The sequence below is a fragment of the Eleutherodactylus coqui genome, chromosome 4, assembly GCF_035609145.1.
Source record: "Eleutherodactylus coqui strain aEleCoq1 chromosome 4, aEleCoq1.hap1, whole genome shotgun sequence".
Lineage (NCBI taxonomy): Eukaryota > Metazoa > Chordata > Amphibia > Anura > Eleutherodactylidae > Eleutherodactylus > Eleutherodactylus coqui.
Genome location: NC_089840.1, coordinates 177,542,638 through 177,686,816, shown reverse-complemented (window position 1 = coordinate 177,686,816; position 144,179 = coordinate 177,542,638).

Below are 144,179 nucleotides of genomic sequence, written 5' to 3'. Positions count from 1 at the left end.
GTTCTGCAGGTTCTGCAGTGGCCCCTGCACGTTGTGCTTCTAAGAAGTTTACTGCTGGCAATCTGCCAGCAGGGCCTCAGAGTCCTCTTCAGGCTTATGAGCCTGTCAGCAGTCCAAGGTTGGGAGTGTGGGGGGCTCTTTTAGATGGTGATAGCTAGGGGTGTCCTGAGCCTTGTCTGTTTTAGCCCCCCATTCAGTCCTGTTGCCTGAGGTAAGGCTAACAGTGGCGATTGTAGGTGGGGGGGGGGGGGTTGCAGTCCCCGCATTGTACTTTCCTGCTCCTCTAACCTCCGGCATCAGGGAGGGGGGAGGGGGTGGGCGACACTGGCGCTGAGCCTTCTTGTTTCCCGCTGGCGGGGCTGGATGCGTGCCTACCTCCAGCTGCTTGTTTGCAGTCTCTAGCATCAGCGCCGGCTGGCTGTGTCTGAAAATTGAGGCCGGGGATACAGCTGCCCGAGTAGGGCCTGCTCGCGGGATCCTCCAAAGCAGTCTGGAGCGGTGTCCCTCTGTTCCCCTTTTGGTGAGGGGTACTTTGGGAGGGTACTCCGGGCTCTCAGGGGCGCAGGGAAGGCACAAAATCTCGGTTTTTAACGCTTCTTTAGGGAGCTCGGCAGGCTGCGTCCTCCTTCCTGCTGGGCTAGCTCCGCCCAAGTTTGGAAGCTTTTTGAACTAGTGAATCAATATAGTATATTGTTCAAGCTATTAGTTATCGCAACTCCGTTCATTGTTACCAAGGCAATTGTGGTATATATTGTAACTTTAATTGCACTATCATACAACATATATCTAATATCAGTAAAGAGACCATATATATTTCAGCGGAGGCCATATATGTACACCATATTTCCTATATAGGAGGCAGCTATACTGTTAGGTTGTGCGTCTGGGACCTGTGGTTCTACAGGTTTTCCATGAGCACAGCTTCACAGGTGATGGTTAATTGAGCTGGCTGGGTGTGGCGTTTCTCCAGCCAATCACCTCTGGTCTGCTGCATACAAAAAACAGCATCTATTGGTAGTAGATGCTAGTCATTTTAGTGCTTTACTGTTGTACTCAGTTGTAAACCCACTCAGAGTTGGTGTTATGCATGCTTGTCTGAAGTGTCTCTCTCACCCTCTCTGAGGATGGTCTGGACACCTGCTGTCTCTCCCCTCCTTGCGTGCTGGGGTGCGTGCATTGAGTAGTGTGTGGTTTAATGACCGTGCAGGGGCATGCGCCCGAAGGTTTCTCCTTATCCCTTGGCAGGTGCGTCCTCCATATATCTGATGTCTTGTGTGTGCGTCTGATGGGTGATGCCTGTCACTGTTTCCTGTATCTCAGCACGGTGACTGATTCTCTTTCCCCTTGGAGTGAGGACACCTGGATTAGCTATGGTTTGCTATCTGGATGCATGTGAGTTCTGGGTGGGGTGTCTGTTCTATGTGGTATGCATAACCTTGTGTGTTTGTGTGAACAGTGATGTGTTCTGAATGTCTGTGCAGGTTGCCAGACTTGAGGTGGGAAGAGTCGCGTTCTGTGTTTGGTGTGGGTGTGTGAACAGTGTTGTGTCCTATGTTTGGTGCATTTCTCCAGGTTCCTAATCAGGGATAGCCAGGTCCCATATGAAAATACCAAATAGAAGACAATTTTTTCTTCATTCACAGTTTCCACTGACCAAACTTCTTTTAATTTTTGTTTTATTAACTATAGAAATACCTCTCAGTCACTGAGTAGAACTGCCCACTGGAGTCCTAAGCACAAAAGGACCAGGGATTTAGAATACTAAATTACAAGTTACATTTTTTTTTTTTTTTTTGCCATTAAACTCTGTATCAATCTACTCAGCAATTGTAGTTTTACCTACCGTATTTTTCGCCTTATAAGAAGCACCGGTCTATAAGACGCACCCCCGTTTTAGAACGGGAAAATAGGGGGTAATCCCCGCCTCCAGAAAGCTAATACTGTGATTGGCTGAAGGCGCACGTGTGTTAGCCAATCACAGCCATTCAATGATGTCATTGAATAGCTGTGATTGGCTGACGGCGTGTGTTAGTCAATCACAGTATTAGCTTTCTGGAGGAGGAGATTTTAAGCCCTGCGTCCAGAAAGCAATGCTCTGCCGGGGATCAGGAGGGAGCGACAGCCTGCAGCAGCGCCGCAGAACGCCGGGGGAGGTGAGTACTGATTTTTTTTTTGACAGGAGAGAAATCTTCTAACTGATCGCACATTTGTTCACGCAATCTTAACGCGCTAAATAAATTGCGCGTTAAATTTGTGATCGCGCTAAAAATGGCGATCGGAACGAATTTTCGCCACATTCGCTTTATAAGACGCAGGAACTCCCCCCCCCCCCCCCCCCCCCCGCTTTGGAGGCGGAAAAAGTGCGTCTTATAAAGCAAAAAATATAGTATATGTTTTTGGAGAATGTGTGCTAGAAAGCGAATGAAAAACTGAGAGATTATACACTTACTGTTTAGGGTTTAGTTGTATAATATTTACCACTGGAATAACTCCTTAAGTAGTAAACTAAGGTGTCAAAAAATAGTTTGCATCTGTATTTCACTAATAAATCCTGTAAAGCCACTGAGGTATAGATGATTTATTTCCATGCTGTCAAGCATTCACTTATTTAAGATAATATCTGCTGTGACATTCTCTAAATGAACTCCTTATCTAGACGCATTTCACAGAAATGAAAATAAAAAGACAGAACTATTCTATTTTCCTTATGAACTTAATACCCGCTACATATAGAACTGTTATGAGGGATGAAAATGCTGAAAGCGCTAGTAATGAACATGAATATTTAACTTGATTTATCATTAACCTTCAAAATTAGAAACATGTTTATTAAAGAAAAAGTCTGGTAAAAAATAAACTTTTTAGATAACCCCAATAAATATTTTTTAACTCAGTTAAAGGAGTTCTCTGGGACTTTTACTATTGATGAGCTATGCTTAAGATATGTCATTAGTAGTTGATTGGCAAGCGTTCATGTTTTGTACTACGTTGAATACCATGGGAGCATTACCTGTAGTACCAAATCAAGTTGCTGCAATATCGACAACACTCTTTGTGATAAGTGCTGTCTGCACTTACAGCGGGCCAGAGTCACAGCTCTTATAGTTCAAGCTGTCAGATAAAGGTAGGTGGGGCCTGTTCTACAATCTAAAGTGTGTCATTGATTTAATTTAGTTGTTTTGCAGTGGTCTCATAAGCATAGCTAGAGGGAGACATGGGTTGCAGTCACATAAGGGCATAAGAATGTAAAAATGCTGAAAATATCCATTTGCCTCAAATGAAGAGGCCAGTACTATAAATTGCATGGGGGTCTGTTACAGATTTGCATTGTGAATCCATGGGAGACTTTGTGAGGACCATGAAAATACTAAGCGCATAGTATCAAGCAGGAAATACTCTGAAGTCTCTGAAAATTCTGGGATAATTAACAGGCATTTTTTGGTGTTAACATGGACATTTTTTCCTATAAGGAGTGGTATAGGACAGCAGGGTCAGCATCAGAGTCGGAAAAAAGCTGGGAGTCATACAGTACATGATGGCAAGCAGAATCATACATCAGCACTAGTGTTACTTATCTTGATTGGCCACGGGATATAATCATCTCAATTTTCACAAATCAAATAGGCTTAGTCTAGACCCATTTTGGGTGAAAATCAGGGAAAAAATACATTTCCCATAATGCTTTCTGCAGGGCTCAGCGTGCAGCCAATCAGCAGCCAGGGCCCCTTGGTGATGTCACCAAATGTGTCCTCCATCTTGCATATGGGCAGAATATTCATTGTATACCTGCATCACATGACTAGCCATATTTAGCACAGGCATATTGTAATAAGTGGGCATTTAACAGTGGACCAAAGGACAGAGAAGCTGCATTATGTTTACATGTGATCTGTTGTTAAAGGGGTTGTCCCGCGGCAGCAAGTGGGTCTATACACTTCTGTATGGCCATATTAATGCACTTTGTAATGTACATTGTGCATTAATTATGAGCCATACAGAAGTTATAAAAAGTTTTTCACTTACCTGCTCCGTTGCTGGCGTCCTCGTCTCCATGGTTGCCGTCTAATTTTCGCCGTCTAATGGCCACATTAGCCGCGCTTGCGCAGTCCGGGTCTTCTTATCTTCTCAATGGGGCTCCGTGTAGCTCCGTGTAGCTCCGCCCCGTCACGTGCCGATTCCAGCCAATCAGGAGGCTGGAATCGGCAATGGACCGCACAGAAGCCCTGCGGTCCACGGAGGGAGAAGATGCCGGCGGCCATCTTCACCGGGTAAGTAAGAAGTCACCGGAGCGCGGGGATTCAGGTAAGCGCTGTCCGGTGATCTTTTTTAACCCCTGCATCGGGGTTGTCTCGCGCCGAACGGGGGGGGTTGAAAAAAAAACAACCCGTTTAGGCGCGGGACAACCCCTTTAAGGCCATAAATTCCATACAAGATATATTGCTGCTGGGTGTGAAAGAATGTATACCGTGTTTATATTACAGGGAATAGAGAAAGAAGATGCATTATGTTTATATGTCTCCATGAAACATGGTGTGCATATTGGGAAATGGTATATTTCTGCTGCTGTCAATGTATTTAGCAGCAAAAGTAGGCTGACAAAATACGCTTTGGCATGGGGAATATTGCAGTTCTCTGTTTGTGGTCTTAGACATAATTCAAAGTCGTGAGTCCAGCCATTACAAATTGTTTGCAGGCCTTACGCAACTAGCAGTGGGGTTTGGTGAACTCCATTATGCTGCGCCAAACAGAGACACCTCACAAAGATTCAAGCTACATTCTGTGACCTTCTGTTCTAGAAAATTGCAAAAGAAATTCCGGCTCACCAATTATCTTGGCATCAAAAGGACAGAGCACAGAAGTGTTGGACCAACTGCACATGGTTAAAAGTCACCAGTCCCACCACTACGAATTATTTGCAAGCCTTATGCAGCTAGCAATGGTTTTCTGCAAACTTCAAAATTAGCTGAACAGTTACATAAAACTACACTAAAAAGTAGCTGCCTCTTCCTTCATCTCCATCCCTGCTTTGCAGTAGCCTCTGAGCACAGAAAGGCAGTTTTGTGTAGGAACAATAGTATGCCTTCTTCAGGCTTCACCTTCACAATTGATGATTAGGCTATAGGTTTCAGAGTCAGGAGATGGGAAACTCTGGTTTCACTGACATCTACCTCATATTCCAGTGTGTTCCAGATCAGGAGCCAGCTAGGGAAAAGTAAAAAAAAATATTCTACCCTAACCATCCATGAGCACAGAGCGTGAATGCAAGCATTGCATATCTGCTTGCAATGGAAATGATGCCCTTCAGATTAGTGGACATAGAAGCATTCCATAATGTGATGCTCAGTGCTAACCCACAGTACCAGATGCCCAGATGCCATTTATTTACCCCACAACCGTGTTTGTCTGCCTGTTCCTAGCATTGCAAAACACTGTCAGTGGCAGAGTGCATCTGACGATGGACACGTGATCCAGCATACATGGCCAACAGCATTACATATTCTTAACAATATACTTGTCAATGTCCTGCAAGTGATGCATGAAGCCAAAAGTGTTGGTCCACATTTCATGGTACCCACGAGAGTTGTAGGACATTCATTCTTGTCCGTCCCATCCTCATCCCCTCTCCTCCTTCTCTTCCTTAACCTCTTTATACCACATTTCAACATCCTCAGACAGTTTGTGACATATGAGTGCTTTTATGCTTCAGTGTTTGCAGAAGGACCATTACATAGCATTTGCCTTTCAGCGCAGCGCTAAACGCTGTGCAATGCTCCCATTCATTTCAATGGGGCTGATAACACAAGCGTTTTTAGCCCTACATCGCCCATTGAAATGAATGGGCAGTGGTTTAAGCACTGCTGAAAACATGGCACAACTTGGTTACGTAGCCACACTACCTGAGAGAAAAAAAAATCAATACTCACCTTGCAGGTGCCGTTGGTGTCCCGGGAGCCACTCTCCAGACTTCTTTGGAGGCTGCTTGGATTGAAATCCCCCTCCTCCAGCAAGCGATTGCTCTGATTAGCTGAGTCTGCTGAGTGACAGCCCGCTCAGCAAATCATAGCCAGTGCTGGATGATCCAATCACAGCCATTCATCCTCACCGAAGGGACAAAAGGTTTCAATAATGACTTATGAAAAACCTTATGAACCCTCCATGTAGCTGACAAATCAAGTTCATAAGCAAGTGGATTTACTACACGCATGATGACAAAGGCACCCACGTAATGTGGTGCCAGTTTCAAAGACGGAACCTTCAATTTGAGATTTCTAGAAGACAAATATACCTTCTGTCCCATACTGTAAGGCTCAGATACTGACAGACTCCTCCCATTACGCAAATGCATATGAGCCACCATTGCTTCCAGGTTCTTCTATACTTCTTTCCATACCTCTTGTAGCCCCTCTGTGGCGACATCAGCTGCAGGACAGGCAGACAGAATAGAAATAGCTGTAAGGAAGCAAGGATGCTGACCATATACGCAAAGGAATGGAGATACCCAAGTGGAAAAACAAGTACGGTTGTTTAGTGCAAACAACCGTTAATATTGCACTAAATCCTGGTTCTTCCGCTCAGTCTGACCATTTGTTTAGTACCAAAAGTGCATTTCTCCAATTTGACAAAAAGTTGGTACTCACCCAAATGGGTCAGAACCAGCTTCAGGTGCCGCACATGTGAATCCCAGTCTGGGGAGTACACCAGAAGGCCATCAAGATATATGACCAAAAATACCCACAGGAAGTTGTGGAAGACCGCGTTCATAAATCCCTGGAACACAGCGGAGGCATTATAAAGTCTGAAGGGCATAACTAGGCATTCAAAATGTCCGAACGAGGTGTTGAACGCGGTCTTCCACTCATCTCCCTTTTGGATGCGAGTTAAATTGTAAGTCCCCCTTAAGTCCAATTTGGAAAACCAGTGGGCCCCTACCACCTGATTCAATAAATCAGGAATCAGGGGCAAGGAGCACTGGTTTTTCACTGTAATTTTATTCAAAGCCCGATAATCCACACAAGGCCTCAATGTCCTATCCTTCTTCTCTACAAAGTAGAGGCCTGCTCCAGCATGGGAACCTGGATGGCCTGATATGTCGTTTGGCCAGAGACTCAAAAAAATAGAACTTAAGGGCTTTGTGCTCACGCCCAGACAAATTGAAAATGGCTCCCTTAGGGATTGGACTGTCAGGGATCAAATCAATACCACAGTCCCACTCCCTATGGGGAGGCAAAGTCTCAGACAGTTTCTTGGAAAATACATCATGAAAATCAGACAAATACTCAGGAATAAGTATGATATCTGCCGAACACATGGATATAGCAGCTAAATGACTATGACAGGACAACCCTCAATGTGTCAATTCCTGAGTGGACCAATCAAATTGGGGATTATGCAGTGCCAACCAGGGCATACCAAGCACTACATCAACAGACATCCTTTCCATTACCAAGAACGACAGATTCTCAGAATAGAGAACACCCACAGTGAACTGTAAAATGGGAGTCCTTCATTGTACAACACCTGCAGACAGAGGGGTAGAATCAATACTAGTGAAGCGTTTGCGAATCTTTAACGCCGAGAATTCAGACAGTCATCAGAGGTCTGACAAAACTTAAACTCATCAAATTGGCGGCAGCACCCGAATCAATAAAAGCTTGACCGGACCAAGTGAAATTCCGGCACCAACAACTTAGGGAGTACCTGTGATCCTAGGCAATCCTCCCAAAGATCGCCTAGGATCTGAAGTTTTCAGACTGATGTTGTAGACGCTTCTGAGGACAGCTCGCTACACGATGTCCCGCTATCCCACAATAGAGGCAGAGGCGATGAGTCATCCGGAACCGTTGCTGTTCCTCAGGACCTAGTTGATCGACTTCCATAGGCCCGGCACCAGAAGTTGGCATGGGAGAAGTGGGAGCGGTTCTGCCGGATTCCCTAGCCTTACAGGCCTGATGTTCCTCTTTTCTAGATCTTAGCCTCCTGTCAGCTTTGACCGCCAATTCCATCGCAGCATTGAGTGTCACGGGAGCGGGATGAGAAATGAGTAGATCCTTGACAGCGTCAGAAAGACCCAACAAAAACACATCTTTAAGGGCGCTATCATTCCAAGAGGTGTCACCTGCATACAGTCTAAATTTAGAGCAATAGTCCTCTACTCACTGCTGCCCCTGACGTAGAGACGTAAGATGGGATACCACCCACCCTGCACGGTCCGGCTCATCAAAAATACATCCAAGTTCATGAAAAACAAATCAACTGACTCCAGGCAAGCCGAACTCTCAGGTAGGGAGTAGGCCCATGTCTGGGGGGGACCCCAAAGTAAGGATATAATCAAACCAACTTTCTGGGATTCTGAGCTAGAGGAGCGGGGCCGCATCTGAAAATACAATGTACATGCCTGCTGAAAAACAAAAAACTTGCTCCTCTCCCCAGAAAATTCCTCAGGAAGCAGACACTTGGGCTCAGGAATGGAAGGGAAAGTAGAAACATGTACTAAATCCTGCTGCTCCTGGGCCACCATACGACCGGACAGGTCTTGGATCATGACCACTAAATCCTGCAACTGACTTGCGAGGGTATTCATGGCCTCCATTGGAGAGCAATTTTAAGGGCCAGTTAATATGTTACGGTATACTACCCTTGCCAGCCCAGGTGCCCTAGATCTCACCCACAACCCCTGTCCCTGCCTACACTCCTGGCTAACCCCAGGCGGGCAACTGGGCAGCGGTCCCTACTCTCACTAGGGTCCAAAAAGGGATGTTGGCGTACCTGGATGGAAATGTAGAATACCGACAGAAAAGGCAGATGTAAATAACCAACACGAACAATACTAAGCAGAACTGGGGCAAATGGAAAAACCTGGTGGATAATAGCAGAGTATAGCAGACAAGATGACAGAAGCAGGAAACCAACAGAGGCAGACTAGCTAGCACACTGAGGGAAACCAATAATGGGCAGTGATTGCCAGTGTCTGCCTGACCTTTAAAAGAAAGCCTCTGCCCAGGGGCGGAGAAAGGGAGACAGCCAGCTCCCAACAGAACATAATAAAAGGGAGCTTGTGCACGGCAGCTGCACTCACAGGTGCGCGCGCCACCAGCACCACGCCGCCCACGCCAGCCAGGCACCCGCCCCCCGGCAGCCGGACCACAAGCCGGGGGGACACGCCTCGACCGCGGGACCCCGCACCCTGCCACCCCGGGAGGACCAGCAACTGGCGCATAGTAACAGTAGAGGTATGACTGTATATTAAAGACCACACTGTGCCCTTAAGGTGCTGTTGCTGGTTGTGGTGATGCTGCTCTCCTGCTACCGCCATGTTTCTTTCTTCTAATTCCCCCCAAAAGAAAAACCTGTCAACATGGAAATATGGAACTGCAACTCTTATCTTTCCACAAGTACATTCTACCGTCAAGTTGCTGTTGTTGCTGCTGGTTGTGGAACTGCTGCTGCTCTCCTCCTGTTTCCGCCATGTTTAATCTCAAAAACAAACATTTTCTAAAACAGAAGAAACAGCTCTGTGCTTGTCTGCTCTGTTCATTTTTTTAGAATTTGTCCTTTGCAAGCTTGCATAGCAAAATTTTAGTAGCTCTACAGTTGTTCCTTGGAGTAGGTGCATGCTTAATTGGTGTAAGATTACTGTTACTTGCCAGACTACACTTTGATTTACTACTTTACTACTTCAAACAATAGCAATTTTAGCTGTAATCCACATTATGTGCATGCATAAAAAAATGTCAGTTTGTAACTTGAGGCTCTTAGGTATAGAGGCAAAATCTGTATCAAGGGCACTCACATTTCATATATAGTACTTGTCTTCATATTGGACACAGGGACCTTTTAGGTTTTCTCAGGCTCTAAGGCCCAAGTGCAACCACAGCGTTGGAATCTCTTATTGCTATACCCCTGCTTTGCACTGCTTAGAACTAGAGATGAGAGAGCACGCTCAGTTAAGGCAGTTACTCGAGCGAGCATCGCTCTTTTCGAGTAACTGCTTACTGGTCCGAGCAGATTCGGGGGGGGGGGGGGGGGCGGGGAGCCGCAGGGAGAGACAGAGAGAGACCTCTCACTCTCTCTCCCGCTGCCCCCCGCTCCCTCCTGCTGCCCCTCCGAATCTGCTCGGACCAGTAAGTAGTTACTTGAGAAGAGCGATGCTCGCTCGAGTAACTGCCTTAACCAAGCGTGCTCGCTCATCTCTACTTAGGACATGTACTAATAGAAAAACTTGATAACGCCTTCCCTTTATTGCCGTTAACAGGCCAATTATACCAGTTACTAGGGAAGGCAAATTCATGTCTTTCATGAATTCCATGTCCCAAAAGGTGCATCAGTTATATCATTTATAGCATTCAATGAAATAGGAAATTTACAAATTAAACTTGGTAATTATTTTTACTGCGCATTGAACAAAAATATCTTTTTATATGTTTGGCCAATGAAGAAAGAAATTTCCTTTAAACAGCACTGCATTAGTTTACTTGGAAAAAAAAGTCATTTGGTTGTCTTCAAAGAGGCATTGTATGGGTTAAAGAAAAGCTCAAACATTAGCTGATCACTTCTATATCTCACTGTGAGGCATACAGTAATACTGCCATATACCCTATTGTATTTTCAGGCTCCTGCTAGTGACATACACTTTTGTGCTTATTTTAGAAAAAAAAAAGAAAAAAAATAAGCTGTAGGCTGTGTAGATGACATGTTGTGCCAAATATCCACAGCAAAGAATACATTTTGTTCCTATCAGAGAACATTGTTTTAACTCCTTCGAAAAATTCAGCTCTAGAAAGCTGTAATACATTGTGGAGACAGTGAATGTTGTTCTATATTTATATTCTTACAGTTTTGAAATTTTATATTAAAAGCATATGTTGATTTTCACTAACTACATACAGGAATCTTGTTTGTGGGCTGAACTAAACAAACATGTCAACCTGTTGAAATTTTATATTATCTTAACTATATATTTTTATGTTTTTTCCCTACCACGCAAGGCACACAAAGCTCCTGCATCCCTGTGTACTCATGCTGTCCTGAAGCTTTAGCAGTCTTGCTTCCCCCAACTATATAGATTGGGCTATATCTTTCAACAAGATCTACAGAGCTTAACCCTTTCCAATCCAATTTTGGAATCAGGGTTTTCTAAAAGGCTTTCTCTTTTTGCTGTTATACAATGGTGCCATCTGCTGGCTAAAGCCAGTGTGTGTGTGATAGAGAGGCTCCGACAGCAGAGTGGCTGGCAATAGACGGTAAGAATACCCTTATGGGACATCTTCCAACATTGGAGCTGTACAAGCTTCAATCAGAATGTAGGAAGACATCAGACAGTCGATTGGAAGGGGTTAAGGCCTAATGCCCATTGACGGATTATCGCTGTGGAATTCACAGCCAGACGCCCGCCATGAATTCCGCAGCAATGAACGTCCATAGACATGCTGTGTTAAAAGATTCTTCCCTGCCCACGAGCGGAAATCAACTGCGATTTTCCGCTCGCAGGGGAGAATCACAGCATGTTCTAATTTGTGTGGAAAATCGCATGGACGGCTTCCATTGCAGTCAATGGAAGCCATCTGTCCCGCGATATTCCACGCTGTGGGCACTGCGGAGTATTACAGGAACCCGCGTCACAGGCCAGTGCTGGCACGTCAAGCGTTGCACTGCGCAGGTGCGCCAGCTCGCCAGGCAAGACACTCGTGCCGAGTCTGATTCTGCTGCGACATTTTGCAGTCGGAATCCAACCCGGCCATGGGCATGAGGCCTTATCTATATTAGATGCCTGGATGCCTTACAGTAAAAACAGTGTTTAATCTAGCGAACCAAAAACTCTCATAATAAAAACTTTGTACTATTCACTTAGCAGCTGGAAGTCAGGGAGCCCATAAACTGTTCTCGAACAAATGCCCTTTGCTGTAATCATGCACACATGTATCATTATTTATCTAAGGCGGGACCTCTGGAATAAATAAAAGGTTTATGCAATATTTATTCTATTTGCTTTACACATTTGCTAATTTTAAGGGTTTTTTTGGGACATAGAAAAAAATTGTAAAGGGTTAAAATAAAGAGAAATGTAATACTCACAAATCCCCATCTAGCAACGCTGCCACAGTGCCTGCCACACAGAACCCGAAAGAATTAATGGGCGGTCATGTGCTATTCATTGTATATGTGACCACTCAGCCACTCACAGGATTCAGTGGGAATTTTTCTGTGGCCGCTAAAGTCTGTGAGTGGCTAAGCAGTCACGTGCAAAATAAACAGTGTGTGACTGTCTGCTGCTTCTCGCTGATTTGGTGTGACAAGCACCAGCGCTGCAATACTAGACAGGGAGCTGCCTGGATAGGTGAGTATTCAATTTCTCTTTATTTTAACCCTTTATAATTTTCTGTATGTTTGGAAAAACACTTTAAATAATTACTGCCTGATCCTATTACTATGTCTTTCAGAAAGTAGACAGAAAGTATCGAAATGTAGGGAAAATTTTGTAACCTTATAAGTTGTTTATAGATGTGAAAATTGTTCTTTCTTGAACTGAAGGCATCAGTGGCTGTAAGAGCTTCAGAGATTGCAAATGCATTGAACACCCAGGTGAAATTAGTGATGCAGCATGGCAACTGTTAGACAAGAAAAGGCTTTACTGGCGGCTAAACCAGTAATGCATGCACTAAAGGTACCTTTACATGAGACGACTATTGGCTGAATAATCACTCTAAAGAGCAACTTCAAACAATAGTTGTTCTGTGTAAACATGAAACAACAGGATGGCAAATGATAGGTTAGTAATTTTGTTTCAGCTTACCAAAAATAGTCACTGGTTGATCAAAAGTCATCTGGTGTAAAGTCAAAGTTGTTCGTATTTGAACGACTTGTGAGCAAACTTGCATGCAGATTCCCTCAATAATGATATCTTAGCAAACAACTAATGAATGATCATCACTCTGCGTAAAGACTAACAAACGACTGTAGTTCATATGCTGCAATGACTTTTTTGAATAACAATCTGAATGCTTCATGAAAAGGTACCTTTAATGTGAATCTGTGGTACATAAACTCAACACATAGTTTTAAAAAACTGCAACACAGATTGGAACCCTAAGGCCTCATGTCCACGGGGACAGAACCACAGCGAGTGTCCCGCACGTGTGATCCGCGCCCCATAGGGATGCATTGGACACCCGCAGGTAATTAAATACCTGCAGATGTCATTTTCCCTTGAGGCGCGGATTGCGGGAAAACACCCGCAGCATGCTTCATTTTAGTGCAAGTCTCCTGCGGGAACGTCTATTGAAGCCTATGGAAGCCGTCTGGATCCACAGCACACCCAAAGCTGGACTCTTGCTCTCTGGTGTGGGAGTGCGGAAGAGCAGGAGTTCAAAAAAAAAAAAAAAAGAGCGCACGGCACACTGCCGGCGTGCCGAGCACATCCGCCGGGCCGAAGAAAGGAGACAGAGGGAAGATCCGCAGCGTCCGGACAGGTAAGCAAATCTTCTTTTTAGGCCTTATGTTAGCGGGAAAGGAGGGACCAGCTGCGGGATTCTGCATGAAGAATCAGCGGCGGGCCTGATTTTCCCCGTGGACATGTGGTCTAACTTTGCTCTATGCCAACACTAGCTTAGTTCACACACTTTTTGCAAGAACAAATGTTAGGGCTCCTTCACATGTGTATATTTGCACGCATATTTGCACATGCAAAATTTGAGCACATGATACGCAGAGAATAGAACATAATTCTCTTGCACACCAAAAAATAGAAGGGTCCTGTAGAAGCCTATAAAGGGTGTGCAAATGCACACGCAAAATGCAAAGGGATGTGCGAAAAACCGCCAAAACCACAGGGAAAAGAACACATCTGGACCTCATTGGACTAAACAGCCTTTTAGTCAGGGGGGGGGGTGATGTGCTTGCATATGAACAGGCCCTGTGTGCATAAAAAAAGTACAGTACAATGCACTGATATGTGCGCAAATCAACCTTGGTCTTAATGCAAATAAGTTATACATGAAGGAGCCCTAAAACAGTTACAGGCCAATTAGAAGTTATCAATCTCTCGAATATGCACAGTCACTTAGTTACTTTGCATACAACTTTACACTTTAGTTACACACAGTTTCAACATTTAGCAGACCTCTTGTGGCCCCTTTGACACTCGACATGTTACACAGTGTCAGAGGGAACACAGTCAATTGTGAAGTGCTCTCTCGCTTTCAAAAACACAGCACTATATGACTGACGCTACCACAGTTTCAACAGTCTGACTATCCAGGCATTCTCTCTTCTGGACCGGAGGCTCCAGGGATTTGTCTCACAACTCAGATGACTTGGCTGTTTCTAACCTTTCACATAGTGTTCCATGGTTCTTGCAAGGTGCTAGTTTCCACCACTTTATCGCCTCCTGCTTACTTGTACTCCTCACCACCATCACTACACAACAACAACTTGCATGCCACAGCCCACCTTTTATGCCTCACTTTGCAATACCTGGCAGGGCACAATGTATTTTTTGGTCGTCCACTGATCCAAAAATTCCACCAAGCATGGTGACCTGGTGCTTTACACCATCCAAAGTTCACTGAGTCGAGGATTAAGACCATACACACATCTGCAAGAGGCAGCAAATGTTTTTACTAGTTGCGAGAATGATAGGGCAGGTCCTGTCTTCCTGCTTTTTTCTTCAAACTCGCGCACACTAGTGTGGAGTTTGAATAGTCCAAAAAAAGAGCACGCGCCAATGTGTTTAACCCTTTCCAGTCCAATGTCGGGCCTGCCCCGACATCATCATTTTCCTCCACAGCTCCGATGTCGGGGCAGGCCCGACACTGCAGTGCAGGAGTGGATCTTCACCCGATCGTCAGGCACATCGGGTGCAGATGCACTCCTTTACTGGTCGTCATCGAGGACCCCCGAGGAGAAGGCAGAAAGGGTTTTTAACCCTTTCTGCCCTACTTCTTTATACATTACATAGCGCTCAATTAGCGCTATGCAATGCATAGATTCCGGCCGGCGATCATGTGACCGCCGGTGTTACCTGACCCCCGGCGGTCACATGAACGCCGAGCCGGGAGCCTGCACTGTGCAAGGACCTGCTTACCTGACCAGCGTCTTGTGCATTCTCCTTCTGTCTCCCGACCCGGCGATCATGTGACCGCCAGGTGTCACCTGACCCCAGCGGTCACATGATCGCCGAGCCGGGAGGCAGAAGGAGAATGCGGAAGACGCCGGTCAGGTAAGCAGGTCCCTCCCTGCACCCTCCTGAACTCTGTCAGATCAGGAGGGTGCAGGGAAAATGTATTTTTTCTCACCCATTCTCCCAGCTCCAATTTATTTGGAGCTGCGGAGAATGGGTGAGAAAAAATAAATGGATTGGAAAGGGTTAAGCTCTAATGAGAATCTTTTTTTTTTTTTTTGCATTATGTGTATAAGGGCTTAAATAGATGGGCATGCTTTAGTCCTGTTATGAAAATACTACTGCATAACGGGACAAAACAAAACCATTGATTTCAAAGGTTTAATTTTCATTAGCGGGATACTTGGGTGATAATACTATGCCCAAGAAAAGATAGGATTTTCCCTATCTTTCCCACACGTAGTTAATACTATGTGCAAGAAAGATACAAAGGGACTTATGTTCCAATTTTTTTCTTCAAACTCGCGCACACTAATGTGGAGTTTAAGTAGTCCAAACCATAGTGGTGAGCGTATTACCGCATGCCCCATGGGTTTTTACCATAATATTATCACTCAAGCATTAGAAACATATTGTTTTTATGTTTATATATTTTAAACAGTTATTCTGCCATAGATTTACTAACAGATTGATTTGTTAAAAACAAGAATTGATTTTATTTCCTCACCAATCATTTCATGCATTTTTAAATATTAATATCCCCTTTAAGGATTGTGAGTAAAAGAGATGAAAAACAAGACCCAGTGAAAGAGGTGAAATAGTTCTGGAGTCCAAAGTGTTTCAAATTATGGAGGCGCTGCCAACCAGATTACATTCCACCAAGGTGGGCATGAGTATAGCGAAAAGAGTGTGGAAAAATACTGGTATGAAGGCGCAACACTCTAAGTTACTAGAAGATTAATGTCCAATATGTCATAGTGAAAGCCCTTCTTTTTTATTATTTCACAAAATAAAAACCAGCAATTGAAAACGCATTTTGGGGACGCACTCCTTCGTCAGTTCGGCTGAATTGAACACTGAGTGATATGTACAAATAAATAGTGTAGGAGTGATTAGCAAAGAAAGGGAAGGAAAAAAAAAATTTTTAAAAAGGGGAAGAGGGGAAGGGAAAAATAAACAAAATTCATATGCATAATGAAATCTTACAAATGTATCAATACATATGATAAATATATAATAAGAACATAGATCTGAATAATGATAAAATATATATGACAAAAAAACAATCTAAAAAAGAGAATGTATACATCTTGTACATGTAAAATAACAACATTTATACAAAGCAAATATCTGTTATAAAATAGGATGAAGACGAATCATAAGTTAAATAACAATCTTGAAAATGCCAATAGAAAAGCAGATGAACTGCAGATCGTGTGGTTGCTATCAGCTAACCAGAATGACTAAAGAATTAAAATGAATGTACAGCCTATTGGAAAATATAATATATAATTGCTCCACCCAAGAGGGTGCATATATAAGTGTGTAAATGCATACGCATGTGGAAATGAGAGAGAGAAAAAAAAGTCTATTGGAAAGTTACTTCAGAATTGTGTGCATTTACAGCATTGGGTTCATGGTGTGGAATAAAGTTTGAAAAAAAAGAGAGGGGAAAAAAACTCATTCTCATTTTTGTTGTTTGCAAAAAGTTTTTTTCTCTCTCTTTTTCTGATCAGACTCCCCCATTCAGCATTACCTCTTACCACTAGGGTCAGCTGCCAGCCAGACTAGGTCTGCTCTAATAGCCAGGCAGGTTGGTTAGTACAGAGAGTCCACACTCCCAGTCCATAACAGAGTACTTGTTCACAAGAGCTTACAGGCTGTGAGGACATAGGGGTGACACAAGAGGTGCAATGATCCAGCCATTTCATAAATAAATAGGGTACTATACATAAAGCTGTATGAGCTGATCACCAGCTGGTATCTGTATATAAAGATCTGAAGTGCCTTAGGGTATATGTTGTGTGGGGCATATAGTGGAATGAGGTGGGTAAGGTTTCCAAGGAAAATGTAAAAGTGGTGTAAATGGAGAAGTATTAAATTAGGGAATATGGTAGGCCTTCCTGAAAACATGTGTTTTTAGAACAGACTTAAAACAGTAGGCATTGGAAAATTAGCATGATTGTAAGGGGTAATCCATTCCTGAGAACTGATACAGTGCAAGAAAAATCTTGGATATCGGAGAGGGAGGTTCAGATTAAAGAAGAACTTAGTAAAAAGTCATTAGACGAGCATACAGCATGGGTAGGGTGGTACACAGAGATTAGGAAGGATATGTAGGGAAGTACAGCCACTTGAAGAGCTTTATGGATGAGAGTGTTGAGTTTAAATTGTATTTTATAGTGGATAGGCAACCAGTGCAGTGATTGGTACAAGGTAGCGGCATCCATGTAGAAATTGCACAAAAAGATATATTATAGGCCTTAAAAGAGAACAGCATACTCCAGCAACACATACTGTCCAACATTGTATTCCATTAAACTGTCAATAAAGAAACATATGTGTTCAGCATCATTTCATTCTAAGGCTCCTCTTGTATATCCACATTTTTTTCTTAATGTTTTTTTCTCAATATAAAGAAGGACAGCCATAGACAAATTAAATGTTAGCTGGTTAGCCCTGGAGCGTGTGAACAGGTTACATTATATGATGGTCTACAATTTTTTTGTTAGGTACACAATGGCAGCAGACTGACATAAAAGAGTGTGCAGCCCATTGACATACTGCAGGGAAGCCTCAAAGATTCTACATTTGAACTCTTCCTCCCCTAAGCTGGACATAAATGTTAGTATATTATGGAATTACACATTAGGCATAATCTTAATATACATGTAGAATTAACTCAGGTATCTCCATAGCCACAGTACATGTTGAATTTAGGCCACATTCACATCTGTGTCAGAGGATCCATTCAGAGCCTCTGGCACAGTTCAGGCATTAAATTTCAGCTGAAATAGCGCAGCAGAGTGCTCTATTTAGTGCAAAAAAAAACAAAATTAGCAGCTTATAGCGGAAGCCCAAATTACCTCATGATAGTCAATTTGAATCCATCATAGACAGATCAGAGCCCCAATGCATATTTGGATGTGGACTCTGCCTTTTGTTTGTTGCATTGAAATTACATAAATGTAGTGAATTTCTTCACTGTTACATATCCTAAAAGTATTTGGAAGATTTTTTTAAACATCATGGGCATTGAAACTCCATTTTCAATTCTAAACATGGAAAGAAATAGGAAATAAAGAAGAAAAAAATAGAAAACATTTCCCGTGCAAGAAATAGCAAAAATCCACACAAATGCTGCAACAATATCAACACTTATTACCATGATTCTAAACCTGATTAAAAACAAGTACGGATATGTCTGGTTTCATACTAGCTCTGTATTTTGTTATTAGACTCCCTACCATTCAGAGGAGATTGGGATGTCGGGTGACAAAATTTTAAAACAGGAAAGCACAGCATGAAGATGATAACCTTTGTTTAGTGCATGCAGAGGCTTGGTTTCCTAAAACGAGAAGCACACAGGAAATGCCATTCAAGATAAATGAAAGGAAAAAAAACACAAGATTAACTGTCTACAAGATATTTTATATATTTGAGCTATTCTGGGAAAGTGAAGTGTAATACCATAGTTAAGTTATAAACCTATGAATGGTGTTGAGCGTATTTAATTATCCATATCCCTTATATTGACTAAAGAATTATAGATATATCACAATATCAATGCTTGCATTCAGACTAGTTCTTAACTGTACTTGGGGGGGGGGGGGGGGGACACCTGGAAAATATTGGCCACAATATCATAAATTTCAACTTATCGTTCATGAGGGAGTTTTATAGGGTAGCTACTAAAATACTAAACTTTAAAAAAGCCAAGTTCGATCATCTTAGTGATGCCCTCAACCTTATTGACTGGGATAATGTCCTCAAAAATCAGAATACGAACAATAAATGGGAAAAGTTTAAAAACATCTTAAATAAACTGCAAAAATAAACTGTTTAAACCATAAAACAAGAAGGCAGTGAAGGAACAGTAAAGCCCTTGAAGCAAAAAAAATAAATTATGTAAAAATCATATAAAAACAGCAAAGGTGGAGACAGAGACTTTTTGGCAAAGACAGTAAAAGTAACCCTAAACTGTAATTGAACGATTTAAATAGTAAAAGGCCCTTCACAGAATAGACATATACCTAAAATTTATCCTTTATTAGTATATATTAAAACTTTATTTTAAATAGTAAAAAGATTAATATTAAAAGTGTTGGCCCTTTAATAAATGATAAAGGAGAAATTGTAAAGGTTGATGAGGAGAAAACAGATCTATTAAATAGTTTTTTCTCCAGTGTATTCACAGAGGAAAATGAAATGACAAATATGATACAGAATGATAATGTAAACTCTCCACTAAATGTTACAAGTGTAACCCAGAAAGAAGTGCAGAAGCATCTTAAAAAGAATAAAATAAATAAATCGCCAGGTCCTGATGGCATATACCCCCGGGCTTTAAGGGAATTAAGTAATGTGATACACAGACCCTTGTTTCTTATATTCAAAAAGGGATCAAAAAGTGAACCTGGAAATTACAGGCCGGTAAGTCTCGCTTCTATTATAGGTAAAATGTTTGCAGAGATGCTATCCTGGAGTACTTCAGGTAAAATAGTTGTATAACTCCATATCAACATAGGCTTGTGAGAGATCACTCCTGTCAAACCAACCTGATCAGTTTCTAAGAGGACAAAAATTCACTGGATCTTGTGTATCTGGACTTTTCCAAAGCGTTTGATGCTGTGCCACATAAAAGGTTGGTATATAAAATGAGAATGCTTGGTCTGGGCAAGAATGTGTGTGGATATTAATGGTACATACTCTGTTTGGGTCACTGTTACTAGTGGGGTACCACAGGGGCTAGTCTTGGGCCCTATTATTTTTTAAATATTTATTAATAACCTGGTAGAAAGATTGATACAAAACTATGTAAAGCAATTAACACAAAAAAGGACGCAAGACAGTTGCAAGAGGATATGGATAACTTGGGGGCTTGGGCAGAAAAGTGTCAAATGAGGTTTAACCCCTTGAGTGGCACGCCCGGAAATTTTCCTGGACGAGCTCCACTGCGCATAGCAACATAGCCCGGAAGATTTCCGGGCTATGTATCACAATGGGAGCTGCAGAGCACAATGCCACAAGCTGTGGCACTGTGCTCTGCCTGCACAGACCCACATAGAGCAGTGCAGGACTTTGAAAAACCAGCAGAAGATATTGCCGATGTGTCGGCAATCTCCTGCTTTGTTTACAGGTTGCCATAGAGACCATCGGCTTGTCAGAAGAAAGCCGATGGTCTCTGTGGCAGGGAGAGCTTGCTGCTTGGCTGTCAGAGGACAGCTAGGTACTAGCTCTTACAGCAGAGATCAGAGAAAACCTCCGATCTCTGCTGTGTTAACCCTTTACATGCTGCAGTCTATGTGACTGCAGCATGTAAAGGGCTGTCACTGCAGCATGTAAAGGGCTGTCACCATCGGACCCCTGGAATGTGATCAGGGGGTCCTGATGGGTCCCTGTGGAAGTCCCCTAAAGGGACAAAAAATTTAAATTAAAAAAAAAAATTATAAAAATAATAAAAACACTTGTCTCCCTTTACTTTGTAAAAAATCAAAAATCAAATCACACATGTGGTATCCATGCATCGTAATGACCCAGAGAAGGAAGTTAATAAATTTTTTAACCCCTTAATGACACGGTCCCTTTTTTTCTTTTTTCCCCATTTCTTTTTTTCCTCCCCCCTGTTTAAAAAATCACAACTTGTCCCGCAAAAAACAAGCCCTTATATGGCCATGTCAATGGAAAAATGAAAAAGTTATGGCTCTTGAGACGCAACTGCAAAATTAGTTGAAATTCAATGATTAGACCATTTTAAAAAACCTGCCCTGGTGGGCACGACAGGGTGGTAGGAAACCCGCCACTCAAGGGGTTAACTGATAATGTAAAGTTATGCACATGTGCAGTGAAAATACTACCTGGAAACACTGACATGGAAAAGGACTTGGGGATTTTAGTTAATTGCAAGCTTAACTAGAGAAACCAGTGTCAGGCAGCTGCTGCCAAGGCAAATAGGATCATGGGGTGCATCACAAGAGGGGGCACATGATGAGAACATTGTTCTTCCTGTTTACAAGTGACTGGTTAGACCATACATGGAATATTGTGTACAGTTTTGGGCACTGATGCTCAAGAAGGATATATCAGAGCTTAAGCGGATACAAAGGGGGGCAACTACAGTAATAAATGGAATGGATAGACTACAATATGCAGAGAGTTTATCAAAATTCAGATTATTCATTTTAGAAAAAATATGGCTGAGGTGTGACGTTATAACTATATATAAATATATCCGAAGACAATACAGAGATCTCTCTCATCATCTATTTGTACCCAGGACTGTGACTGTAACAAGGGGGCATCCTCTACGTCTAAAGAAAAAAAGAAGGTTTCTATACCAACATAAAAGGTGATTCTTTACTGTAAAAACAGTAAGACTATGGAACTCTCTGTCTGAGGAAGTGGTGATGGCGAATTCGATAAAAGAGTTCAAGAGGGGTCTGTATGTCTTTCTTGAGTGATAGAATACTATATGTTAATAACGTCTTAAGGGTTGTTGATCCAGGGACAATTCTGATAGCCAGATTTGAGTCAAGAAGGAATTTTTTTTCCCTTAAATTGGGAAAATTGGCTTCTATCTCATTGCTTGTTTGTTTTGTTTTTTGCTTTCTGGATCAATATTGGGGGGTAATAGGCTAAACCAGATGGACATTTGTCTTTTTTTGGCTTTTTATACTATGTTACTGTGTCACTTTGATCCCTTTAAAAGGCACTTTTGGATTAGGAATTTTTGGTAGAGTGGGGTCTTGACAATTGTAGCCACTTGAAGATGAGCATGTGAGTGTCTCATGGCAGCCAGGGTTTCCTTCACTAAAGTCAAAGATTCAGTCTGCTGCCCTGGTCCTATATTTATAGTACACTTCTGGCCAAGAAAAAGTGGCTTGCTGCACCCTCTCACAGTACATTGGGCATAAGCTTTTCTGTACCTTCATGACTAGATTGTGTCAGCATGAATATTACATGCTCTCCAAAGACAGAGAACTCTAATAGAGAAAGTATGAAGTGAAATGTCTGTTTCACAATCTGAGCCAGCAGAACAGAATGTGCTGGTCACATTCTGACTGCTGGCAGTTTATCAGAATATGCAGCTTGATAGAAATACACGGACAAAACCTCAGGGCACATTTTTTATCCTCACATAACCCTCAGGCATCATTTAACGACATGCTGCTCACCTGCCCCCTCCACCGAAGACCCAAGATGTCGCCGAATTCCATCTGAAACCACGTGATGTCGGACGTCCATGACAACAGACGCTCACGCAGAATAGGATGTAAGAAGACCTTAATTGGACCACCCAATCCCATGCTTTGATTATCAATCGCGTATTGCTTCTGGCATGCCCATAAAGGGCAGTTAACTCATAATGCTATAAAAGATGTTATACGCCTACTAATAAAGCAGAGTCCACGAAGACTTTCTACACTGACAGTCTGTCTCTGTGTGATTTTTTCCATTGTGCGTACAATCTCTGAACGTGAATCAGGAAGGCTGCAAACATTCCTATTGATTACGCCATGGATCCCAAATAAATCCACGACACTTTCATGACTAGATTGTGTCAGCATGAATATAACATGTTCTCCCAAGACGGATGCTAAAACAGACCACTGATCACTGGCTGTTTCTATACCACACAACTTAAACCTAGCTGTTATAGCTCTATTGTTAAAAAATATCCGAGTAAACCAACTTAGATTATTCTATATGAATAGTTTACCAAATTATTAAATCACTTGCAGCAAACCTCTTTTGAATAATAAATATAATTTTAGATTGGCTTTATTAAATTCAACTCCTGCAAACCTTTTGATGAGCAGAATAATGTCCAGAAACATTGATCTACATCTAAGCAATGGAAACAAAGCGAGAAGTGTATTTTAATTATAACACACAGAGAACCTATGCACACAAATTTCTCCTTTATAAATAAATACAATAACTAATATGTGCAGCATTGTAATAAATATGGGTTAGGTTGTTATGGATTACACAGCAATAATGGCAGACAGAAGCAACTTTGTGGCTTATTTAGCTGGCAGTGGTGTTTTGTATTAAATAGAACAAAAGAAAAACATACTGGAAAACAGCAAATACAGTTCTTTCAACGGCCATAGATGATGTTCAGTCATGAGTCTTTTTTTGCAACTTTGTAAATATTTGCAGACCTTAGACAGTTAGCAGTGGGGTTTGGGAATACCATTACGCTGCACCAAACTGGGACAATGCACAAATATACAATCTGTACTGTGTAGCCTTCTGTTTTTAAATATTGTGCTGCGCATGGATTGTGGCTTATTCATTTAGTGGTGGTTTTTAGTTAATATAAAAATAAGAAATAAAAAAAGGCAAACAGCAAATACAGTACATAGCAGCGGCCTCAGACATTGTTCAAAGTTGCCAGTCCAGATACTACATTTTATTTGCATGCCTTACGCAGCTAGTAATGACTTTCTGCAAACTACAAAGTTAGCTGAAAAGTTGCATAAAACTACTCTAAAAAGTAAACAAGAAAAGGAAAAAGTAGAAAAACCATAAAAAATAAAAAGGAAATATGAAGAAACGTGGGGCTGATAGAGCATAGCCCAAGTTGGCACTTCAAGCAGCTGCCACTGAAGCAACAGCTCCATGTTCTGCAGAGGAAGAGGCAAGCCGACTGTCATTCCTTAGATGTTTTTCTGCCCATGCTTTACTTTTGCAGCATAGAGTACAGGTTGTATAGTAAATGACACAGTATACCTCAAGTACTACTACCTCCTCTACATCCCAGTCGCAGGCACACAGCAGTCAGTCTGCAGCAGTTAGCAATGAGCATCCCCCTTCTACTTCAACTCATACCAAATTCCTCACATCCTCCGAAGCTGTCGATATGCCTCAGTCTGAGAAGCTGTTTGATCATTCAGTGTCATGGATGTCAACCGGGCAGTTCAATCTGAGAAGACCACAACATTTATGTAATGATGCCCACACCATTTTTTTTTTTTTTGGAGAGCAAGATGAGAGTGGGTCAGAGCACACAATCAGGTCAGCAGCCAACCCTCCATCCCCATCTATAGAAATTTAAAAAACATTATCCCCAGCATCCATGAGCACAGAGCCTGAACACATGCATTGCACAGCTGCTTGCAATGGGAATACTACCCCTTATGCTAGTAAACACAGTATCAGTTATCAGCCAGCATTTCTTTGCCATGTGAGTCATAATGTGTACCTAGTATTGTGGAACGCTGTCAGTGACAGAGTTCACCTGATCACGAACGTGCAGCTGAAAGCAGAAAATAATGGTCCACGTTTCACATGACCCCCCCAAGGCTTGCAGGACATTCATCCTTTGCTGTCCCTACTTACCTCTCGTCTTCTCTTCTTTCTCTACTTATATATCTTCATACCCCCTTTCAACACCCTCACATTAGCAAAAATATCTGTATTTGACAAAATACGGCCTCCATACAGTGCTGCACGTGGTAAATGCCAAATAAAAGATATGTCTGATAGGTTATCATGATTTTCCAGTCCTACAGACCACTAGCCATTCCTACTAAAACATGTAAGGACAAATGGCACTTCAAAAAAGGACCTTGAAACTATCTGCTGAGACTTTGAAAACCTAGTCAGGAAAGAGAAGGAACTAGGAGCACAGGTATTCTTCTCATCCATCCTCCCAGCGGATGGCCATGGAATAAGGTGATGGAATAGGATTCTAGAGGTAAATAACTGGCTACATTGATGATGCCATCAGCAAAGATTTAGATTTCTAGACCATGGAGTGAATTATCTATATAATGGACTCCTTGCTGATGGGTTGCACCTTAGAAAGACAGGTAAGCATATATTTTTTTATGCACCTTGCTGCATTTATCAGGGGAGCTTTACACTAGAACAATATAGGAAAGGAAAAGCCAAGCAAAATATACAGCTAATGAATACGACTGAGAACCTTGCAATTAGAAATGGAAAAAAAGAACAAAGACAAGCAATTCAGAAAGAAAGTAGAGGAGTAAAAAACACTAAAATGTTTCTACACAAATGAGCATGGGAAACAAACTAGTAGAATTAGAGCTCTTAAATTAGGCTTGGGCAACATAGAACTTGCTGGGATGGTGCTGAAGATTAGAATATAAGGCTTGAAGGATACAACTTGGTGGCTACCCACTTCTGTAGAAGCCTGACTTATTCCACTGAAGAAGAACCGATTAATGGGGAGGGTAGATACCAATTACTAAAAGTCTGCATCTATATTCAACACTATACCTTGCATAACATATACACCCCAAACCAATTAAATAAAGTTTTTTTTCCCCGCAAAGCTTGCCTCTTTGCTGCTCCAAAGACAGGACTTTAACACCACTACTCACCCAATCTTAGATAGATCCTAGATAGATCACAAAGTGATAAGCACACACATGTCTCTAGGGATCTCCTATATCTCATGGAAATAAAATTGCTTTGTGACCAATGGCGTACGGTCAACGCCACCTCAAGAGAATACACATTTCACTCTTTAGAGCATGATAGCTTATCCAAAATAGACTTTTTCTTCTACCATTCCCTCTTTTTGAAAAATTTTTGGATGCCTCTATATTCCCTATATTAATCTTGGACAATGCCCTGATTCTCTTATCCTTCTGTGGCAGGGTACCACAGACAAAAACAAAAACCTGGTCCTTCCCTTCATACTTACATAATTTTGAAGATTTCAGGAATTATCTAAAGACACACTGGGTTAATTAGCTTGACAACAATATAGACTGCATAGATGAAATCGCTTTGTTCTGGGCCACATCTAAATAAAAAATGTGGGTCATATAATAAGCTTCATTTCCTATACACTTAAACAAACCCGACTTCCATTCTATAAACTGCAATTCTCCCTACTATCTGCACAACTACAGTATGCTCATTCCTCCTCCCAACATAAAAAGACATCTTCCAACCAAAGAAAACAAATATTGGAATATCTTGTCCAAAGCTAAGCATTATGGCTCACAAAATCTGCCCTAAATTTATTTTATTGCCAAGCCAACAAATCACAACTCACACAACTAACTAGAAGGCAAAACATAAACAAATTCTATCTCTAACCAGCCCCGCAACAGGTGACAAACGCTTTCAGCAGGCGGAGATTATGCATACTTATTTTGAAGACATATATAGGGTGTTCCCCACTAACATAAATGACATTGAAATCTGGCAAGATACCCTTAAACTTCCCAACTCATGATGGAACAAACCGATCTCCTGGAGTCACCATTCTCCAAAGAGGAAGTAAAAGTAGTGGTGACAGCCTCGTCAAATAACAAAACCCCAGGTTCTGATGTCTATAGTAATGAATTTTACAAAATCCTACAAATAGAATTAATATCCACAATAACAAGACTGTATAATGACTTTACATAGCTTTCAATGTCCTATATAGGCAGATATCACCTGATTAAAATGGTGGAATTCCTTCATCTCCTGTACATACTCCATGCTCTTCCAATATACCTCACTCATAAGATGTAAAAAGAATAAATACTTTGATATGTGAATTTATTTGGAAGTAAGGTAGAAATTGGATACCCTTTAACATCTTAAGGTAAGCAAAATTTTAATGCTGGGATAAGCCTCCCCAATGTGCGGATATGCAATATAGCAGCATTAAAGGGGTTGTCTCACGAAAGCAAGTGGGGTTATACACTTCTGTATGGCCATATTAATGCACTTTGTAATATACATCGTGCATTAATTATGAGCCATACAGAAGTTATTCACTTACCTGCTCCGTTGCTGGCGTCCCCGTCGCCATGGATCCGTCTAATTCCGCTTTCTTCTGGCGTTTTTAGACGCGCTTGCGCTGTGCGGTCTTCTTCCTGGTGAATGGGGCCGCTCGTGCTGGAGAGCTGGTCATCGTAGCTCCGTCCCGTCACATGTGCCGATTCCAGCCAATCAGGAGGCTGGAATCAGCAATGGACCGCACAGAGCCCACAGTGCACCATGGGAAAGGACCCGCGGTGCATCGTGGGTGAAGATCCCGGCGGCCATCTTGGTGAAGGAAGAAGTAGGAAGAAGGAAGACGTCGCAGAGCGGGGATTCGGGTAAGTAATATGTTTGTTTTTTTTAACACATCCATTGGGGTTGTCCTGCGCCAAACGGGGGGCCTATGGGAAAAAAAAACCCTGTTTCGGCGCGAGACAACCCCTTTAACGGGAATAATAACTGATTAAACACAACAAATATCTGAATTGTAGAAACACGTATTGAACGAAAGCTCGTACCATGGATCACTCTCCCTAATTTCTTACATAACCCATACCCGATGATCCCGGAAGAATGCAGAGACAATTCCTTACTAACATTAACTTGGAAGGCATTGCAAAAATTGCAGAAATCAACCTCCTCACACCCCATTTTCTCAATATACTTAGCGTTGCTGAAAAACCTGAATTTCCAACACAACACATCCCACAGAGAATTCCATCAATGGCATAGGGGAGGAATAATTAATATTAAATGCTTATTGAATGAAAACACTCATGAGATGCTATCTCTTCCATATCTGCAAAACAAATACCCCCAAGCTCTTATAACTAATTTTCCTCATTTAAGGGAAAAATTTACTTCCTGACTCTAAATTGGCAACCAGAATAATCCCTGGATTAACAATTCTTGAAGTTATTAATGAATATAACATATGATATATGATATTGTATCACTTAAGAAAGACATCCAGACCCCTCTTGAACTCTTTTATCGAATTTGTCATCACTGCATGCTCAGGCAGAGAGTTCCATAGTCTCATTGCACTTACAGTAAAGAACCCCCTTCTATTTATAGGTAGAGGATGTCCCCTTGTTACTGTCACAATCCTTGGTATAAACAGATCATGGGAAAGATCTCTGTATTGTCCCCTAAACTATCTTTTTTCTAAAGAAAATAATCCCAAATTTGATAACCTCTCTGGGTATTGTAGTTCACCCATTAATTACTTTGGTTGCCCACCTTTGTACCCACTGAAGCTCTGATATGTCCTTCTTAACCCCTTAAGGGCATAGCACTGTAAATTAACGGTGATTGGTCCTGGGCTTTAATCACGACTGATAGCAAAATTCTGACATGGGATTAAAGCCTCTGCTCCTGCAATTAATCAGGAGAAGGTCAGGTTCTCAGTAGAGATGAGCGAACACCAAAATGTTCGGGTGTTCGTTATTCGTAACGAACTTCCCGTGATGCTCGAGGGTTCGTTTCGAACAACGAACCCCATTGAAGTCAATGGGCGACCGGAACATTTTTGTATTTCGCCGATGCTCGCTAAGGTTTTCATGTGTGAAAATCTGGGCAATTCAGGAAAGTGATGGGAATGACACAGTGACGGATAGGGCAGGCGAGGGGCTACATGGTGGGCTGCATCTCAAGTTCACAGGTCCCACTATTAAGCCACAATAGCGGCAAGAGTGCCCCCCCCCACTGTCAGCATAAAGATCGTCCTCCTCTGGCACAGCTGTAACAGCTGTAGCAGAGAAGAACGATGTTTGCCCATTGAATTCAATGGAGCGGCAATACAGCATGTTCCACTGAATGCAATGGGCTGCCGGCGATCGCAGGATGAATGGTCGGAAAGGGGTTAAATATATAACCCCTTTCCTGCAATTCATCCAGAAATGTGTTACACTAAAAATATATACCGGCGTATAAGGCGACCGGGCGTATAAGACGACCCCCCAACTGTCACCTTATACACCGGTAATACAGTGGAGCAAAGAATAAAAAGCATTACTTACGTTTTTAGATGATCTGCGGCGCTCCTGCAGGCTGTCACTCCCTCCTGGTCCACGGCAGACAAGCTTTTTTCCACGAAAGACTTTAAATCCCTGCCTCCAGAAGCACATGTGCCTTCAGCCAATCACAGCCAATGACAATGATGTCATTGAATGGCTGTGATTGGCTGTGTTTCTGGAGGCGGGGATTTCAAGCCTTGAAATCCCCGCCTCCAGAAACACAGCCAATCACAGCCATTCAATGACATCATTGTCATTGGCTGTGATTGGCTGAAGGCACATGTGCTTCTGGAGGCAGGGATTTAAAGTCTTTCGTGGAGAAAGCTTGTCTGCCGTGGACCAGGAGGGAGTGACAGCCTGCAGGAGCGCCGCAGATCATCTAAAAACGTAAGTAATGCTTTTTATTCTTTGCTCCACTGTATTACCGGCGTATAAGGTGACAGTTGGGGGGTCGTCTTATACGCCCGGTCGCCTTATACGCCGGTATATATTTTTAGTGTAACACATTTCTGGATGAATTGCAGGAAAGGGGTTATATATTTAACCCCTTTCCGACCATTCATCCTGCGATCGCCGGCAGCCCATTGCATTCAGTGGAGTCGGCTGTATTGCCGGTTCCATTGAATTCAATGGGCAAACATCGTTCTTCTCTGCTACAGCTGTTACAGCTGTGCCAGAGAAGAAGGATTTGTCTTCTATATGTTCTCAATGGGGTCAGCGCTGCTGCCGCTGGCCCCATTGAGCGCATATAGAATGCATCCATAGCGAGCAGCGGGAGGGGCAGATTTCAATACTCGGGTGACACCTTATCTCCCCAGCCACTCACAGCAGGGGGGTGGTATAGGGCTTAAACGTTGCAGGGGGAAGTTGTAATGCCTTCCCTGTCTTTATATTGGCAAAAAAAAAGCGCTAACGTCTCAGGGAAGAAAGTTTAATTTACCAGAACACCGCATGGTGTTCGTTACGAATAACGAACATCCCGAACACCCTAATATTCGCACGAATAGCAAGCTCGGACGAACGCGTTCGCTCATCTCTAGTTCTCAGCTATTAGTCACAGTTGAGAATCCGGAAAAGTAGGGAGAAGTGTTTTTAACCACATCTGCCTCCTCTTTTCTGGATGCATAGCGCTCAATGAGTGTTTTTTCCACTATGCGACCTGGCAATCCTGTGACTGCCAGAATATCCTGATCAGTTCTGCCAGTGACTATTGTCACTTACAGTAGGATACTTTCTCCTGCAACTGGGGCTTCAATGGATGCCCCAGTTGGAGTGGAAAAGTGTGTAATAAAGAAAATATGTATATATATAAATAACCCCCAGAGGTCTTATATGATGTCATGGGGGTCATAGATGTTAAAAAAAGTAGTTACATAAATAAGTTAAAAAAAATTGAGAATAATGTCAACATCTGATACTTGATGACTCTAAGCCACCCACAGTAAAACAGACCCAGGGAGCATGTTATCGCCAAGCTAATAAACCTAGCATATTGCTAGCTTGCATAGCAAGCTCACAATTAAAATGTAAACCAATCACATACATCACAGAGCCACACACAGAGGTTAAACACTTCCAACAAAAAGACATGGAAGGGGCTATATGTGACTACTTTAAAGACCTATATAGGGAGACCTCTACAGACATGGAGAATATAGACTCCTTCCAACAGTCTTCTACATTACCCAAACTCACACTAGACCAGGTAGCCTTCCTGTGATCCCCATTTTCAGAACAAGAAATACGGGGAGTGATCATGGCCGCACCAAATAACAAAACCCCATGCCTTGATAGTCTCAGTAATGAGTACTACAATATCTTACTAATAGAGATGATACCCACATTAACTATACTATTTAATGACATATACACTCAAAATACACAGGTTGACATGCTCCAAGACTCCAGGACCATCCTTATTCTCAAACCCAATAAAGATTCCACATTAATTCCATCCTATTGCCCAATTTCCCTACTAAATTACGATTATAAATTCCTAATAAAGGCACTGGTCAACTGCCTCTAAAACCTACTTTCCTCTCTTATACACCCCTCCCAATGAGGATTCACAACACACAGGCAATTCACCAAAAACATACTAACTGCCATTGCAGCTACGATTGACACAATTAAATGGTACTACTGACCCTAGATGCGGAAAAGGTGTTTGACAAAGTGTCTTGGCTTTTTCTAAACTCCACTCAACAGCATAAGAAATTTGGCCTAAACGTTTGCAATTTTATACAATATATCCAATCAGATGTAACCACCACCTTCATGGTAAATGGCCATATAACCCAAACTATATATATCTTTAGGGGAACTAGACAAGGCTTCCCCCCCTTTTCCCTTACTATTTAATTTCTCATTGGACCCCTTACTGTATTATTTTCAACCACTGCCCCCAATACAGACAACACAAGCGAGACACCCCGACGTTTTGGTGGCAGTGTTTGTGAACAACGTACTCCTAATTATTAGAGATGAGCGAGCACCAAAATGCTCGGGTGCTCGTTACTCGGGACGAACTTTTCGCGATGCTCGAGGGTTCGTTTCGAGTAACGAACCCCATTAAAGTCAATGGGCGACCCGAGCATTTTTGTATATCGCCGATGCTCGCTAAGGTTTTCATTTGTGAAAATCTGGGCAATTCAAGAAAGTGATGGGAACGACACAGAAACGGATAGGGCAGGTGAGGGGCTACATGTTGGGCTGCATCTCAAGTTCCCAGGTCCCACTGTTAAGCCACAATAGCGGCAAGAGTGCCCCCCCCCCCTCCCAACAACTTTTACTTCTGAAAAGCCCTCATTAGCAATGCATACCTTAGCTAAGCACCACACTACCTCCAACAAAGCACAATCACTGCCTGCATGACACTCCGCTGCCACTTCTCCTGGGTTACATGCTGCCCAACCCCCCCCCCACGACCCAGTGTCCACAGCGCACACCAAACTGTCCCTGCCCAGCCTTCAGCTGCCCTCATGCCACGCCACCCTCATGTCTATTTATAAGTGCATCTGCCATGAGGAGGAACCGCAGGCACACACTGCAGAGGGTTGGCACGGCTAGGCAGCGACCCTCTTTAAAAGGGGCGGGGCAATAGCCCACAATGCTGTACAGAAGCAATGAGAAATCCAATCCTGTGCCACCTCCATCAGGAGCTGCACACGTGGGCATAGCAATGGGGAACCTATGTGCCACACACTATTCATTCTGTCAAGGTGTCTGCATGCCCCAGTCAGACCGGGGTTTTTTATAAATAGACACAGGCAGGTACAACTCTGCAATGGGAATTCCGTGTGCACCCACAGCATGGGTGGCTCCCTGGAACCCACCGGCTGTACATTAATGTATCCCATTGCAGTGCCCATCACAGCTGAGGTAACGTCCGATTAAATGCAGGTGGGCTTCGGCCCACACTGCATGCCCCAGTCAGACTGGGGTTCTTTAGAAGTAGACACATGCAGTTACATCTCCCTGTGGACCAACAGCATGGGTGGGTGCCAGGAAGCCAGCGGCGGTACATAAATATATCCCATTGCAGTGCCCAACACAGCTGAGGTAATGTCGTGCTTAATGCAGGTGGTCTTCGGCCCACACTGCATGCCCCAGTCAGACTGGGGTTCTTTAGAAGTAGACACATGCAGTTCCAACTCCCTGTGGACCGACAGCATGGGTGGGTGCCAGGAAGCCAGCGGCGGTACATAAATATATCCCATTGCATTGCCCATCACAGCTGAGGTAATGTCGTGCTTAATGCAGGTGGGCTTCGGCCCACACTGCATGCCCCAGTCAGACTGGGGTTCTTTAGAAGTAGACACATGCAGTTACAACTCCCTGTGGACCGACAGCATGGGTGGGTGCCAGGAAGCCAGCAGCGGTACATAAATATATCCCATTGCAGTGCCCAACACAGCTGAGGTAATGTCGTGCTTAATGCAGGTGGGCTTCGGCCCACACTGCATGCCCCAGTCAGACTGGGGTTCTTTCGAAGTAGACACATGCAGTTACAACTCCCTGTGGACCGACAGCATGGGTGGGTGCCAGGAAGCCAGCGGCGGTACATAAATATATCCCATTGCATTGCCCATCACAGCTGAGGTAATGTCGTGCTTAATGCAGGTGGGCTTCGGCCCACACTGCATGCCCCAGTCAGACTGGGGTTCTTTAGAAGTAGACACATGCAGTTACAACTCCCTGTGGACCGACAGCATGGGTGGGTGCCAGGAAGCCAGCAGCGGTACATAAATATATCCCATTGCAGTGCCCAACACAGCTGAGGTAATGTCGTGCTTAATGCAGGTGGGCTTCGGCCCACACTGCATGCCCCAGTCAGACTGGGGTTCTTTAGAAGTAGACACATGCAGTTACAACTCCCTGTGGACCCACGGCATGGGTGGCTCCCTGGAACCCACCGGCGGTACATAAATATATCCCATTGCATTGCCCATCACAGCTGAGGTAATGTCGTGCTTAATGCAGGTGGGCTTTGGCCCACACTGCATGCCCCAGTCAGACTGGGGTTCTTTAGAAGTGGACACATGCAGTTACAACTCCCTGTGGACCCACAGCATGGGTGGGTGCCAGGAAGCCAGCGGCGGTACATAAATATATCCCATTGCATTGCCCATCACAGCTGAGGTAATGTTGTGCTTAATGCAGGTGGGCTTCGGCCCACACTGCATGCCCCAGTCAGACTGGGGTTCTTTCGAAGTGGACACATGCAGTTACAACTCCCTGTGGACCGACAGCATGGGTGGGTGCCAGGAAGCCACCGGCGGTACATAAATATATCCCATTGCAGTGCCCAACGCAGCTGATGTAACGTCAGCTGTAATGCAGGTGGGCTAAAAATTCATTTGATTACACTGTAGGCGAGGGCCCCCAAAAATTGGTGTACCAACAGTACTAATGTACCTGAGAAAAATTGCCCATGCCCAACCAAGAGGGCAGGTGAAATCCATTAATCGCTTTGGTTAATGTGGCTTAATTGGTAACTAGGCCTGGAGGCAGCCCAGTTAAAATAAAAATTGGTTGAGGTGAAAGTTTCAACGCATTAATGAGCATTGAAACGTATAAAAATTGTTTAGAAAAATTATATGACTGAGCCTTGTGGGCCTAAGAAAAATTGCCCGTTCGGTGTGATTATGTGAGGTTTCAGGAGGAGGAGCAGGAGGAGGAGGAGGAATATTATACACAGATTGATGAAGCAAAAAGGTCCCCGTTTTTGATGGGGATAGAGAACGATGCTTCCATCCGCGGGTGCAGCCTACGTATTGCTTAGGTATCGCTGCTGTCCGCTGGTGCAGAAGAGAAGTCTGGAGAAATCCAGGCTTTGTTCATCTTGATGAGTGTAAGCCTGTCGGCACTGTCGGTTGACAGGTGGGTACGCTTATCCGTGATGATTCCCCCAGCCACACTAAACACACTCTCTGACAAGACGCTAGCCGCAGGACAAGCAAGCACCTCCAGGGCATACAGCGCGAGTTCAGGCCACGTGTCCAGCTTCGACACCCAGTAGTTGTAGGGGGCAGAGGCGTCACCGAGGATGGTCGTGCGATCGGCTACGTACTCCCTCACCATCCTTTTACAGTGCTCCTGCCAACTCAGCCTCGACTGGGGACCAGTGACACAGTCTTACTGGGGAGCCAGAAAGCTGGCAAAGGCCTTGCAGAATGGTCCCCTGCCTACGCTATACATGCTGCCTGATCTCTGCGCCTCCCCTGCTACCTGGCCCGCGGAAATGCGCCTTCAGCCACTAGCGCTGTCGGATGGGAAGTTTACCATCAGTTTGTCCACCAGCGCCCTGTGGTATAGCATCATTCTTGAACCCCTTTCCTCTTCAGGAATGCGAGTGGAAAGGTTCTCCTTATACCGTGGGTCGAGCAGTGTGTACACCCAGTAATCCGTAGTGGCCAGAATGCGTGTAACGCGAGGGTCACGAGAAAGGCATCCTAACATGAAGTCAGCCATGTGTGCCAGGGTACCTGTACGCAACACATGGCTGTCCTCACTCGGAAGATCACTTTCAGGATCCTCCTCCTCCTCCTCCTCCTCCTCTGGCCATACACGCTGAAAGGATGACAGCCCAGCAGCATGTGTACCCTCAGCAGTGGGCCAAGCTGTCTCTTCCCCCTCCTCCTTATGCTCCTCCCCCTCCTCCTCCTCCTCCTCCTCTGGCCATACACGCTGAAAGGATGACAGGCAAGCAGCATCTGTCCCCTCAGCAGTGGGCCAAGCTATCTCTTCCCCCTCCTCCTCATCCCCCTCCTCCCCCTCCTCAACGCGCTGAGATATAGACATGAGGGTGCTCTGACTATCCAGCGACATACTGTCTTCCCCCGCCTCCGTTTCCGAGTGCAAAGCGTCTGCCTTTATGCTTTGCAGGGAACTTCTCAAGAGGCATAGCAGAGGAATGGTGACGCTAATGATTGCAGCATCCCCGCTCAGCATCTGGGTAGACTCCTCAAAGTTTCCAAGGACCTGGCAGATGGCTGCCAACCAGGCCCACTCTTCTGTAAATAATTGAGGAGGCTGACTCCCACTACGCCGCCCATGTTGGAGTTGGTATTCCGCAATAGCTCTACGCTGCTCATAGAGCCTGGCCAACATGTGGAGCATAGAGTTCCACTGTGTCGGCACGTCGCACAGCAATCGGTGCACTGGCAGATGAAACCGATGTTGCAGGGTCCGCAGGGTGGCAGCGTCTGTCTTGGAGTTGCGGAAATGTGCGCTGACCCGGCGCACCTTTCCGAGCAGGTATGACAAGTGTGGGTAGCTTTTCAGAAAGCGCTGAACCACCAAATTAAAGACATGGGCCAGACATGGCACGTGCGTGAGGCTGCCGAGCTGCAGAGCCGCCACCAGGTTAAAGCCGTTGTCACACACGACCATGCCTGGTTGGAGGCTCAGCGGCGCAAGCCAGCGGTCGGTTTGCTCTGTCAGACCCTGCAGCAGTTCGTGGGCCGTCTGACTCTTCTCTCCTAAGCTGAGTAGTTTCAGCACGGCCTGCTGACGCTTGCCCACCGCTGTGCTGCCATGCCGCGCGACACCGACTGCTGGCGACGTGCTGCTGCTGACACATCTTGATTGCGAGACAGAGGTTGCGTAGGAGGAGGAGGAGGGTGGTTTAGTGGAGGAAGCATACACCGCCGCAGATACCACCACCGAGCTGGGGCACGCAATTCGGGGGGTGGGTAGGACGTGAGCGGTCCCAGGCTCTGACTCTGTCCCAGCCTGCACTAAATTCACCCAATGTGCCGTTAGGGAGACATAGTGGCCCTGCCCGCCTGTGCTTGTCCACGTGTCTGTTGTTAAGTGGACCTTGGCAGTAACCGCGTTGGTGAGGGTGCGTACAATGTTGCGGGAGACGTGGTCGTGCAGGGCTGGGACGGCACACCGGGAAAAGTAGTGGCGACTGGGAACCGAGTAGCGCGGGGCCGCCGCCATGCTTTTGAAAGCCTCCTTTTCCACAAGCCTATACGGCAGCATCTCCAGGCTGATCAATTTGGCAATGTGCACGTTTAACACTTGAGCGTGCGGGTGCGTTGCGGCGTACTTGCGCTCGCGCTCAAACAGTGGCGCTAGCGACGTCTGGACGCTGCGCTGAGAGACATTGCTGGATGGGGCCGAGGACAGCGGAGGTGAGGGTGTGGGTGCAGGCCAGGAGACGGTAGTGCCTGTGTCCTCAGAGGGGGGTTGGATCTCAGTGGCAGGTTGGGGCACAGGGGGAGAGGCAGTGGTGCAAACCGGAGGCGGTGAACGGCCTTCGTCCCACCTTGTGGGGTGCTTGGCCATCATATGCCTGCGCATGCTGGTGGTGGTGCCTCCCCAGCTGATCTTGGCGCGACAAAGGTTGCACACCACTGTTCGTCGGTCGTCAGGCGTCTCTGTGAAAAACTGCCACACCGTAGAGCACCTTGACCTCTGCAGGGTGGCATGGCGCGAGGGGGCGCTTTGGGAAACAGTTGGTGGATTATTCGGTCTGGCCCTGCCACTACCCCTGGCCACCGCACTGGCTCGGCCTGTGCCCACACCCTGCCTTGGGCCTCCGCGTCCTCGTCCGCGTCCACGTCCTCTAGGCCTACCCCTACCCCTCAGCATGGTGTATTACCAGTAGTGCAGAAACAGAATGCTGTAATTAAATGTGCCGATTATTGGCCTGTGGTTGGAGGCTGACTTCGCTTACGGAACGCCAGGAAATAATTTTGCGCAAGCCTGCTGTAACACTTAGCTGGCTGCGTATGAATTAGGAGGACTACTACACCCAGCAGAGACCCAGAACACTGAGGACAGTCACAGGCAGCCCAAATAGATTTTTTCCCCAAATGTTTTTGCAAAGGCCCATTGCCTATATTCAATCAATATATCTCTTCTCTCTCTGCGCCACCACTTCTGTCCCTGGAGTATGTCAAAGAACTGCAGAGTGTTGCACTGTGGACTGCAATACAGCGGTGATTTCAGAGCCCAGACAGAGCCAGGAAATAATTTTGCGCAAGCCTGCTGTAACACTTAGCTGGCTGCGTATGAATTTGGAGAACTACTACACCCAGCACAGACCCAGAACACTGAGGACAGTCACAGGCAGCCCAAATAGATTTTTTTCCCCAAATGTTTTTGCAAAGGCCCACTGCCTATATTCAATCAATATGTCTTCTGTCCCTGCCTAAGCGCTTCTGGCCCTGGAGTATGTCAAAGAACTGCAGAGTGTTGCACTGTGGACTGCAATACAGCGGTGATTTAACAGCCCAGACAGAGCCAGGAAATAATTTTGCGCAAGCCTGCTGTAACACTTAGCTGGCTGCGTATGAATTTGGAGAACTACTACACCCAGCAGAGACCCAGAACACTGAGGACAGTCACAGGCAGCCCAAATAGATTTTTTTCCCCAAATGTTTTTGCAAAGGCCCACTGCCTATATTCAATCAATATGTCTTCTGTCCCTGCCTAAGTGCTTCTGGCCCTGGAGTATTACTGCAGGGCGCAATGCTCTGCACGGCCGATATACCAAAAAAAAAAAAAAAGTGCAACACTGCAAAAAGCAGCTTCCACAGTACTGCACACGGTTAGATGTGGCCCTAAGAAGGACCGTTGTGGTTCTTGAAGCCTAAAATACTCCTAACACTCTCCCTACAGCAGCTCCACCAAGATAGCACTTTCCCTAAAGTATGTTAGAACGCATCTGTGGCGAGCCGCGGGAGGGGCCGATTTTTATACTCGGGTGACACCTGATCTCGGCAGCCACTCACTGCAGGGGGGTGGTATAGGGCTTGAACGTCGCAGGGGGGAGTTGTAATGCCTTCTCTGTCTTTCTATTGGCCAGAAAAGCGCGCTAACGTCTCAGAGATGAAAGTGAAAGTAACCCGAACATCGCATGGTACTCGTCACGAGTAACGAGCATCTCGAACACGCTAATACTCGAACGAGTATCAAGCTCGGCCGAGTACGTTCGCTCATCTCTACTAATTATCAATAATCCATTTCAATCTCTCTCACCAATCCTTCAAGACGTTCAGGAACTAGGCTCACTCTTGGGATACTCCCTTACCCTAGAGAAAATGGAGGCTTTGTTGTTGGCCCATCACGACTGAGGTGGACTCACACTTACCCCTTTCAATGTGAGAGAGTTCCATCTCATACCTTGTTGACCATATACCCAAATCTTATCAAAAAATTAACGCACTTAGCATCAAACTATATATCATAGCCCTAGAACAGACTTTATTAAAATGGCGCAAGCTCTCACTATCATATATAGGTAGAGCTCACATAATAAAAATGGTGGAATTTCCCCACCTACTCTACCTACTCCATGCTCTCCCAATCTACCTCACCCTCAAGGATGAAAAAAAAAAACTATCCGATGCGCACATTCTTCTGGAAGGGGAGCAGAAATAGAATACTGCTTAACATCTTGAGACAGCCAAAACTTAAAGGCGGGCTTAACATTCCCAATATAATGTTATCTAACATAGCGACACTAACGTGCATAATTATTGATTGGGTACAATATACCTCTCTATTTGTGGACACAGAACAGTAATTCCTTCATGGGATTTTGCTCCCTAATTTTTTACACCACACATATCAGATACAATCCCAACAGACTGCAGAGATAACGCCTTATTGATATCAATATGGAAGGCATGGCAAAAACCTATGAAAACTGGCTTCTTCACACCCAAACAATTTTACCTACTTATCATTGTTAAATAACCCAAGTTTCCAAAGCAATGCATCTCAGGGAGAATTCCTGAGATGGAGGGATGGAGGAATACATAACATTGGCTGCTTACTACAAAGAAAAGCACAAAAAATGTTAACCCTTCGAGAACTACAAGATAAACATCCACAAATCCACATAACTTTCTTTCCATACTTACAAGCCAAAAGCTTTATAAACAGAGTGCTCGCTAACATTCGGCCATGAGAGGGATCACTGCCTGCTAACATCTACTTCACCCATTCCCCACACATGAGGAGACATACAACAAAAATATACAACCTCCTTCATACTCCCATAGACCACACTACTTCTCTAACAGCAATTAATAAATGAGCCAGAGATGTCCCAGATGTAACAATGCCACAGTTACTGAAGGGCTTGGAATATAGCTTGCATGTTCTCCCCTCAAGCCAACACATAGAGATGACTTTACAGATTTGCCACAGAGCATATATTACCCCCCCCCCTCAAGGGATTTAGGATTGAGTATTCACAACTGATAATTGCTTTCGCTGTTGGGAGGCAGGGTGGATCTCTCCCATTGTCTGTAGAATTGCCCAGTAGTTCAAGTCTTTTGGACCAGAGAGTATAGATTCACTAGCACGCATCTAACAGCGGCCTTTGCTTTTAACCCGATATGGGCAATTTTTGGACACATTAACCAAGATGAGACTAGATACACACCAGGTAGCCGAAAAGTATTACACATGGTGGCTATGGCCGGGGATAAAATGATCATGCAGACATGGGTTGACACATCCTCCATTCTCTTTCGGCTTTTCATGGAGAAAATGTCTTTTCTCATGCGAATGGACTGGGTAGAAGCAACCACAGCAAAATAATCACATGTTCAAAATTTCTTTGAAATATGGGAAAGCTTCATTGAGATATTGCCTCAATGGGTAAAATAAGCTATTAAGGAGTACTTTGAACTGACTTGCTGATACATGAAGAGAGTGATAGGAGGAGACCCGCCAATCACCACCACATAGGAGTGTTCTGGGAGGTGGGATGGGAGACCAATGCCTCACGGTGTAGATGCAGATTCTTGGACCTCCCTTACACCATAATGGGGATAATAGCAAAAAGAAAAAATTAAACTATACCTAAGGATCATTTGGCGTCAGAGGCCTAGTTAAAAGCTTTTGTTGTTAGCCCCTACCCATCCTTCCCTCAACAATCCTCCCTCCACCCCCCAACAGAGGAAGAAGTATCTCTTCCCCTTTTTTTTTCTCCCTGCATCCCTTCCCCTATACCTCTCGAATAAAGCTATGTGGGAAGATGTTTTGAAGGATTATCAAATTCAGATTAGATTATTTATACAGAACAATTTTCAAAAATATCTGATATAATCTTTTACTGATCTATCATATTCAAAATGTCTCTGTAAAACAAAAAACTATGTTACAAGTTTATCTTTGTTAAGTGGAAAAGAATTTAATAAAAACATTTAAATAAAAAATTACAGAATAAAATAAAAGATATATGTATAAAAAAGAAAATGACTCAAAGCCAACACCAACCAAAGCCGTTGCTGTATGCAAATCCAAAACCATATATATTATATTTCAAAAACATCTGAAACAAAATGAGGAACCCATTACCATACTTTATTGTAGTGTAAATTTACTATTTTAAAAAAAGAACTATAAATATTTAAAATATTAGCCTTTTACCCCCAATTAAACAAAAAAACTAAGTCAGTAAAAAGGTATTTAAAAAATAGTTTTATATGGCACAGCAAAAAAAATGCAGCAAAAATAATTTTGGTAGCTGAAGGAAGAAACATAGGGTAGTAAAAGCGCCACATGGGTAAAATCCCTAAAAAGTGTCTAGTCCTTGAGGGCTTAGTCACACGGGCGTTTTTTTGCCCGATTTGTAGATGCGCCTGCGATCCACATCTATATATACCCAATGCTTTGCAATGCAAAGTGGTCACATGTCCGTTTTTTATGCGGATGTGCCGAAAATGATATGACAAAACGATTCGCAGAACGCATGTAACTGCGTTCTGCGCAAATCGGTGCTCTTGTATGTGCAATCAATGAGCGCCGACCCCATTGAGAACATATACTAAAGCTGTGGCAGAGGAGAACGATGTTCATCCATTGAATTCAATGGAGCAAGCAATACAGCCGGCTCCATTCAAAGCAATGGGCTGCCGGCAAGCGCTATAGTAATTTTCAGGGAAGGGCTTCAAATATAAGCCCTTCCCTGAAAACCATCCAAAAAAGTGTAAAAAATAAAAAAATATATATACTCACCTTTTTGCAGCTGCCGGGGATCAGCCGCGTCCAGCCGTCTCTTCTCCTGAACTGCTTTCTGTCGTATTCAGCAGGCGGGGATTTAAAATCCCTGCCTGCTGAATGGGCTGCCTCTGATTGGTCCCAGCCCTCAGCCACCGATGCGCCCGTGTGACTGAGCCCTAAGGCCGAGTGATGATCTGAGAAGAAAAAGGGGGAAAAATACTGCCAAAACATAATTCAAACAATCCTATTTTCCTGCTGTCATGTACAGTAAATTGGAATCTGGACAAAAAGGAACCATCTGAGTGACACAACCATGGCCCCGCATTCATCCTGGATACTTTTTTGTAGTCTTCTCAACATTTGACCAGACACATCCATGCCCCCGGAACTTGACCAAAAAAAATTATTTTAGCTTTTCCCACCTGATCCGTCTTAGAATACCAAATGCGAATCTCCAATTGACACTCACTACAACTCACATCCTCCGTATATAAGCCGCTTGCTATCCTTTTGCAGGGAGAAAGTAACTCTCTCAACCATAGAGACCTGAAGAATGTCAGGGTAAAAGCAACTTTAAATAAAGACTTTGCAAAACTCCCCTCACAAATTACATAGTTACCACCCCCAATTATGCCAACAGTCTGTATTTCTCCGGTCTCCCCTTTTCCTTTCTGAAACTTTTCAGGTCCTGACCTACTAAAATCTGTTTTGTCACATCCTTTTCCCCCGTTTTTAAGGCCAAAAACCAAGACCGCCATAAAATGGTGAACCTTAGCAATAGACCAGCCCTCCCTAGAAACATTCCCTAACCAATACAATAAGGCTCGCACTCTATTGTCATCTGTCCGTATGTTAACCAATTCCAATAACCAATTCTCCCATTCCCGCCATGCTGCCTCATATGCTTATAATGTACCCGGGGCCAATGATGCACTAATCAGGAGATTCACTGCTCGCTGACCAATCTCCAAAGCCTTGGTGGGCATGTCCTCCCCTCCTCTTCTGCTCCCGGAGCTAACAAATAAAAACACTCCCACTGAAATTAGTTTTTTACACCTGGTAAATGAACCACCGCAACCCACATGTTTAGCAGCAAGTCTTGCAAAACCAGATAATGCAACAAACTCACAACTGGGGGAAAGGATGCTATTAAATTATTAATTGCTTGAACCACCCCCAAATTGTTGCAGCAAAGCCTGACCTTCTTGTTGCGAAAACACCCCCCCCCCATAACACCGCTGCAACATCAATTGGGAAAAGCTAAAGAACTACCAAATTCCTCACGAATCCTAACTCTACCTACTGCACTGCCCAATGCCCCACATACCAATGACTTTAAAAATAAGCCCTGAATCCCAAACTACCTGCCACGTCCGTAAACAACTCACAGTCAAAATTCTTCATTGCCTCAACAATCATCACCGACTTTCCATTATAAAGTTCCAAAAAGGACATCCACACCTCCAAATCTACTTTGTGATCTTTTCCCAAACGTATGAAATGATGGGCCATTTTCACTCCCAACGTGGTGGACGCTAACCGTCTACAAAGAACCCTTCCCATGGGCATTATTCGACACACAAAATTGAGCTTTGACAGTTGAGATTGCAGGACTTGCAGTATAATCTTGTTAGCTCACTGAGCCCTAGGTACATCCTGCTGCAAGGCCTGCAATTTATCCACTGGCAATTTGCATTCCATAGCCTCCGTGCGATGGTAATGACCAGAAAATTCAGACATGTTGAAGGGTTCTCCATCTTGTCAGGAGCCAACGGAACCCCAAAATGCTGTGCCACCCATTGAACTGTCGCCAGAAGTATTGAACAAATCAACAAAGTCGCCGGACTTAAAGGGGTTGTCCCGAGGCAGCAAGTGGGTCTATACACTTCTGTATGGCCATAATAATGCACTTTGTAATATACATTGTGCATTAATTATGAGCCATACAGAAGTTATAAAAAGTTTTTTACTTACCTGCTCCGTTGCTAGCGTCCTCGTCTCCATGGTGCCGACTAATTTTTGGCCTCCGATGGCCAAATTAGCCGCGCTTGCGCAGTCCGGGTCTTCAGCAGTCTTCTATGGAGCCGCTCGTGCCAGAGAGCGGCTCCGTGTAGCTCCGCCCCGTCACGTGCCGATTCCAGCCAATCAGGAGGCTGGAATCGGCAGTGGACCGCACAGAAGAGCTGCGGTCCACGAAGACAGAGGATCCCGGCGGCCATCTTCAGCGGTAAGTATTGAAGTCACCGGAGCGCGGGGATTAAGGTAAGCGCTCCGGTAAACTTTCTTTACTTCCCTGCATCGGGGTTGTCTCGCGCCGAACGGGGGGGGGGTTGAAAAAAAAAAAAACCCGTTTCGGCGCGGGACAACCCCTTTAAGCATAAAAAATCATTCAGGTAATGGATCACCGAGCCAATACTCACTCCACAAAAGAACTAAACACTAAACTAAATATCTCCCTCCCCAATACCACCCCAGCAAATTAATACTATCAGGGTGCACTGGGAGAAGACGAAAAGCCAACTCAATATCCGTTTTTGCCAACAATACCTCCCTATCATATTTTCTCAACCAATCTACAGCCGCATCGAATGAAGTATAAACCAAAATTAGCTGGCCCTCTTTCCAGTGATGCTGCACTACACTGTGAGCAGACATGTTTAAATCTGCAATTCCCCCCAAATTTGAAATAGCCCTCATTAAATTGCCAACACACTCCCAGTTTGTGCCCTGCCGATTGCCCAGATTGGCCTGAAGCCTGTGAAGCACAGGCCGAGCCTCAAGGCCCAGCTCTCCCCTGAAAGGGCTGCCTGTACCACATTGGAACCATGACCCTTAGACAAAGGTTTATATTTTCCTGATCCCATTTGATGTCTAAATTAAATGGACAAGACATGGAATTGTACTGACCAGGCTGCGCAGGAACTGTGATCCCACCAGCTACCGTCCCTGCATCCCGATGGGCCATCTTTTCTTCACATCCCTGCCAGACCTCCACAACGGGGACCATCTGCAACAACTCTGCTGCTCCTGCAGCCAATTCAGACCTCCTTGAAGACAAATTCTTACCCCACTCTGCTGGACCGACCATTTACCATCCACTCTCACTGACCGTCTGACCTCCGGACTGACCAACATCTGGGCTGTTGGCAACCTCTTCTCCCCATGATCCTGGCCTGCAACAGGGATTCTCCCAACTGGTACATCCCCATGTAAGCTTCCCCTCACCCACCCCCTGCTCTCTGGTGTTAGCCGAGTCATAGGCTCCACACCTGTTTCGGAGCAAGCTCTAGTATTCAGCAGTGAGCCACACCGTCATATGGGATTCCTCCCAGGCCTGCTCTTCCTCCGGGCGAGTGGTGTGAGGGAGACCTAGTCTTGAGGGTCCTTGGAAGGGATCCCCAGATGGCTGCAAACTCTATGTGTGCTCTGGGCTTAGGCACACTGGAGCTCACACTCTCCGCAGTCTCCTCTCACGTATCCCCGCTGATCCGGTCGCATCTACATTCAACCCCAGGGCTTCCTCCATAGTCTATTGCAGCCATCCAATGCCTTGTTCATTCGCAGCAGCGCGGAACTGCTCAATCATGGCCTCCACATCCATTGCAAGCAGGAAAAACTTATTTTCTTCAGAGCTTCTGGCTTCCTTGTTCTTCTGTTTGTGTCCTCTCTCCTGTGATGTCTTCCAACGGTCTTTCCTTCATTTTTGTAACTCCACCTCAGTTTCTTCTGCACTATTGTAGCTCCACCTATCCCCCTGCTATCTCCCCTTCTCTTGTTTACCATTAACCCTTACCTTCCCGCTTCCCTGTTAACCCTGCCCTGAGGACCTCCACCCATGGCCCTGCAGGCCTATGCTATGGCTCTTATATGTCAGTGTTACTCAGTGATTTCCTATTTAGTGTGCAACTAGTAATTATTAGGAAACTATAGTACTAGTGTTTCTGGTGGCGCAATGCGCCACACAGCTGTGCTACATGGTACATGCATTATGATCCCCACATATCACATGCACAGCTCTACTACATCCATCCTGACCCCCACACATCACACAGCTCTACTGCATCCATCCTGACCCTACATATTACACACACAACACATTACACACACAGACTCCTGGATACAGTGATCAGCCCTGGTCATGTGATTCCTGACTCCACCCACAAGCGTAATCACATGATGGTGACATCATCACAGGTCCTGATAGTATCTGCTGTCGGTTTATCCAGTATACAGTACTTTTTACCAAACTGCACAATGGCTTCTCCCACAGTATTGATGTCACTACAGGTCCTTCAGCCCACCGGATCTCTTTTACCAAACTGCACAATGTCTCCTACCACAGCAGTGATGTCACCACAGGTCCATCAGGCCACCAGATTTCTGTGGTGGCAGTAGGTCAGTGTCTGTCAAGACCGCTGAGTTGCGTCTGAGATAATAATGGCTTAGTTGTATTCTCATTTTGTTATTTTTGTACTCCCCTTTTCAAAAGCCCTAACTGTGTTGTCCAGGACTTTTAATGATGTCATCAGAGGGTGAAGCGATGACATCACCAGGGGCAGAGCATGAGAAGAACTCACATACTAACTGACAAGTGCTCGTTAGTAGTTTGATTGTGACATGTATTCCCTCTGCCTATGTACATAACTTTATATTTAGCAGTGTTAAATTCCATTTGCCACTTTTCTGCCCAAGCACCCAACTTATCCAGATCCTTTTGTAACTGCCTTGTGTTCTCTCTAGTGTTAATTTTTTTTCATAGTTTTGTGTCATCTGCAAATATTGATATTTTACTGTACAGTCCTTCTTTTAGGTCATTAATCAAAGTACTAACGACCACTTGAACGTGAGTGAGTTATATGCTCTGCCCCTTATCACTTGATGGTGGCATCATCACAGGTCCTAAAGCATAAAATATGCAGAGCCTGACAGCAGCCATGTGCTCACAGGACCTATGATGATGTCCATGTTATGTGATCAGTCACCTGGGCTCTGAGCTCCGCCCCTGATCACATGATGGTGACATCATCACAGGGCCTTTACTTTATTAAAAACCTGCAGAGCCTTACAGCAGTGATGTGCTGACTGGACTTGTGATTATGTCATCATCATGTGATCAGTCACCAGCTTTTAGATCCACCCTCCGATCACATGATGGTGACATCATCACAGATCCTAAACTTGCAGAGGTCAGCAAACAATGTATGCAGCAGAGCCATGTGTGCTGTGTGTCATATGCATATGAGTTTTGCATGTCCTTAAATGACTTCAGTGCCCATAAATCTGTTAGTGAAATGGATATGACTCCATGTTCTATCTCATGCATAGCCATTTTCTTTTTCTAGCAATCTTGTAAGCTTCTTTTCATTATATTCATGTGTCCTCTTTCTGGACAACTTCTAGATATTAAATAGTTACTCAAAAAGCCTTGAGGAATTCCAGAGCTGTAGGAGATAGCTATGTAGCATTCAGACTGAACGGCAGGTCAAGCTGACATGTTTCTTAATGTCCACATATGTTACAAAATATTCTCTCTAAACAATTATTGTTTATTATTATTGTACTTTTGTATTCTGAGAAGTTAATCATTTGTGATTCTTCTGCGCTTGCATGGTTTTTGCCTTTAATTTTAGATTCTAAATTCCTTATCTTGCATATTCATATTTTTTAGTTATGTTTCTTTAGACCAATGATAATAAATTAATTATAATATTGTAATCAAAGCATGTGCCCCTATAAAAACTGTTGCCTGTCAATCAATAAATAGATAACTTTGATCAAGCTAAGTGTTGTTGTGGTGAGAGTTATTCTCCTGAGCTCAGCATATCAGCTAACTGAGAATCGAACCCCAAAAGCATATCATAGCAAATATTATTGTTTGTATTAATAATTCATACAAATGTTCCAAGCATGTCACCCCATGAGTTGACGAGAATTGAGAATCTTGTGAATTCAAAGGCTAGTGCACCAAGAGATTATTCCACAGTATATTTTCAGCTATTATAACTTTAAACTGTATCAGGGTTTTAGCCTCTTGCCAAACGTGTCTGGATAGCCTGTGTAATATCAGCATCAGGGACATTTGAGTTTTTTCTAACACTGACCAAGTTTAGAACATGCAATAGAAGTTGTTCAACATTAGAGAGATCATCATCCACTTTTGGGCACTGTAAGATAAACAGTTTAAGATTTGATGTACCTTTACCCCTAATAAATGCATGCATTTCTTAAGCAAGAATATTTAAAAAGTAGTGAGTAGAGTTGAGTGAACATACTCTGCTGTGCTTGATGCTCATTCGAGTATTAGCGTATTCAATGGTGCTCTATACTCGAATGAGCATCAAGTCGTGTTTGACCCCCGCCCCAGTTTTTAGCTCCTACCCCGCTGTGACGTGCCTCTTGTGGCCCCTCTCCGCCGCGACGCAGCACGCATCATTGGCAGGCAGGGGAGAGAGAGAGAGAGAAAGAGAGAGAGAAACGAACCTAGAAAAAAAAAAGGCTCGGCACTCGGCGTCCCACATACAAAAATGCTCGAGTCTCCCATTGTAGTCAATGGGGTTCGTTACTCGAGTAGAGCTCTCGAATTTTACGAAAAGCTTGACTCGAATAACGCAGACTCGAGCATTTGGGTGCTCGCTCACCTCTAGTAGTGAGGGATTGGTATATCTGCATGTTCCAAAACATGCAAACATTCAGGGAGAACTATCATTTTAATTTTATTAATTCTACCCGCTACAGAAAGTAGTAACAATTTCCAGCTAAAAAAATGATTTTTAATATATGAAAGGAGGGAATAAATGTTGAGATCATAGTTCATGGAAGCATCCCTTGGAATATATATTGCTTAAAGACTTAAAATAAGATACTATTTTAAGATTCAAGAAATAATCACCCACTATATTTCCTGTGGCAGATAAGGGCAGTAAGATTTTTGCCAGTTTACTTATAATGTCCCAGTAAGAGGGGTGAGGACAACATTCAATTACTCAGTACTCCTGCTGCAACCATCCCACATGAGTGATCACCTGCACCAGTTAGATGTTATCAGACATAGATTTTCTTTCCATAATCCTGTCTGTTAGGTATGTACAAGATTTAGAATTACCTTATCCAAACTGTTAAGTAAAATTTAGTCAATATTTTATAGTCTCTGTGCAATCTTCAGAAGATTTATCTGGCTTCAAAAGCATCACAGTAGTTGCCTCATTGAAGCTGCCTCATTGAATGAATAGGGGCCAAGTAGTGTTATTGCCTGCTATAATTTAAATACCTGTTGGGCTATAAGCTCACTATATGTCTGGTATGAGTTCAATGGTGAAGGAATTTGAGATTTCCCCTTTTTAATACCTGCTATAACAGACATAATCTTACCTATGGTGATTGGATCATTTAGATAAATAATTTGATCATCTTCCCTTACTACTACCTCACAGATAGACAACTGTGTCTCATCATCATCAACCTCCTCACCCATTGAAAGCTCTTGAGACAGTTGCCGGAAGTCCCCAGCCTCATCACCCGGACCCCGGGAACTTTCCTAAGGTTGGGCATCGGTCACGACAAACTCCTCAGGTGGGAGAGGAACCATTTTTTCCTAATCAAGGCAGGAGCCCGAGAACAGTTCCTGGGAGTCTGCCTGCTCATCAGAATGTGTCATTTTCATGAAGTGAGGAGGCTGGGAGGAAGGAGGAGCAGCAGCGAGAGTATTCAGAGTTGCAGGAGGTTTTTTTTCAGTTTTTTTTAAAAAACAGCAGCCTAGATAGCGTGTATATGTCTTTACCTCTATCAGGGGCTGTTGCCGCACACTGTGCGTGAAGTTGACGGGACGCACAGAGCGGTGTAAAAAATTAGGCAATTATTGGCCTGCACTTGGAGGGTCACAGCGGTTATGTAACGCTCACTGTAGGCCGAAAAATGTATACGCTGGGCTGCAGAAAGGCCTAGCTGGCTAATAGTGAGCCACTACAACAGTAATGCACACACTCGCAGGTAGCCCTAAGGAGGAGCTTTTTTGGGGTACTTGTTGACAGGATTCTACACTACCACTGTCCCTGCCTGACCAGTACTGCCCCTATACTCTGTATAATTGGCTGCAGACTGACAACGCAATAGTCTGCATAGCCGAAGATGAAAACAAAAAAATTGTGCATGGTCAGATGTGCCCCTAAGAAGGACCATTGGGCCACATCTCCCTGTAGCAGCAGCACTCTCCCTAATCTCTGCCAGCGTGTGTCTGAGGCGAACAGCGGGCGGGACTGCTTTATATACTCAGCGGTCACTTGATCTCGCCAGCCACTCACTGCAGGGGGGTGGGATAGGGCTGGAACGTCACAGGAGGAAGTTGTAATGCCTTCCCTGCATGTCTATTGCCATAAAATGGCACAAAATATGCAGGAAAGGAAATGGAATTGACTCGAGTACCGCGTGGTGCTCGTCTCGAGTAACGAGCATCTCGAGTACCCTAAGGGCGAGCACCCACTGGCGATTGCGTTTTCCGCGGGAAAAAAACGCAGCGTTTTCGCCGCGTTTCCCGCGATTTTTCCGCGCGTTTTTCGCGGCGTTTTCGCGGCTTTTCCGTTAATTTCCATTGACATTCATGGGTGCATTAGGAGAAAAATAAGGACACATATGCAACTGACAGTTCCTATGTTAAAAACGCAAACGCAACGCAAAAAAAACGCCAGTGGACAGGAACACATGTTATCTCTATGCCTGTGCAGGAAAAACGCAAAACGCAAAACGCAGGTAAAAAAACGCCAGTGGGTGCTCGCCCTAATACTGGAGCCAGCATCAAGCTCGGATGAGTACGTTCGCTCATCTCTAAATATGGATGATCATCCAATCCTGGTTACAGGCATCTTGATCCAAACTTTGAGCAACATAGGAATTTATGATACTTGGCGTTCAGGTCAGAATATCCTCAATAAAACTGAGAGATCTGCCCATATTACAGATGCACAAATGTGACCATGATACACTCATGTATTTTTGGCCATAGTGACAGCGTACCTCAGTTCTCAGACCCCAAGTCAGTATAATTAAAGTGAACCACAGCATGATTGTAATCTGTAACATGCTCAAAAAAACATAGACCGATGCATGCACAGTGCATTGATCTGCACATGCACTGCCAGCCCTTTCACTTCCTGAAGGGTAGGATTGTTTCATGATGTTGTGATACAGAGGCAAAAGAGCAGCATAGACATTCTGGACAACCCACCAGACCAGATGGCCATATTTGCATGCAGCATGGGAAATTTTAAGTAGTGATCTCTAAAGGCATGACGTTATTCAAAAATAGGTTTTGTTCACAGCTCTGCTGTTGTGCTTCATATTTGTAGGTGGTTTAACATGATTAGGAATGATGACAGGTTCCCTTTAAAAATAATTCTCAGATCCCAGACCAGCCTACTGCATTGGATGCTAGAATCTGTTACAGCACATAACTTCTGTGCTGAGGATGAAGTAAGTAACCTGGCTCATGCAGGTGGCAGACTATACACTACTGCACTTTGGAATCTCCTGGCAAGGTGGCCTGGCTGACACCGCTAGGCAGGACATCCTCCTCCTTGGGCTTCTTTTCTGAGGCTCTGATGTAACCCTTGCATCCCTTGTGTGTGCTGTTGGCATGCCACTGAACTCTGCATCTGATGCTGGTTAGGTGGGCCATGGGTTACAAATGTGGACATCCTGCAGCATTTCTGCCACTTGTTAAATTACCCTAAAGCCTCGGTCACATGGGCGGTTTTTCGCGTGATTTGCACAAGCGTATGTGAGCCGCGTATATATCAACCCAATGCTTCGCAATGGGAGCGGTCACATGTCCGTTTTTTATGCGGATGTGCAATAAATTATAGGACACAATGATTCGCAGAATGCGCCTATCTGCGCACAGCCACGGATAGAGGGAAAGACATATACACACTATCTAGACTGTTTGCTTTTTCAAAAAAATTTTTTTTAAAAAGCTCCTTCTTAGGGCTACCTGTGACCATGTGCATTTTATTGCGTGGCCGCTGGGAGTTGTAGTGGCTCACTATTACCCAGCTAGGCCTTTTTGCAGCCTAGTGTATAATTTTTTGTGGACTGCAGTGTGCGTAACATAACCGCTGTCAGCCTCCAACTGCGCGCCACTAATTGCATAATTATTCAGACCACTCTGTGTCTGCTCTATTCATAATACACCATGCTGAGGGGTAGGGTTAGACCTAGAGGACGTGGCCATGGACTCGGGCGAGGACGCGGAGGTACAAGTGAGGGTGTGGGCACAGGCCGAGTTCCTGGTCCAGAAGAAATGCAGCCGGCTGCTGCGGGATTAGGAGAGAGGCAAGTTTCTGGGGTCCCCAGCTTCATATCACAATTTATGGGTCCACGTGGTAGACCTTTATTACAAAATGAACAGTGTGAGCAGGTCCTGTTGTGGATAGAAGAAAATGCATCCAGCAATGTATCAACCACCCAGTCTTCTACGCCGTCCACTGCTGCAACTCTGAATACTCTCGCTGCTGCTCCTCCTTCCTCCCAGCCTCCTCACTCCATGAAAATGACACATTCTGATGAGCAGACAGACTCCCAGGAACTGTTCCGGGCCCCTGCCTTGATTGGGAAAAAATGGTTCCTCTCCCACCTGAGGAGTTTGTCGTGACCGATGCCCAACCTTAGGAAAGTTCTCGGGGTCCGGGTGATGAGGCTGGGGACTTCCGACAACTGTCTCAAGAGCTTTCAATGGGTGAGGAGGTCGATGATGATGAGACACAGTTGTCTATCTGTGAGGTGGTAGTAAGAGCAGTAAGTCCGAGGGAGGAGCGCACAAAGGATTCGGAGGAAGAGCCGCTGGACGATAAGGTGACTGACCCCACCTGGTTCGCTAAGCCAACTGAGGAGAGGTATTCAAAGGGGGAGGCAAGTGCAGCAGCAGGGCAGGTTGGAAGAGGCAGTGGGGTGGCCAGGGGTAGAGGCAGGGCCAGAGCGAATAATCCCCCAACTGTTTCCCAAAGCACCCCCTCGCGCCAAGCCACCCTGCAGAGGCCTAGGTCTTCAAAGATGTGGATGTTTTTCAGTGAGAGCGCGGACGACCGACGAACAGTTGTGTGCAACCTGTGTCGCGCCAAGATCAGCCGAGGAGCCACCAGTACCAGCCTCACTACCACCAGCATGCGCAGGCATATGATGGCCAAGCACCCCATGAGGTTGGACGAAGGCCGTTAACCGCCTCCGGGTCACACCACTGCCTCTCCCCTGGGCCCCACCTGCCACTCAGATCCAACCCCCCTCTCAGGACACAGGCACGAGCGCCTCCCAGCCTGCACCCACACCCTCACCTCCTCTGTCCTCGGCCCCATCCAGCAATGTCTCTCAGCACAGAGTCCAGCTGTAGCTAGCAAAAGCCTTGGAGCGCAAGAGTAAATACCCCGCCATGCACAAGCACGCTCAAGCTTTAAACATGCACATTGCGAAATTGATCAGCCTGGAGATGCTGCCATACAGGCTTGTGGAAACTATTTTTCCCAGTGTGCCGTCCCAGCCCTACACCAGCATCAATGCCGTCCCAGCCCTCACCAACGTGGTTACTGAGAAGGTCCACTTAACCACAGACACGTGGACAAGTACTGGCGGGCAGGGCCACTATATCTCCCTGACGGCACATTGGGTAAATTTGGTGGAGGCTGGGACCGAGTCAGAGCCTGTGACCGCACACGGTTCTGGTATCTGCGGTGGTCTATGCCACTTCCTCTAAACCCTCCCCCTCCTCCTCCTACGCAACCTCTACGTCTCAATTAAGAAATGTGAGCAGCACTTCGCCAGCAGTCGGTGTGGCACGGCGAGACAGCACAGCGGTGGGCAAGCATCAGCAGGCCGTGCTGAAACTTCTCAGCCTAGGTGACAAGAGGCACATGGCCCCCGAGCTGTTGCAGGGTCTGACTGAACAGACCAACATCTGGCTTTCACCGCTGAGCCTCCAACCGAGCATGGTTGTGTGTGACAATGGCCGTAACCTGGTGGCGGCTCTGCAGCTCGGCAGCCTCACACACGTGCCATGCCTGGCCCACATCTTCAATCTGGTGGTTCAGCGGTTTCTGAAAAACTACCCGCACTTGTCAGACCTGCTCGGCAAGGTGCGCCGCGTCTGCGCACATTTCCGCAAGTTCACCATGGACGCTGCCACCCTGTGGACCCTGCAACATCGGTTTAATCTGCCAGAGCACCGGCTGCTGTGCGACATGCCCACACGGTGAAATTCTATGCTCCACATGTTGGCCAGGATCTATGAGCAGCGTAGAGCAATAGTGGAATACCAACTCCGACATGGGCGGCGTAGTGGGAGTCAGCCTCCTCAATTCTTTACCAAGGAGTTGGCCTGGATGCCAGGTCCTCGGAAACTTTGAGGAGTCTACCCAGATGGTGAGCGGCGATGCTGCAATCATTAGCGTCACCATTCATCTGCTATGCCTGCTGAGAAGTTCGCTGCAAAGTATAAAGGCTGACTCTTTGCTATCGGAACAGGAGACAGGTGAAGAGAGTTTGTCGCTTGATAGTCAGAGCACCCTCATGTCTATATCTCAGCGAGTTCTGGAGGAGGAGGAGGGGGAGGAGCATGAGGAGGAGGGGGAAGAGACAGCTTGGCCCACTGCTGAGGGTACCCATGCTGCTTGCCTCCCTTCTGTTCAGCGTGTATGGACTGCGACACCACTCCCCAGTCAAGGAGTCGGAGGGAGCACTGTGAAAAGATGGTGAGGGAGTACGTAGCCGATCGTACCACCATCCTCCGTGATGCCTCAGCTCCATACAACTATTGGGTGTCAAAGCTGGACACGTGGCACGAACTTGCGCTGTATGCCCTGGAGGTGCTGGCTTGCCCTGCCGCCAGCGTCTTGTCAGAGAGGGTGTTTAGTGCAGCTGGGGGAATCATCACGGACAAGCGTACCCGCCTGTCATCTGCCAGTACCGACATGCTTACACTCATAAAGATGAACAAAGCCTGTATTTCCCCAGACTTCTCTTCACCACCGGCGGAGAGCAAAGATTCTTTTCGCTGCAACCGCAGATAAAAGCACTCTTCTCTGTCACTGGTAAAACGGGGCATTTAGCTTTGTCAATCTGTCTCTAACATTAGTCCTCCTCCTGCTACTCCTCCTCCAGTAACAACATGTCATCGCGCTGAACGGCCAATTTTTCTGCGGCCCAAAAGGCTCATCTACATCTACCAATTTTTTTAACAAAGTTTCAAAAGTATTGAGACTGTAACATGAACCAGTTTTTTCGACAGGACTGCCACCAGGCTCTGTTACAAATTAAGCAACAGTGAGCTGTATCTTAAAAAAAAAAATGTTTATGGGTTTCACCTGCCCTCTTGGTTGATAAATTTTGAAGAGGTACACTTGTACTCTTGGTACACTAATTTCTGGGGCCCACGCCTACATTCTTATCCAACTAATTTTTCCAGGCTTCGTGTACCCTCATGGTATCCCAATGCTTCAGAGGTTGGCCTATACTATTACTACAGAAATTTTACTGGGGTCTGCCTGCCTATAGATCTGCTACAAGAAAGTTACAGGGGTCTTCCTATACTGCTGCCACAAGGATGTTACTGGGGTCTGCCTATACTGCTGCCACATTAATTTTACAGGGGTTTGCCTATACTGCTGCCACAAGGATGTTAATGGGGTCTGCCAATACTGCTGCCACGGTAATGTTACAGGGGTCTGCCTATACTTCTGCTTCAGAAATGTTACTGGGATCTGCCTGTACTGTTACTACAGAAATGTTACTTGGCTCTGTCTATACCGTTACCACAGAAATGTTAGTGGGGTCTGTCTATACTTCCGCCACGTTAATGTTACTGGGGTCTGCGTATACTTCTGCTACAAAAATGGTACTGGGGTCTGCCTTTACTTCTACAGAAATGGTACTAGGGGGTCTGCCTATACTGCTGCTACAAAAATGTTACAGGGGTCTGCATATACTGCTGCTACACAAATGTTACAGGGGTCTGCCAATACTGCTGCTACATAAATGTTACAGGGGTCTGTCTATACTGTTACTATGGAAATGTTACTGGGGTCTCCCTAGACTTCTGCCACATAACTGTTACTGGGTTCAGCTTATACCTTTGCTACAGGAATATTACAGGGGTCTGTGTATACTATGGGTGCACTAAGTCTTACTATCGCGGTGTTCTACCTATCTGGCCCCCAAAAAAACCCCAACTGACTAGGGCATGGATTGTGGGCCGAGGCCAACATGTATTTCCTCTCACGTAACCTCAGCTATCCGGGGCACTGCAATGGGATTTCTTTATGTACCGTCTGTGCGTTCCTGCTAGCCACCCATGCTGTGGGTGCACACAGACTTGCCATAGGGGAGTTGTACCTGCCTGTCACTTAAAAAAAAAACACGAATGTCTAGAGCATGGCCTGTGGGCCACAGCCAACACGTATTTCCTCTCACGTAACCTCAGCTACGGAAATAGACATGAGGGTGGTGTGGCTTTGAGGCCAGCGTGTGGCATGAGGGCAGCTGAGGGCTACGCAGGGACACTTTTGTGTGCAATGCGGACGCAAGGTCGTGCGCGCGCGCGGGGGGGGGGGTTGTGCAGCATGTAACCCAGGAGAAGAGGCAGCGGTGTGTCCCGCAGGCAGTGATTGTGCTTGGTTGGAGGTAGTGTGGTGCTTAGATAAGGTGTGCCTTGCTAATGAGGGTTTGTCTGAAGTAAAAATTGCTGGGGGGGGGGGCACTCTTGCCGCTATTGTGACTTAATAGTGAGATCTGGGAACCTGAGATGCAGCCCTGCATGTTGCCCCTCGCCTGCCCTATCCATATCTGTGTCCTTTCCATCACTTTCGCAGGTTTTGCATATTTGCCCAAATGAAAACCTTAGCGAGCATCGGTAATATACAAAAATGCTAGAGTCGCCCATTGACTTCAATGGGGTTCGCTACTCAAAATGAACTCTCAAGCATCGCGGAAAGCTCGACTCGAGCAACGAGCACCCGAGCATTTTGGTGCTCGCTCTAGCTGTAACCAATCAGAGGCAGCCCATTCAGCAGGCGGGGATTTTAAATCCCCGCCTGCTGAATACTACAAAAAGCAGTTCAGGAGAACTGCCGGCTGGACGTGGCTGAACTCCGGCTGCAGCAAAAAGGTGAGTATAATTTTTTTTTTTTTTTTTACACATTTTCAGGATGCTTTTCAGGGAAGGGCTTATATTTTAAGCCCTTCCCCGAAAATTCATACAGCGCTTGCCGGCAGCCCATTGCTTTCAATGGAGCCGGCTGTATTGCCAGCTCCATTGAATTCAATGGGTGAACATCGTTTTCCTCTGCCACAGCTGTGCCACAGCTGTGGCAGAGGATAGCGGGCAGCGCTCATTTGATCGGGCCCTTTCGCTGAAAACGCTGCTAGGTGCAGATTTTTCAGCGAATCATTTGCCTCGGTCACACGATTTGCGGATGCGCATCCGTTATGCGATCCGCAAATCGCGCGAAAAAATGCCTGTGTGACCGAGGCCTCAGTTAGCTTGATGTATGCTGCCATGTGCACAGTGGTCTCTGTGGTAATAGTGCCGCCTATATCAGCCCCAGTAGTAATAGTGACCACCATTGATGCCTCAGTAGTAATAGTGCCCCCTATATTATCCCCAGTAGTAATAGTATCCCCCACAGTAGCCTCAGTAGTAATAGTGTCCCTTATATTAGCCCCAGTAGTAATAGTGACTCCCATAGTGGCCTCAGAAGTAATAGTGTCCCCTATATTAGCTTCAGTTGTAATAGTGACTCCTACAGTGCCGTCAGTAGTAATAGTGTCCCCTATATCAGCCTCTTTACTAAAAGTGACACCCACAGTGCCCGTAATAATAGTGTACCATATATCAGCTCCAGATAGTGCCATAGTAATAGTATCTCCTATATGAGCCCAGTAATAACAGTGACCCCCACAGTGGCCTCAGTAGTAATGTAGTAATTCAGTAGTAGCCCCCCTGAGACCAATATACTTACCTCCTCCTCGTCTTCAGAGTACCGCTGCTCCTTTGCTTGGCACTGCTGTGGGTGGAAGTGTGTGCCCCCAGGACATCTACTCCCTACTTCTCTCCTCCTGCGGAACCAAGCAGGAGAGGTCAGGCAAGGAGGATTCCAAATGACCCCATATGTTTCAAGATGGAGTCATTAGTGTGGGTTCTTTATCGTTTTGGCCGCTCAATGGCTCTACAAGTGGGCAATTTAAAAAAAAAACTAGACCTCTTAATGAATTTATTTAGGGGTCTACTGCATATTTTGACCCCACAGTTTTTGAATTAATCTAAGCAAAGCAAGAGGAAAAAAATTACGATTTTCATTTTTTTGGCAATTGAGTTATTTTAAAAACAGTTTTTTTTGCATAGCACACATATGAATGAAGATTTTCACCCTAAAATGGATACCACTTTTTGTCCCGTGTTTAGAAACATACCCATTGTGGCCCTAATCTACTTACAGTACATATGGCTAAGCCTACAATGGAGAGAACACCCATTGGATTTCAGGGCACAACTGAATAAATTCCAGGCCTCATTGCTCACTTGTGCAGAAAAAAAATTGACACCCTAAAAATAATCCCCCCTTCCGCACCTTTTTTGGCATTCCCCAAATCTTAGATAAAAGTAATGTAAACTATGTGGTATTTCTGAAGATAGGGGTAATTATGGTGGCTGGTTGTAATGCGCACGTGGGGTAATAAAACCAGGTATCACTCCTCCTCTCGTGCTTTTTGGGGTGGTATTTATTGACCTCAGCGGCAGGGATGGGGTGTAAAAAGTGGTGCTGTTTGAGACTTTGCAAGCTCGCTGAGGTGCAGCGATCTCACACAAAAGTCGTTCAACAAGCTGCAGGAAGGCGAGCGTTCCTGGGGACATCTTGTAAATTACAAACTACAGGTAGCGATCTGAATAATGCAGGGCTCACACGGTCGTATATGGAATCCGCTTGCTGCGGCCCATAGCGAATCCCAGCTGTGAGCCCGGCCATGGGCCTGCGTATGGCCGCGTAATGTACTGGGTATAAATGTGTACTCACACAGGCGATCATGCGCAGTACACCTTTTTTGTTTGTATTTCCCATGCTGTCGCTTAGCAATAACATGGGTACCCACAACCCATGCACAATGTAGTTGCGTATGTGCTGCAGGTATATCTACAGCCATAGAGCACAATAGGCTTTATGTTGCGGATATCCGCTGTAAAATAGAACATGCTGCGTTCTGTTTTGTGCGAGTAGATTATGTAATTCCGACCCGCTAATGGGAGCAGAGTTGTGTAAGCCAATGGATTTGATTGATCTGCATATTACCGTGGATAAAGCACACGCAGAAGCCACAATTTCTATCTGGTTGTGTGAAACCGGCCTAAGGTACATCACTGCCTTTTTATCACGTGACCAGGGAACGCTCATGGCGGCCCTTGGTCACTGCTCCAAGCTTTTGTCAACCTTTAGTAGCCAGGATCAAGGGGAATTTACATTTCCCGGGCCCTCCCCAACTTCTGCGCTTCCATCCACCATTTTGTCGACGAGTGCATGCAACAAAACTATGGAAAGGTCCGCGGATATAGTTCCAATCGGGGACAATTACCAGAGGCCTTAGGTAAGAAATTTCACCTCCCCTCACAGATCGGATCCGTGACAGGAGGTGGAACTTTAACTTTTACATGATCGCCATTATCTATTGGATAACGGCAATCACCTGACCAATCAAATTTATTTTAGCTTTGCTCAAGATGAAATCTACACCAACTTGCATGCCAGTAAAATTTACAGGCCATATTGTGACCACACAGTGTTAACACAACTTCATTGAGAAAGCCATAATGTGGCAACATTTTAGTCTTCGTAAAACAACCACAATTTTCAACCAGCAATAATGATTATTGTGACCTGAAATAACAGCATCATAGCCTATAGATTAATTGGGACAAACGTTGTAACCACAACAAAGATGCTAAAACGTAGCTGCATTATTACTCTATGAATAAAGCCTCAGAGCTATTAACTGTGATCAAAAAGTTCAAAAAATTTTATATTAGTCTGTCACTTGCTTTATTTCATTTACATTAGGTGATTTTAATGCATGAGCTGTTGGTTTCAAGTTCTTTCACTGAATCAATTTTTAACTTCATTTTACCTCTGATGAAGACCTGTTTGTGGATTTTTGTCCTGCTGCTTAAACCAATTAAGCCTGACCTTACGGGCTGCTGAACCTTCACCCTCTTGAAGACTTCATGCACAGTGCAGAATTCATTATTCCTTTAATAATAGTTTGTTTGTTTTTTATAGAAAACGCAAAGTACTGTATAAACAAAGAAAGAGAAGCATACATTTAACAGAACAATCATCTGTCCAGTTTTATCAAAATATATTGTACCATTAGTATCAGAAAAGGGAATGATGTGTTATTGCCTTGAAAAGCCCCAGTGAGTTATCAAATGTTTTTGAGAAAAAGGTAGGTATTTACAGATGTAGCATAGTTTAACTTGAAACTTAACGCATTAAGAAAAAGTTATGTACCATAGTTTATTTGCCCTTTCAATAACCTTGCAATGGATTTTGATGTTTAGGATAACTACGATTTTCCAATGGCTGAAGACTAGGGAAGATAACTTGGCTGAATAATATCAATAGAAAGCATATAGGACAACTTCAGTCAACTAAGGAGTTCTTCCCAGGGATATATTAGTAGAGCCCTCATCAATGCAAGTAGACCAGAGCACCTAGGCTGTTTTAAATTTATCATATGTATAAGTACAGATGACAAAGAGTTCCTTCATTTTATAGTTACATGAAAAACTCCTCAAAATCTGTCTCAAGAATGGGTGTAAAGGATGCTTTGCTGTGATAGAATTGGCTGCTAGTAAAATATGTCCTACAACAGTTATGGAATGTAGCAGCAGCTGATTTAGATGCATAAGGCACTTAACAAAACAGAAGATAGCAGACAAGATTTTTTTTCACTACTAGACACTTTTTCCAGGAACTACTAGAATGTGAATATGAATTTGAAAAGTATTTCCATAATGAGGTAATTTTTTTATGTAATGTTCAAAGTTTCCCACAGGGAAATGGTTTTAGAATTCTTTTAACCAACTTGGTAGCTAATCTTTACTCTGACAATGACAAAATAGATTGAAACTTTTGTTCCCACTTTTATTGTAACATTTATTGTAACTGTGACAGCTGTAGCAGGGGATTCTTTACTCCCCGTGGGGAGTCCCCTTGGCACTGATCACCGTGACAGTGCTGTCACAGTGTTCAGTGACAAGGGGACTCCTCATGGGGAATATTTACATGGCAGCAGCAGAGAGGTGAGTATATATATTTTTTTTACTTTATTTATTTTTTTTTTACACAAAGAGGGATGATTTTTAATGGAAGGGCTTATATTTAAAGCCCTTCCCTGAAAATCACTGCAGGGGTTGCAGGCAGCCCATTGAAAGCAATGGGCACGGACCTGCATTCACACATGTTTGTGCACGTATGTGGGTGCACATTTTTGTGTGTACCTATGTACAGCACACGCACACGCTCGTGTGAATGCACCCTAAAAGATATTTTATTTGATTTCTAATCTTTCTTAACTCAGGGGCCTGAGAAAGAGGTAATTGTTTTGTAAATATTTTCCAGGTGACTTATTTTGGTGAGCGGGGGTGTAAAATTAGGTTCCTTTTGGGTTTTTTTATAACTGGCCAAGGACTGAAGCAAAACTCTACTCATACTGTACAGGCCATATGAGCATGCAATAGTGAAAATAAATTTTCAAGATATGGAGTATTAACTTTAAAATACATTTCTAAATTATTGGTTATATGTTTGCCATAGTTTGGATGGTTATGAATGAATTCAAGAGTTGATCACGTACACAAAAGGAGTGATCATGTGATCACTTTGATCTTCAACTTCTCATTCCTTTGCATCATTTGCTTGCTAAGAAGAAACACATCCTTGAATAGGAGTTGTGATAAGGTAAGTAACAGGAATAATCAAAGCATGGATTTCCAATAATGGTGAATGATTTATGAGACCTAGCTGAGGTATCAAGACCAGAATCAATTATAATATTAAAATCCCTTCCAAATTCAGCAAAACTCTGTACTTTGTACCTTAAAAAGCAGCTTAGTACAATATCATTACCATTTTTGAAAGTTTCTTAAGTACTGATAGTATAACTACATAAAATAAGGATATTTTGTGACCTCCTGAATAATTAGCATCATCATAACTTAGTAATTGTAAGTTATTATTGCATTTGATCTATTTCTGCACCGATTTATTCAAGTCTTCTTTCTTTGATGATTATGGGTCATATATTGCAGAGTCAAAGGCCTAGTAACCCTTTGGTATCTTTTTCAGACTAATATATTTCAGCAAGATTTGTCTGATCCCTTCTGGGCCTGAAACAAACAATTCATACGTGAAATTGAAACACAGAACTGTTGGCGTCATTATCACAGTGTGAAAGCACAGACATCACAAACCATACCTGCATTATACCAGAGTGATATAGAACAGAAACTGAAGAATCCCAATTGACAGTGATCACAGATATTTGCCTGTATATCATGTGCCATTCTTCTTTATATAGATATAACTTTGATGTTTCTCAATCTTCTGCCATAGCAGCCAAAAGGAAGTAGAGTTGGGTGACACACCTGTTTCTCCAAAAAGCAGACAGATCTTCTCAGATCAGTCCAGTTTTGTTGTTCACGACATCACTACGAAACTGAGACTATGGTGGGTGGGTGTTAAAGGCAGTATATGTAATGGGTGCTGTAAGACCAAATATTCTTCAGCTGAGTACCTGCAAATGGCTCTGGTAGATACATGGATCTGTAATGATGGTGCCACCTGTCTCTGTATGGAGGATAACAAAACAGTTTTAGATCTTATGCTTGTTGGATGATTAGACGATCCTCTCTACTGGTGCTCTGTTGAAGGCATCCTGAGCCTGGTTGCCTTATATGCATGCCATTATACATCTAATGGTCCCAACAACTCTTAACAGTCTGGTCAGAACAGCCCAGGCAGTAGAGAATTCATCAATATGACAATCCAGGAACCTGCAATCGAATAATGTGTTCCCTCTCAAACTCTGTTACCTGGGAGAAATATCTTAAATTGCAACAAAAGGGCATGTCTAGTGGTAAACAAGCTCTACACAAGCAGAAAAAGACATCCACTACACATAAGTAACCATAAGTAATAGTAGCCTTTTTATAGGCCAAAGATGGAACCATTTTTAGGGCCTCAGTTGGCAAGACTGTTCATCTAATCACACCACAACGATAATCATTCCTGTATCTGGTTGAAATGTAACCACATGTCAAGTTTTGCATTAAAATGATAACTCCTATGTGATTTTGTCTTACCAAAAGAGTGTATATGTAGAATTAAATGATACATCCAACATAAACTTTTCTCTATAAATAGTCTTATTGGCATCCACATATAGGTGTATATTTTGATAATAAGTGGTATGACTTGAAGGTTTTTAGCTTCAATACAATCCTTAACAGAGCTTCTGGTTGCCATGTAGCATTATTCCCATAAGTGGCAAAGAGGCAGAGTCTGGGTTTAACTACTACCTTTGCATCCCTTAAAGTTATTTATATCCATTATGATTCTGTATTGGGTTATACTAAGTTGATAACATTTTGAATTGGTTCTAAAATGTTCAATAATGATACATGCACACACGTGGGCTGTTTTTCAGTCTGATTTTCAGACTGAAAAATTGGTCCAAAAATTGAATGGAAATAGAACCCGTTTATTTGAATCAGCATATGCACAAAGACTTTTTTTGATTTGGACTGATAGACCAAGCAAAAAAAAATTGCAGCATGTCTTATTCTTGATTGATTTTTAAATGAGAATATCTTAGGCCTTAGTCAGACGGGCGTTTTTAGCCACGATTTGCGCATGCGCATGCGTCCGGCGATTTTATAAAACCATTGCTTTGCAATGGTATCGGACACATGAGCGCTTTTTATGCGCTCGTCCGATAAATTATAGAACAAAAAATCGCAGATCGCACCTATCTGCGATCTGCGATTCCTGTTCTCTTCTGTATATGCGCTCAATGGGGCCGGCGGCAGCAGCGCCGACCCCATTGAGAACATATAGAAGACAAATCATTCTTCTCTGCCACAGCTGTAACAGCTGTGGCAGAGAAGAACGATGTTTGCCCATTGAATTCAATGGAGCGGCAATACAGCCGCTCCATTGAAAGCAATGGGCTGCCGGCGTGCTCGGGGTGAATTGTCGGGAAGGGGTTAAATATATAAGCCCTTCCCTGCAATTCATCCTAAAATGTGTTAAAATTAAAAAAAATTGTATACTCACCTTTCCGCTGCAGCCGGAGTCCAGCCGCGGCCGCTGTCAGTTCTCCTGAACTGCTTCTCGGCACTATTCAGCCGGCGGGGCTTTAAAATCCCCGCCTGCTGAATGATCTGCCTCTGATTGGTCACAGCCCTGACCAATCAGAGGCCGGTTTCACTCACACACCCATTCATGAATTCATGAATGGGTGAGTGACTGCTGCCTCTCAGCGCTGAGCCAATCAGGGGCAGGTCTGACTCACATCCATTCATGAATTCATGAATGAGTGTGAGTGAGGCATGCCTCTGATTGGCTCAGTGCTGAGCCAATCAGGGGGCAGGTCTGACTCACACCCCCTTCACACCCACTGCAGGACGGCCGCGCGGAGCTCCGGCTGCCGGGAGAAGGTGAGTATACAATTTTTTTTTATTTTAACACATTTTAGGATGAATTGCAGGGAAGGGCTTATATATTTAAGCCCTTACCGACAATTCATCCCGGGCTCGCCCGCAGCGCATTGCTTTAAATGGAGGCGGCTCTATTGCCGTCTCCATTGAATGCAATGCGCTGGACAGCTCCGGTCCGTTTCTAATGAAACGCGGCTAGGACCAGATTTTCGGGCGATTTGCGGGCGACTTGCGCGCAACGGTCACGCGATTTGCGGATGCGCATCCGTCATGCGATCCGCAAATCGCGCGAAAAAACGCCCGTCTGACTAAGGCCTTAATGTGCTCTTTTCAGCACATCGGACAGCACATGCATGGTATGTCCAAGTGCTATCCCATGTAAGTTCTGCGTGAGAATCTCAAACACAACTTTTAAAACATCTTTGCACCTCTACCCTTAGGAAAACAAAGTTATTAAAGTATGCCTCCTAAAAGTCAACAAATCAATTACCCACATCATGGCATATTTATTGTGATATAATATTTGCAGAATGGGTAATTGAAAAATGTGTGTGTGCTGTCAAAATAAACTCTTTTAAACAGAATAACAGACTAGACATCAAGTTTGTGCAAGAAACATGGTAGTCAAAGAGCTAATTAAAAATCCACTGCCTATAGCAAATCCATTTCCAGGTCTTGGAACACAATGACATGTGAAAAATAGAATGATTGGCCAAGGGGCAAAATGAGAAAAAAAGCAAAATAGCAATCCAAATACTTAATGTACTGAAAACAGTAATAATAATCTTTACTTTCTGGAAGAAGACAAATATATAGAAACTAAATATAGTACTGCATGTACTGGGATATTTTTTTTTCAACTTTGCCTATTGAAGAGCAGAATTAATCTTTTTGAAGGAATTAAGAATTACACTATTGCTCTGTGCACAACCCTCAAGCCATAAATTTAGGATATGCACCAGAAAAAGCTTCCACAATGTTTACCAGGCAGAAGCCAAAAGAGTCTTATTTTGGCCTCAAGTATATGTCAGTAAACTGTATTTTTTCAGCTGTGTAGCAAAATGCACCAGATTGCACTGTCCTATACAGTCATTCAGAGTAAAAAATGCATAACACAGTATACTTTTTTGTTACATTGTGGCCAATGTAAAATAAATGCATGGTATGGTATGTATGGAATATATCTTGAAATCTTCCTGCTGTATAATGCCAACCACTGGCGTAACTACAGGAGATTCAGGGAATGTAGTTGCACCCGGGCCCAGGAGCCTTAGGGGGCCCATAAGGCCTCTCTTCTCCATATAGGGAGCCCAGTACTATGAATAAAGCCCCTGTTACAGATTTTGCATTGGGGCCAAGGAGCTTCATGTTACAACTCTGTGTTAAGGTTTAAAGAGAAGTTGGGGGCCCCAAGAAAAGCTTTTGCACCCAGGCCCATGAGCCTTTAGCTATGCCCCTGATGCCAACCAAAGGCTCAGAGAGAGACATAGACAGATTTTCCTGCACCTGGGGCAAAGATTCAATTTTGCTCCCTCCTTCTCTACCACCACTGATCATAAGCCAAACTCCGTTGGCTGGACCCCTTGGCCACCACCAATTAATGTATTTTAAAAATCAAACATTGGGACCCCTATCGATCTGACATGTATCACCTTTCTTTTGCCACCACACTGTTACTAAATAAAGACCAGTACAAAGATCAATATTACTAATAAGACTATATATTGGCCAAACAATACCACCAGACTGTGACTACCTGATACCACCATATTGTGGCAGAAAAAAATAACATTATGCAAAGATCAATAGTACTCCCATGCAGTGACCAGCTTTACATAGGCACTCTGTAGATGGAATAAGTTATTACAGTGTTGTTTTATCAAATGATCACAGGTATCTTCTTCCCTGGAGTCATTCACTTTGTCTTCACTTCTCCATATGGCCACACAAAAACTGTTGGTCATAGTGACCCTCACTCAGTTACAGTGCCCCCACTTAGTAATAATACCCCCTTTTGTCCCCATTCACTAATAGCCTGCTTTGCTTCCAGCCAGGAATAAGGTCTGCAAAGCCTTACATTTTCTTTTTATTGCAAGGCACTGGACTGTGACTAAACCTGGTGCTAAATTTACCAGAAATATGAGAAAGTAGTGCTATAATATTGCTTAAAGTTTCTTTTTATTCTGATAAACTTTTACCTTTGAAACATTTAAAATATAATAAAATACCATGCATAGACTAGAGCAAAGATATCAAGCAAATGAAGGACAAAAAGAAAAAAAAAGATGCTATCATCTTGTGGTACACTATATTAGATTTGCATGTACGCACCAAAGCAGTACATTTTAGAAAAATAGTATTTTGGTCACCCTCTTCCTGCTAAAAACAAATTATTGTTGAGCACGAATTTGATTTCTGCCCTAGCCTGAGTGTGCTCTGTACACTCATATATTTCTTTTTTTATAATTTGATATTTTAGAGCCCCTTGGTACATTTTTGCAGAATAGAAGTTGCGTTTTTAACTGTACATTTTACATGCGTAAGTTGTTCGCAATTGCGCTCACAAAAATATGTGTACCAATGCCAAATTTTTTAATGAGTGACAGATATGTTCCTTTCTTTGTGCAAAGAAATAGTTTGCTGATTTTTTATTTTTTTTTGCATTATGCAATTGCACACACAAAATACTCACTTGTGAACAAACCCATTGAAATCAATGGGTTCTATTTTATGCGTATTGTGCAAGCAAAATTTGCATCTGCAAATACATCCATATGAAGGGTCCTTTAGAGTTCCTGGACCATGTGCTCAAGGTGACAATTTAAGTACATTATAATTTTTAATACCACAAGTGCATAATTGGGCCCAGTCCTAACTGGTTTCTCCAACAGGAAGGATACATACCATGTGTGGGTACCACAATTGGATGGACATCTAGACTCAGGCTAGATAAGTCCATGCTAATGCATGCTAGAGGTGGATTACCACAGTGGTGTAACTAACATTGACTGACCGCAGTAACCAAAGCTTAGATGGCATGTGACCGGCTGCTCGAAGGTGAACAGAGACCGGCGGAGTGCAGACAGATGGTGATCAGAACGACAGGAAGAGTAGAAAAGGTGGGTGCAGTCAGGGGCACTATTACTGAGTGGGAAATAAAAGTAGGAGTCAGCTGTGATCACTGGTTATAACCGAACAATAATCACTTATACAGTCTGCAGAGAGCCTGTGTAGACCTGGTAACTACCACTGCATGATCACTGTATGGGGATAATATAGTGGTTTCTTAGTAACAATATAGTGGTATTGTATGGTCAAAGTCTGGGAATCTATATATATAAAGACAAAAGCCCTCACTGACTCACTCACTGACTCACTCACTGACTCGCCACTAATTCTCCAACACCCCGATGTCGTAGAAACATGAAATTTGGCACAAGCATAGATTATGTCCAAAATAGGAAAAGTTAATGGGTCCCAACTCAATTATTCAATTCTAGCGCAAAAGAATTGGCATCCAAATTTTATGTACGGAATCAAATTCTCTCACTTCCCGAAGTCACAGAAACTTGAAATTTGGCATGAGCATTGATTATGTCATGAATAGGAAAAGCTAATGGGTCCCAACTCGATTATTTAATTCTAATCGCAAAAGAATTAGCGTCCAAATTTTACGTATGGAATCTAATTCTCTCACTTCCCGATGTCATAGAAACTTAATATTTGGCACGGGCATTGATTATGTCATAAAGAGGAAAAGTTAATGAGCCCCAACTTGATTATTCAATTCTAAGCACAAAAGAATTAGCTTTAAAATTTCACGTATGTAATCTAATTCTCTCACTTCCTGAGGTCATTTTATATAAAGGAAACATTGCATGGTTACCTCCACGTGGTGTTTCCTGAGTAACGCAAAGAACCATGCAAAATGGTGAACATATTTTTTTCCTCGGTATCTCTAAAGTAACCACAACTTCATAAGATTTTAAGTGTGGACACTAGATAAACACCAGTACCAAATTAACTTGGGCGAAGCTGTGTATATCAGCTAGTCTATATATATAAAGACGAAAGCCCTCACTGACTCACTGACTCACTGACTAACTGACTCACTGACTGACTCGCCACTAATTCTTCAACTTCCCGATGTCGTAGAAACATGAAATTTGGCACAAGCATAGATTATGTCCAAAATAAGAAAATTAAATGGGTCCCAACTAGAGATGAGCGAACGTACTCATAACGAGTACTTACGCACCCGAGTACCGCCATTTTCGAGTACTTCAGTACTCGGGCGTAAAGATTCGGGGGCCGCCGGGGGGCTGGGAGAGGCGCGGCGGTGCGGGGGGGGGAGCAGCAGGGAACAGGGGGGAGCCCTCTCCCTCTCCCCCCCACTCCCCACTGCTACCCCCCGTGCCGCCACGGCGCCCCCCGAATCTTTACGCGCGAGTACTGCTGTACTCGAAAATGGCGGTGCTCGGGTGCGTAAGTACTCGTAACGAGTACATTCGCTCATCTCTAGTCCCAACCCGATTATTCAATTCTAGTGCAAAAGAACTAGCGTCTAAATTTTACATACAGAATCAAATTCTCTCACTTCCCGTTGTCATAAAAACTTGAAATTTGGCACAAGCATTGATTATGTCTAGAGATGAGCGAACGTGTCCGTTACGGACACTTACGCACCCGGACACCGGCTTTCCCGAACACTTCAGTGTTCGGGCGTAAATGTTCGGGGGCCACCGGGGGGCGGGGGGCGCCGTGGCAGCGCGGGCGGCAGCAGCGGGGAACAGGGGGGAGCCCTCTCTCTCTCCCTCTCCCCCCCACTCCCCGCCGCACCCCCCCGCGCTGCCACGGCGACCGCCGAACATTTTTCGCCCGAACACGGAAGTTCGGTGTTCGGGCGAAAAGGGGCGGGGCCGAACATGTTCGATCATCTCTAATTATGTCATAAATAGGAAATGTTAATGGGTCCCAAATTGATTATTCAATTCTAAGCGCAAAATAATTAGCGTCCAAATTTTACGTACGCAATCTAATTCTCTCACTTCCGGATGTCATAGAAATATGAGTATATACTGACAGGAATAAAACTTACTGTCGTATGTATTGAAAGGCTGTAAAGTACAAAAGGAAGTGGACATGGAATGCTAGGATAGAGCGTGCATTTAAGTATAAAAGGGGCTGCAATGTTCAATCTGGGTAGGAAATTTGAATTAAAAAGACTGTTACCTTTCAGGGTAAAAATGAGGAGAGTGTGTGAGGTGGCACATTCTGAGGGGTGACATTTTCACATACAATCTGAGATAAATCTCTCTCCTATCTGCCTATACACTGAGAGGAATCTGTCTGATTTGTGTGTTATGAGCAGCGTGTGTGAGGTGCACATACTGTGGGGTGACATTTTCACATGCAATCTGAGATAAATCTCTGTCCTATCTGCCTATACACTGAGATAAATCTATCTGATCTGTGCGTTGTGAGGAGAGTGTGTGAGGTGGATATTCTGTGTAGTGCCATTTTCACATACAGTCTGAGGAAAATGTCTCTTTTTTCTGCCTATACACTGAGAAGAATCTGATCTGTGTGAAATGAACAGCGTGAGAGAGGTGGACATTTTGTGGAGGGAAATTTTCACATACAGTCTGAAGAAAATCTATCTTCTATCTGCCTATACACTGAGAAAAATCTAACTTACTTGTGTGTGTCATGGAATATAAAGTGTTAAGTTTCAGAATGCAATAAGTGTATGTTTCTTACCTCGTATTGGACTATTGACCCTTAAATAGAAGACTAAAACCTATGCTTTGTAGTGCCGGGAACTAGGTTTTTTAGATAAGAAGTCAACAGACAAATTAAATAAAACTAAGCTATGTTAACAGAGAAGATATGCAACTATTGCAGAACTATTGTCTAATGCAACAGTAATATCCTGACTTAGGTAATTTCTAGTTCTGAGAGCTTTGAGACTATTTGGTAGATGTCAATAAGTCTTGTGATCAATAAGTATTATCACCTTTGTAACAGTAAGCTATGTAACACTAATCTTTGTACCAAGCAACATTTGGATACGCCCTCGTCTTTCTGTATAAGAGTTGGCAATGTTGATAATAAAGTAGAATTTCTTCGAGATTCTCACCGGAGAAATGTCTTGACATAACATGGAGTGATTTCATGCTATTGATTGATAATTGCTAGCAAATCTCCTCATCACGGGCTTCCATATCTACCAATTTGGCACCTGGCAACGAGGTCATCAGATCGGTATCGGTACCGGTGTAATGAGCAGTGTGTGAAGGGTGGATATTTTGTGAAGGGAAATTTTTACATACAGTTTGAGAAAAATCTCTCTTCTATCTGCCTAAACACTGAAAGAATCTAACTGGCCTGTATGTAATGAAAAAGTATCTCTTCTATCTGCCTATGCACTGAAAATCAGCAAGAAATATGATTTATAACAGAGGTTTTTTTTTCAAAAATATATAAAGCCTAGAAAAGTTCTTTTTGGCACACACGCTACCTTTAGGCCTTTAACTTTAGGTAATAGACAGGCGTTTTTGAGAAATTCATTGTCCAACCGTGCTAATTAACAATAAAATTGTGAATCTTGAAAAAATGTTAATTTATTTCCCATTAAACTATTAAATCTATCTTATTTGAATTTATTTGTACTCTAAAGTAACCACAACCTCATAAGATTTTCCGTGTGAACACCAGATAAACACCAGTACCAAATTAACTCGAGCGAACCCGGGTTTATCAGCTAGTATTATTTATAAGTAAAACCAAATTTTCTCAAATTTGCCCATATTTAGGCAGTCATTAGTCTGTAGCAGTGACCTGCTTTAATATCCTACAGAGCTCTATAAAGCACAATATACAACATATAGACAGGTGGTTTTTTTATTTTTAATCCCTCGGGGGCCCAGGGGGTGGCGGCAGAGGGGAGTGGGGGGCAGGGGGGAGAGTGAGAGAAATCTATCTCTCTCTCACTCCCCCCTGCCGCGACCGAGCCTGCTCGGACTAGAATGCAGTTACTCGAGAAGAGCGATGTTCGCTTGAGTAACTGCCTTTTCCGAGTGTGTTCGCTCATCTCTATTCCCTGTGCCTCTTATTATTTTAATTTAGTTAAATAAAAGTTAGATTTTAATGAGGCTATTTGACTGGGTGTTTCTTGCCTTTTGCACAATTTTATTGCACTATGTTTATTATTGTTTATAAATCTGGTGTACAACCTGAGGTACTTTTTGTATACATTTTGGGAATATTATTTGGCCTTTATATAGTGTAACTAGTGCCACTGTTTCTGAGGGTGCAATGCACCACTTACTAATATAATATAGTAAAAGAGATTGGAGTTCTTCAAAATGTTTCTGTTAGCTGCACCTGATTTTCGAAATTCAGCAGCTCGCTGAATAGACAATGTCTCATTGCTTTTGCATATAAGCTGTATGTGATTTACAAATTTCAGCTGCTCACTTAGGTGAAATTGTGGCTTTTCGTTGTATCATGTAAGCTGCATTGGCTTCACAGCGTTGAACGCCCTGTGGTGCCATGTTTGCACGACAGCGATGGTTTGTTTTTAACACTGGACAACAGTGGATGATTAGATGAAGGCTGGACTTGAAATGACATGATGTCATGTTCAGGAGATGTGAAGATATTGGTGAAGGACTATGCTTCAATGTTGTTGGTCAATATGCACCACTAGCCTTGTATGTTTCAGTTTGTGAGGTGTCATTTATTGGAGTCTGCACACAGGTGTCCAGCTGTCACTGAACCAGCTACAACCAGCCAGACTAAGTACTGCTGTATGCAAAGCAACTCAGGCCACAGAGGTTTGTGGGGGATGTAGTCCGCCTATAATCCTTCGTTCAGTGCTCAGTGATGAAGAACCTGTGATGACATCTGAGTCATGTGATCAGTGGCAGACCTCAAAGCCCCGGTGACTAATCACATGGCGGTCACTCATCACTCACAGACAGGTGGTTGAAAGCATTTTGATTATTGTGGATCATTGTGTAGTAGTCTTTATTCAGTAAGCATATGGTGGTATTATGCCAGTGATGATAATATGTGCACATGGTGTAGCTGTATTATTTGGCCCTCATCTAATGCAATTATGGGTAATATTCATCTTTGTGTAATAGTCTTTATTTAGTAACAGTATGATGGTATTATTCTATCACTATGTGATGGTAATATGTGATCATGGTATTACGGTATTATTTGGCCTTTATATAGTTTCAAAAGTGGTGGTTGTGATCTTGTAAATCTGCTTGGCTAGGTTATTATTTAGAGCTTCACTTTGTATTTGGAGCATATATCTAATATAAAAAAGCCTAGAGGTCTCTCTCTGTTTGTCTGTCTTTCTTTCTCTCTGTCTGTTTCTCTTTGTCTTTCTATCTCTGTAGGTCTGTCTCTCTCTCTCTGTTTGTCTCTCTGTCTCTTTTGTTGTCTGTCTCTCTTTCTGCCCGTTTCTGTCTGTCTATGGCTGCCTGCAGACGGGCAGGTCGGATCCAGCGGCGAGGATTCTCGCGGCGGAACCCGACCGCGGAATTTCCGCTCGTGTGCAGGCGGCCTATCTCTCTCTATTTCTGTCTCGGTATCTCTGTCTCTTTTGTTCTCTTTCTGTCTCTCTCTGTCTGTCTGTCTCTTGCTCTCTTTCTATCACTCTCTCTTTCTGTCTTTATTGCTCTCTCTGTCTCCCTATCGCTCTCTTTATGTCTCTCTATTGCTTTTTCTGGGTCTCTCTAATGCTTTCTCTGTCTGTCTATCACTCTATCTGTCTCTCTATTGCTCTCTCTGTCTTTCTCACTATCTATCTCTCTTTCTGTCTATCATTCTCTATCTCTGTCTCTCTAACACTTTCTCTCTCTGTGTTTCTATCACACTTTCTCTCACCGTCTTTCTCTCTATCGCTCTCTCACTCTGTCTCTCTATTACTCTCTTTCTCTGTGTCTGTCTTTCTATCATTGTCTCTCTCTCTATCACTGTCTCTTCCTGACTCTTTCTCTCACTTTATCTCTCTATCACTCTCTCACTCTGTCTCTCTATTGCTCTCTCTCTGTCTCTCTATCATTGTCTTTCTCTCTCTATCTCTCTATTGCTCTTGGTTGGGCAATGTATGGTGCAGCTTAGCAGTGTATGCTACATTGCTTAGCCACGCTTCACTCATTCTAGTGCATGCCTAGAGCACAGCAGCACTGCTCATAGACTTAATATTATAACTTTCAACCCACCTGATAGGTCCTAGAATGTATTAAACTCAGGTTGGAGGTTTTTATGGCACCGGTGAACATATGTGTCATCTAATGACAGCAACGTCATACACCAAAGTTACAGCAAAGGGGTCAAAGTGTGGTGCAAGAAAAAGCATATAGGCTTATTTATATTAGATGTTGGTCTTGGTATAGTACACTTTGGTTGGTAACAGTATGGAGGTAATATGAATAGTGATAATATACCTTGTATATACAGTACTATGTGGTGTCCAGTGCTGGTTGAAAATCTAGGCTCGGACTAGAAAGTCCATGCTCGTTTAAGCTAGAGGTGGATTACTATGGGGGCGTAGCTACTATAGTAGTTCAGGTTCCTTGATACTGTGGTTATTAATATCAGGGAATGTTATAAAAATGAAAAAGTCTATAATCACCTTTTCCTCTCCCTCTGTTGCTCTGTTTTCTGTACCTCTGCACCCCAACATTCTCTGGCTTGCCTTCTCATAGCAGGTCATGTGCTGCCTACTGTGCCCAATTTTTAGCCTTATTGTACAGATGAGGCCAATGATTGGCTACTGCAGTCATGCTTTTAGAAGGCACATAATTGATTGCAAGGTGATGAACAAAACCCGCAGGATGCTGACAAAACACTCTGGTATCTTTGCAGGTTTCCTGTTTTTTTGGGACCTCTGCCATGTAGAGGCCCTCAAACCTATTAAATCATTACCCAGTTCTGAAAAAAAATTGCAAAACCATTATTTCTAATCTTATACAGCCAATTTAAAATGAAAGATGATTGCTTTTTCTGTATGCAGGTGATAAAGCTATCATATAATATAATGCGGTGGTATACAATTAGTAGCATACAATTACTATTTACGTAGTAGAGCTGGTTTGAAGTGAGTTTTTTCATATCTATCCAATATTTGAACATATTATTAAGTAAGCAAAATTAGGGAAGTTAAGGGGAGACAATATTCAATTCCTGTAATTATAAATTGTTAGAAATGCAATTGTTTCATAATAGAGTTTACATACTTTTAACAACCAGACTTACTTAACTATGAGGCTAATTACCCAGCTGTCAAGGATATTGTATGTTGAAGTCACAGAAAAAGGCCACACAAACTAATATAAGGGCAAATGCTAACACTTATTCCTAGCAATATGAGTTGCCAGTGCTTTGTGAGGTACACTTAAAATGTGTAGGACAGCCTTCCTGATCTAATAGGATGTGCATAACTAATAACCATGTCACTGGTCCTCTAGAGAAGGATTTAATTGTATGTGCACTACACTTAACCATGTGACTGGTCCTCTAGAGAAGCCTTATCTATGTATAATTATAAGGCTAGGTCTACACACCAACTTTGACAATAACGCTATTTGCGCAATAAAACATCACTCTGTAGCCCTGCAACTATAAGAGGGGTAGTGGATAAAAAACAAACAGAAAAAATAGAATACCCCTGCTTCCTTCCTTTGTCTTTGAATGTTTATTGGAGGAGCCTGCCATATAGAGGCAAGTATTTGTAATTTCAGCTGTACTATTGTGCATAACATATGATTAGATTCATCTGAGAGGTTACATGGTATGATGACTAAGGGCCTAAAAGATCATTAGGGCCAAACAAGATCAAAGACAGTGATTGTAACTGTTAATAGTTTACCTCATAACCTGTCCCTGTGGACTCCGTTATGTAGGTGAGACTATTAGGGTGGACACCCATTTGCTATTGGATAGCTTTGCGATGTGAGAGTGAGTGAAAATGCTTGATAATGAAACCAATGATTTCAATGTTTTCATTCTCATTTGCGATGTTTTCACTGTGATCTCGCATTGCAAAAGAGAATTGGCGATATCGCTCATTGTTTTCAATGAGAAGGGGCGATATCGCCCATTGTTTTCAATGGGCCCAGCGGCAGCAGCCCTAATCCCATTGAAAACAATAGGGAGAGCATTGTGCTCCCGTGACACAGTTGTGGCGAAGGCTCTGTTGTGACGAAGGCTCTGTGCAGCTGATACGCGTCTGGTTAGAGATATGTATACCTGGCAATTTTAATATGACTAAATAAAGTAAGAATTTAAATTTTACTCTTCAAGCAAGCGTGGATTGCACTCTTTCCTTGCATGGATTTTCTTATATTTAAAGCTCTTTCCTAAAAACAATTAAGGGGTGCTGGCAGACCATTGCCTTCAATTGAGCCGACGGCAACAGCCGCGGCTCCCTTGAAAGCAATGCGCGCACCTGCATTACTCAATCTAGGAAATTTATCTGTTAAGTACTTAAATGCCTATCCTTCCTGGTTCATACCCTTGACAAAAAGGTTTCATTAAACCCAGCTTTACATGAAGGGGTGGAAGAACATCTTTTGGGTCCATGTGAGGCCCGGTAACAATATTTTTCTCGGTAGAGTCAAGATTACTTGCAGGCCAGTTTGCTTGAATGTAATGTGATTTCCTATCCCTACTGTCCCACATACATAAAAAGCAACATTATCTAGTGTACCCCAGTTGCATTCCTAAAAATGCAGTGATGACTTTTAGATCACCACAGATTTTCCACTTGTGTTCAGCATATTTGATTGAGTGGAGCAGGGCTGTCATGTTTGCATAAGTCTCCTTCATGTGAAATGCATGACCAATAGAAATAGAAGGAAGACGGTTGCCATTCTTCATTGACCATGCTGCCTTTATAGGTGGAGTCAAGCAGAAATAGAAGTTATCTGTATGGTTTGCAGGCCCCCGCCAAACCATAGGCACAGCAAAAGCCATAGATCATTTTTTATGTTTCAGCCATTCTTGTAGTTTAACTGAACCAGAGTTGCAACATATCTGTGGAGCCCATGATTTATTCTAGTCCCCTACCTTCATACCAAAATAATGATGATAGAGAATCTTTACAAGAGGCGTCAGATTGCGTTTCTGTGATGAAAATGTTATTTCACCACAAACATAACAACAATTATTCACAAAATTTACACTTCAAAGCACTCCAAAACCAAAAATTCTGAAAAAAAGAAAACCAGAAACAATATGAAACTCAATCATAGCAAGATTTATTATGTTTACAACCTACAAACATATAGAGAACGTTGTGTTATGTCAGTTGAGAGGTGTGACAACTCTTCCCCCCAAAAAATTCTCTCAATATAAAAACGCTAATTGGTCATTTTTATGATAATTTTTGAATTAAGCAGATGGAAATACATAAGAATACGCTAATTTTGAGCCTGGAAAAAAAATCATCTTTGGGCAGTATATCCATCCTTGTATTTAGTATGTTATTTGTCGTATTTTTTTCTGGCTTTAACTGTTTTTCTATGTGCTCTTTTAAGTGATTATTTTCCCCATCCTCAGGATTTGCCCTCCATGTTCGTTTTTTCTTCTGTTGTTTTTCATCAGTTGAATAAAAAATTATTTTTCCTTCGTGCAATTTTTTCCGACACTTATGTTGGTGATTATATATTAATAAAGTTTATTAATTCATTCATAGATCTTGTTCTATATTTGTTGATATTAATTATATATTTCTGGGTGACTACCTGGTTATGTGGATATTCCTGTGATGTTTCTGCATCTCGTACATGCCTGTTACAGTATTACATGCATCACATGGCATTTCCTCTCGCGATGTACTTGACACAGTAGTGGATACCTCTGGACACTGGGGCCTCATGGAGACATGGAGATGGCTACTGGGGCTATGGATCTGCACTATGGAGTTGATGTAAGTGCAGTTGTGTGTCATGTTGTGTTAATTGTGGGGGTTGGGTGTCTGTTCATGCCTCTGATTGGGGCATTCTCTGTTGTAATATGGTATATAATGCCACTGCAATGATAGCACTTCATTCTTGAGAAAGACCTGCAGGTCAAAATGTTGCCTATCACATTTGCTGTAACTTGGAGCAAAAAAGAAATCCTTTATCTTCTGATGCTGCCGTTTCCTTATTTCTATTGGACTTGATTTGGAACTGAGGACTCAAGGTTCTTCCTTAATGGCTTTGCATTTGATCACCTCATCCAGTCATTGTTGTGTGCTGTGGTGTGCTGCTGGGCAAGATATTTCCTACACAGAAGTGATGGTAACTATGTCACAGTTTGAGGGCAGTGCGAGAAGTGTTGCTACATAGGAGAAGTGGTGCTGACTAGATATCGTGAGAGATGCCTAGGACTGCAAAGCAGAGCATGCTACCAGAGAATCAGTGTAGTAGGACACAGCTCTAGGACTTTTTTAGGCCCCCTACACACTCGCGTTTTTTTAACGCTGCGTTATCGCTGGTTTTTTTTCACGCAACTGTCAATGGGATTTTCTAATGTTGAAAACGCATCACACAAAAATTGCAAAGCAGAAACCTACGATGTGATTTTAACATTAGAAAGTCCCATTGACAATTGCGTTAAAAAAAATGCAGTGATATCGCAGCGTTAAAAGAACACAAGTGTGCGTGGGCCATTAGACTGAAAAGGAGAGGCATCAGAGAACTACAGAGAGCTTGCTTGGAGCAGTGACCCGATACAGGAGGACCGACTGCTGCACATATTGTATGACAGAGCGGTACAAATGAAGACTTTTTATTAGAGATGAGCGAGCACCAAAATGCTCGGGTGCTCGTTACTCGAGTTGAACTTCCCGCGATGCTCGAGGGTTCGTTTCGAGTAACAAACTCCATTGAAGTCAATGGGCGACCCGAGCATTTTTGTATGGGACCTATGCTCTGCTAAGGTTTTCATTTGTGAAAATCTGGGAAATTCAAGAAAGTGATGGGAACGACACAGAAATGGATAGGGCAGGCGAGGGGCTACATGTTGGGCTGCATCTCAAGTTTCCAGGTCCCACTATTAAGCCACAATAGCGGCAAGAGTGGGCCCCCCCCCCCCAACAATTTTAACTTCTGAAAAACCCTTATTAGCAAGGCCTACCTTAGCTAAGCACCACACTACCTCCAACAAAGCACAATCACTGCCTGCATGACACTCCGCTGCCACTTCTCCTGGGTAACATGCTGCCCAACCGCCCATTTCAGTAATAGTAGCAGTCAAGACAGGCCCCAGTAACAATTCCGAAGCAGCAGTATAGGGGGAGCACAGTATTAGTTCCATTTCAGTAGTAGTAGCAGTCTAGACAGGCCCCAGTAACATATCACTAGCAGTAGTATAGGGGGAGCACGGTATTAGTTCCATTTCAGTAGTAGTAGCAGTCTAGACAGGCCCCAGTAAAATATCACTAGCAGCAGTATAGGGGGAGCACAGTCTTAGTTCCATTTCAGTAATAGTAGCAGTCAAGACAGGCCCCAGTAACAATTCCGAAGCAGCAGTATAGGGGGAGCACAGTATTAGTTCCATTTCAGTAGTAGTAGCAATCAAGAAAGGCCACAGTAACAATCCCGCTGCAGCAGTTTAGGGAGATAACAGTCTCTTTCACATTTCAGTAGTTGCAGTATAGACAAGGCCCCAGTAACATTTATGTAGCAAAAGTGTAGGCCAACCCCACACACCTTGGTGTGCCATGAGTGCAGGCGAAGCCCATAAAAATTACTAGGATTACACTGTAGGCGAGGGCCCAAAAAAATTGGTGTACCAACAGTACTAATGTACCTCAGAAAAATTGCCCATGCCCAACCAAGAGGGCAGGTGAAACCCATTAATCGCTTTGGTTACTGTGGCTTAATTTGTAACTAGGCCTAGAGGCAGCCCAGTTAAAATAAAAATTGGTTCAGGTGCAAGCTTCAACGCTTTAATGAGAATTGAAACGTATAAACATTGTTTACAAAAGTAATATGACTGAGCCTTGTGGGCTGCGATACACCTGGACCAGGAGCTCGGCCTGTGCCCACACCCTGACTTGGGCCTCCGCGTCCTCGCCCGAGTCCACGTCCACGTCCTCTAGGCCTACCCCTACCCCTCAGCATGGTGTATTACGAGTAGAGCAGAAACAGAACGCTGTAATTAAATGTGCCGCTTATTGGCTTGTGGTTGCAGGCTGCCTTCGCTTACGGAACGCACAGCAGAGCCAGGAAACAATAATGCGCAAGCCTGTAGTCAGACCTTGGTGTGTATGACTGAGCTACTGGAATTCACAGGGCAGAACCAGTCAAGTGGCCAAAGGCCTGTGGTAGGCCTTAAGTATTTTGCTTCAATTTTTTAAAATGGTGAGGTGAAAAACCAGACAGACACCGTATGCAGCGTATATATTGTATACGCTTTCCCACTGGCGGGATGACGGCGATCATGTAACGGACACAGCAGAGCCAGGAAACAATTATGCGCAAGCCTGTAGTGAGACCTAGGTGCGTATGACTGAGCTACTGGAATTCACAGCGAAGAACCAGTCAAGTGGCCAAAGGCCAGTGGTAGGCCTTAAGTATTTTGCTTCAATTTTTTAAAATGGTGAGGTGAAAAACCAGACAGACACCGTATGCAGCGTATATATGTATACTCTTTCCCTCTGGTGGGATGACGGCGATCATGTAACGGACACAGCAGAGCCAGGAAACAATTATGCGCAAGCCTGCTGTAACGCTTAGCTGGGTATTAATGAGCGACTACTACCCCCAGCAGACACGCAATAAACTGAAGATGGTCACAGGCAGCCCAAATATAGTATTTTTTTTCCCAATTTTTGGGAAAAAGCCCACTGCCTATATAGCCTGTATATGGATTTCCCTGTTGGAGGATGACTGTGGTTATTGAAAGCACAGTGCAGCCAGAAAAAATTATGAGCAAGGCTGCAGTAACACCTAGCTGGGTAATAGTGAGTGACTACTACCGCTAGCAGACACGCAGTAAACTGAACACGGTCACAGGCAGCCCAAAGATTTTTTTTTCCAATTTTTTTGAAAAAGACCACTGCCCTAAGAAGGACCATTGGGATTCTTGAAGACGAAGATAACAGCCTAACACTCTCTCCCTATAGCAGCTACAGCAGGACGGTACTTTCCCTAATGTCTCTCAGCGTGCATCTGTGGTGAGCCGTGGCTGGCCCCAGATTATATACTCGGGTGTCACCTGATCTCCCCAGCCACTCACTGCAGGGGGGTCGGATAGGGCTGGAACTTCACAGGAGGAAGTTGTAATGCCTTCCCTGTGTTTCTATTGGCCAGAAAATGGCGCAAACTTTTCTGGGAAGATAATGGAAGTGACTCGAACACCGCGTGGTGCTCGTCTCGAGTAATGAGCATCTCGAGTACCCTAATACTCGAACGAGCATCAAGCTCGGATGAGTACGCTCGCTCATCTCTACTTTTTATAGAGAACAGCTGAGCAATGATGGTATCCTTTCCAGTTGCCTCCACGAACAGCAGTAAGTGTGCACAATGTAGCAAATAACAGGCCTGCTATTGTTAATAGAATGGTGCAGCAGTTATTAAAGGGGTTGTCCCGCGAAAGCAAGTGGGGTTATACACTTCTGTATGGCCTTATTAATGCACTTTGTAATGTACATCGTGCATTAATTATGAGCCATACAGAAGTTATTCACTTACCTGTTCCGTTGCTAGCGTCCTCGTCTCCATGGTGCCGTCTAATTTCAGCGTCTAATCGCCCGATTAGACGCTCTTGCGCAGTCCGGTCTTCTCCCTGGTGAATGGGGCCACTCGTGCCGGAGAGCTGGTCCTCGTAGCTCCGCCCCGTCACGTATGCCAATTCCAGCCAATCAGGAGGCTGGAATCGGCAATGGACCGCACAGAGCCCACGGTGCACCATGGGAGAAGACCCGCGGTGCATCGTGGGTGAAGATCCCGGCGGCCATCTTGCTAAGGTAAGAAAGAAGTCGCCGCAGCGTGGGGATTCGGGTAAGTACTAAACGTTTGTTTTTTTTAACACATGCATTGGGTTTGTCTCGCGCCGAACGGGGGGCCTATTGAAAAAAAAAAAAAAAACGTTTCGGCGCGGGACAACCCCTTTAAGTACAGAAAGAACATTGCTGGCTGGTAAAGGACAAAGAGAAACATACCACTGTGATGCAAGCCCATATTTTAAAGATGCTTCATTCTGACCTAAAGTTTGCCTTCAGCTAAACACTATGCTTATCTATATATGAACTTTATCCAAGTGTGACATAGTTATTATCACAGAATTCCTCTTATAGTGGCTGTTAAGTAATACCGGTAATTTATCTGTCTGCAATAGGTATTGCCATCAGGCTATAGCTAGCTTAGGAAGTATTGAATAATGGTACAGTATAATTGGATTTGTTTTCTTATACTGAAACAGTTGTTTACCTATAACCTTGTGCTCGTAAAAATTGTTTATTTTTTGTTGTCTGCATCATATTCCTTTAACCTGTGGCTCATCCCCCACCTGCAACATTTTCTGGTGTCATGAGGAGGATACGATGTCAGACACGGATGAACATAGTGCAGTATACGACAGTTGGTAGCAGCAAGCCTCTCAGTTAGTTGCGGAATCCCTGCAACCTCACCAAATATGACAGGCACATAATAATGCTTACAGATTGGAAAGTCTGACTACGCAGTGTCATCCACCTATAAAATATGATTACCGAATTGCAGACAGAACTCGCTCTGAACAAACTAGAAGACAAACTAAAAGCACTTTGTTCCTTCATCCTGAAGTCAAGTGACAAACCATTAATGGCATTATTAAATTGCTTGAGGATATATATGGAGAGATTGCTGGCACCAGAAGCCTTGAGACACTATTCTTCATGTGAGTCCAAAGGGAGGAGGATGGTATCCCTCAGTATGCTAATGCCCTCCAAGAAAAGTTGGCCCGCAATCAAAAAAGAGACCTCTCTGGGCTAAGCACTGTGATATCAGTGGATCAGATCCTTAGAGACAGATTAATCATCATCTTACACAGCTCCACTTATGTCAAATGTCAAGTACCACATGAACAAGTTCTTGTTGATGCATAGCTGACGTTCCACCATTTACTAATGGAACCTGTCATTCAAAAACAGAACGTGAGCTATGGCCCATACGCTATATGATTTCATACTGTTAAATACTGAAGTGCTAATGGAAAATAAATTGGGATAAGATGGCATGAAACTTGCAGAGTGCAATGAGCATTGTCAAAAAGGAGTTAACTGACGTGTAGGCTCAAATATGGCAAAGTTCATCTTATTATGAAGCACCCCAATATCTATCTAGACCATTACCTACTGTAAGGAGCCAAAGCACTCCCTGCCTGGGTGGGGTGGGCTGGCGAGACAAGAGGAATCCAGTGCTGGCATTGTGGGGAAAGGGAACTTTTTACATGTGAATGCCAAAGTGGAGTGGTATGTTGCCCTGAGGATCTATTAAGCTAAAGACCCCTGCAGTAGTGGGGCATACTGTGGTGAAGGTGTGTGGAGAGCCCACAAACCAATTCTCCGAATATCTCATTAATAGACATACAATCATTTGGGCTAAATTTGAAAGAAATGGTGTTGACTGCCTAGTGGCCACATGGTCACAAGTAATGATGATGCCAGAAGCCTTCTTTAAGCAATACTTTCAGGCTTTGGTAAAATCAGAAAAAGAGACTGTAATCAAGTTGACTGTGGCTAATCATCTGCCAGTTCCTGTTTTGAGAGTTGCCTGAATGAAAGTGCAAGTTTGTGGCCAAGATATCAGCAATAAAGGCATTTTTTTCATTACAAACCCTCCAGAGAAGACATTCCTGTGATTCTGTGAATGAATGTATTGCGAGCACTATACCAGATTATATTTTCTAAACTAGGGCCTGGATACTGTAAACAAGCAACAACCCATCGGCCGATGCAGAGTCTTCCAGCAATTGACATGAGCATGTGGATTGCAAAAGAACAAATGCGTACACTGGGCAGTGGGGATAATTAAGGCCCCTGGAAAGGCTGTTCTCATCCTAGCTCTCCAACATGAAATTGTTCTGACCCTGCTAGTTGGGACAAACTGACAATTGGAAAGGAATTTGAAGTTATAGTGGAACAGTGGGACTTGGAGAGTTGGGCCAGAATGCCCTGGTGGCCTGAACATTGGCTCTAGTTCAGGATGGACAAGTTATTATATGATGTGTCAATTTAGGGTCTGAAGATGTTGACTTAGAACATGGGATAGAAATTACACAAGTCTACGTAATCTAGGATGAAGTGATACAAATAGTGTCCTTATCCTCAGTGAAGAGTAAAGCGTGGACATAGCTGTGTCCACGGAGAGAAAGAGAGTCTATAATCCCAGTGGAATGGGTGAGTCATCCTACAGCAAGTGGAGCTGATTTTACTTCATTCAGTGCTGAACAGATTAATGTAATTAAAGACTTACTGTGGCAGTATCAGACAGTGTTTGCCTGACATGCTGAGGATTTTGGGTGTGCCGATGCTATTCTGCGCAAAATACCAAGTGGAGATACATTGCCCATACAAGAAAAGTATTGTCAGATCCCACCAAAGTAGTATCAAGAAGTGAAGAACATGCTAACTCTAATTCTGAATTTCCGTGGGCTGCCATGGTAGTGCCTGTAAAAAAAAAAGGACGGAAGCATTTGGTTCTATGTAGATTACTGTAAACTCAATTTCTACCTACTGCCATGGATTGAAGAGTTCCTCTCTACCCTGGGGAAAGCTAAGTACTTCTTGACCCTTGACCTAGCCAGTGGATATTAGGAAATGCCCGTTGCAGAGAAAGAAAAGCAAAGTGTTTATTCTACCAATGGGACTGCACGAGTTCAACTGTATGCCATCTGGCCTGGCAATGGTCCTGGCACCTTTCAGCTGCTCATGTAAAAGTATCTTGGAGATCTTAACTTTAAAGCCAACCTTATCTACCTGGATGACATAATTGTGTACTTTCGCACAAACAAAAAAAGGAAAAAGTCAGCACTTCCCAAATATACTACGGGTGCACATTAAACAATGGCTGTGACTAAATAGTACAAGCAGAAACACATGGACACAGCACTCTAATATATTTATTATTAGAAAAATACATAACTGTTTCTATTAATAATTGTGCACTCTGTCACTTTCAAAGAATATTTGAAGTGATTAGGGCAAGTACTAGACAGATTGCAAGTCTATGGTCAAAAGATTAAGCCAAAGAAGTGACACTTATTTAAGCAGGAAACTGAATGCTTGGGCTACCAGTATCCAAAGATGGGGTCCTGCCCTCTAAAGTAGTGGATCTGATACAATGGCCAATGTCAAAGACTCTGCAAGAGTTAAGAGCCTTCCTCAGTCTAGTTGGTTACTACAGGTGCTTCATCGAGGACTTTGCTCCCCTAAAAATGAGCTATCAAGAGGAACAGCTAGAGACCAGAAGAACAGATCCATCTTATGGGGTCAAGCTCAAGCTCAAGAGGAGGCATTTCAGACCTTAAAAGAAGCCCTGACCACAGCTATCATCCTAGCGTATGCAGATTTCGACCAACCCTTTCTGGTTTATATGGATGGCAGTCTCTACAGACTAGGAACTGTGCAGGTGCAATTCCAAGATGTAATAGCATACACCAGTCAATCACTAAGATAATCTGGGATGTGGAAGAAATATACATGTAAAATGCTCCTGCAATCAAGGAGTCCGTTTGTGCATAATAGATAACATTTTTCCTTGGGAATATCATAAAAATGGTCCTATTTCACCTCATATACCCAATCATCCTCCCAGGTATCCTTCCATGTGGTCTGGTCAAACTAAAGTTTACACTAATAGTCCAATCCATAAACCTTCTACTAATGATCTTCAGATCATTCCTCTTTTTCAACATCATTCACCACACATCGTCCATCATACACTGCCTGCCCATCCTCCATTCCTCCAGTCTCCCAGTTAACTGCCCTTCCTTTGAACCCAACCCTGCCATTATACCCAACAGTATCACCCGACTGCAGTTTCCATTTGTTCTCCTCCACCCTCTCCTCTTCCCATCCCCCCTACCCCTGCACCTACATCTCCTGGTACTTTTTCCACCCCTTCAGCTCCATCCCCCCACTTCCAATCCTACTATTGAGTGACAAGTAATCTTCCATCCAGGCCTATGACATTTCTTCTCCCCATTTTTTAGACCAAAGAAACACCCTTGCCTGGTTTCTTCAATATGCAATTCCAAAGCCTATCCTGTCATGTCATGGGCCATCCCTATGCTTCCAAATCCCACCCCCAAATCAACAAATAGTCTAGGTCTAAGATCACCCAATTTTATCATCCCATTCTCTCAATGCAAGACATTAGAAAAATACTAAACAGAGACAAAGAGGTAAAAGAGCTGGGAAGTGCCTCAACAAAAAAAGATAAAACCTCAGCCCCTCAGGCAAATGACTAAAGATGAAGCCTGCAAATTTGGGTTTTTAATATATCATAGTGCATTTTAAAGAGAAAGGACATAGAAGTCCTCAGTGAACGTCTTATTTTAGTCGCTCCAGCCCTTCAGATTTATTTGAATTATTTTTGGATCCTAATCAATTTATCAAAAAACTTACCATCAGCCATCATTTTGTTATAAAAAGAACTGAAGGTACCCTGATACCCCATCCCACTTTTTTTTGACAATTTCACATTTTGTTCCACAATTTTAGATATAGCCTCTGATAGGTTCATTATTTATTTTCTACAGGAGACCATCACCACACAGTAAATCTTATCTAATAGAAAATAAAGGTCATTTTATTGAGACCTCCCATTGAGACAAAAACAAATGTTCCATCAAAACCTTAGTAAGGCCGAATTGGTTACTACTAGACAGCTATCCACAAAGCAGGATATAGTCATTAAAAATACAGAATCGGGGCCATTGTTATTATGGATAAAGAATATTATGAATCTGAAGCTCTGAGAATTTTTGGTGATACACAAAATTATGGAAAACTTGAAAATAACCCTACAAGTGATATTACCACTTCCCTCCCCCTTACCTTTGTAGAATATGCTATTTCCCACAATTATCTATCTAAAAATAAATGAATTTAATTTGTATATCGAATCTGGAAACACCTTACTTTTATTTTCTTCCAAAATTACATAAAACACACATATTACATATATCATCCCCTCCAGATTGACTAATCATTTCTGGTGTTGGATCCATCACCTATAGGTTGTCTGAATAAGTTGATAAACACCTCCAAAGGTATGTTTTGCATTTACCTGCATACCTCCAAGATATGGGTCATTTGCTCACCTTAAGGCCTCATCCAGATGAGCGTGCTAAAACGAGCATGAATGCAGGTCCATGCCCATTGATGTCAATGGGGCTGCTGCTGCAGGCGGCCCCATTGAAAGCAATGGGCTGCCAGCAACCCCTGCAGTGATTTTCGAGGAACGGCTTTAGATATATGCACCTCCCTGAAAATAATCCCTGGCTTCTGTAAAAAATAAAATACACAAATACTCATCTCTCTGACACTGTCGGGGCTCAGGCGCGTCTAGCTGATTAATTTCCTGGCAGGGTAGTGAAGTTCTTTCAGCAGGCAGGGATTTGAAATCCCCACCTGCTGAAAGGGCTGTGTCTGATTGGCTGACACAGGCAGCGCTCAGCCATTCATTGAGTGACAGCTGAACACTGCCTGTGATTGGTCACAGCGCTCAGCCAATCACAGGCAGCACTCGGACATTCATTGAATTTAATTGATTGGTCACAGTGCTCAGCTGTCGTTCAATGAATGGCTGAGTGCTGTCTATGATTGGTTGAGGGCTCAGCCAATCAGATACAGCCCTTTCAGCAGGCGGGATTTAAAATCCCCCCCCCCCTCTGAAAGAACTGTACTAGACTGTTGGGGACCAAGCAAAGAAGACGTACCTGAACCCCAACAGCGGCAGAGAGGTAAGTATATATATATTTTATTTTTTTTACACGAGCCAAGGATCATTTTCAGGGAAGGGCTTATATTTAAAGCCCTTTCCTGAAAATCACTGCAGTGGTTGCCTGCATTGCATTGCTTTCAACGGGGCCACCATTGAGAGCAATGGGGGAACATTGCGACCCTCTGCCACAGCTGTCACAGCTGTCACAGATGTGGCAGGGGATTCTTTACTCCCCGTGGGGAGTCCCCTTGTCACTGAACACTGTGACAGTGTTGTCACAGTGTGCAGTGACAAGGGGACTACCCGCGGGGGATATTAATGCACAGGACGGACATATGCGTGCATGCATGTCCTATGTTTTGCAGGTATGCGCGTTTGCATGCCTGTAAAACATGGACATGTGAACACAGCAAAGGGAACCAATGTTTCTAATAGATGCGTCGTTATGTTTGCACGATTGTACGCACATGAATACGCTCATCTGAATGAACCCTAATAGAGCACATCATGTGGAAGGAGTCTTATGTGGGTCTTCTTTGGATGCGAAAGTTCTCTATTAAACCATCCCTCAGTCTATGGGTCTAAGAGCAGTAAGACATTTTTTAGATGCAGATCCTCTTATGCGTTATCAGCAGAAACTGTTTATTTTAGACTCTATTGATTTCATTCAGCACAATAATTTTTTTATTTTTAATAACCAATTTTATTTGCAAACTAAGGCAAACGCAATGGGGACCGAGTTTGCTCTGATCTATTCAAACCTTTGTGTGAGGGCCTTTGAAGAGATCATTAGAGAACTTTGTGTAATATTTTATAATAGATTCATTGACAACATTTGAATTATCTGGGATGGCAGCATGGTGGATTTGAGGAATTTTATTTCAGGTTTGAATGACAACATATGGAGACTGGATTCTCTGGCACATGCAATCCAGCCTTTTTAGATTTGGAAACCTACATTTTGGATGATTCCATTCATACAAGGACACATTTCAAACCTGTAGACCTGAATACCTACATTTACCAGCTGCCACGCTACGCATTAGAAAACATTCCTTTGGGGAATACAGACAAATGCATAGGAATTGTACCTCTGTTGAGCTATTTAGCGAACAATCAAATATTTTAAAAACATGTTTTAAAGAGAAAGATTATCTCTCTGGGTTCCACAAAAGGGCTCTTAATAAGAACTCTATAGTGCCTATGTGAGTACAAATTAAACCAAAGATGAACTCATCTCTAAAACCTTTTTTATCACTCATTTTAACTCTCAACACTAATAATTGAGGACAATTTTATCTAGACGTTGGGGTATTTTACCAGGAGATCCCTTTTCATCTAATTAGCTCCCTAAAAGACCAATGGTAATTCTTTTGTAAAAACAGAAGTTTAAAAACATTTTAGCCCCCTCATGTCCACACACTGATAGATCCTCTATTTCTCTTAATAGAAGTTTGTCATTATAGATCCTTAGGGGCTACTTTAAATGTGGGCTCAAAAATTGTAAATCTTGCTACAATATTTATCATGGGAGTAAAAACAGTATCTCATTGGATACTGAAATCATCCTGTTGTATTAAAACACTTTTAAAATTGTGGCTTAACCTACATTGTTTACTTAATAGAATGCCCTTGTGGCCTCAGATATATAGATAGAACCATATATTTTTTATGGACCACAGTGAACAAACGCCATTCAAATACACTCCATGGTTACCTAAAACATAGTGTGGCGAACACTTTTTGAAATTCCAGATGGTACCCTTCTCAGATGAAAATTACCCTTTTGGAAAATTTTGCACAAATGTTATATTCCTGTTTAAAGGCTAAAGAGATTTACTGGATTTTTCGCCCTAACATGCTTGCACCCAATTGCCGCAATGAAAATTTGGAAAAATATGAATTTATAGAATCATAGAATAGTAGAGTTAGAAGGGACATCCAGGGTCATTCAGTTCAACACCCTGTTCAATGCAAGATTCACTAAATCATCCCAGACAGATATTTGTCCAGCCTCTGTTTGAAGACTTTCATTGAAGCAGAACTTACCACTTCCAATGGCAACTTGTTCAAGTCATTTATCACCCTCACTGTTGAGAAGTTTTTTCTAATATCTAATCTGTGTCTACTCCCTTTTAAGTTTCATTCCATTGCTTTTAGTCTTTCCTTGTGCAAATTAGAATAGGGCTGATACCTCTGCACTGTGACAGCCCTTCAGATATTTGTAGACAGCTACTAAGTCCCTCCAGCCTTCTTTTTTGCAAGCTAAACATTATCAGATCCTTTAACTGTTCCTCATAGAACATGATTTGCAGACCACTCATCATACTGGTAGCCTTTCTCTGAAATTGCTGCAATTTGTCTATGTCTCTTTTAAATTGGGGTTTCCTGAACTGGACACAGTATTCTAGATGACGTCTGACAAAGGAAGAGAGTAAAGGGGAATAAATACCTCAAGTGACCTAGACTATATGCTTCTCTTCTCCTAATACATCCCAGAATTGTGTTTGCCTTTTTTGGTGCTGCATCACACTATTGACTCATGTTCAGTCTGTGATCTGCTAGTATACCCAAATCTTTTTCACATATGCTGCTTAGCTCAATTCCTCCCATTCTTTATGGGTTTTTTTTTTTCATTTTTCTTGCCAGGACGTAGGACCTTGCATTTCTCTATGTTAAATAAGATTGTGTTAGTCACCGCACACTGTTCAAGATTGACAAGATCTTTTTGAATAGTCTCTCTCTTCTCTAGTGTTAGCTATCCCTTCTAGCTTTGTGTCGTGGACAAATTTGTTCAGTTTACCCTCATTTCACTCCTTCAGATCATTTATAAAAATCTTGAACAACACTGGGCCTAGGACAGAGCCTTGTGGTACCCCACTTGCCAAATTATTCTAATTAGATGTGCAGCAATTTATGACCACTCTTTGAATACGATCACTCAGCCAGTTGCAAATTCAACCAATTAATTGCTTTGTAAATCCTATATTTGCTCATTTTTTAAAATAAAGATGGTATGAGATTCTTTGTCAAATGCTTTACTAAAGTCAAAATATACTATATCTACTGCATTTCGCTGATCAACCCAGTCAATGATTTTGTCATAGAAGGAAATTAGATTAATCTAGCGTGACTTGTTTGTTACAAATCCGTGCTAGCTCTGGTTAATTACTCCATTCTCATCTAAGTACATGCTGATTAATAATTTGTTCAAAGATCTTTCCCAGTATATGAGCCAGACTCACAGGCTTGTAGTTCACTTGGTCCACCTTCTTCTATTTTTTGAAGATAGGGACAGCATTTGCCCCTTTCCAATCTTTTAGGACTTCTCCTGTTCTGCAGGAATTTTCAAAGATTACGATGAGTGGCTCAGCAATTACCTCCGCTGCTTCCTCTTTAGTATATTGGGATCTAATTGATCTGAACCCAGAGACTACTCTGTGAAGGGTTCTAAATTATAGTAGATTGGTCTGGCGCTGTGAAATGAACTCAGAGACTTGAATTCATTTAAATTAGCTAAGTGTTCCTTCACCATATCTCTGCTTGTAGATGGCCTGCATTCTTTTATTCCTTCAATAGGACAGGGAAGATTAGTTGATGTTACATCTACTCTCTGAGAGAAAACAGATACAAAATAGGTCCTGTAAGCATCCTATATAGAGATGAGCGAGCATACTCGTCCGAGCTTGATGCTCGTTCAAGTATTAGGGTGCTAGAGATGCTCGTTACTCGAGACGAGCACCACGTGGTGCTCGTCTCGATTAAACGAGTGCTGACCATTGAATTCAATGGAGCTGGCAATACATCCGGCTCCATTGAAAGCAATGGGCTGCCGGCGATCTCAGGATGAATTTTTGGGAAGGGCTTAAAAATATAAGCCCTTACCTGAAAATCATCCTAAAATGTGTAAAAATAAAAAAATAAAAATATGTCAGCATAAAGATTGTTCTCCTCCGCCATAACTGTGACAGCTGTGGCAGAGAAGAACGATGTTAGCCCATTGAATTCAATGGAGCCGGCCATACAGCCGGCTCCATTGAAAGCAATGCGCTGCGGGCGATCGCGGGATGAATTGTCGGGAAGGGCTTAAATATATAAGCCCTTCCCTGCAATTCATCCTGAAATGCGTAAAAATAAAAAAAAATATATATACTCACCTTTCCGCTGCAGCCAGAGTTCAGCTGCGGCCGCCGGCAGTTCTCCTGAACTGCTTCTCAATACTATTCAGCAGCCGGGGCTTTAAAATCCCCACCTGCTGAATGAGCTGCCTCTAATTGGTCACATCCTGATTGGTCCCAATCACAATCTGATTGGTCCTGCTGAGCCAATGAGAGGCAGCAGTCACTCACCCATTCATGAATTCATGAATGGGTGTGTGAGTGAGACCTGCCTCTGATTGGTCAGGATATATTTAAGCCCTTCCCGACAATTCATCCCGCGATCGCCCGCAGCGCATTGCTTTGAATGGAGCCGGCTGTATTGCCGGCTCCATTGAATTCAATGGGCTAACATCGTTCTTCTCTGTCACAGCTGTTACAGCTGTGGCAGAGGAGAACGATCTTTATGCTGACAGTGCCGGGGGGGGGGGGGGGGGTGCTCTTGCCGCTATTGTGGCTTAATAGTGGGACCTGGGAACTTGAGATGCAGCCCAACATGTAGCCCCTCGCCTGCCCTATCCGTTTCTGTGTCGTTCCCATCACTTTTGGGAATTTCCCAGATTTTCACAAATGAAAACCTTAGCGAGCATCGGCGATATTCAAAAATGCTTGAGTCGCCCATTGACTTTAATGGGGTTCGTTACTCGAAACGAACCCTTGAGAATCGCGGGAAGTTCGACTCGAGTAACGAGCACTCGAGCATTTTGGTGCTCGCTCATCTCTAATCCTATAGCATCTTTGACTTTTCTTTTGCTTTTGACATACAACCAAATCATTTTTTATTACTTTTGGCCTCTGTTGCAAGCTTCAATTTATTTTTAGCTTTAGCTTTTCTGTCACTTGCCCTACAGTTTCTGAAGACTGCATTATATTCTTCTTTAGATATGAACCCCTCTTTCCATTCGATAAACATATGTTTCTTCCATTTGATATACATATTTTTCTTCCTTTTAAATCTTGGTATTTGTATAGCGCCAACTTATTCCACAGCGCTTTCAGGTAATAATTACCTTTTCAACATGTGTGTAAGTTCTGTGCTCAAACAGCGGGAAGATAGGTCCTCTCATGTATTGCTTTTTTTTTACTGTTCAATAATTTTTATTGTAAAATGTTGAGAGTTAACATAACATAGGCATGTAAACAAGCTGTTCATCAACATTGCATTTAAAGGTAAACTGTTGATAACAAAATGCACTTGAATACAAAGCGTATTAACTGAATAACATTTCAAGATGTCTTAATTGTGGAGGGTAGGAGGAGGGGGGGGGAGGGGAGGATTGATTGGGAAGGTGGGAGAGGGAGGAGGAGGGAGAGGGATCTGTTCGCATAATACATTAATTGGATCCAACTTAGTACTACAGTGACTATTTTTCACTTTAATTTTAGAACAGATTGAGTTGTCAAGAACTTCTTCTTCTAGGGGTCTAGTCTAATGTTGGCCTGGTCTAATTGGAAGTGCTTTATCCATGGGGTCCATTCTTCTTTAAATCTGGTGACTCTATCTTGTCTGAATGCAAAGATTTTTTCCATTGCTATATGTTCGGAAATTTGATGAGTTATGTCTGATAAAGAAAGGGAGTTTGAAGACTTCCAGTTTCTAGTTATCAGTAATTTTATGGTTAGTAGACCGTGAGCTACCATCTTTCTAAATTTTTGAGGAATGTTCTCTATGCCCAATAGCAATATTGCTAACTCCGGAGACGGGGGAACCTGCTCTCCAGTTATATTTTTTATAAGGATGAAAAATTCAAGCCACACAGAGTTGATGATAGGGCAACCCCAGAATATGTGGAGAAGGGAACCTCTTTTCCCACAACCCCGCCAACATCTATCCGAAGTTCCCGGGAAGAAGTCTGCTAGTCTCACTGGGGATCTATACCAGCGGGTTAATGTCTTGTAATGGACCTCTACCAGGGAGGCGCAGGCCGATGCTTGGTTTGCCCATTTATATGCTGTAATCCATTTAGTAGTTGAGTGGGGTTCTCCCAGTTCTTTTTCCCAGTTGAGAATATGTGCCTTTTTCTGAGAGTTTTGTATGGGTTTGCCTTCGTTACATATAAGTTCGTAAATGTCCTTCAGAGGGAGTCTGCAGGGTGAGGGATAGAAAAGATGTTTAGCTAGTGGGGAGGGCAAGGAGGTTTTCCTTGTTGTAGTTTGCCATTTACTTTTAATTTGGGAATATATAAGGAAATCACCACTTGAGAGATCATATTCCTCTTGAAGAGTGTTGAAAGGTTTTATTTTGCTTCCTAGCGCCAGGTCGGAGATCAGCTTAATTCCTTTGTTTCTCCAATTTTTTGTGTTAAGATTTTTTATTTGGAACTCAAACGTCTCTATTGGGAGGGGGATCTCCGTTCTAGGAGAGAAGTTTTTCGTGATACGAAGGATGTGTTTCCATGTGTGAATAGCGTTTTGGACTATTGGATTTTTTGCAGGGTCAGAATCTGCATTAATGCTTGAGGCTAGTAGGAGGTTCCCAAGGGATTTATTGCCCAGAGAGCTTTGCTCAATTGTGGGCCAGCTTACTTCTTTGGAGGGGACCCCCCAAGGTCTTAGTTGGGCTATAATGTTAGCTTCATAATAGGCAGTTAGGTTGGGCACCCCTAGACCTCCCAGCCTTCTGGGCTTGTACATTATGGCCGCTGCAACTCTAGGTCTTTTGTTGTTCCATATGAATGTCATTAGTTGTTTTTGTAAGGTTTTTAGTATTTTGGGGTTGCATTTAAGGGCCAGTGTTCTGAAAATGTATAAAATTTTTGGAAGGACCATCATCTTGTAAATAACTATCCTACCTAGCCAGGAAAGTTCCGTCTTGTTGAAGTTATTTAAATCCCCTTGGATACTATCTGTCAGCAGGGAGAGATTATGGTCCATAAGATTGTTTAGTGGTAGATTAATAGTAGTGCCCAGATATTGGATACCGGCAGGGTCCCAGTCAAATGGGAATTCTTTTTTTATCAATTCTGTAAGATCGGGTTGTAAGTTAACTGGTAAGATTTTAGATTTGGATGGGTTGACTTTATAAAAAGAGATCGTTCCAAATTGGGTCAAGAGGTTCGAGGCTATTCTGAGTGAACTTAGAGGGGAAGAGAGCATAAGTACTATATCATCTGCGAATAAGCCGATTTTATGCTGTCTGTTTGCCAAGGGTATACCCCTGATTTCAGTGTGGATTCGTATTGCTTCAGCTAATGGTTCCATTGTGAGTATAAATAACGAAGGTGACATAGGGCACCCCTGCCTGGTCCCGTTGGTGATTTCAAAAGATTTGGAGATAACTCCGTTGGTGAGGACTCTTGCTGAGGGTGACCTGTACAAGGCTTGGATGGCTTGCATGATATTTCCCTTAAATCCCATTTTATCGAGTACTGAAAAGGCGTAGCCCCAATGGATTCTGTCAAATGCCTTCTCCGCGTCCAGAGTTAGGAGCAGAGAAGGCATTCGGGAGCTCTCGGCCCCATTCACAACCCCCAACAAGCGTCTTGTTGCGTCTGATGCCTGTCTGCCCTTTACAAAGCCGGTTTGGTCGCTGTGAACTAGATCCGGAATCACCTCTAGTAATCTTAAGGAAAGTATTTTTGCAAAAATTTTAGTATCATTGTTTAACAGTGAGATGGGTCTGAAGTTTGCGGGGGAAGAGGGTTCCTTGCCTGGTTTGGGGATCGTGACTATGTTCGCCTGAAGCATTTCAGGCGGTAGTGAACCTTCTTTCATGGCTTTATTGAATAGATTTTTCATATGTGGGATTAGGGTGTCTTTGTAATTTTTATAATATTCATACGAAAAACCATCGGGGCCTGGTGCTTTATCTTTTTTAGTTTTGTTGATGATTTGAAGTATTTCTTGAGATGAGATGGGGGAGTTCAGTTTATCTATCTGTATCTCTGACAGTTTAGGGAGCTGTAAGGAGGATAGAAAGCCGTTTATGGCTGTTTCTGTAGGTTGGACTACTGATGGGTCATTCTTGAGATTATATAGTGCCTCGTAGAATTTCCTGAATTCCTCGGCTATGTCTATTGGGTTGGTTATTTTATTTTTTGTTAGAGGGTCAATTATGAAGGGTATCTTTGCTTTAATTCTTTTTTGTTTAACTTTGTTGGCCATCCATTTAGTTCCTTTGTTGTTGTCAGAGTAATAAGTTGATTTTATAGATTTTAGATTTTTTTCGTGTTCATCAATCATAATGTTACGAAATTTTAGTCTAGTAGTTCTGAGTCCATTGGAAATGGATGGCGAGGGATTGGATCTCATAGCTTTCTCGAGTATTTTTAGTTCCTCTAGTGTTTTATTGAGTAGGCCCATTTTTTCTCTTTTATAGATAGAGCCCTGTTGTATCATCGTTCCTCTCACCACCGGTTTGTGGGCGTTCCAAAGGGTGAATCGAGATGTTTCTGGGGTATCATTAATGTGAAAGTATTCTATTAATGTATCATTAATTTTCTTTTGGTATTTCGGGAGCTTCATAAGGAAGGTATTGTTCCTCCAGTTGTTGAAGTGTGGTGCTTTGGGGCCTAGTTTTAGTTTTAATGTGGTCGGGGCATGGTCAGACCATGAAGTGACCCCTATTTTTGCTTCTTGTGTTCTACTAAGGATTTGGAAGTCAACCAGAAACATGTCGATTCGTGAGAATGACCTGTGTCTAAATGAGTAGAAGGTGTATTCCCTGGAATTAACATTCAGGGCCCTAAATGCATCAAAAAGTTCGTTGTTATGTAACCAAGAGGTCAGGTTTGATCCCTTGTTTCTTTTTATGTTGCTGGAGTCTAAGGTTTCGTCTGCAATAGCATTGAAATCCCCACATATAATTAATGAGCCCTGTTGCACCTTCTTTACTTTCCTCGTCACTCTGTTCAAGAATTTAAGTTGCCGAGAATTCGGGACATAGATATTGACCAGGGTGACAAGGAGATCATCGAGTTTACAAATTAGAATTAAAAATCTACCATCTGCATCTTCTATTGCTTCTACCAGTTGGAAGTTGACCGTTTCTTTAACTGCAATCAGGACTCCTGATTTTTTTTTGGGAGAGTTGGCCATGAAGAGTCTTGAGAATTTGGGATGAGTCATCTTTGGAGTATTCTGGCTGGGTAGGTGGGTTTCTTGGGCACAAAATATGTCTGCCTCCGACGAGATAGCCTCCTTCCACATAGTAGATCTCTTGTAGGGAGAGTTCAGTCCCTTAACATTGAGGGAAACTAGTTTTAGATCCATGTATGGTCCCTTGATGAGAGTGCTTGCACTGACTGTCCTTGTTTATAGGTTAGTGAGGAGCCGACTTCTTTTTGTGGTTCGGTTGGTGGAAGTGTTAGTCCATGTTTTTGCGAATGTAATCCACTTGGGGGTAGGAGAGAGGGAGTAGGGGGTGGGATGATAACAGTTGCGATCTTCATACTCAAGGTAAGGAACTTTACCTGAGCTGTAATTTGACCGTTGATAACGAATTAACAGAAAAGGACCTTTCCAACGATTGGGTTTGAGTCTCTGGAGTAAGGTCTTGGTTGGGGTTCTTTGTAAATCAGCCGGTGTTCTGAGCATTATTCTTTTAGCACGAGATCTGGATAAAGATCGTTTGTATCTTGGTTGGGGAGGCTTAGCGATTAGGGGCGCCTCCCTTGTTGTTTCTGTTTGGTTGTTTCCGTGACCAGTCCTTGGGGATGTGGTTTGGATTATAGGCTTTAGATAGTGGGATGTTCCATTTTTGTAGGATCTTGAAGCCTTCCTCTTGAGTGTTTATGGTGGTGATGTTTCCGTCTCTATTGATGAAGAGTTTGGTGGGGAAACCCCACCTATAATGAATATTGTTCTCTCTCAGAGACATTGTTATGGGGGAGAGTTTTCTGCGCGCAGCCATAGTTATCTGAGAAAAATCGGAGTACAACTTGATATTTTCGAATGGTGGAGGGAGGTCTCTCAGGCCCCTGGCCGCTCTCATCAGATTTTCTTTTATGTGGTAAAAGTGTACTCTTGCTATAACGTCTCTGGGAGCACTTTCGGGTACACCTTTTGGTTTAGAGAGTCTATGTATTCTGTCTAGTATGCAGTCATTGGTTGTTGAGTCTGGTAGGAGGGCTCTTATGAGGTCTTGGGCGTATTTATTCAGTTGATCGGGTTTGACTGTTTCGGGGATTCCTCTGAATTTTAAATTGTTGCGGCGGTTGCGGTCTTCCATGTCCGCCATTTTGTTTTTTAGGGATTCGAATTCTTCTTCAAGTTTATAGTGGGCATCAATGAGTTCATTGTGAGAGCTAGTGATCTCTCCTGTTTTATTTTCTAGATGGTCTACTCTTTCCTCCAGTTCTTCAATAGAATTATTAATCTTTTTATTCATTTGGGATATGTCTTTTTTAATTGAACCCTTTAGGGCTATGATCATATCCCGGATGAAGAATTCGGAGGCTGTTTGGTTGGAACATTGAATATTGAATAGGGGATCTGTAGTGTCCTCTTCCTCCAGCCACTCTGTTTCATTAGAGGCCGGGGGGGGAGAGGTATTCTCTCTTCTGGGGCGTCTTTTTTCAGGGCTTCCTTTGGGGGAGCTTATACTTCTTTTTTCGGAGTTGCATATATTCTGTGTTAGGGAAGATGGTGGCCCCCCCTCAGCCCCCCCTCTCTCCCCTGGAGCGCTCCTGTCACACTTCGTCTCCCTCCCTTTCATCTGCTCTCTTGTAGGGGAGGGGGAACATGAGTGAGGAGATTTAGAGGTTCTAGATCGGGCAGGCAGCTGCTGCCGGGAGTTGAGTGAGTTTTGCTTAGATATATTCAGTGTTGAGGAAGCTGGTGGCTCCCCCTCAGCCCCCCCTCTCTCTCCTGCAGCTCTCCTGTCACAGTCCGTTTCTCCCCCCCCTGTCTGCTCTGTTGTAAAGCTGGGGGAACGTGAGTGAGAGGCTCCAGAGCCGGCAGACAGTTGTTGCTGGGTGTTAGGTGACTTTTTCTTAGTTATATTCTGTGTTGGGAGAGCTGGTGGCCCCCCCTCAGCCCCCCCTCTCTCTCCTGCAGCTCTCCTGTTACAGTCCGTTTCTCCCCCCCCTGTCTGCTCTGTTGTAAAGCTGGGGGAACGTGAGTGAGGAGATGCAGAGCCGGCAGACAGTTGTTGCTGGGTGTTAGGTGACTTTTTCTTAGTTATATTCTGTGCTGGGAGAGCTGGTGGCCCCCATTCAGCCCCCCCTCTCTCTCCTGTAGCACTCCGGTCACACTCCGTCCCCCTCCCCTCTGTCTGCTCTGTTGTAGGGCTGGGGGAACGTGAGTGAGGAGATGCAGAGGCTCCGGAGCGGGAAGACAGCTGCTGCTGGATGTTAGGTAAGTTTTGCTTACCGTTGTTTCCCTCTGGGAGTTCCGTCGGGGTTGCCGCTGCAGTCACTTGTTCTCCCCTCTCCCTGCGTGCAGGCATCGCCATCTTGTTTGTCTTTTCCTCCGGACTGCACGCTGGGTAAAAGTCTGTCAGGCGCTTTGGTCCGGACTTCACCACTCTTCTCCTGGACATTGTCAGCTTCAGGAAAGCTTCCCCTGTCAGTTGGAGTGAAAATTAGCAGTCTCTGCTTGCTTTGTGTTGCTTATGGCTGATTTTAGTGACAGAGCTGTTCAGAACATGTCTGCCATCGGCTCCGTCCAGGCCACGCCCCCCATGTATTGCTTTTTTTTTGTGGATTTTCGCACTTTGAATTGAATAATCAAGTTGCACCCGCTTTACTTTTTCAATCAAGGATCTAAAAAATGTTTGTGGCAAATTTCAAGTTTGCACCACATGAAGAAGTCAGAGAATTACTAATGAGACAGTCAGTCAGTAGAAACTTTGAGATTCACATTTTGATCATGAATTATCGTGTTTGGACAATGAATTTCTCAAAAAGGCCTACTCAGTACACCTCCATGACTTAAAGGTAGTGTGTATGAGTAAAAAATCATTTCCCTGGGCTTTATGGTTTCTGAGAAAACAACTATCTCATGTATATCACGGTTTTTCGCTTCAAATTGAATAATCAAGTTGCGACCCCTTTAGTTTTCCTATTTGGGTAATAAAGAATGTTTGTGGCAAATTTCAAGTTTCTACGACAATTGGAAGTTAGAGAATTAGTGGTGAGTAGAGATGAGTGAGCACCAAAATGCTCGGGTGCTCGTTACTCGAGACAAACTTTTCGCGATGCTCGAGGGTTCGTTTCGAGTAACGAACCCCATTGAAGTCAATGGGCGACCCGAGCATTTTTGTATATCGCCGATGCTCACTAAGGTTTTAATTTGTGAAAATCTGGGCAATTCAAGAAAGTGATGGGAACGACACAGAAACGAATAGGGCAGGCGAGGGGCTACATGTTGGGCTGCATCTCAAGTTCCCAGGTCCCACTATTAAGCCACAATAGCGGCAAGAGTGCCCCCCCCCTCCCAACAATTTTTACTTCTGAAAAACCCTCATTAGCAAGGCATACCGTAGCTAAGCACCACACTACCTCCAACAAAGCACAATCACTGCCTGCATGACACTCCGCTGCCACTTCTCCTGGGTAACATGCTGCGCAACCCCCCTGCACGACCCAGTGTCCACAGCGCACACCAAAGTGTCCCTGCGCAGCCTTCAGCTGCACTCATGCCACATGCTGGCCTCATAGCCACACCACCCTCATGTCTATTTATAAGTGCATCTGCCATGAGGAGGAACCGCAGGCACACACTGCAGAGGGTTGGCACGGCCAGACAGCGACCCTCTTTAAAAGGGGCGGGGCGATAGCCCACAATGCTGTACAGAAGCAATGAGAAATCCAATCCTTTGCCACCTCCATCAGGAGCTGCACACGTGGGCATAGCCATGGGGAACCCATGTGCCACACACTATTCATTCTGTCAAGGTGTCTGCATGCCCCAGTCAGACCGGGGTTTTTTATAAATAGTCACAGGCAGCTACAACTCCGCAATGGAAATTCCGTGTGCACCCACAGCATGGGTGGGTCCCAGGAAGCCACCGGCGGTACATAAATATATCCCATTGCAGTGCCCATCACAGCTGAGGTAACGTCTGATTAAATGCAGGTGGTCTTCGGCCCACACTGCATGCCCCAGTCTGACCGGGGTTTTTAATACATAGACACTAGCAGGTACAAATCCCTAATGTGAAGTCCCTGTGGACCCACAGCATGGGTGGCTCCCTGGAACCCACCGGCGGTACATAAATATATCCCATTGCAGTGCCCTGGACAGCAAAGCTAACGTCAGATTAAATGCAGGTGGGCTTCGGCGGTACATTAATGTATCCCATTGCAGTGCCCTGCTCAGCAGAGCTAACGTCACATACAATACAGGTGTGCTTCAGCCCACAGTGCATACCCCATTCAAAGTGGTAATATGTACCTTAACAGTAACCGCGTTGGTGGGAATGTGGTGGCGACTGCGGACCTAGTAGCGCGGTTTTATTTAGTTGGTTTTCGGACTGTGGCCAGGATTAAGTGGGCCGTGGCGGGGGGATGGTGGGGGGGCTCTCTTGTTGTGTCGGTAAAGGTGAAATTCTTGAACTGCCACCAGACAGACCTATGCAAAGGTATTTGCCAAGAATGTTTTCATTGTTGGAGGAGGAGGGGGCTGTTTTTGAGGCAGTACGTGTCCTCTCCACGTGTCCGTGGTTATATGCACCTTAACAGTAACCGCGTTGGTGGGAAATGGCATCGCCACCATTATGTCTTTGGGAAGCCTCCGTTTCCACACCCCATTGACATATCATTAGCAGCAATATAGGTAGAGCCCAGAATTAGTAACATTTCAGCTGTAGCATTAGGGACAGGCCCCAGTAACATATCACTAGCAGCAGTATAGGTGGAGCACAGTATTAGTTCCATTTCAGTAGTAGTAGCAGTCAAGACAGGCCACAGTAACATTCCCGTTGCAGCAGTTTAGGGAGATAACAGTCTCTTGCACATTTCAGTAGTTGCAGTATAGACAAGGCCCCAGTTACATTTATGTAGCAAAAGTGTAGGCCAACCCCACACACCTTGCTGTACCATGGGTGCAGGCGAAGCCCATAGAAAATTACTAGGATTACACTGTAGGCGAGGGCCCCAAAAAATTGGTGTACCAACAGTACTAATGTACCTCAGAAAAATTGCCTATGCCCAACCAAGAGGGCAGGTGAAACCCATTAATCGCTTCGGTTAATGTGGCTTAATTTGTACCTAGGCCTGTAGGCAGCCCAGTTAAAATAAAAATTGGTTCAGGTGAAAGTTTCAACGCTTTAATGAGAATTGAAACGTATAAACATTGTTTACTAAAGTCATATGACTGAGCCTTGTGGGCCTAAGAAAAATTGCCCGTTCGGCGTGATTACGTGAGGTTTCAGGAGGAGGAGCAGGAGGAGGAGGATGAATATTATACACAGATTGATGAAGCTAAAAGGTCCACGTTTTAGATGGTGATAGAGAACAATGCTTCCATCTGCGGGTGCAGCCTACGTATTGTTTAGGTACCGCTGCTGTCCGCTGGTGGAGAAGAGAAGTCTGGGGAAATCCAGGCTTTGTTCATCTTGATGAGTGTAAGCCTGTCGGCACTGTCAGTTGACAGGCGGGTATGCTTATCCATGATGATTCCCCCAGCCGCACTAAACACCCTCTCTGACAAGACGCTAGCCGCAGGACAAGCAAGCACCTCCAGGGCATACAGCGCGAGTTCAGGCCATGTGTCCAGCTTCGACACCCAGTAGTTGTAGGGGGCAGAGGCCTGACGGAGGACGGTCGTGCGATCGGCTACGTACTCCCTCACCATCCTTTTACAGTGCTCCCGCCGACTCAGCCTTGACTGGGGAGCGGTGACACAGTCTTGCTGGGGAGCCATAAAGCTGGCAAAGGCCTTAGAGAGTGTTCCCCTGCCTGCGCTGTACATGCTGCCTGATCTCCACGCCTCCCCTGCTACCTGGCCCTCGGAACTGCGCCTTCTGCCACTAGCGCTGTCAGATGGGAATTTTACCATCAGTTTGTCCGCCAGGGTACTGTGGTATAGCATCACTCTCGAACCCCTTTCCTCTTCGGGTATGAGAGTGGAAAGGTTCTCCTTATACCGTGGGTCGAGCAGTGTGTACACCCAGTAATCTGTAGTGGCCAGAATGCGTGTAACGCGAGGGTCACGAGAAAGGCATCCTAACATGAAGTCCGCCATGTGTGCCAGGGTACCTGTACGCAACACATAGCTGTCCTCACTAGGAAGATCACTTTCAGGATCCTCCTCCTCCTCCTCAGGCCATACACGCTGAAAGGATGACAGGCAAGCAGCATTGGTACCCTCAGCAGTGGGCCAAGCTGTCTCTTCCCCCTCCTCCTCATGCTCCTCCTCAACGCGCTGAGATATAGACATGAGGGTGCTCTGACTATCCAGCGACATACTGTCTTCCCCCGCCTCCGTTTCCGACTGCAAAGCGTCTGCCTTTATACTTTGCAGGGAACTTCTCAAGAGGCATAGCAGAGGAATGGTAACGCTAATGATTGCAGCATCGCCGCTCACCACCTGGGTAGACTCCTCAAAGTTTCCAAGGTACTGGCAGATGTCTGCCAACCAGGCCCACTCTTCTGTAAAGAATTGAGGAGGCTGACTCCCACTACGCCGCCACTATGTTGGAGTTGGTATTCCACTATAGCTCTACGCTGCTCATAGAGCCTGGCCAACATGTGGAGCGTAGAGTTCCACCGTGTGGACATGTCGCACAGCAATCGGTGCACTGGCAGATTAAACCGATGTTGCAGTGTCCGCAGGGTGGCAGCGTCCGTCTTGGACTTGCGGAAATGTGCACTGAGCCGGCGCACCTTTACGAGCAGGTCTGACAAGCGTGGGTAGCTTTTCAGAAAGCGCTGAACCACCAAATTAAAGACGTGGGCCAGGCATGGCACGTGCGTGAGGCTGCCGAGCTGCGGAGCCGCCACCAGGTTACGGCCGTTGTCACACACGACCATGTCCGGTTGTAGGCTCAGCGGCGAAAGCCAGCGGTCGGTCTGCTCTGTCAGACCCTGCGGCAGTTCCTGGGCTGTGTGCCTCTACTCTCCTAAGCTGAGTAGTTTCAGCACGGCCTGCTGGCGCTTGCCCACCGCTGTGCTGCCACACCGCGTGACACCGACTGGTGGTGACGTGCTGCTGCTGACACATCTTGATTGCGAGACAGAGGTTGCGTAGGAGGAGGCGGGTGGTTTATTGGAGGAAGCATACACCGCCGCAGATACCAGCACCAAGCTGGGGCCCACAATTCTGGGGGTGGGTAGGACGTGAGCGTTCCCAGGCTCTGACTCGGTCCCAGCCTCCACTAAATTCACCCAATGTGCCGTCAGGAAGATATAGTGGCCCTGCCCGCCTGTGCTTGTCCACGCGTCCGTTGTTAAGTGGACCTTGGCAGTAACCGCGTTGGTGAGGGCGCGTACAATGTTGCAGGAGACGTGGTCGTGCAGGGCTGGGACGGCACATCGGGAAAAGTAGTGGCGACTGGGAACCGAGTAGCGCGGGGCCGCCGCCGCCATCATGTTTTTAAAAGCCTACGTTTCCACAAGCCTATATGGCAGCATCTCCAGGCTGATCAATTTGATTATGTGCACGTTTAACGCTTGAGCGTGCGGGTGCGTGGCAGCGTACTTGCGCTTGCGCTCAAACAGTTGCGCTAGCGGCGGCTGGACGCTGCATGAGAGACATTGGTGGATGGTGCCGAGGACAGCGGAGGTGAGGGTGTGGGTGCAGGCCGGGAGATGGTAGTGCCTGTGTCCTGAGAGGGGGTTGAATCTCAGTGGCAGGTTGGGGCACAGGGTGAGAGGCAGTGGTGCAAACCGGAGGCGGTGAACGGCCTTCATCCCACCTTGTGGGGTGCTTGGCCATCATATGTCTGCGCATGCTGGTGGTGGTGAGGCTGGTGGTGGTGGCTCCACGGCTGATCTTGGCACGACAAACCTTGCACACCACAGTTCGTCGGTCGTCTGGACTCTCAGTGCAAAACTGCCACACCTTTGAGGACCTCGGCCTCTGCTGGGTGGCATGGCGCGAGGGGGCGCTTTGGGAAACAGTTGGTGTATTATTCGGTCTGGCCCTGCCTCTACCCCTGGCCACCGCACTGCCTCTTCCAACCTGCCCTGCTGCTGCACTTACCTCCCCCTCTGAATACCTGTCCTCAGTAGCAAACCAGGTGGGGTCAGTCACCTCATCGTCCTGCTGCTCTTCCTTCGAATCCTCTGTGCGCTCCTCCCTCGGACTTACTGCCCTTACTACTACCTCACTGATAGACAACTGTGTCTCATCGTCTTCGTCCTCCTCACCCACTGAAAGCTCTTGAGACAGTTGCCGCAAGTCCCCAGCCTCATCCCCCGGCCCCCGGGAACTTTCCAAAGGTTGGGCATCGGTCACGACAAACTCCTCCGGTGGGAGGGGAACCATTGCTGCCCATTCTGGGCAGGGGCCCGAGAACAGTTCCTGGGAGTCTGCCTGCTCCTCAGAATGTGTCATTGTAATGGAGTGAGGAGGCTGGGAGGAAGGAGGAGCAGCAGCCAGAGGATTCAGAGTTGCAGCAGTGGACGGCGTAGAAGTCTGTGTGGTCGATAGATTGCTGGATGCACTTTCTGAAATCCACGACAGGACCTGTTCACACTGCTCATTTTCTAATAAAGGTCTACCACGTGGACCCATTAATTGTGAGATGAATCTGGGGACCCCTGAAATTTGCCTCTCACCTAATCCCGCAGCAGTCGGCTGCGATACACCTGGATCAGGAGCTCGGCCTGTGCCCACACCCTGACTTGGGCCTCCATGTCCTCGCCCGCGTCCACTTCCTCTAGGCCTACCCCTACCCCTCAGCATCGTGTATTACGAGTAGAGCAGAAACAGAACGCTGTAATTAAATGTGCCGCTTATTGGCCTGTGGTTGGAGGCTGACTTCGCTTACGGAACGCACAGCAGAGCCAGGAAAGAATTTTGTGCAAGCCTGTAGTGAGACGTAGGTGCGTATGACTGAGCTAGTGGAATTCACAGCGCAGAAGCAGTCAAGTGGCCAAAGGCCACTAGTAGGCTGAGTGGTCTAGGCAAGTGTTATGTGGCAAATTTACTTCTGCCCTGTTGCTTAAGGCAAAGATCATGCAAAACTGGACAAATGATGCAGCAGCCACAGAAAACCCAGGAGCCACCCGTCCTCGTTCAAGCACCGAAATCATTGCTGCTTTCGCCATACACCGTCCTGTTTCTGCTGCTCCCATATATAGTCCATTTGTCTTTTTCTTCCTTGCTGGCTTGTAACTGTAAAGTCTTTAGCATGAAGTCTTTAGCATATCAAAGTCCAAGTTTTTATCAATGTCCAAAGTTTAGTCAATGTCCAAGATTTTTGCCAAATTCTTCTTTTCTTCTTTTCTTCCACGGCTTGAGGGCCGCTGCCTTTGCTGTGTGGTCTGTGATGGCGTTGCCTCTTGTTTCTCTGGTGTAGGAATTGGTGTGAGCTTTCCATTTTGTCAGGTAGAAATAGGGCCTCCATGAGACTCTGCACCGCTGCACCATTCTTAATTGGCTGTCCTGCTGAGGTAAAAAACTGTCTGGCCTTCCATATTGGGCCGTAATCATGAGCTTTGCCAAATGCATACCGGGAGTCAGTGTAAATGTTTGCCGTCTTACCTTCTACCACTCTACACGCCTCAGTGAGGGCCTTCAGTTCCGCTACTTGTCCTGAAACATGCGGAGGCATTCTGCTTTTAGGACATCTTGTTGTGTATATCCGATGTGGAGTCGTCCATCCTCACCCTGGGACCATCTATAAAAAAACAACTCAAAATATGCATTGTTAACAGGGGCTTCAGTAACCTCTTAAAACTTACATTTTCTTGTTGCATCACTGCTAGACAATCATGCTGATATTCTATTTCAAATAGATCAGAACCTTGTTGCAAACAATGTAAAATAGCTGATCTGCAATACCTAGATCACCTATGCCTTCTCCTCCCCCCTGTGAACCAGGATACTCAATTAAAAGAAGAGTAGCCAGGTTCAAAAGAGCACATTGTAGCCGGATCTGACAGGCCAGAGATAAGTGCTTGGGTTGCACTTGCGTGAGTATGCTCCGAATGACATGAGGGGTGAGGACCACTAAGGAATGGGGGGGGGGGTGTAGTCCAATACCAACTCAGAAGGTTTGTCAACCATTGCCTGTACTGCTGCCACCGCACAAACATGTGAGGGAGTTCCTCGAGCCACTGAATCCAGCCTCATGGAGTAGTATCCAAGTGGCCGTGGTTGTCCTCCGTGCTTTTGTGTCAACACTGCCGTCACATGGCTAGAAAGTTCAGTACAGAAAAGAGTAAAGGGTAAAGAATAGTTGGGAATACCCAAGACTAGAGAGCTGCTTCAGAGGTGAGAGAGAAAAGAATAATTGAAAGACAGTCATAGAGTGGTTGCATAAGAGAGGAAACCGAGTAGAACCATGGGTGGCAATATGAAACAAGGCCCAGAAAGGTGCGGAGTTTGGCAACAGATGTAGGTACAGGTATGGCCTGGACAGCAGCCTTTTGTTCCTATGTCAGATGTCCAGTTCCTTGGCCTAAACAATGACCCAGGAGAACAACCTTTATTTTGCAGGACTGGAGTTTGTCTTTAGAGGCTTTACAGACATTTTCTGCAAGAAAAATTAACAGTGAAATTGTGGCCTGTTGGCAGGCTTCCAAATTATCAGCACACAGCACCGACATGCCGTAGGTGTCTGACTGACACCTCATCAGCACACAGTGCCTACATCACACAGCGCCGACAGCACACAGCGCCTACATGCGGTAGGTATCTGGCTGACCCTTTAGTGTCTTTTCTGGACTGGAAAAAAGAGGGGTGTTTGTTGGAGCAGTTAGTTTACAAAACTCTTCTGAACCGGCACCTGAGGTCTCAACCCTTACTGATCCATCTGGTGAGAATTTGATGGATGCAGATAAGGCCTGTAAGATATCAGTACCAATAACAGAGACATGAATATTCTACAAACATCTATCCACATTGAAAATTTACAGTCTGCATATGCAGAGGGGGGCGGGGAAACGTGTATCCCCAGTCAATATCTGCATCACACATCTTACATTCATCACAGTCTGAACACGGGTCATTAACTCTCATCCATCCATGCGGTGAAGTCTGTCTCTCTCATTCAAATGTTAGTAAGAGTTCACACAGGATGTAACGCTTATGATGCAACTGTCCTCATCTTGCAAACAAATGCATTCAATCACTCCCACTCCTCCCTGGAATGAGTCAAACTTTAACTGTTTGTAATACTAGAGATGTACAACAGATTCCACAACACTAATATGTCCCATAAAAGGAACACACATTTAGCAATTATGCACACGTCCAACCAATCACAGAACTGACATTTACACAAAGAACAGCAAAAATAGTAAGATTCACTGGATTCATTACGGGTTCTATTCTATTCAAGCAAACTTAATTATTGTCCAGTGTTCTCCGCTCTAATCTTTGGCCTTGAGAATTAGATGAAGAGAAAAACAAAGGGAAGGGGGGGGGGGAGATTGGAGACAAGGGGGAGGACCTGCTCCGGACTAGCTGCGGATTCTCATAGATCAAGCATTAAGCCTCTATCTATTCCTATATCTATATTATCACGTATTGACCCTCTCCTTCGTTCTGTAAGCTTTTCTACTGCCGTCTGCGATCCTAGCACCTATAGTGACCTTTCTTCTCAGCAGTATCTGACTTATGAGGAATGGACAACACGTACAGCAATGACACAATGTTAGGACATTAAGACGTACAGGACAGACAGCACGGTGGTTAATTGTCACATAATTGTCTGCAGACTCTGCATGAACTTGCTTCATGTCATAGGGGGACACAGACTAGAGGATTCCCTTTCTCCTCCATTTTTCCCCCTTGCAAAGTGGAAAAGATTTTTCCAGCAACAACTACATTTATGGGAAATTTTAAGCACAGACCTACTTGGGATGGGGGTGCTAAACACAGACTGCAGAACAGATAATCGGGAGAAGGCTATTTGCAGGCGGGATGAGGGGACTTGGCCACCGAAGGTGTGGCCTGACTGGGCGATGGTGACGGGAGGGTCCAGGAATACTACATACTAGAGACGTATCAAGATTTACCGACTGGTATTGGCCCCAATAACAACACGGCCATCTAGGGGCAGGACAAAAGGGAGAAAAACATCATCCATGACACGGCCGGGGCGGTGCCCTCAGATGGTGAAGAAGGGCTGCCTTCTTTTGTCTTCAACTCAAAGCATATGAATAATCGCCATCTTGAAATTGCAACTTTTTTACTTCAACTTTACATCACTTACTGAAACATCTTTCTCTGCAAACTTGAGCAATCGTCTATTAACTAAAATTCCTTCATTACCAGCTAACACACTTTTCAAGCCTTCTCCGACAGCCCCCACCTTTGCAAAACAACTGTCAGCTCTCTGTGAATATGAACTATTCCCTGCATTTAGACCACATGTTCTGCATTTTCAACTCCTCTCTACATACTATCAACTGTCTTCTTCTTAACAATTTAAACATCGTATATTACGATAGCCTAATTATAAGTATATATAACTGCCTGAGACCCTGGTATGCCTGTAGCCTTATGCTCAATCATGTAATGTAAGAACTCTAACGTCTGACGCCCTTTCACATAACTTCTTAACTTTTTGCCTGCTCTACATGACACCAAGTGGACAGGATCCAGGAGACCCTGATCAGTAGTCTTCTTCTTAAAGAACTTCAACATGTTATTACGTACGATACAACAAGACGTAGTGTTCAAAGACTTCCACGCCAAATGCCCTGTCCTCGATGACGTAGTGTTCACAGACTTCTACATTCGATACAGTTAAACAGCCAAAATGCCCGATACAGTTAAACAGCCAAAACGCCCTGCACCGTTAAACAGCCAGTCCTAATGGACCCACAAAATGCCATTTACAGTTAAACAGCCAAAACGCCCTGTACATTTAAACAGCCAGTCCTACTGGACCCACAATGAAAACACATATATATGCATATAGTCAAATTACAGATTCTGTTCCTCGGTGTCACTTAAGATTACCCAAGACCTGAGGTAACAATGTCTATTGATGACAGCTTAACAATTGTACATTGAAATAACGACTGACCGCAGGACAGACTACAATCAAACGTGCCAAAACAGACCAACGGTAGACATCATATATATGTATATATGTGACTTACCGCGCTGTATGGGGTTGATCAGTCCCCGGCCTTTGGCACGGCTGATATCATCAGTCCAGGTCTGTGTCGTAGTCCAATGGTTATCATCAGCGTCAATCAATAATCCTGCCGACTACGCCAGTTGTTAAGGACCGCTAGGTCACATTAACCTTTCAAGCCTTGGGTTCCAAATCAATTCGTATCCGGTGCACCACGGAGGCCAAGAACCACACAAAGAGTCGGTTTCTAGTTCTCCTCAGATACGTAGAGAGAGCCCCGGCAAGTATATAGCTCACTCTGCTTAAGGCGTACGTACTCTGAGCGTTTATTGACTTGGTATAGTTCTAATACAGGAAAGGAATACGTCATTAGTCATGGGGTTAATCTTATTGGGTTAGAAAAACATCAAGAATCGTGCATTGTTCAGCAATCAGCGTAGTGAGCATTATCTGGTCCTCCCTTGTATCCACTCTGTGATTCAGGTGGCTGTAGTACAGTCAGTTCCTTTGTCCAAGTCTGCGAATGGAGGTGTGGGAGGCCTTTTTCTGATAACAACTGTGTCCAGACTTGGTTCTCATGAAAAAGAACAGAGAGACACATCATTAGACATTGCACCGAATCTTCTGCTCTAAAGCTATTTCTGCTTGAATTATTGTTTCACTACACACAAGCTTATTTACATCTTATAATGCTCCATTTTGTATCTAGCGGCCATTTTGAGACATATTCTTTCATTTTATGGACCTGTACCTTCTCAAGGCCTTAAGTATTTTGCTTCAATTTTTTTAAATGCTGAGCTGGTACAGCAGACAGATACTGTAGGCAGCGTATATTATGTATACTGTTTCCCTCTGTCAGGATGACGGCGGTGATGTAACGGAGACAGCAGAGCCAGGAAACAATTTTGCGCACGCCTGCACTGTGACGTAGGTGCGTATGACTCAGCTAGTGGAATTCACAGCGCAGAAGCAGTCAAGTGGCCAAAGGCCACTAGTAGGCCTTAAGTATTTAGCTTCTATTTTTTAAAATGCTGAGCTGGTACAGCAGACAGATACTGTAGGCAGCGTATACTATGTATACTGTTTCCCTCTGGCGGGATGACAGCGGTGATGTAACGGAGACAGCAGAGCCAGGAAACAATTTTGCGCATGCCTGCACTGTGACGTAGGTGCGTATGACTCAGCTAGTGGAATTCACAGCGCAGAAGCAGTCAAGTGGCAAAAGGCCACTAGTAGGCCTTAAAGGGGTTGTCCCGCGCTGAAACGTTTTTGTTTTTTTTTCAACAGCCCCCCCGTTAGGCGCGAGACAAACCCGATGCAGGGACTTTAAAAAAAAAACGCACAGCGCTTACCTGAATCCCCGCGCTCCGGTGACTTCTTACTTACCCGGTGAAGATGGCCGCCGGGATCTTCTCCCTCGGTGGACCGCAGGGCTTCTGTGCGGTCCATTGCCGATTCCAGCCTCCTGATTGGCTGTAATCGGCACGTGACGGGGCGGAGCTACACGGAGCCGCTCTCCGGCACGAGCGGCCCCATTGAGAAAAGAAGAAGACCGGACTGTGCAAGCGCGTCTAATCCGGCGATTAGACGCTGAAAACTAGACGGCACCATGGAGACGAGGACGCTAGCAACGGAACAGGTAAGTGAATAATTTCTGATAACTTCTGTATGGCTCATAATTAATGCACAATGTACATTACAAAGTGCATTAATATGGCCATACAGAAGTGTATAGACCCACTTGCTTTCGCAGGACAACCCCTTTAAGTATTTAGCTTCTATTTTTTTAAATGCTGAGCTGGTACAGCAGACAGATACTGTAGGCAGCGTATATTATGTATACTGTTTCCCTCTGGCGGGATGACGGCGGTGATGTAACGGAGACAGCAGAGCCAGCAAACAATTTTGCGCACGCCTGCACTGTGACGTAGGTGCGTATGACTCAGCTAGTGGAATTCACAGTGCAGAAGCAGTCAAGCCTGCTGTAACGCTTAGCTGCGTATTAATTAGGACTACTACCCCCAGCAGACACGCAGTACACTGAAGACGGTCACAGGCAGCCCAAATATAGTATTTTTCCCCAATTTTTTTGAAAAAGCCCACTGCCTATATAGCCAGTATATCTCTTTCCCTGTACTACTGTCCCTGCCTCACCAGTACTGGCCCTATACTCTGTACAATGACTGCAGGCCCGATATACAAAAAAAAAAAAATGTGCAACACTGCTCACAGCAGCCTCAACAGTGCTGCACATGGTCAGATGTGGCCCTAAGAAGGACCGTTGGGGTTCTTGAAGCCTAATATAACTCCTAACGCTCTCCCTATAGCAGCAGCAGCATCAGCAGCACTTTCCCTGATCTCTGTCAGAATGCATCTGTGGCAAGCCGCGGGTGGGGCAGATTTTAATACTCGGGTGTCACCTGATCTCCCCAGCCACTCACTGCAGGGAGGTGGTATAGGGCTGGAACATCACAGGAGAAAGTTGTAATGCCTTCCATGTCTTTCTATTGGCCAGAAAAGCGCGCTAATGTCTCAGAGATGATAATGAAAGTAACTCGAACATCGCGTGGTGCTCGTCTCGAGTAACGAGCATCTCGAACACCCTAATACTCGAACGAGTATCAAGCTCGGGCGAGTAAGCTCGCTCATCTCTGGTGGTGAGTCAATGGGTGAGTCATTGAGTGAGGACTTTTGCTTTTATATAGATAGATAATTTTACTTTCATGTTATTTAAAGCATATTACAGTATATTGTATATAATTCTCATAATTTTCTTTTTAACTTTAGTACAGACCCATTTCATACTCACTGCCTGTTATTCCTTTTTGTTACGTTTTATGTATTTTTTTCATTTTATCATTTTATAATGTAAAATGCAATATTTCATATGACACTTTAGAACATTGTTATTCTATTTCATTTTATTTTTATTGTATTTTTTCCAAACCCCTTGGGTTTGCATTGCTCTTTAGCAATCTTTTATTCACCTAATATGATACATTATTTCTTTTCAAAAGTTTTATTCCTTATTTCAATTATTACATTTATTTATTTTATATTATTCCTTTTTCATTATGCATTGTTGATTAACCCCTTAACGACCAGCCCATAGTGTTTTTACGTCCTCCCGAAGTGGGCTTTATTCTCTGAGGACGTAAAAACATGTGTCCTGCAGAGAATAAAGCCCCTCGTGACAGCTCCATGCTGTCGGTGTCTGCAGGTAGCCGACAGCATGCAGCTGTCATCCCGGGCTGTACGGACCCCCCCCCCCCCCCGGTATTGCGATCGGCGCTAATGGTTTAGCGCTGATCGCAAAAAAGTAAATAAAAGTTGAAAAAAGTTACATATTCAGCTGCCCTGATGGATCGGATCCATCGGGGCAGCTGAAATTACTCACGAGGTCCGTCGCATTGCTCCCCGCTCTCCCAATGCTCCAGGCCCCGTAGCCGTCTTTCTGCGCATGTGTGCCAGGCGGCATTACGTCAGCCGCATGCACAGGAGGACCGGCGGCACGGGAAATTTAAAATCTCCTGGCTCACGGCTACTGTAGGTAGCTGGGAGGCAGGAGATGTCAGCGGGGACCTCGGTGAGCGGTCCCTGGTACCGCGATCGCCGTTATACAATGGATAACGGCGATCGCGGAAAAGTAAACAAAGATGTTAAAAAAAGAAAAGTTTCACCTCCCCTCATGGATCGGATCCATGAGGGAAGGTGAAAATACTCACCCCGCTTCCTCCATCTCTTCTGGACGGTCTCTGGACCCCCCGCTGGCTTCTGCGCATGCGCCGATATGGCGCGCATGCGCAGAAGGCCGGCGAGCCCGGCACATTCAAAATCTCCCTGCACCCGGCTGTCACAGATAGCCAAGTGCAGAGAGATGTGACTGGGGACCGCTGTATGCGGTTTCCAGTCATATGATCACCGTTATCCATCGGATAACGGTGATCATGTAAAGTTAAAAAGTAAAAAAAAAAAAAGTTAAAAGTTTATAAAGTTAAAGTTTCATCTCCCCTTACGGATCATATCCGTAAGGGGGGATGAAATTACGAACCCAAGGTCCCCGGATTTGTTCCCTGATGGGGTGTTCATCCGCGGACCTTACCCCAGCTTCTTCGCATGCGCCCGTCAGCATGATGGCGGACGCATGCGCAAAAGTGAAATATTGCCCAAGAAATTTAAAATCTCCCTGCACCTGGCTACCAAAGGTAGCCAAGAGCCTGGAGATGTCAAGGGGGGGCCGCGTTATGCGGTTACTGGTCACGTGATCGCCATTATCCAATGCATAATGGCGATCACGTAAAAGTTCTTTAAAAAGTGGAAGTTTCATCTCCCCTCACCGATGCGATCGGTGAGGGGAGATGAAACATCTTCTCGGAGGCTTCCGCATTTGAATCCAGATGCGATTATCCTCCATGGACCCTTCCGGCTGCTGCGCATGCGCCCGCCGGCAAAATGCTAGACACATTCGCAGGAGCCTGGTAGCCCAGGAAATTTCAAATTTCCTTGCTCCCAGCGACCAACGGTCGCTGAGTGCTTGGAGTAGTGACCGGTGGCCTCATTGAGTGGTCCCCGGTTACGTGATAAAGTAGCGTTCTAACATTAGGTCGGTCACACATGACCGGAGAGGAATTACGGGTTCTGCATGTGCTTGATCAGCGGTAATCCACGGATCAATTGCATGCATTGGATTACACAATTCCCCCCAATTAGTGGGTCGGAATTACGTAATCCACTCGCAGAAACAGAACACGGCATGCTATATTTTACCGCGGATATCCGCGACCTAGAGCCCATTGTGCTCTATGACCGCGGATATACCCGCAGCCCATATGCAAACACATTGTGTACAGGCTGCGGGTACCCGGGTCATCTCTAAGCGACAGTGCGAGAAATAAAAACAAACAACGGTGTACTGCCCATGACCGCCTGTGTGAATAGACAGTTATGCGCAGTACATTACGTGGCCGTACGCAGGCTCACAGCTGGAATCCACTGTGGGCCTCCGCAAGCGGATTCCACCTACGGCCGTGTGAGCCCGGCGTTATTCAGACCGCTACCTGTAATCCGTAACTTACAAGAAGCCCCTGGACCGCTCGCCTTCATGCAGTTCCAGGAGCACCTTGTTGAGCGCCTTCTGTGTGAGACCGCTGCACCGCAGCAAGATTACAAAGCCTCACAGAGCGCCACTTTTTACACCCCATACCTGCTGCTGAGGTTACGAAATACCCCCCAAAAAGCATGAGAGGAGGGGGGATACACGGTTTTCTTGCCCCATGTGCCCAACCCAACCAGCCTCCGTAATTACCCTTGTCTTCGGACATAAAACGCAGTTTATATTATTACCTTTATCTAATATTTAGGGAATGCCAAAAAATGGGGATGGCGGGGGGGGGGGGGGGGGGGGGAGAGGGGAGGGGGGGGGATTATTTTTAGGAAGTCAATTTTTTTTCCATATAAGTGGGCAATTGGGCCTGGAATTTATTCAGTTCTGCCCTGAAATCCAGCGGGCATTCCCTCCATTATGGGCCTAGCCATGTGTCCTGTAAGTAGATTAGGGCTACAATGGATATGTTTCTTAACACGGGACAAACAGGGGTATCCATTTTGGGGTGAAAGTCTTCATTCCTATGTACACTGTACAGAAAAAACTGTTTTTAAATTGACAAAATTGCCAAAAAAATGAAAATCGTAATTTTTTTCTTCTGCTTTGCTTAGATTCATTCAAATACTGTGGGGTCAAAATACGCAGTGCACCCCTAGATGAATTCGTTAAGGGGTCTTGTTTTTAAAATGTCGTCAATTTTGGGGGTTCTCTATTGTTTTGGACGCTCAATGGCTCTACAAGTGGGCAATGGGGCCTGGAATTTATTCCGTTGTACCCTGAAATCCAACGGGTGCTCCTTCCATTATAGGCCTAGCCATGTTTCCTTTAAGTAGATTAGGGCCACAATGGGTATGTTTCTGAACACGGGACAAACTGGGGTATCCAATGTGGGGTGAAAGTCTTCATTCCTATGTACACTGTACAAAAAAAACAGTTTTTAAATTGACAAAATTGCCAAAAAAATGAAAATCGTAATTTTTTCCTTCTGCTTTGCTTAGATTCATTCAAATACTGTGGGGTCAAAATACGCAGTGCACCCCTAGATGAATTTAATAAGGGGTCTAGTTCTCAAAATGGGGTCATTTGTGGGGGTTCTCTATCGTTTTGGCCGCTCAATGGCTCTACAAGTGGGCAATGGGGCCTGGAATTTATTCCGTTGTACCCTGAAATCCAACGGGTGCTCCTTCCATTTTAGGCCTAGCCATGTTTCCTTTAAGTAGATTAGGGCCACAATGGGTATGTTTCTGAACACAGGACAAACAGGGGTATCAATTTTGGGGTGAACGTCTTCATTCTTATGTACACTGGACAAATAAAACTGTTTTTAAATTGACACAATTGCCAAAAAAATGAAAATCATATTTTTTTCCTTCTGCTTTGCTTAGATTCATTCAAAAACTGTGAAGTCAAAAAAGTCATCGTACCCCTAGATAAATTTGTTAAGGGGTCTAATTTTCAAAATGTGGTCACCTGTGGGGGTTCTCCATCGTTTTGGTCACTCAATGGCTCTACAAGTGGGCAATGGGGACTAAATCTCCTTCAAGCAAAATTTCTGTTCCGAAAGCCACCGGTTGCTCCTTTCATTTTGGGCCACAGTGTGCATACAGACGTAATAATAGGACCACAATGGGTATGTTTCTGAGCACAGGACAAACAGGGGTACCCATTTTGGTGTGCAAGTCTTCGTTTATATATGTGTTGTAAAAAAAAAAACTGCTTTTGAAATGACAGAATTACCAAAAAAATGAAAACCGGTATTTTTTCCCTTCGCCTTGGCTTAGATTCATTCAAAAACTGTGAAGTTAAAAAAGTCGTCGTACCCCTAGATAAATTCGTTAAGGGGTCTACTTTTCAAAATGGGGTCACTTGTGGGGGTTCTCCATCGTTTTGGTCACTCAATGGCTCTACAAGTGTGCAAGAGGGCCTGAATCTCCTTCAAGCAAACCTTCTGTTCCGAAAGCCACCGGTTGTTCCTTTCATTTTGGGCCCCATTGTGCATCCAGACATAAGATTAGGGCCACAATGGGTATGTTTCTAAGCACAGGACAAACAGGGGTACCCATTTTGGGGTGCAAGTCTTCATTCATATATGTGCTGTACAAAAAAAAACTGCTTTGCAAATGACAGAATTACCAAAAAAATGAAAATCGTAATTTTTTTCCTTCGGCTTGGCTTAGATTCATTCAAAAACTGTGGATTCAAAAAAGTCATCGTACCCCTTGATAAATTCGTTAAGGAATCTACTTTTCAAAATGGGATCACTTGTCGGCGTTCTCCATCGTTTTGGTCACTCAATGGCTCTACAAGTGTGCAATAGGGCCTAAATCTCCTTCAAGCAAAATTTCTGTTCCGAAAACCACCGGTTGCTCTTTTCATTTTGGCCCCATTGTGCATACAGACGTAATACTAGGGCCACAATGGGTATGTTTCTGAGCACGGGACAAACAGGCTTATCCATTCTGGGGTGCAAATCCTCATTTTCACGTGTACTATAGAAAAACTTCCTGTCTTTAAAATGACATATTTGCAAAAATATGAAATTTTAGTTTTTCTCTTCTAAATTGCATTGACTCCTAAAAAAAAACTGTGGGGTTAAAAGACTCATGACACCCCTCAGTGAATACGTTAAGGGGTGTAGTTTTTAAAATGGGGTCATTTGTGGGGGTATCTATCATTTTGACTCCTATGAGCCTTTCCAATCTTGGCTTGGTGTAGGAAAACAAAGTGTTCCTCAAAATGCTGAAAAGTAATGTTGAATTTGTACGTCTCCTAAATGGTTACAAAAAAAACTAAAGTTTTTCCAATGCGCGCCCAAAATAAAGTAAACGGATGGAAATATATATCTTAGCAAAAATTTCTATATTATGTTTGCACATATTTGAGATGTTGCAGTTGGAAATGTGAAAAAATGACGATTCTTTCAAAATTTTCCCAATTTTGGCGTTTTTAATAAATAAACACAAATTCTATTGGTCTTTTTTTTTCCGCCTAAATGAAGTACAACATGTGGCGAAAAAACTGTGTCAGAATCGCTTGGATATGCAAAACCTTTCTGGTGTTTTTCCATGCTAAATTGACACGTGTCAGATTTGCAAAATTTGGCCTGGTCATTAAGGCGCAAACAGGCTTGGTCACTAAGGGGTTAATTATTATTATTCACTATTATCAATATTTATTATTTATTGTTATTATTATTTTATTGTACATTGTTCATTCCATATTTATCTATCCACTTTATCTCCATTGACATTCATTATTTTTTGTTGTTCTTATGCTTTATTAGTTCAGTTTGTTCATTTTATTAATTCATTATCTTCTTTGTCCTTTGTTTATAAAGTTGTTGAATGTGATATTCCCACCACCGATATTAGATGCATGCTGATAGTCTTGGCGAATGTCTTGTGGTTGAGGGTGGGCATTTGCATTTCCAGTCATTGGAATGCACGCCTGGCAATGCTTGATATGTAAGTTTGGGCACCATGTTTGTTGCACTGTTTAACATGCTTTTCAGTCTTAACTCACACTGATTGTAATTAACTATATATACCCATCCATATACAGGTGGCTTGTAGAGATGAGCAAGCACCAAAATGCTCAAGTGCTCGTTACTCGAGTCGAACTTTCAGTGATGCTTGAGAGTTCGTTTCGAGTAACGAACCCCATTGAAGTCAATGGGCGACTCGAGCACTTTTGTATATGACTGGTGCTCCGCTAAGGTTTTCATTTGTGAAAATCTTAGCAAATCACCAAAGTCATGTAAAAAACACAGAAATAGATAGGGCAGGCGAGGAGCAACATGCAGGGCTGCATTTCGGGCTCCGGGGTCTCACTATTAAGCCACAATAGTGGCAAGAGTGAGACCCCCCCCCCCCCCCACACTGTCAGCATAAAGATCGTTCTCCTCTGCCACGCTGTAACAGCTGTGGCAGAGAAGAACGATGTTAGCCCATTGAATTCAATGGAGGCGGCAATACAGCCGGCTCCATTGAAAGCAATGGGCTGCCGGCGAGCGAGGGATGAATTTTCGGGGAGGGCTTAAAAATATAAGCCCTTACCTGAAAATCATCCTAAAATGTGTAAAAAAAATAAAATAAATTATGTCAGCATTAAGATTGTTCTCCTCTGCCACAGCTGTAACAGCTGTGGCAGAGAAGAACGATGTTAGCCCATTGAATTCAATGGAGGCGGCAATACAGCCGGCTCCATTGAAAGCAATGGGCTGCCGGCGAGCGCGGGATGAATTTTCGGGAAGGGCTTAAAAATATAAGTCCTTACCTGAAAATCATTCTAAAATGTGTAAAAATAAAAAAAAAAAGTATACTTACCTTTCCGCTGCAGCCGGAGTTCAGCCGCGTCTGACCGGCAGTTCTTCTGAACTGCACTGAGTAGTATTCAGCAGCCGGGGATTTAAAATCCCCGCCTGCTGAATGAGCTGCCTCTGATTGGTCACAGCCTCACCAATCAGACGTAGCTCTCACTCACACCTATTCATGAATTCATGAATGGGTGGGTGAGTGCTGCCTCTGATTGACTCAGCGCAGGGACCAATCAGAGGCAGCTCATTCAGCGGGCGGGGATTTTAATTCCCCGGCTGGTGATAGATCAGCAGTTCAGCACCACAGTGCAGGGGACAGCAGGAGAAGACGCGACTGTGCCCCGGCAGCTGAAGGGAGGTGAGTATCTATTTTTTTTGTTTTTTAAATCACTTTTAATTCATTTCCAGGGAATGGCTTATTTGTAAAGCCCTTCCCTGAAAAAGAATTCAGGTGTGCCAGCAGACCATTGTCTTCAATGGAGTCGCCGGCAGCAGCAGCGGCTCCATTGAAGAGAATGCCCGCATTTTTATTCTTTTTTACACTAAAATCTTTCTTTTTCAGGGAAGGGCTTATATGTAAAGTCCTTCCCTGAAAAGGAATGCAGGGAGCCAGCTGGCCATTATTTTCAATGGAGCCGCCGGCAGCAGCTGCGGCTCCATTGAAAACAATGCGTGCATTCCCTATGGTGCACGCATGTCCTATCTTTGCAGGCACGCACCTGAAAAGTACGGACATGTGCACACACCATAGGGAATGCAGTGTTGTAAATACAAGCGTGTTTTGGTGCGTGCGTATGCACGCACCAAAACACGCTCGTCTGAACGCACCCTTAAGGATGATTTTCAGGTAAGGGCTTATATTTTTAAGCCCTTCCCGAAAATTCATCCCGCGCTCGCCGGCAGCTCATTGCTTTCAATGGAGCCGGCTGTATTGCTGCCTCCATTGAATTCAATGGGCTAACATCGTTCTTCTCTGCCACAGCTGTTACAGCCGTGGCAGAGGAGAATGATCTTTATGCCGACATAATTTTTTTTTTACACATCTTAGGATGATTTTCAGGTAAGGGCTTATATTTTTAAGCCCTTCTCGAAAATTCATCCCACGCTCGCCGGCAGTCCATTGCTTTCAATGGAGCCGGCTGTTTCCGTTAAGTAGATTAGGGCCACAATGGGTATGTTTCTGAACACAGGACAAACAGGGGTATCAATTTTGGGGTGAACGTCTTCATTCTTATGTACACTGGACAAAAAAAACTGTTTTTAAATTGACACAATTGCCAAAAAAATGAAAATCATATTTTTTTCCTTCTGCTTTGCTTAGATTCATTCAAAAACTGTGAAGTCAAAAAAGTCATCGTACCCCTAGATAAATTCGTTAAGGGGTCTAATTTTCAAAATGCGGTCACTTGTGGGGGTTCTCCATCGTTTTGGTCACTCAATGGCTCTACAAGTCGGCAATGGGGACTAAATCTCCTTCAAGCAAAATTTCTGTTCCGAAAGCCACCGGTTGCTCCTTTCATTTTGGGCCACAGTGTGCATACAGACGTAATAATAGGACCACAATGGGTATGTTTCTGAGCACAGGACAAACAGGGGTACCCATTTTGGTGTGCAAGTCTTCATTTATATATGTGTTGTACAAAAAAAACTGCTTTTGAAATGACAGAATTACCAAAAAAAATGAAAACCGGTATTTTTTCCCTTCGCCTTGGCTTAGATTCATTCAAAAACTGTGAAATTAAAAATGTCGTCGTACCCCTAGATAAATTCGTTAAGGTGTCTACTTTTTAAAATGGGGTCACTTGTGGGGGTTCTCCATCGTTTTGGTCACTCAATGGCTCTACAAGTGTGCAATAGGGCCTGAATCTCCTTCAAGCAAAATTTCTGTTCCGAAAGCCACCGGTTGTTCCTTTCATTTTGGGCCCCATTGTGCATCCAGACATAAGATTAGGGCCACAATGGGTATGTTTCTAAGCACAGGACAAACAGGGGTACCCATTTTGGGGTGCAAGTCTTCATTCATATATGTGCTGTACAAAAAAAAACTGCTTTGCAAATGACAGAATTACAAAAAAAATGAAAATCGTAATTTTTTTCCTTTGGCTTGGCTTAGATTAATTCAAAAACTGTGGATTCAAAAAAGTCATCGTACCCCTTGATAAATTCTTTAAGGGGTCTACTTTTCAAAATGGGATCACTTGTGGGCGTTCTCCATCGTTTTGGTCACTCAATGGCTCTACAAGTGTGCAATAGGGCCTAAATCTCCTTCAAGCAAAATTTCTGTTCCGAAAGCCACCGGTTGCTCCTTTCATTTTGGCCCCATTGTGCATACAGACGTAATACTAGGGCCACAATGGGTATGTTTCTGAGCACGGGACAAACAGGCTTATCCATTCTGGGGTGCAAATCCTCATTTTCACGTGTACTATAGAAAAACTTCCTGTCTTTAAAATGACATATTTGCAAAAATATGAAATTTTAGTTTTTCTCTTCTAAATTGCATTGACTCCTAAAAAAAAACTGTGGGGTTAAAACACTCATGACACCCCTCAGTGAATACGTTAAGGGGTGTAGTTTTTAAAATGGGGTCATTTGTGGGGGTATCTATCATTTTGACTCCTATGAGCCTTTCCAATCTTGGCTTGGTGTAGGAAAACAAAGTGTTCCTCAAAATGCTGAAAAGTAATGTTGAATTTGTACGTCTCCTAAATGGTTAAAAAAAACCTAAAGTTTTTCCAATGCGCGCCCAAAATAAAGTAAACGGATGGAAATATATATCTTAGCAAAAATTTCTATATTATGTTTGCACATATTTGAGATGTTGCAGTTGGAAATGTGAAAAAATGACGATTCTTTCAAAATTTTCCCAATTTTGGCGTTTTTAATAAATAAACACAAATTCTATTGGTCTTTTTTTTCCGCCTAAATGAAGTACAACATGTGGTGAAAAAACTGTGTCAGAATCGCTTGGATATGCAAAACCTTTCTGGTGTTTTTCCATGCTAAATTGACACGTGTCAGATTTGCAAAATTTGGCCTGGTCATTAAGGCGCAAACAGGCTTGGTCACTAAGGGGTTAATTATTATTATTCACTATTATCAATATTTATTATTTATTGTTATTATTATTTTATTGTACATTGTTCATTCCATATTTATCTTTCCACTTTATCTCCATTGACATTCATTATTTTTTGTTGTTCTTATGCTTTATTAGTTCAGTTTGTTCATTTTATTAATTCATTATCTTCTTTGTCCTTTGTTTATAAAGTTGTTGAATGTGATATTCCCACCACCGATATTAGATGCATGCTGATAGTCTTGGCGAATGTCTTGTGGTTGAGGGTGGGCATTTGCATTTCCAGTCATTGGAATGCACGCCTGGCAATGCTTGATATGTAAGTTTGGGCACCATGTTTGTTGCACTGTTTAACATGCTTTTCAGTCTTAACTCACACTGATTGTAATTAACTATATATACCCATCCATATACAGGTGGCTTGTAGAGATGAGCAAGCACCAAAATGCTCAAGTGCTCGTTACTCGAGTCGAACTTTCAGTGATGCTTGAGAGTTCGTTTCGAGTAACGAACCCCATTGAAGTCAATGGGCGACTCGAGCATTTTTGTATATGACTGGTGCTCCGCTAAGGTTTTCATTTGTGAAAATCTTAGCAAATCACCAAAGTCATGTAAAAAACACAGAAATAGATAGGGCAGGCGAGGAGCAACATGCAGGGCTGCATTTCGGGCTCCGAGGTCTCACTATTAAGCCACAATAGTGGCAAGAGTGAGACCCCCCCCCCCTTCACTGTCAGCATAAAGATCGTTCTCCTCTGCCACGCTGTAACAGTTGTGGCAGAGAAGAACGATGTTAGCCCATTGAATTCAATGGAGCCGGCAATACAGCCGGCTCCATTGAAAGCAATGGGCTGCCGGCGAGCGCGGGATGAATTTTCGGGAAGGGCTTAAAAATATAAGCCCTTACCTGAAAATCATCCTAAAATGTGTAAAAAAAAAAATAAAAATTATGTCAGCATTAAGATTGTTCTCCTCTGCCACAGCTGTAACAGCTGTGGCAGAGAAGAACGATGTTAGCCCATTGAATTCAATGGAGCCGGCAATACAGCCGGCTCCATTGAAAGCAATGGGCTGCCGGCGAGCGCGTGATGAATTTTCGGGAAGGGCTTAAAAATATAAGCCCTTACCTGAAAATCATTCTAAAATGTGTAAAAAAAAAAAAAAAAAAGTATACTCACCTTTCCGCTGCAGCCGGAGTTCAGCCGCGTCTGACCGGCAGTTCTTCTGAACTGCACTGAGTAGTATTCAGCAGCCGGGGATTTAAAATCCCCGCCTGCTGAATGAGCTGCCTCTGATTGGTCACAGCCTCACCAATCAGACGTAGCTCTCACTCACACCTATTCATGAATTCATGAATGGGTGGGTGAGTGCTGCCTCTGATTGACTCAGCGCAGGGACCAATCAGAGGCAGCTCATTCAGCGGGCGGGGATTTTAATTCCCCGGCTGGTGATAGATCAGCAGTTCAGCACCACAGTGCAGGGGACAGCAGGAGAAGACGCGACTGTGCCCCGGCAGCTGAAGGGAGGTGAGTATCTATTTTTTTTGTTTTTTAAATCACTTTTAATTCATTTCCAGGGAATGGCTTATTTGTAAAGCCCTTCCCTGAAAAAGAATTCAGGTGTGCCAGCAGACCATTGTCTTCAATGGAGTCGCCGGCAGCAGCAGCGGCTCCATTGAAGAGAATGCCCGCATTTTTATTCTTTTTTACACTAAAATCTTTCTTTTTCAGGGAAGGGCTTATATGTAAAGTCCTTCCCTGAAAAGGAATGCAGGGAGCCAGCTGGCCATTATTTTCAATGGAGCCGCCGGCAGCAGCTGCGGCTCCATTGAAAACAATGCGTGCATTCCCTATGGTGCACGCATGTCCTATCTTTGCAGGCACGCACCTGAAAAGTACGGACATGTGCACACACCATAGGGAATGCAGTGTTGTAAATACAAGCGTGTTTTGGTGCGTGCGTATGCACGCACCAAAACACGCTCGTCTGAACGCACCCTTAAGGATGATTTTCAGGTAAGGGCTTATATTTTTAAGCCCTTCCCGAAAATTCATCCCGCGCTCGCCGGCAGCTCATTGCTTTCAATGGAGCCGGCTGTATTGCTGCCTCCATTGAATTCAATGGGCTAACATCGTTCTTCTCTGCCACAGCTGTTACAGCCGTGGCAGAGGAGAATGATCTTTATGCCGACATAATTTTTTTTTTACACATCTTAGGATGATTTTCAGGTAAGGGCTTATATTTTTAAGCCCTTCTCGAAAATTCATCCCACGCTCGCCGGCAGTCCATTGCTTTCAATGGAGCCGGCTGTTTCCGTTAAGTAGATTAGGGCCACAATGGGTATGTTTCTGAACACAGGACAAACAGGGGTATCAATTTTGGGGTGAACGTCTTCATTCTTATGTACACTGGACAAAAAAAACTGTTTTTAAATTGACACAATTGCCAAAAAAATGAAAATCATATTTTTTTCCTTCTGCTTTGCTTAGATTCATTCAAAAACTGTGAAGTCAAAAAAGTCATCGTACCCCTAGATAAATTCGTTAAGGGGTCTAATTTTCAAAATGCGGTCACTTGTGGGGGTTCTCCATCGTTTTGGTCACTCAATGGCTCTACAAGTCGGCAATGGGGACTAAATCTCCTTCAAGCAAAATTTCTGTTCCGAAAGCCACCGGTTGCTCCTTTCATTTTGGGCCACAGTGTGCATACAGACGTAATAATAGGACCACAATGGGTATGTTTCTGAGCACAGGACAAACAGGGGTACCCATTTTGGTGTGCAAGTCTTCATTTATATATGTGTTGTACAAAAAAAACTGCTTTTGAAATGACAGAATTACCAAAAAAAATGAAAACCGGTATTTTTTCCCTTCGCCTTGGCTTAGATTCATTCAAAAACTGTGAAATTAAAAATGTCGTCGTACCCCTAGATAAATTCGTTAAGGTGTCTACTTTTTAAAATGGGGTCACTTGTGGGGGTTCTCCATCGTTTTGGTCACTCAATGGCTCTACAAGTGTGCAATAGGGCCTGAATCTCCTTCAAGCAAAATTTCTGTTCCGAAAGCCACCGGTTGTTCCTTTCATTTTGGGCCCCATTGTGCATCCAGACATAAGATTAGGGCCACAATGGGTATGTTTCTAAGCACAGGACAAACAGGGGTACCCATTTTGGGGTGCAAGTCTTCATTCATATATGTGCTGTACAAAAAAAAACTGCTTTGCAAATGACAGAATTACAAAAAAAATGAAAATCGTAATTTTTTTCCTTTGGCTTGGCTTAGATTAATTCAAAAACTGTGGATTCAAAAAAGTCATCGTACCCCTTGATAAATTCTTTAAGGGGTCTACTTTTCAAAATGGGATCACTTGTGGGCGTTCTCCATCGTTTTGGTCACTCAATGGCTCTACAAGTGTGCAATAGGGCCTAAATCTCCTTCAAGCAAAATTTCTGTTCCGAAAGCCACCGGTTGCTCCTTTCATTTTGGCCCCATTGTGCATACAGACGTAATACTAGGGCCACAATGGGTATGTTTCTGAGCACGGGACAAACAGGCTTATCCATTCTGGGGTGCAAATCCTCATTTTCACGTGTACTATAGAAAAACTTCCTGTCTTTAAAATGACATATTTGCAAAAATATGAAATTTTAGTTTTTCTCTTCTAAATTGCATTGACTCCTAAAAAAAAACTGTGGGGTTAAAACACTCATGACACCCCTCAGTGAATACGTTAAGGGGTGTAGTTTTTAAAATGGGGTCATTTGTGGGGGTATCTATCATTTTGACTCCTATGAGCCTTTCCAATCTTGGCTTGGTGTAGGAAAACAAAGTGTTCCTCAAAATGCTGAAAAGTAATGTTGAATTTGTACGTCTCCTAAATGGTTAAAAAAAACCTAAAGTTTTTCCAATGCGCGCCCAAAATAAAGTAAACGGATGGAAATATATATCTTAGCAAAAATTTCTATATTATGTTTGCACATATTTGAGATGTTGCAGTTGGAAATGTGAAAAAATGACGATTCTTTCAAAATTTTCCCAATTTTGGCGTTTTTAATAAATAAACACAAATTCTATTGGTCTTTTTTTTCCGCCTAAATGAAGTACAACATGTGGTGAAAAAACTGTGTCAGAATCGCTTGGATATGCAAAACCTTTCTGGTGTTTTTCCATGCTAAATTGACACGTGTCAGATTTGCAAAATTTGGCCTGGTCATTAAGGCGCAAACAGGCTTGGTCACTAAGGGGTTAATTATTATTATTCACTATTATCAATATTTATTATTTATTGTTATTATTATTTTATTGTACATTGTTCATTCCATATTTATCTTTCCACTTTATCTCCATTGACATTCATTATTTTTTGTTGTTCTTATGCTTTATTAGTTCAGTTTGTTCATTTTATTAATTCATTATCTTCTTTGTCCTTTGTTTATAAAGTTGTTGAATGTGATATTCCCACCACCGATATTAGATGCATGCTGATAGTCTTGGCGAATGTCTTGTGGTTGAGGGTGGGCATTTGCATTTCCAGTCATTGGAATGCACGCCTGGCAATGCTTGATATGTAAGTTTGGGCACCATGTTTGTTGCACTGTTTAACATGCTTTTCAGTCTTAACTCACACTGATTGTAATTAACTATATATACCCATCCATATACAGGTGGCTTGTAGAGATGAGCAAGCACCAAAATGCTCAAGTGCTCGTTACTCGAGTCGAACTTTCAGTGATGCTTGAGAGTTCGTTTCGAGTAACGAACCCCATTGAAGTCAATGGGCGACTCGAGCATTTTTGTATATGACTGGTGCTCCGCTAAGGTTTTCATTTGTGAAAATCTTAGCAAATCACCAAAGTCATGTAAAAAACACAGAAATAGATAGGGCAGGCGAGGAGCAACATGCAGGGCTGCATTTCGGGCTCCGAGGTCTCACTATTAAGCCACAATAGTGGCAAGAGTGAGACCCCCCCCCCCCTTCACTGTCAGCATAAAGATCGTTCTCCTCTGCCACGCTGTAACAGTTGTGGCAGAGAAGAACGATGTTAGCCCATTGAATTCAATGGAGCCGGCAATACAGCCGGCTCCATTGAAAGCAATGGGCTGCCGGCGAGCGCGGGATGAATTTTCGGGAAGGGCTTAAAAATATAAGCCCTTACCTGAAAATCATCCTAAAATGTGTAAAAAAAAAAATAAAAATTATGTCAGCATTAAGATTGTTCTCCTCTGCCACAGCTGTAACAGCTGTGGCAGAGAAGAACGATGTTAGCCCATTGAATTCAATGGAGCCGGCAATACAGCCGGCTCCATTGAAAGCAATGGGCTGCCGGCGAGCGCGTGATGAATTTTCGGGAAGGGCTTAAAAATATAAGCCCTTACCTGAAAATCATTCTAAAATGTGTAAAAAAAAAAAAAAAAAAGTATACTCACCTTTCCGCTGCAGCCGGAGTTCAGCCGCGTCTGACCGGCAGTTCTTCTGAACTGCACTGAGTAGTATTCAGCAGCCGGGGATTTAAAATCCCCGCCTGCTGAATGAGCTGCCTCTGATTGGTCACAGCCTCACCAATCAGACGTAGCTCTCACTCACACCTATTCATGAATTCATGAATGGGTGGGTGAGTGCTGCCTCTGATTGACTCAGCGCAGGGACCAATCAGAGGCAGCTCATTCAGCGGGCGGGGATTTTAATTCCCCGGCTGGTGATAGATCAGCAGTTCAGCACCACAGTGCAGGGGACAGCAGGAGAAGACGCGACTGTGCCCCGGCAGCTGAAGGGAGGTGAGTATCTATTTTTTTTGTTTTTTAAATCACTTTTAATTCATTTCCAGGGAATGGCTTATTTGTAAAGCCCTTCCCTGAAAAAGAATTCAGGTGTGCCAGCAGACCATTGTCTTCAATGGAGTCGCCGGCAGCAGCAGCGGCTCCATTGAAGAGAATGCCCGCATTTTTATTCTTTTTTACACTAAAATCTTTCTTTTTCAGGGAAGGGCTTATATGTAAAGTCCTTCCCTGAAAAGGAATGCAGGGAGCCAGCTGGCCATTATTTTCAATGGAGCCGCCGGCAGCAGCTGCGGCTCCATTGAAAACAATGCGTGCATTCCCTATGGTGCACGCATGTCCTATCTTTGCAGGCACGCACCTGAAAAGTACGGACATGTGCACACACCATAGGGAATGCAGTGTTGTAAATACAAGCGTGTTTTGGTGCGTGCGTATGCACGCACCAAAACACGCTCGTCTGAACGCACCCTTAAGGATGATTTTCAGGTAAGGGCTTATATTTTTAAGCCCTTCCCGAAAATTCATCCCGCGCTCGCCGGCAGCTCATTGCTTTCAATGGAGCCGGCTGTATTGCTGCCTCCATTGAATTCAATGGGCTAACATCGTTCTTCTCTGCCACAGCTGTTACAGCCGTGGCAGAGGAGAATGATCTTTATGCCGACATAATTTTTTTTTTACACATCTTAGGATGATTTTCAGGTAAGGGCTTATATTTTTAAGCCCTTCTCGAAAATTCATCCCACGCTCGCCGGCAGTCCATTGCTTTCAATGGAGCCGGCTGTTTCCGTTAAGTAGATTAGGGCCACAATGGGTATGTTTCTGAACACAGGACAAACAGGGGTATCAATTTTGGGGTGAACGTCTTCATTCTTATGTACACTGGACAAAAAAAACTGTTTTTAAATTGACACAATTGCCAAAAAAATGAAAATCATATTTTTTTCCTTCTGCTTTGCTTAGATTCATTCAAAAACTGTGAAGTCAAAAAAGTCATCGTACCCCTAGATAAATTCGTTAAGGGGTCTAATTTTCAAAATGCGGTCACTTGTGGGGGTTCTCCATCGTTTTGGTCACTCAATGGCTCTACAAGTCGGCAATGGGGACTAAATCTCCTTCAAGCAAAATTTCTGTTCCGAAAGCCACCGGTTGCTCCTTTCATTTTGGGCCACAGTGTGCATACAGACGTAATAATAGGACCACAATGGGTATGTTTCTGAGCACAGGACAAACAGGGGTACCCATTTTGGTGTGCAAGTCTTCATTTATATATGTGTTGTACAAAAAAAACTGCTTTTGAAATGACAGAATTACCAAAAAAATGAAAACCGGTATTTTTTCCCTTCGCCTTGGCTTAGATTCATTCAAAAACTGTGAAATTAAAAATGTCGTCGTACCCCTAGATAAATTCGTTAAGGTGTCTACTTTTTAAAATGGGGTCACTTGTGGGGGTTCTCCATCGTTTTGGTCACTCAATGGCTCTACAAGTGTGCAATAGGGCCTGAATCTCCTTCAAGCAAAATTTCTGTTCCGAAAGCCACCGGTTGTTCCTTTCATTTTGGGCCCCATTGTGCATCCAGACATAAGATTAGGGCCACAATGGGTATGTTTCTAAGCACAGGACAAACAGGGGTACCCATTTTGGGGTGCAAGTCTTCATTCATATATGTGCTGTACAAAAAAAAACTGCTTTGCAAATGACAGAATTACCAAAAAAATGAAAATCGTAATTTTTTTCCTTTGGCTTGGCTTAGATTAATTCAAAAACTGTGGATTCAAAAAAGTCATCGTACCCCTTGATAAATTCTTTAAGGGGTCTACTTTTCAAAATGGGATCACTTGTGGGCGTTCTCCATCGTTTTGGTCACTCAATGGCTCTACAAGTGTGCAATAGGGCCTAAATCTCCTTCAAGCAAAATTTCTGTTCCGAAAGCCACCGGTTGCTCCTTTCATTTTGGCCCCATTGTGCATACAGACGTAATACTAGGGCCACAATGGGTATGTTTCTGAGCACGGGACAAACAGGCTTATCCATTCTGGGGTGCAAATCCTCATTTTCACGTGTACTATAGAAAAACTTCCTGTCTTTAAAATGACATATTTGCAAAAATATGAAATTTTAGTTTTTCTCTTCTAAATTGCATTGACTCCTAAAAAAAAACTGTGGGGTTAAAACACTCATGACACCCCTCAGTGAATACGTTAAGGGGTGTAGTTTTTAAAATGGGGTCATTTGTGGGGGTATCTATCATTTTGACTCCTATGAGCCTTTCCAATCTTGGCTTGGTGTAGGAAAACAAAGTGTTCCTCAAAATGCTGAAAAGTAATGTTGAATTTGTACGTCTCCTAAATGGTTAAAAAAAACCTAAAGTTTTTCCAATGCGCGCCCAAAATAAAGTAAACGGATGGAAATATATATCTTAGCAAAAATTTCTATATTATGTTTGCACATATTTGAGATGTTGCAGTTGGAAATGTGAAAAAATGACGATTCTTTCAAAATTTTCCCAATTTTGGCGTTTTTAATAAATAAACACAAATTCTATTGGTCTTTTTTTTCCGCCTAAATGAAGTACAACATGTGGTGAAAAAACTGTGTCAGAATCGCTTGGATATGCAAAACCTTTCTGGTGTTTTTCCATGCTAAATTGACACGTGTCAGATTTGCAAAATTTGGCCTGGTCATTAAGGCGCAAACAGGCTTGGTCACTAAGGGGTTAATTATTATTATTCACTATTATCAATATTTATTATTTATTGTTATTATTATTTTATTGTACATTGTTCATTCCATATTTATCTTTCCACTTTATCTCCATTGACATTCATTATTTTTTGTTGTTCTTATGCTTTATTAGTTCAGTTTGTTCATTTTATTAATTCATTATCTTCTTTGTCCTTTGTTTATAAAGTTGTTGAATGTGATATTCCCACCACCGATATTAGATGCATGCTGATAGTCTTGGCGAATGTCTTGTGGTTGAGGGTGGGCATTTGCATTTCCAGTCATTGGAATGCACGCCTGGCAATGCTTGATATGTAAGTTTGGGCACCATGTTTGTTGCACTGTTTAACATGCTTTTCAGTCTTAACTCACACTGATTGTAATTAACTATATATACCCATCCATATACAGGTGGCTTGTAGAGATGAGCAAGCACCAAAATGCTCAAGTGCTCGTTACTCGAGTCGAACTTTCAGTGATGCTTGAGAGTTCGTTTCGAGTAACGAACCCCATTGAAGTCAATGGGCGACTCGAGCATTTTTGTATATGACTGGTGCTCCGCTAAGGTTTTCATTTGTGAAAATCTTAGCAAATCACCAAAGTCATGTAAAAAACACAGAAATAGATAGGGCAGGCGAGGAGCAACATGCAGGGCTGCATTTCGGGCTCCGAGGTCTCACTATTAAGCCACAATAGTGGCAAGAGTGAGACCCCCCCCCCTTCACTGTCAGCATAAAGATCGTTCTCCTCTGCCACGCTGTAACAGTTGTGGCAGAGAAGAACGATGTTAGCCCATTGAATTCAATGGAGCCGGCAATACAGCCGGCTCCATTGAAAGCAATGGGCTGCCGGCGAGCGCGGGATGAATTTTCGGGAAGGGCTTAAAAATATAAGCCCTTACCTGAAAATCATCCTAAAATGTGTAAAAAAAAAAATAAAAATTATGTCAGCATTAAGATTGTTCTCCTCTGCCACAGCTGTAACAGCTGTGGCAGAGAAGAACGATGTTAGCCCATTGAATTCAATGGAGCCGGCAATACAGCCGGCTCCATTGAAAGCAATGGGCTGCCGGCGAGCGCGTGATGAATTTTCGGGAAGGGCTTAAAAATATAAGCCCTTACCTGAAAATCATTCTAAAATGTGTAAAAAAAAAAAAAAAAAAGTATACTCACCTTTCCACTGCAGCCGGAGTTCAGCCGCGTCTGGCCGGCAGTTTTTCTGAACTGCACTGAGTAGTATTCAGCAGCCGGGGATTTAAAATCCTCGCCTGCTGAATGAGCTGCCTCTGATTGGTCACAGCCTCACCAATCAGACGTAGCTCTCACTCTCACCACTGATTGGTGAGGCTGGGACCAATCAGAGGCAGCTCATTCAGCGGGCGGGGATTTTAATTCCCCGGCTGGTGATAGATCAGCAGTTCAGCACCACAGTGCAGGGGACAGCAGGAGAAGACGCGGCTGTGCCCCAGCAGCTGAAGGGAGGTGAGTATCTATTTTTTTTGTTTTTTAAATCACTTTTAATTCATTTCCAGGGAATGGCTTATATGTAAAGCCCTTCCCTGAAAAAGAATTCAGGTGTGCCAGCAGACCATTGTCTTCAATGGAGTCGCCGGCAGCAGCAGCGGCTCCATTGAAGAGAATGCCCGCATTTTTATTCTTTTTTACACTAAAATCTTTCTTTTTCAGGGAAGGGCTTATATGTAAAGTCCTTCCCTGAAAAGGAATGCAGGGAGCCAGCTGGCCATTATTTTCAATGGAGCCGCCGGCAGCAGCTGCGGCTCCATTGAAAACAATGCGTGCATTCCCTATGGTGCACGCATGTCCTATCTTTGCAGGCACGCACCTGAAAAGTACGGACATGTGCACACACCATAGGGAATGCAGTGTTGTAAATACAAGCGTGTTTTGGTGCGTGCGTATGCACGCACCAAAACACGCTCGTCTGAACGCACCCTTAAGGATGATTTTCAGGTAAGGGCTTATATTTTTAAGCCCTTCCCGAAAATTCATCCCGCGCTCGCCGGCAGCTCATTGCTTTCAATGGAGCCGGCTGTATTGCTGCCTCCATTGAATTCAATGGGCTAACATCGTTCTTCTCTGCCACAGCTGTTACAGCCGTGGCAGGGGAGAATGATCTTTATGCCGACATAATTTTTTTTTTACACATCTTAGGATGATTTTCAGGTAAAGGCTTATATTTTTAAGCCCTTCCCGAAAATTCATCCCGCGCTCGCCGGCAGCCCATTGCTTTCAATGGAGCCGGCTGTATTGCCGGCTCCATTGAATTCAATGGTCAGTGCTCGTTTAATCGAGACAGGTACCGCGTGGTGCTCGTCTCGAGTAACGAGCATCTCGAGCACCCTAATACTCGAACGAGCATCAAGCTCGGACGAGTATGCTCGCTCATCTCTAGTGGCTTGCTTATGTGCTTGAAAAACAGTTTCAACTTTGAAATGCAGTGAACCACATTTATAATTCCCCATTCCTTCCTTTTTTAGTTTTATTTCTTTTATATACATTTTAATGTATATATCAAACTATATATATATATATATATATATATATATATATATATATATATATATAGATGTTCTGTATGGAAAAATATAACTACTTAAGGGCCTTGAGGCCTGATGGCAGGTAGTGATCCCAGGAAATTAGCAAAAATTATTGCTCAAGAGGCCCTTGAACAAGAAGCCCACTTTTGAGCCAGCAGGACATTTCAATGTCTACAGCAATTGTACATTGTCTGCAGTTGGAGAAAACAGTAGAGGAGGTCTGCAGAAAGTGTCAAGTGTGTGATCTAAGAACTCAGAATGGTGTGCCCCTATGTAGACTATACAAAAAAAAAAACTCTCAAAGTCTATAAACTATATAATCATCAGTCAGTCAGTCAGCGATCACCGGTAATGTCTGGTCATTACAGAACACTTTTCAAAGTTTACAGACATGACTCCTACAGGAGCTCAAATAGCTGAATCTGCTGCATAGGTGATTTGTGCTGAGACTTAATAAGAGTATTTGGTACCCAAAATGTTTACACAGGGACCAAAGGGCTTTTTTTCAAGAAAAGGTTATGGGAAAGCTGCATAACCTGTATGGAGTTTATAAGTCCAGAACTACCCCATACCATCCTCAGAGTAATAGAGCATGTGAGTGTTTTAACTCTGCTACAGATGTTACACACTCTAGGAGGAGGCAACAAAATGTGGTGGCTTGAATATCCACATGAGCTTGTCTGGGCCTACAACAACCGAGTGCGTTACACCACAGGTTACACTCCATATATGCTGTTCTTTGGTCAGGCTGGCAGAGAGATTGCAAAATTAAATCTGGAGCAACCTGAAGTTTTCACTGAGCAGTATAACACGTCCTGGGTGTGTGAACATTGACACAGATTCCAGACAATTCGCAGACTAACAGGTCACCTGGTTCAAGACCATCTTTGACACTCTCAAGACAGAAATCAACATTGAAAGTGGCTTCATTTATCATTGGAGAATATGAGAAATCCAGAGGCGTAACTTGAAGCTCCCGGGCCCCGATGCAAAACTTGTAACAGGGCCACCTGGTTCAAGACCATCTTTGACACTCTCAAGACAGAAATCAACATTGAAAGTGGCTTCATTTGGAGAATATGAGAAGACTAACAGGTCACCTGGTTCAAGACCATCTTTGACACTCTCAAGACAGAAATCAACATTGAAAGTGGCTTCATTTATCATTGGAGAATATGAGAAATCCAGAGGCGTAACTTGAAGCTCCCGGGCCCCGATGCAAAACTTGTAACAGGGCCCCCAACTATAATGCTTTACTCATAGTACTGGGTTCCCTATATGGAGAAGAAAGGCCTTATGGGCCCTTTAAGGCTCCTGGGCCTGGGTGCAACCGCATCCCCTGCATCCTCAATAGTTACGCCCCTGGAGAAATCTATAGCAGAGATATAACGCAGGCCTGGTGACCTCCTACACCAATTTAAGACCATGAAACCTTCACATCCTTATCAGTGGCCTAATTAAGTATTTACTCTTTTCATCCGTTTCTGGCATTGTTTTAAGTGCAAATTAATCACACAATGTCTGTGTCTTCTCATATATATATATATATATATATATATATATATATATATATATAGAGAGAGAGAGAGAGAGAGAGAGAGAGAGAGAGAGAGAGAGAGAGAGAGAGAGAGAGAGAGAGAGAGAGAGCTCTATTCCAATAAGCCTGAGGAAGAAGGTCAAGTAGGTTTAGCCATTAAAAGGTATATCTACAAGATTACTGGGTTTCTCTTATTGGGAAATTTCACATTCTGCTCCAAGACAAAACACATGCTGCTAGGACACCTGTGCAGGACACGCCTTTACAACCAGGTGATCATGTATTTGTGATAGTGAATAGACCAAAGTGGAAACTGAGTGAGCTGTGGGAAATAGAACCCTACAGAGTTGTGAAATGAGTCTTTCCCTATAGTATATAAAGTGTAAGCTGAAAGTCCTGTCCGACATTTGCAAGCCAGAGTAAAATAGCTAGATCCTACACAGATCCTCGAGGCAAAATGTATATTGTTTGGCGAATATATATAACTTGCTGCTAGGCCCCCAGAAAGTAAACCGTACAAGCTCATGGATGTATTTTGCTATAAAGTTTGAATTTTGAAGGCGGTTTTGTGGTCAACCATGACCACCCTTTAAGTGGGAAGGGGGGTAATGTAAAAGAAGCGGGAAGTAAAGGGGAAAAAGATAATAATAATAATCTTTATTTGTATAGCGCCAACTTATTCCGCAGCGCTTAAAAAGATAGAAAACAAAAGTCTTAGGCCGGCTTCACACGAGCGTGACGGGCTCCGCCGCGTAATATTCCGCCGTTAAGCCCGTCACGGCGCCCCCCAGAGACCCCATACTTACCAGCGGAAGATAGCGTGAAGACGCTTCCCCGTCCACCGCCGTCGCGTCATGTGACACGCCCACCGCGTCACATGACGGGGCCGGCCGTGTCACGTGACGTGCCGGCCGCGTCATATGACGCGGCGGCGATAGGCGGGAAAGCGTTTTCACGCTATGTTCCGCTGTGTTACAGCGGGAGATAGCGTGAACGGACGGCTTCCATTGACTGCAATGGAAGCCGTCAGCGCGTACACCCGCGGCAAATAGAGCATGCTGCGGGTGAGGACGGGAGATTTCACGGTGCGAAATTCCGCGGTGGAATTCCGCATCGTGAGCATTGAGCTATTAGGTTCAATAGAACCTAATAGCAGGGGGCAACGCAGCGGATTTTTGCCGCGAATTTACGCGGCGTAAATCCGTTCGTGGGAAGGAGGCCTTAAAAGGTCACTAGGGCTCTGCAAGATAAAAGAGAATGATTGTAACTGTGTCACAGTCTGAGAGGCAGCTCAGGAAAAGCTGCTATATAGGAGAAGTGCTGGTGAGTGGATAGCATGAGAAATGCCCAGGATTGTAGACTAGAGACCCCCACCAAAAAACCATTACAACAGGACACAGCCTAAAGTTACATGATAATGCTCTACAGGGGGGAAGTGATACTTGAAGGTTGCATAGAATATCACATAACTTTACAAATATGTATATATATTGATAATATCTCTATCTACCTCAGTATGACAAAGTACTTCAAACTTTGATTGTAACTATCATATGCATCACTTAACTTACTATATTTTTGGAGTTCCACGTCATGACACATACGACGTGGACTTAGTGCACCATAGGTGCAACAGTCATCTCCATTATATACTTCTGTCTAATATACAATTTCTTTGGTGCATAACTCCCCTACTATGAAGTGCCTTCTCACTCATTACACAGTATAGTACATATTTACCTAGCATCGCTTTCTCCTGCTGTAACCATTACATCATAGCTCTTGGCAGAATTGCAGAAGATTTTTCTTACCGATCACAGCTTAATCATACACATATCCTTCAGCTGGTAGTGGCAAGGAGCCTGACCTACAGTATACAACCACTTTTGAATGCAGCATAACTATTAAATGAAATGTTCTTCTTTTTAGGCCCCGACCTCTCATGCTCCATAGGAGCTACATCCTTTCGCATACACTACATCCCACCATAGACGTGATTTTCTAGAGTTTGTCACACATTACTTGTGATTACATCACTGTATAAGATATTACTTCCAAACAGGGGTGTACCTAAAGGCTCGAGGGTCCGGGTGCAAAAGTTCAGCTCTGGCCCCGCTCCCTTTCCGAGCTTCCACCCCCCACCCTCCCTCATACCCATACCAAGACCGTGCTGCATATAGCTGCAAAATGAATTTCCATACATGATCTGGCCCCTTGGCATAATCTTTCCAAACGTGACGCTATTCCTGCACTACATGAAAAAATTTTTGTAGCCCCTTAGGCCACTCCCACACACATACCACTTTTAACCGCTATTAGCGAGATGTCCAGAGCACCATACTAACTGTGGTACAATGCTCCTATTCATTTTAATGGGGCTACTCAAACCTGTGCTTGATCACGGTGTTCCTAATGCCACAATTTTTGAGAGCTGTTTGTTCTATTTTTACGTTTTTGTGTTTTTAATGCACCTCATCACCCATCACAATGATGGGGTGCATTAAAAAGTGCTGTACCATGCATTAAAAAACTCAAAATTCTGGTAAAAATGCCACGATTTCAAGCTACATTTTTCTTAACGCAGGTGTGAGAGTGGCCTTAGGGTGTGATCATGCTTTTGTTGCACTTTAGAACCACAATTAAGAAAAACACATAAAAACTGCATTCACTGTTTAAAGATCACGTACGTTAATAACAAACTGCATACACTATTAAAAACTGCATGTTTTTGATGCGTTTTTTAATTGTGTGTAAAGTGTGAAATTATATAGAGTATATACAGGGAGATGTATAACTTATACCAGCCGTAGAAAGATAGATAGATAAATAAATAGATAGATAGATAGATAGACATATACACATACACACACACACACACATCCCCCAGAGCCCGGACCACTTCTGCATGTGATAGCAGCAGGACAGGCAGACGCAGCAGCCTCCGTTCAGCCTCCATTAACACAGTTCCTGGGAAATAACTGCACTTCTGACAATCTAAATCTTCTTTGCTGAATATAGGTATCTTGCAGTCAATTTGCTCTTCAACTTTACACCAACACTTAAGTGTCCCTCTACTCCCATGCATTGTGGTGTTCCTCACCTCAGTGGTCTGGTTGCCCAATCTAGTGTTGCTGTTTTGGCCGCTAAGTCATCAGAGCTTTTTCAGACTTGGCACTTCATCTTTTGCCCCAAGTCATCAGGGCCCTTTCAGTCCACTTGCTCTGTTCTCCAGCATGGGGGTGGCACCACTTTGGCCACACTCCTGACATAACAGCTGCATCATTTAGCTAGCAGTCTTTTGTTGCTGGCTCTGTTTCATCGACTGCTGTCTCTCTTTCAGAGAACTTCCCTGAACATTCCAGGGGTGAGGCTTCCACCTAGTTCCTAAAGCACTCAGATGTTCACGAATGAAATAAAATCTTTGCATGTGCGCACAAATCTTCGCCCATGCATTCACATCTTCCCATGGCTCCACCTTATAAAGGTAACTTTATAAGCCCATGCATTCACATCTTCCCATGGCTCCACCTTATAAAGGTAACTTTAGTCACAATACTCAAGCAAAGGAGTAGAGTTTCCATGTATGTGAGCTTAAAATGGTTGTCCCACTTCTGGCTGTTTTGCAGCAGGACGTAGACAGTTCTGTACATTGTACAGTGGCCAAGGTTAGCACTGCAGGCTGCATTTCTTTAACTTTAATAGGAATTAGCCTTGGGCTGCTGTTTAATGTACAAAGCTGTCTACTTCCTGCAGCAAAACAGCTAGAATGGGCCAACCACTTTAAGCTCACATGGAAACCCTACTTTTCTTCTTGAGTAATGTGACTAAAGGTACCTTTGTAAGGGGGAGCTATAGGAAGATAAGAATGCACAGGCAAAGATCTGTATGCATATGCAAAGTTTTATTCTGCTTCCTGCAGCAAAACTGCTAGAAATGAGATTACCCTTTTAAGTAAGCCCAAACAGGAAACAAGAAGGCTTCTGAAAGACACAATATTGGCCATCCTGGTTGAGGGCAAGTTTAAGGGAAAATAGCAGCCTTCAGTTATAAAGAGTAAAAAATGCAGAACAATACTGAAAAGTATGGGGCAGCAAACGCCAGTGACTGATTCCTGAAATGGCAACAGAATCTTAACGCCTTGTGTTTAATAAAAATTTTAGATATTCAAAATGTTAGCAGTGTTTTTTATTTATTTTCATGTCTTCTGTTTACCTATCCTTAAATAGCAATAACAAAGGAAAAAACATAGCTCTTTAAAAACAACATTACTTACCTGATGAAGATAACATTGTTTTCTCTATCTTGGTACCTATCCTTAAAACTTGACCAGTTTGAATTGATTGGGATTTTGTACGTACATTAAAACATTAGCTTTAAACTGTATAAATGGCCCAAACTGCTCAAAAATAGGATCTTTTTGGGTTACAGAGATGAAGTAAAAAACTGCTTGCAGGCATCTGATATGAAAGCTGCCATTAAAGAAAACTAAATGATAAATTATTCCTATTTGTTGCTATTGATGAATATGAATAGGCAGTCAGTTTCTGTAAAAATATAAATAATTTCTATTTGTTACTACTGATGGATATAAGCAGTCATCCAATACCTTTTATGCTTTTAAAACTAAATCTACAATTTACAGAAAGGGCCAAAAGTTTGTCTTTGAGCTCACAGAGCAGATTCATTATTTATGAGAAGTGTGTATACACAAGATGAGTTAGGTCATCAGGACTGGGTGATAATGAGATGCCGTGGAATGGCTTGTGAAATATTAACAAGCCACTCAAAGGCCTAGGTCACGCTGGGGCCCATCCGTATGCCAATGAATAACAAAAGCTCTGATTCTAAGTGTTTATTTGATATAATGACAGTGTGGTGAATGCTGGTTGCATTTTATGTAGCAATTCAAAATGAGTGTTAATACAAGAAAGATTCTTCTTTAAAACAAGAGTTGATAGGTACTAGACAGCAAGCCAATCCTAATTATAATGGATAAAGTACTATACGTTTCTTTCAAAAGCAAATGCCTATTGATTTTTAAGAATGCTATTATTGATTCCGAAAAAAGTTACAGATAGCAGGTCATCCAGTAGCCATCAACGAATATTAAGGGAAAAGTAACATCAGATCCACCAAAATGTATGCTGGATATTACGTAGGAAAAAAACAACACCTACAACTTAACTTACATAACAAATTATGTATATATTTAACCTTTACCCATTCAGCGGCATTAATATATGGCACTGGCAGATAAACCAAGAAGAAAATTTCAATGTTAGCCTTTTAATTTCGGAGATGCTGTAAACTACAGTAGAGGACAAAGACTCATAAAAATTGAGTCTCAGGAAAAAAGTTTGGCAGAGGTCATGAATCAATGCAATTACACTAGATTTGTAATTGCATTAAGAAAATACTGCTACATTTGGGATGAATGTCATATAAATAGAGACAAGTTGCCTTCTGGTCTCTTGCAAATATACTTTAAAATTCTGCTCTAGTTTTGATTGTTGAAGAATTAAGGTTAACAGTAACTCTATACAGTGATTAATTAATGCCACTGTACTCTAACAGAATATGTCAATAAACAAGCAGAATAATACCACTATAGAGTGACTAAATAATACTGCCACAGAGATACCAAATAGCATTGTAACATAGCAACATAGTATTTAAGGCCAAAAAAAATACTTATGTCCATCCAATTAAGCCTATAACCCTCCAATGTTGATGCAGAGGAAGGCAAAGAAATCACAATGAGGTAGAAGCCAAGGGAAAAAATCCAATCGGACAATCAGAATAATCCCTGAAGTAAATACAGGATATCGCAGAATGGAAATTATATCATGGCAGCAGTACGATATAAAGTTCATACACCAATCTGGATGTTTTCCTTTATTCCCCGCATATCATAAGAAACGCAACGTTTCATGCTTGAAAAAGGCTGATACATCAGCCAAAACGTCGCTCTGTCTGTTTTTTCTGGGCTGTCTCAATAAAGATAAGTACTTTTTCAACTTTTAAGGATATGTGAAGCTTTGCTAATTTTTTCTTCTGCCGTGCTGCTTTTCATATATGAATACACTTTACTATGAACCTCCATCAGATTTGCACACGGAGGCCTTGTTTGCCCATCTATGCGCCTTGTTCTATTGATCTAGTGAAAAGAAACGTCCCAATTCCCTTTCCAAATTTAGATTATGGGCTTTCTTATCTGAGTTGAGATCAAAGTCTCCTCCACTACAGAAAATTTTGTATATGTTCTTAAAGGGGTTGTCCCGCGCCGAAACCTAATTTTTTTTTTCCACAGACCCCACCTTAGCAGACAGTTAAATTACATCCATTTGTTATTTAAAAAAAAAATAAAAAATTCGCTTACCTGGATCCCCGATCTACAACTTTGAAGATTCCGCGGGTCTTCTCCCATGGTGCACCGTGGATGTTCTTCTCCAGTCTGCGTTCACTGCCGATTACAGCCACATCATTACAGCTGATCGGCACCACGTGACGGAGGCGGAGCTACGATGACGCGGAGAAGAGGGAGGAGCCAGGGAGCCGCTCGTGAGACCGGACACATCGAGAAGAGCATTCCTCTCTGCGCAAGCGCGACTGTTCGTGCGACCAGAGAACAGGTTTGATCGTCACCATGGAGACGGGGACGCCAGCACCGGAGGGGGTAAGTGTATATCTTCTGTATGGCCAATATTTAATGCACGATGTATATTACAAAGTGCATTAATATGGCCATACAGAAGTGCATAACCCCACTTGCTGTCGCGGGACAACCCCTTTAAGTTTTAATTTGTAAGGGGTGAATATAAATCTGAATAAATATACAGGCAGTATTAAGTTTTAAGGTTGAGAGGGACATCCATATACTGAGTAATTAGGAATATAAAATGAATTTTCTGTCTGGGAGGCCATATTTAGATTGTAGACATTTGAATGATTTCATTTTATTACCATCAGCTAGATCCGAGACTAAACTGATACCATCTATCTGACTAAAACTCCAGAATATCAATGGGGAGTGGGGCGGATCTCCTGCGGGAGTGGTGTTTAGAGGCTTGTAGTAAAAGCCGCCAGGTGGTTATTGCTGCTTCAATCGGGGTTTTTTTTGGAGGCACAATATTGGGATCTAAACTAGTTGCTAGCAATAGGTTATGGAAATTTCTTGCCTAGTACACACTGCTCAATATTTGACCAGCTAATCCCTTCTTGTGGAACACACCATGCTCTTATTGGGAGATAATATTTGCTTTATGATAGGCTTCTATATTGGGGACGCCCATTCCTCTGTGTCTTCTGGGGCTATGCATTATGTATGCAGCAACTCTTGGTCTCTTATCTCCCCAGATGAATGCCATCAATTGTTTTTGTAGACCCTTTAATAACTTGGTGGGGCAGCTGATTGCGATAGTGCAAAATCTATAAAGGATTTTTGGTAGAATCATGTTGTAAAGGAGAATTCCACCCTGTTGTAGTTGTTAAAACATTGCCGTATTTCCTCCACCAATGAGGTGATATTAAGGGCTTAGTTACACGGGCGCCGATCCGCCCGTGTTCCTGCACAACAAGATGGCCCCACTACATGCAGACGGCTCTCTGCGTGACTGGCTCCATGTGTTCTTTCTTCCGGCGGTGCGGAGAGTCCTTCGCACCTGCAGTGCAGCGGTCTTAATCGTGCAGGAACACGGGCGGATCGGCGCCCGTGTGACTGAGCCCTTAGGTTCATTATGTTTTCTGAAGGCGATGTGATTGTTATACCCAAATATTGAGTACCTGTTGACTCCCAACCATAAGGAAATTCTTTTTTAATTTGGGACTGGTGTTTATTAGAGATATTCATAGCCAGAATTTTGGACTATAATGAGATCTTGCCAAAATATGATAATAGCTCGGAAGCCATCCTAAGGGACTCCAGGGAAGAAGTTAGCATTAAGATTATGTTGTCAGCAAAAATGTTGACTTTATGTCGCCTGAACGATAAAGGCAAGCCTCTGAGATTGCTTTCCATGTGCATTGCTTCAGTTAGGGGTTCCATGGTTAATATAAAAAAGGTGGGGGATTAGAATAAGAATTATAGCAGTAGGGGACCCATACAAAGCTTGAATTACTCCTAGGATTGTTCCATCGAACCCCATCTTCCTCAGCACTGAGAAGGTGTATCCCCAGTGGATCCTGTTGAACACCTTCTCCGCCTCCAAAGGGAGGAGCAGACAAGGCATTTGAGAGGTCTCCACTTCTCTCATTACATCCAACAATCTCCTTGTAGCATCCGATTTTTGTCTCCCCTTAACAAATCCTTTCAGATCGCTATAAATAAGGTTAGGAGTTATCTCTAAAAGTCGTAGAGCTAATATTTTTGCATAAAATGTACGCTGTTAAGTAGCAATATTGGTCTAAAATTAGCAGGGGAAAATGTGTTTTTACCGGGTTTGGGAATTGTTACTATGTTTGCCTAAAGCATTTCCAGAGGGAGGTAACCCTTTAGCATGGCTTGATTGAATAAGTCTACCATATGGGTTGCTAATTGTGTTTTGAAAGTTTTATAGCATTCATTGCTAATACCGTCTGGACCTGAAGCTTTGTCTTTCTTGGAGTTGTTAATAATGTGCAAAATTTCCTTTAGGGAGATAGGAGCATTTAGATCATCTAACAGTTTTTTTATTTAATTTTGAGAATTGAATGGAGGATGAGAAATGATTTATCTCACTTTCAGAAGGCTGTGGGAGGGAGGGCTATTTATTGAGGTTATACAGGGATTGCTAGAATTTTCTAAAAATATCACCTATTTCTGTTGGATTTGAGGTCTTACTGCCCAAGGTGGGATCCACTATGAAGGGAATCTTTGTCTTAGATCTTTTTGGTTTTAGTCTATTGGCCATAAGGGCGAGCACCCACTGGCGTTTTTTTACCTGCGTTTTGCGTTTTTCCTGCACAGGCATAGAGATAACATGTGTTCCTGTCCACTGGCGTTTTTTTTGCGTTGCGTTTGCGTTTTTAACATAGGAACTGTCAGTTGCATATGTGTCCTTATTTTTCTCCTAATGCACTCATGAAAGTCAATGGAAATTAATGGAAAAGCCGCGAAAACGCCGCGAAAAACGCCGCGTTTTTTTCCCGCGGAAAACGCAAACGCCAGTGGATGCTCGCCCTTAGATGGATGAACTTATTATTGCCGATATATAGGAGGATTTTAGGCTTTTTAAAATTTTCTCGTATTTGTCTATAAGGAAATTACGCACCCTGAGGCCTCAGTCACACGGGCAATTTTTCGCGCAATTTGCACATGCGCATGCGATCTGCGATTTTATAGAACCATTGCTTTGCAATGGTATCGGACACATGGGCGCTTGTTATGCGCTTGTCCGATAAATTATAGGACAAGAAATCGCAGATCGCGGCTATCTGCGATTCCTTGTGTTCTCTATATGCGCTCAATGGGGCCGGCGTCAGCAGCACCGACCCCATTGAGAACATATACTACAGAAATCATTCTCCTCTGCCACAGCTGTATCAGCTGTGGCAGAGAAGAAT